The following is a 116,014-nucleotide window of genomic DNA, read 5'->3' as shown; positions in this document are numbered from 1 at the left end:
GGCAGGGCCTCAGACATAGTGGGATCATGGCAGTTCCGTTGTAGAGGGAAGGCTGGATGGGAAGAGCTCATGCAGGTGGTTGGCATCCCCTGCACACCATGGGAGCTCCCAGCAAGGAAGCCCATTGTTGGATCTAGAGTTGTTCCTCCATGAGTGGAAAAGAGAGAGAGGCTGTAGAACCTTTAGGCTAGGTTAGTGACAAGAAACAACACTGTTACTGCTCTGTAGTGTGTTTGGGGGTGAGGGGAAGATCTCCTTCCTTTGTTCCCATGGAGCTGAGGAATGCACTGCCAAATTTAAATGGGTCTGGGGTCTCTTTGCTCTTGTCAGACTTCACATTCAGCTGGTCTGAGGTGGAGAACTTACTTAATTGCATATGAATTTACCATAATGGGGGTGGGGGATGGGAAGGATGTTCAGAGACTGACAAGCTTTGAGCAGATGACAACGTTGCAATATATCACCGCTTTGTGTGAAAATGGCATTGTGTGTCCCATACCGTACTAATGGAGACATGTTCCATTTTTATTGGTAAAGCCATTTTATGGTTGCTGGCAGGGGCAGTCTGCCAAACTGAATCCTCTTTGTAACCAGTGGTGGTCATGGCACTGATTTGTTTAGCTCTTTCCAGGAACACTATTGAAGTACTTCTTTCATGACCCAGTCGTCGGGGCTCTTCCTGCTTCCCATAATAATTCAGAGTCTTAGGGTAGCATTCAGAGCTGTTGTAATTAAGCTTGAGAGCACTCTCAGACTGGGTTTAATCCTAATGGGTGTTCAGCATCAATAACTGCCATGGCCTTTGAAAACTGTAACTACTCAGCATCTCTGAGCATTAGCGCCCTCTTTTTGAGTGCTCACAACTTTGACAGTTTTCCTTTGTGGCTGAAACTTCCCATGCATGACTTCATTTCAGCCACTAAATTAGAGTAGAATGAAACCGTTTGAAATGGGTGTTCAAGCCTATGTACCCTTTACCCTTCCCTAAGGAAAACCGTGACTATTGAGAGAACTGTTATTGGGTACACAAAATCCAGCTGCTTGTGTCGTAGTGGGGGGGGGGGGGGGTGGTTGGAGTTCCAGAAACTTCTGGCTGTTGGTTGGTTTGTTTTGTTTGTAAGTTAAAATTGCCTCAGCCTTAAATCGGGTAGGTAAATCTTCAAATAATGGAACTGTGGGCACAACTAATTACAAATGCAATAAAGGAAGCTGGATTGAGGCCCATCTCTGTCCAGCTCTCTCCAAATGAATGCATAAACTAGCATAACTCTCCTTTACCAGAGTATGAATTCAGGGGGAGGATCAAGTTCTGTGAATCCTATTAACCGTAAGAGAAACTGTAAAGCTATATCACCATGCTGCAAAGTTATTCCACAGCACCCTCAAATTCTAGTGCCTGGCAAAATATGCTTGTGAGCTCTGTTATTTAAATGGGCAAGGAAGATTGTAGTTAGAATAGAACTTGATTCAGAATACATTTCTCCCCCCCCCCCCAAAAAAAAAGCTACAACCCTTCAAATAGGTGCTAGAATAAGCTTGAACAATATGAACTGGATTGTGGTGGTTCACCTTCTCCCTCCTGTGCAATACATAATGTAATTCTCACTGAGACCATCTCAAGGCTGTTCATTTTTTGTGTGTGTCATGTCATCTGGGTCAGATAGGTCCCACTATCTCCAACTTGAGAGAATGCAAGGTGGGGAATCTATAAAGCAGGGAGACGGGTTAGGGAACGTGAGACAGCAGGGAATCGAATGGAAAAAATTCTGGAAGCAGTCCAGTTTGGGTGGAAGTTCAGCCTAAGAAAAGGGAAAACTCCAGGACAGGGCTGCTGGGGCAATTTTTATAGTGGGAGTGCTGAGAGCCATTGAACCAAACTGCAAACCCTGTATATAATGGAAACCACTTCAAACCAAGGGGTTCAGCATCACCCCTAGTTCCAGCACTTATGCCCCAGCAAAGGCTTAACTCGGAATGCAGGGTGTTGAGATGCACTCTCCCTCTGTTTGGACACTCGCGTGCGTGTGCTTAGTTTGAATGCTAATTCATGTGTGCAGAGTGGGGTTGGAAACTCCACCCATTCACAGTTTCAATGGTAGCTTCCCCTGAAAAACTGACATCAAGGGGAAGCATAGCCAGCAATTGCCCTAAAACCTTTGCTCAGTGAAACTTGCTTGAGGGCAGGGGGTACTTGAAGCTGTGGAGGGTTTTTTTCAGACCATCTACACCCAGGTGAATGTCCGTCAAACGGTTCTCTCTGTCCAAGTTCCAGGAAAAGATTGCCTCAGATAGTCTGACCCCCCCCCCAAGCTATTTATGCCTCAAATAACAAAGAAAAGACTGATTGTAAAACTTTTGTTTATTTACCATGTTAAGTGTTACAGGAAAATCAGTTTAAAAAGTCGACACCTTTTTTGTTTTTCAAAGTTGCAGCATTTTGGTGTTAAAATACGTGTGAAGAACTCGGAATATACCTGATTCCAGTCTTCCTGGTGGTTTGGATTGGTAAGGTGACGCATTTATGTATATATATTTTTTCAGCCCTTTAAACATTTCAAGTAAGGTAATCCTTTTTTTTTTTCCCCCCCTTTTAAAATTAGGCTTCAATGAAACAAGACAACCTTTAAACTTATCTGGGTTTGGTTTTCTGAGTAGACTTTAACCATTAGAATGCTGATGTTTTCCAGACTGCCAGTCAAATGAATGTTTAGGAACATATTCCTGCTCTCTGCACCCAAAGGTTATGGATTCTATTCAGACTAAACTCGGGATTCCATGTTGGGCCACAAAACCTCTTCATTGCCCCACCTGTATATCGTGTGTCTGAGATTAACTTGCGTGACAACCCAATTAATAATTATGCCTTCTGACTCTGAAATCTTGCTCCTGATATGAGGCTAAAATGACTTCTAGTAATGTGTCTGAGAGGCAGAGTGACAACTGACTATATGAAAAATCATGGGATTTCCTGTCAGCTGCTTTGGTGACAGGTGGTGCCTAGGCACTAGCTCCTAAGTCTAATAACCCATCATTTCAATTTACTTCTAGTCATTGACCAGCTGCCTCCTCCCCCATCTAGTCAGTTGACCTGCTTTTGTCTGTGCCCGTCACAGTTGGAGACGTTTCTCATACAAAATCTACACCTGCAAGGTCTTCCAAAGTTTTACACGCATTTAAAGAACTTTCACTTCCCATTTGAGGTTTGCAGTGTTGTTGTAGCCATGTTGGTCCCAGGATATTGGAGAGACCAGATGGATGGGATGATGTCTTTCAGTGACCTGAAAAAGAGCTCTGTGTAGATTGAAAGCTTGTCTCTCCCACCAATAGAAGATATTATCTCACCCACCTTGTCTCTAACTTCCCATTTGAATCCGATTGTCTAGTTGCTCACTTCTTGGGATTCTTACAATGTTTATTGGAGAGAACTGCCAAGCAAGGTCTTTCTGAAGAGCCAACTTAAGCTATTCATCGATGCTGATTAATTCTGAGTTTAGTTTTTTTGTATTTTTTTTAAAGGTGTCTGGGAAGGGTGAGACTTGCATTGTGGACAGAATGAAGACATCAGCTCAAGGAGGAGCAAGAATGTGACTGTGTGATGCAATGAGCAGGAGTTAGAAGATATTCCAGTGTCATTTATTTAAATACTTGACTACTGCAGCTAGTTTTGGTAATCTGATGTATTAAGACATTGCACAGTAACAAGGCTGCTTAAGTGAGCTGTCTGTGCTGCAGTGGGGATTTGAATCTTCTGCTTCAGCATAATGGTTGCATTCAAGCAGTCAGTCATAACTAGAAGAGGTTCAAATCAGGGATCTGCCTCTCTTCAGACAGGTCCATGGGCTTACAGGCACGCATTCAGACTGAACTCTGAAATGACCCCTTCCCATTCTTCCCACTGATCGAAAATGTTCATCCTCTCCTGTATTATCCCATCACCTCAATCTGCTCCTATTCTTATTGCTTCCAAGTCCCTAGTGTGTCTGCCCCTTCTTCCTTCTACTAATATTTCTACTCACTTAACCTGGTGTCTGCCTGCATACGCTATTTCCTGAGGCAGTTGGCCGTCTCTTCACATGTGCTACTTCTGGGGCCATGGGCTTAGTCAGAAGAGAGAGTGGAGTCACCAGGCAGTCTGGGAGAATTTGTGGCCAGGGATTTTGAAGTTCTTTCATCCCTTCGGTACCTCTGCTCTCTCAGGTGCTCACCTCAACAAGCCAATGAGAGAGAGGGCCGGTCAATAGCAATTCTACAAAGCTTTTGGAACTTGTGGGAGCTGCTGGGATGGGATTTATGTTCATTATCTAGTAAAGGGCAGTAAAAAATTACTAGAAAGATTTTTTTGAGTTAGCAGTGTTTCCATATAAGAGGGGTTTGAAGAAGCTAGAACTACTTAGTTTGAAAAAGAGAATTAGAGGAGATGTGCTCTGCTCTGTCTCATAATGCAGGAATAGGATGGGACTAGGCAGGTAAATGCAAAAATAAATAAATGAAATGGATATGGGGAAATACTTTTTAAAAAGGAATGTCCAGTTAACCTAGGGAACTCACTGCTGCAGGATGTTACTGAGGTGAATAGTTTGGTAAGAGTAAATAAAATTGACTAATAGCATTTATTTGACTAAGAATAGTATCTGTAAGGATAAAATTACAAGGGCCAATGATCTTCTTACTTCAAGGCACAACCAGCTCAATAGCTATAGATAGGAAACAATTTCTCCTCCATCCCTCTTTACAGAATACAGTAGCACAACCTGGTACTTTTTTACATCTTCATATGGTGCACTCTCCATAAGTGACTGTTGGAAACTGGACCGATGGACTACTGATCAGTTCTGATATGGCAATTCCTATAGGATGTGTCCTGGATTCACTCCTTTTAAGGTTCAATTGCTCTTCCAGAGCCCTTTCTCATATAGCATGTGAATTTGATTCTCACATGTTGCTTGTGCATTGGTATTTTCTTTCACATGCATTTGAGACTCTTTGTGGCTTTTAAGGGCTTGTCCTCACTAGGTTATGTTTTTAAATTAAATTAAAAATCATGGGATTTCCTGTCAACTCTGCTTTGGTGACAAGTGGTCAAGAATTTACGCAGAAATTTCTCCTAGCTTTAACTGGACCAACCAGCACCCTCTAAAGTACAACTGCTTTGTCTCAACTAGAGTTCTCAAAGGAGTTAATTAAATGGAGTTAGGTAACTGCATCTAACATCACACCTTTAAATCCTAATCTAGACAAGGCCAAAGAGACTGTAAATCTGTTCCAAAACCCACCAAAGTCAACAGACTCCCATTGTCTTCAAAGAGTTTTGGATTAGGCATAAAGCAAATATGTGTGGTGCATATTTCTGTGCATGCTGAAGTTGTAAATGTGGGGCACAGGGACTATGACAATAATTCTGCCATTAGTTGCATTATTTTCCAGAAATGAAAATAATTTTTACGATGATGGAGGGAGGATTGATGTACACAGGACTGACACATGATGGAGTGTGTTTTGAGAGATGCATTGAAGGGGCTGAACAGGGGTGCTAATGGAGTTGGGCATTGATATGAATTATCTATCCTGTTTGATTTCCATAGGTGGTCTCGGCTAAATTAGTCAAAACAGGTTGACCACTCAGCTGCCTTTTAGCTTAAGTCAGCGAAGGAATATGACACTCTGGAGACCCTCCATGTACACAGGATGTGCCAAAACCTTTTAGTCTGAATAAAACCCTACCTTTTGAAGGCTACCACAAAAATGTGACCACTCTTTGGGTTTCCCAGTGAAATGTTTTGTAAGGCATTGTGTCAGCATTAGAGACTGTTAAATGTACCTTTGCATGTGGGAAGGGGATGATGTCTCTCATGGCCTCTCTCATTTTGGACATTTTGGATCTTGGACAAAGCACTTAAAGCTACACGCTGTTAAAATCTAAATAGCAAAACATTAATAAATGTTTGGTACAAAGACCTGACAAATGTAACCAAACTGAGTCAGAGTTTACACTAAAACTGTCTTGTAACTCAGTCTCTTTTTTTTTATTTAGAAAAAGTGAAAAATACTACAATGTAGTATTGAGTTACTGTACTTATTGTGCTTTCTTATTGTTCAGAACCCCATTGGCTGCAGCAACGTAGTCTTTATGGAAACCATTCCTGATTTCTGTCACAGGAGGGACCTTCTTCAGATCGGTTCTTGAAGGCCTTTTCTGGTATGTCTATAAAGAGCAAAATCCCAAGGTAAATAATTGATTTAATTTAGTAGAAGCATTCCCCTCCCCTCCCACACCAATGTACTTCTTACAGTTAATTGTAAAAGTTTGACTAGAGCTCTCAGCTGTTCTCTAGAGGCAAATATGTATCTGCTTATAGGTTGAACTAAGAAAGCTGTCCTATGTACAATATAGGATGTATTTATTGGTATTACTGTAACACCTAAAGATCTCGACTGAGACAAAGGACCCATTGTGCTAGGCGCTGTATGTACACATAGAGTAAGAAACAGCCCCTACCCCAAAGACTGAAATAAACAACACAGGCAAAGGAAGTGCTATTATCCCCATTTTCCATATGAGGAATCGAGCCACTGTCCAAGGTCTATGGCAGAGCCAGATCATCTGAGTCATAGTCCTAATACTTTACTACCTCACAAGGCTATTGTAAGGGTTAATTTAATCAATGATTGTGAGGAGCTCAGAAGCTGGAGTGATAAGAACTATATAAAAATCAAGAGGGGGGGGGAAAGTAAAACATTTCACAAAGGCCACCAAATGACTGTAACATACCACCATGATGAGTGCAGGATAGGAACCCTAATAGAACAGGATGATGGGTCACTTCTGCTTAGACCAGAACCCTTGAGCTACTGTGTTCTGAGTATTAGACAAATCACTGTGTCTTTCATTGACTGTACTTTGTGGGTCTCATTTAATTTTCTTCCCTTTTGATCTATCTAATCTATCCATCCAATCTATCTAAAGCAAACATGTATTTTAACAAGTATCAGAGGGATAGCTGTATTAGTCTGTATCCACAAAAACAACAAGGAGTCTGATGGCACCTTAAAGACTAACCGATTTATTTCGGCAAATCTCAACCTGTTTATTTTAACAGACCTCAACAGGCTCCAAACCCCATACTGTAGAGCTGATATTTTAAAATATGTGTTAACTTTCCTGTCACCTATAATTTCTAAAATTATTTTCCATTTACAAACTTGAGAAATGTAAATTGCACCTGACACTTCTTCAATTTGATGCTCGCTTTTAGAGCTAAGCACCAATGCCTGTTGACTTTTTCTAATAATGCTCTTTCTATGTGAGCCTCCCCAAAATATTAAAAATTGATAGAGGTTCCTTTTCTTTCATCCTCCTCTACAACTTCTAGCCAGAGTCCTTTACTTACAACTAGTAATGTTTGCCGATGTATGGCCATATTTCTTTGACTCACATAAAACAGTTTGTGGTCTCGCAACAGGCCTGTTCACATCCCAACTGGTAAATGAGCAACTAGACGTTAATGGGCATGCATCCTACTGAGGAAAATGCAGACAAGTTGAAGTGGGCATCTATGTTGATCAGTAGTTAATCTCTTTTCAATAATTAATAATAATTGATCAATAATCAGTCTAAATACTGATTTCAACAAGATCAGGGGTGGTTATTCTTTGACTTGCCTTACCTAATCTCTTAAAATAAGTCTAAACTGGCAGAGTTACATTGTGGGCAGTTACAGCACCACTCGGAGAGCTCTGAGGGGAAACCGCTGTGTTGTGTTCACACTGACAGCTGCCCGCACAATAGCGTGTTCACACTTGCGGCACTTGCAGCGGTATTCAGAGCAGTGCACTCTGGGCAGCTATCCCACAGAGCATCTCTTCCTCTTCCGCCACTAAGAGTTGTGGGAAGATGGAGGGGGTCGCGGGGCATCCTGGGTCCTGTCCCAATGACCCGTGATACATTGCTTCGCATCCCAGCAATCCCTGTACTTCCGTCCGCATTTGGCACCATCTTTCAACGGTTTGTGTACTGCGCGCCCTGTCTCTTCGGGCTACAGGAACGGATCCCGCACTGCAGACCAGTCTGCTGCTTGCTCTGACCAACATGTCACGAGGGGCAGTGGAGTTATTCCTTACACTACAAATGCAAGAGGAGTTCAACATTGATCTCGCCACACATAGTAGCTACAACACGAGATTGCTTGTGGCATTCACGGAGGTGCTGACCGCAATGGAACGCCGCTTCTGGGCTCGGGAAACAAGCACTGAGTGGTGGGATCACATCATGATGCACGTCTGGGATGATGAGCAGTGGCTGCAGAACTTTCATATGAGGAAAGCCACGTTCATGGGACTGTGTGAAGAGCTCACCCCAGCCCTGCGGCGCAAGGACACGAGAATGAGAGCTGCCCTGTTGCTGGAGAAGCGCGTGGTGATTGTGGAAGCTGGCTACTCCAGATTGCTACCGATCGGTTGCTAACCAGTTCGGAGTGGGAAAGTCTACCTTTGGACACGTGTTAACGGAAGTCTGTAGGGCCATTAATCATATTCTGCTCTGAAAGACCATGACTCTGGGCAAAGTGCATGACATTGTGGATGGCTTTGCACAAATGGACTTCCCTTACTGCAGAGGGGCGATAGATGGCATGCATATTCCAATTCTGGCACCAGACCATCTAGCCTCCAAGTACATTAATCGGAAGGGGTATTTCTCAATGGTTCTCCAGGCACTTGTGGATCACTGTGGGAGTTTCACAGACATTAACGCAGGCTGGTCCAGAAAGGTGCATGACACAAACATCTTTCGGAACATTGGCCTGTTCAGGAAACTGCAAGCAGGGGGTTTCTTCCCAGATCAGAAGATCGCTGTAGGGGAAGTCAAAATGCCCACTATGATCCTGGGAGACCCCGCCTACCCCTTAATGCCATGGCTTATGAAGCCATATACAGGGAACCTTGACAGCAGAAAGGAGTGGTTCAACAACAGGCTGAGCAAGCACAGAATGAATGCTGAGTGTGCTTTTGGCCATTTAAAGGCCCACTGGTGCTGCCTATATGGGAGGCTGGACCTGGCCAATGACAATATATAGCCATGTGCAGTATGCTCCATCATAATTGTGAAGGGAAGGGTGAAAGTTTCACTCAGGGCTGGACCACTGAGACTCAGCGCCTGGAGGCTGAATTTGAACAGCCAGAGACCAGGGCTATTAGAGGGGCGCAGCACGGGGCCATAAGGATCAGGGATGCCTTGAGGCAGCAATCTGAAGCTGAAGTCCACTAATATTTGTTGCTATGCTTGGGAGTGCAGTGCTTGTAATGCTAAGAGGTGATTGTGATCGGTGCAGATGATTCATTGTGAAGGTTTAAGAAAATTGCCTGTTGCTTTTCAGGTCTCTGTTTGCTTTCAGTTGATGGAATAAAGACTGCTTTCAAACCAACACAATTATTTTATTAAAAAACAACTGGAGGAGAGAGACAAACAAAAAAATACATCCCTGCTGAGGAGGATGGGGGAAGGGAAGGTCCCAAGAGGATGTGGGGTCCCGGGACGGTTAAAGATTTGTGTATGTCCAGGTATCCTATGCAACCTTGTCCTTTGGAGTACAATGCAGCGGGTACTGTTCTTCAGCAGGGCTCAACTACAGAGGGATGGGTGTTGAGTGCAGTGGGTACTGGAAGTCCACAGGGCTGGACTGTGACGGGATGGGAGTGGAATGCAGCGGGTACAGACTGGAGCCAGGAGGTTGATAAGAGTGTGTTGGCAGTGTCCAGGGGAGCATAGGAAAGTGTTTTGTGACAGCAGCTGCAGGGGTGGGCAGGCGCAGAGCTGCTAATAGCTCCTGGAATGTGTCCGCTTGGCACTCCATAATGTTTGAGCTGCTCCGTGGCTTCATTCTGGCATGCCACAACATTCTCCTTCTGTCCCACCACTCCTTCAATTCACGTTTTTTGGCCGCAGAGTGCATCATGACATCACGCAGAAAGTCCTCTTTAGTTTTTCGTGGCTGCTTTCTAATTCTGTGCAGCATTTCAGCTGGCAATAACAAAGAGGGAATATGGGCTCCCAAGGTCATCTCTGTGAAGCCAAAATGCAACGTTTTACAGAAGCAGTGTTGTTTGCAATACAGAGACCACTGATTCGGTGATTTAAAACACAGCAACTATTCACATACCTGTCACTGGCTGACCCCAGGCAAGCACACATGAGCCACAAAACCCCCAAAATGGTGAGTAACTGCAGGGGCAGGGGAAATCACTCTTCCTGGACCCTGCTGTACACTGGGCATGTGGCTCTTGGGGAGAGCCAGCACTGTGTGTGGGGGGCCTTTTAATCATTCCTGTCCCCACATTTTCCACAGGCTATATTCCTTATGGAAGATATCTTGAGGCTGAGGGTGAGCAGGGAATCAAGGGAGGGTCTTCTCCAAGACTGTGGCTCCATGAGGGTTTTGTGGAGATCCGTGAGGCAGATTCCCATGAAGTGAGCGAGTCAATCAACACCCTGTTCCGCTGCTCAGACTAGGCATGTGGTGGTACGCACATCATACAAACACAAGACTGCTTTCTTCAACCCTCCAGTCCCCAACAACTCGCTTCAGCAATTCCCAGAATCAAAGCCACTTACCCCGGGCCTCCTCTCCTGTTTGCGCTTCACCAAGCTCCAACTGCTGTGACTGGCTAGCCTCCCCCGGGATAGAGAAGAGCTCCTGGCTGCATGCATCTCTGGCCTCCGAGTTGTCCTCTGCCTCTGGGTCCCCCTCCCCCTCCTCGTCCAAGATTTCCTCTTCCTGGCTTGGTGCACTCTTGACTGGCACATGAACCTCCGAAGTATCCACAATGGTCTTCACAGTGGAGGTAGAGTTGCTGGCAGGTATTGCATCCAGCTCTCTGTAGAACCGACAGCGCGTGGGTGCAGCACCAGAGCGGCGGTTTGCTTCTGGTGCCTTGTGGTCGGCGTTCCGCAGCTCCTTCACTGTTACCCTGCGCTGCAGTGTGTCCCGGTCATGGCCTCTTTCTGTCATGCATCGTGAAATCTGTCCGTAGGTATCTTAATTCCTATGGCTGGAGCACAGCTGGGACTGGACAGCCTCCTCTCCCCCAAATGCTGATGTCCAGAAGCTCGGCATTGCTCCAAGTGGGGGATCACCTGGCGCGTGGAGCAGGCATGGCCACCTGGAAAGATGCACTGAGACCCCTGCACGCGTCACTGAGCAAACAGGAAGGGGACTTTCAATATTCCTAAGGAATTTAAGGGGCGGGGGGCTCATGGTTGGCCACCTGAGGGCAGGGCAGTAGAGCTCAAACCGATGACCAGAGAGGTGAGAACAGGCATTGTGGGACACCTCCCGGAGGCCAATTGCAGCGCTGTCATCGATCAGGATGTCTACACTGGCACCGCAGTGCTGTAGCCCTGGTGCAGAAAGCTGCACGCCTCTCGTCGGGGGGGGGGGGGGGGGTTATAGCACCATGTGCTGCGACTGCAGTTTCTGCGCACTAAGTGGCTTGGCCGTGTGTACACCTCGGGAGTGACGCTGAAAAAAGCTGCTTTATTGCACAGAAACTTGCCAGTGTAGACAAGACCTAAACGTAAAGCTTCCAAAAACAGATACTGCTACTCGTTTGTGTTAAGACTGGGGAAACGTGTAAAATTATATCAAAATTCTACTTTCTTTTCTGGAGTTTTGTACCCTGAATCAGCATATCAAAATTTAAAAATTATATGGGAAAATGTAAGGATGGGAAAAAATAAGAAATTTATTTCAATTCACTTCTACAGTAGGATGATATTTCCAAGCATGCATTTAGAAATGAAAGTGAAATCAAAGTAATGCCTCAAAACCTGTTCAGTACACATTGAACACTGTTTAAATTGTATGGATAGGATGTGAGACCTACTAGGGAGTTGAATTCAACTATTATCTTGCATGAAAGTCTGTCCAATTTTTTTTTTATCTGATCAACTGGCTACAAGGATGTAATTTGAGACACAGCTCATTGTTGGCCCCATCTGATGCCCCATTCTTCCATGGGTATTGGATAAGGCATTTTAATATACACATCACTTACTCTGCCTGAATTTTTCTTAATTTGCAGCCATTACAACAGGGTTATCCAGTGATAAAAGGCTCATTGTATTAAAACAGCACCAAATTCAGTCTTTGAGGCTGGAACTTGCATTTTGCAGTGACTGCCTGTTTTTTTGTTTGTTTTGTTTGTTCTTTTTTATAAGCAAGGATATATTAAGCATAACTAACTCCTTTTGGCCAAACTCTGCTTTTCTGCATGGTTGAAAATGCAGAGTACCCCCCTGACCTCCGTAGAATTGCTCTGAATTTAAAATGATGATTAGTGGAATTGAGAACATAATTTGGCCTCTTGCATTTAACCTAGTTGGACAGAATACATTGAAAGAAGGTCTGGTTTAAATCCCAAACATCTGTTAAAAGTTGTGTTAACAGTTTAAAAAAAAACACAAACAAAAACAAATGCAGGGGTGAAATTCTGGCCTCACTGAAATCCATTGGGAGTTTTGCCATCGATTTGAATGGGGCCAGATTCCATGATAGATACTTAGACAATTTATCAAGGTAAATCTGACACTTTATGATTAACTGATTAACATAAATGGTTCGGTTAGGAATGCCTATATACTTTTTCTGTTTTAAAATGTATTTTGCAGTTTATTATACAGAATTCTCCATTTAATGCTACTGTTTTCACGAGAATTATCTTCTGTTCTCCATCAATAAAGTTGTATAGGGTTTTGGATATTCCTGCATATTTTCTACATCTATTCTAAATAAGTCCTACTGCTTATTTGCATGTACTTGATTTTTCTTTATATTTAAAAAAAAAAAGGTAATAAAAATGAAAAAAGGTACCACTCCACCCCAAATATAAAGTTTAAAAGAAAATCCATGACCATTATTCATTACTCTTAGAATTGCCTATGACATTTCATATTGCCTATTGCATCTGTATTTTTGGCTTGATAGTGCCTGCCTTCACTCTTGAGAATAAACCTTATGTTAGTAGTTCTGATGGAGTCAATGGGGCTAACTGCACAAGGAAGGCTGGAAGGATTAGTTCCTTCTAGCCTGATCCAGTGCCTGCTGAATTTGCTGAGGTCCTTCTACTGACTTCAGTTAGGCCCCTAATGCTCAAAAGTTAACACTTATTATCTGTCACTGTATTTCCTTTGCTATTTTTCTTGGCAGTTGAGGACAGAAAGGAGCTTGCAGAAAGTGCTCAGAACACTGTAGAATTGGGCACTTAATGAGAAAGGAAATGGCATCTCCCTGAACTCAGAAATTCACTTAATTTTTGAAGGTATATCTTTTTACATAGTTTACAACATCCATATTTCTCAACTGCTATAATAGCAAAAACAAAACAAAACAAGAACAACAAACACCCACCCACCAAAACCAAAAAAATCTGGCATTTTCTTTTAATAAAATGCTACCAAAACTTGATTGTATTAAGATTTCTTATATCATATATCAGTCCATTTGGCAAAACATTCCAGATCTCTGATTTCTGGTAGCACAGTGCATGGTGGTGTAAATTCACAGAAAGCTGCACTCATCAGCAAATCAGGAGCTTGATAAATAAATATAACCTGAAATCAGACCTCAGTGTATGATTTTTACGTTCCCCAACTTACCTTAATATAAAAGTTTATAAACAGAATAACCAGTGTGGCCATGTATGAAGACTGGAACATGAGGCAACCAAAAGGAAATCCACATGGCTTCACAGCTGCACTAAGAGTGTGGATAATGGTGAGCAGAAATTGAATCTGTAAAAGATAGATCAGACATTTTATTTATATAAATTTAGATGAGATTATTTTTGGGGGGGTTATTACTATTTGAGCATTTTCAGGAAAGAGGATGGTGATCATTTAATCAGGTATTTCCTATGCATTCTCCATATTATAATTTTTTTTAGTTTGTGAGCGTTATGTTGGGGGCATTGTTCTGAGGCTGTAAGAATTATTTTCATATAAGGTCTAAAGAATTAAGGGTTGGCATTTTATAGATACTTTTGAAAACACAAGTTTTCTTACAGGACTGGCTGGCAAACTGGTAGCTATTCTCTTTTAATGGGGCTGTGATGTCCCCTAGAACACTTTGTGCCACCTACAGCATCATCTTTAAAGCAGAACCTGAGAGAAACCTGAGGAATATCTGAGACCTGAGGAAGCCATTTCAGAAGACTGAGCTAAAAATGGAACATCCATTTTAAAAGCGAAACTAGAAGTCTGGGTCAGGTAAAGAACTGTGTTTGTAGGTGTAAGAAGACAGCAAATAAAGCAGAAATGAGATGGGGAGGGGAGCTGCAAAAGATCTCACTTTTTTGGATTACCAAACACGGCCTAATTAGCTGGATCATATGACCCTGTTCAACCAACTGAATTATGGGGTACTTCCTGGAACCAATGTACTGCATATAGTTTATTTAGAATGAGGCATTCTTCTGTTTTAAGTGTGCAGGAAAACAAATATTGTATGACTTGAAAAAGCTTTGCATCAGCTACTTAGACCTAAGATGCACTCCTGATTCCAAGAATACACATTTTCACAAGACCATTTTAGAGCTTTTTTGCTAGTGTCTGTTCCCAAAATAAGAATAAAGAAGCCTTCTTTAACATGCAAATGTGTAGAGAACATGCTTCTACCAGTAAGGAGCACAGCATGATATGTTTTTGAAACAGCATAATTCTCGATGTATTAATGCTGACTACAAAGGGCACATGTCTGGATCCAGTACACAAAGCCTAAAGCAGATTTTTCTAAATCAGAGAATGTTTGTCTTGTGCTCTTGCATCTTTCTGTGATTCTGCATTTTCTTCTTGTACTATGGTTACATTTCCTGCTTTGGAGAAACTTTGATGCATCTCAGTAGCTGATGCAAAGCTTTTTCAAGTCATACAATTTTAAAGCTCTATAGGAAAGTTGACTGAGCTGTATATCATCTTAATAATTAATAGCTTTTATGACTTTTTAATCAGTGGTGCATTTCCCATGATTTAGTAGTGTCCATTTTCTATGAAGAAGGCCATAAATAATGGGGGGGAGGGTTTACGACCTATTGAGTGTCTCCTAGAATCACTACTGAATACTATCTTCCCTCACTGAGTAATATGGTGTACTGTTCATGACACAGAAGCCCATTTGTGGTTCGTTATCCTGTGTTAGCAACTCTTACAGGCAAAGTAGGTGAAATAATAAATTTTTTATTGGACCAATTTCTGTTGGTGAGGCAGACAAGCTTTTGAGCTTATACAGACGAGCTCTGTGGAGCTCGAAAGCTTCTCTCTCACCAGGTAAAAAGATATTACCTCAACCACCTTGTCTGTCTAATATCCTGGGACTGACACAGCTACAATAACACTGTAGAAAGCAACACTTGTGAGGCCTGACATACTTATTACACCTCACACAATGGTATCATGATATTTATTTAAAAGGTAGCATGTAATGTATCATTCGAAATCTAATATCTTACTGATACATCATTAATATTCTTGAGTAATGTATGTGGTGTGTATTAAGTGTGATGGCTATATGCTGAAACAATGACTAAAATGTGTTTAAGCCAGGTCTGGCAGGGAGAGTTGGCAAATAGGTCTGCCCTATACAAAGGAATGCTTGGTCAACAGGCAGAGAGAGTGAAGGTCCATTTACATATTAGGTAAACAAAGCTATCAAGCTAACAATCGGGTGCAGATAGTCTCTAGAAGGAAAGAGAAACTTTATCTGAGCTATATGGACGGGGTCTGAACCTCAAGTGACCAGCAATTGAATCAACTAATTAATAATACAGTAATGTATACAAAGTTAATCAAATAAGCTGTTTTATGAAAGCCTATGACACACTGGTGCTTAATATATTTATATAAACACTGTAGGGAATTATGGATACTCCTTGATATTAGACTTCACAGTCTGTGTCCAATCAAAGGGAGAAACAGGTCTCTGCCAGACAGGTGGGATCAGCAGAGCTATTTACCTGTCTCCTATGTAAATTTAAGAATTGTAGAATCAAAACAATGGAAACTCTCTACTTCATCCTGCCTCTTGAAACTAGGTCACTGAACTTTGAAAGATCTAAGCAAAGACCGAAACCATCTTTGGCATCCATCGCTAGACAGACCCAAGCTCTCTTGCAAGCTGATTAGAAATGGGTCCTTTGACCAGCAGGGTGGTGAATTTCTGGGAACTGAATATAGGTGAGAGAGCTGCTTAGGCAAAGATCTTTCACCTGGGGAGACTACATCTTGTACTTCTGTGGAAAGTCCTGACTGAGGAAAAGTCAGCCATGGCTGGGAAGGAGGACAGTTTGGTGAGATCAACTATCTTGAATAAAGTCTATACCTAACTAAACTAAGTTCTAGAGTTTTAGATGCATGTTTTCACTATTTGCATGTAACCATTTAGATCTGTTTTATTTTTACTATAAACCAATTCAGTGATTTGTTTGAAGGGAAGGGTTATTTACCCCAGTTAAATTAATCTACAATGTGCTTTTGTCTGTCTTTAAAGGATCAACTAACTTTATTTCTCTGAGTGGTTCTGGAAAGGGCCAGACGCTAAAGGGTACATGGTTTTGGGAAAATACAGGACTGGGAGTGTGTTCGGGTCAGTCTGTTAGTAGTAACCAAGGCTGGTGGAAGCCATGGTGAGACTGTTGTGCTGCAGGCTGGCTGCGAGAGTCAGAGTTGCTGATCCAGGCATGTATGGCACACAGACGCTTAAGATGTGACCTGCATGCTTGTATGCTAGCTGCTGTCATCCAGGTTGTGAGGCACAACAGTAGGGCATTTCAGGCACCCAGGGTTACAGGACAGGTGGTGACACAGCCTCACACTGGTCTTAATTGTGCCCCCAAACATGAGACTGTCAAAGTATACTGCATTGCACTGTTGCTACATTTGAATCTTTACTGGCTCAATCCTGGAAAGTACTGCACACAGTGAACTTCTATTGATAGCAAGAATTAGGCCCATTGTATTTACTTCCAAATGAATCCTAAGATTTTTACCCTTAAACAAATACAGAATATAGGCCAGATTTTCTTTTAAATGAAAGAAGAGATTGGCAGCCAAAAAAAGTGTGCAAATCTTTCTTTTATGCTGACAAGTTAGAGTCCACTTTTAAAAAGCTTGACTCTGACAGTAATCCTACAAGGTTAAAACAATTAAAATCAGAATTAAACCATAAGTAGAATCAATGTGCTATGTTAAAAACAACAATATCAACAACAACAACAAAAAACTTGGAATGAAAATGGCTGTTAAGGTAGGTGCAAAACTCAATTTCACATCCTTAGCCTTAATAGTAAGGTTTTGTATCTCTTAAGTCAAGTTAATATGTCTGCCTTTTTGCATTTATGAACATGTTTCACTTAAAGAATGGTTCTTCTCTTAAAAGTTACTCTCTAAAAATGGCACAAGAGGAGGAGGGCACATTGACTGTTTCTCAGTGATGCCAAATAGTACCTGAAAACTTCACAAGTAAAAGGATGTTTGTTCATTTGTGTGTGTGTGTGTGTGTGTTTAACTTCTGTTAGTACAGATAGGTCAAGCTGGATTCTCACTGGCTCATGTATCACCAACAACAAGGATTCTACAGTAGAACCTAGCTAACAATCCTAGTGGTCTTGTGTGAGCCAGAGCTGTATTGACTTTGCAGCTCTAATGGGAGTAAAAAGCAATAAAAACATCATCAGTGAAGTAAGCAGTTGTAACTGAATAAACTGAGGGAGTAAGTCTAATGTATGTAGTTATTTTGCAGAGAAGAACCACACTTTAAAAGCCACAGTAATTGGATATTCTATCCTCATGCTTAAATAACTTGCTAAGTACTTCAGTCCTGTTCCACTCTGTGAGTTCAGTTCAGATGAATTAAGATAGTATTGAATAAACATATTCGTTATGAAAATTGGCTCCATAGACCCTGTTCAGATCTTGATCCACATTAAGTTTATTCTAGTGTTTGAGGCTGAATTTGGATTTGACAGCACAATTTGAATTTGATCATACTGAACCCCTCTGAGGTTTTTTCCACCAGATTGCTGCTTTTGGATCCGATCTGGAAACAAAGACTTTGGGGTTGAATTTGGGTACAGGAATTTGAATCAGAGGTCCTTCCTCTCCCACATTTCAAAAGATTTATATTCAAGGTTACAGTTTTATGCCACCTCTTTGGACAAAAAACATCTATTCGAAGTAAAGAGAAAGTGAAATATAAATGTACCAGTTGTGCCTGAGTGAGGTATTTCTTCCACCACAGATACTTGCGCATGGAAGGAATGACGGAAAATCCATAGTAGGAGTACATGAGAACATGGATAAAACTATTCAAGGTGGGTCCAAAGAAACCTGTAAGAATCCAACAAAGAAAACATTTTATTCAGTGGTATCACTGGGGGTGGGGTGAAGGACTTTCCCTCCCTGTAAATTGTAAGAACATGTTTCCTGGTAAACTTTTACTGATCACTAGCATTCTACCACTGCATCTAGTAATAATCCTCTGTACCTTTTTCTTTTTCTTTTCTCACTTCTGGTCTTGGACTTGCACTGGATTCAACACTAGGGATTGCTCACCTTCCCTTCCCCGCCCCACCACAAAAAAGTCTTACTGTGACACGTTCCATTGGTACCAGCTAGCAGAGCGTTCACTCTTCTTTGCAAGCAACTCCTGTCTCAGACATGGCACACACAGTGCTTTCATTGTAGTTATCCATGAAGTCTAGCATGTGCTATCGGTACTGAAAGCCTGTAATTTATCGATACTCATAATCATTGTGGGATGTGTGTACGGGGAATAGTTAAGGAACAATGTAACTATACTGAAAATTACACCCTTATGGTCTTGGAATGAAAGTGGTTTACAAGGAGAATGTCTCAGTGATGACTAGTTTAAGCAGGAGGGAATTGTTACCACTGTTCCCTCTAAGCTGTGCGTGTGAGCGCGCGCACACAGATCCTAAACCCCGCGCACACGGCGAAACACCACACGCACAAAAATTTGCACAGAAGCACAACAATTTGCACAGAAGACCTTTTTTGCACACACGGCCTGTCCAAAATTTGCACAGAAGAAATTTTTTGCACACACGGCCTGTCAAAAATTAGAGGGACCATTGGTTGTCACCCCTCCCAGGCTAATATGTAATGCATTGCTTCATTGTCCATCGTTGCACCAATACAGAAAAGTCAATGGAAGCCATCAAAGATAAACTATAAACATTGAAAGCACTTGGAAGTGAAAAGGAACAATGTGACAGCCTGGGGATCACATTCTCTGTGAATAAAAACTGATTGAGTATATCACAGGATGGAGAAAAATATGCTGGATCCACTCGCTGAGGAGGTACCTTTATGAGTGGGGGTGCTTCTTGAAAGATTGGGTCGTGGCTCTTTGGAACTAGCAAGCGTTGCAAAAGACTGAACTTTAGGGTGAGAATCGACTCTATTAAATAGTAAAGGGGACTATTAATAAATGTAGGTCCTAGTTTGTGTTTTATGATTTTGTGATGTGTGTAACCATTTGTTTCCATGGCTTATACTTGCTTCTGATTTGAATCTCTATCCTTTCTTAAACCAGTTTCCTTTTGTTTTACTGTAACTGAACTCAAGTGCTGTTCTTGGTACAGAAGCAGTTTTCTAAGGTAAAATGGGTAAATTGGGGCACACTGCTCCTTTGAGAATGGAGGCTCTGGGATTTCTGGGGGTATCCAGTGACTGCTTACCACAGGTGGACACTTTGAAGGGACTCAAAGGCTGGGGTACATCTATTGTCAACCTGCAGGGCTGGTATAGAGGAGAGTGCTAGAGTGGCTGACAGGCTGGTTGTGTTGGGGAGCTAATGCCTAGCTGGCACAGGCAAGTCTCCCTCATGCGGGAGGTGAGTGGGAACAAGGTGACTCAGCCATGGATGCCCTGAGAAGTGCCTCATACACCCAGCTTTTCTTCTTTCCTTAGTTTCTTTTTATTTGATGTCATAGGCTGTATATTTTACTCTGTGCTTCCTCTCTCCCTTCTTCCTTTTTATTTTCTAGATTGTAGGCCATCCCTTCTTTGTTCTAAAAATCCTTTGTCTTGTCATTCTAAGCTCTAAATACTCAGCTATTTTAGATTATTATGTTGTAATAAACAGCAGCCTAATGCCCCGGGAAGATAAAAGAAAATGCACAACTCCCATTACTAAACACAGCTGTGAGAGCTTTACTCTGTGTCTGACTACAATTCATGTACTCGAGCAAATTCTGTTGCCTTAATTGAGGAAAAACTTTCATTGACTTCAGTGAGTGCTTTGCTTACTTAAGGACTGCAGAATTTGGGTCTAAACAATATTTCACCATTACAATCAATTGCAGTAACTGAATATTATTCTAGCATTCTGTATGATGTGGATAAATTACCGTGTACGCTTTTGCCGAGATAGTTGAGCGGGAAGTAGCAATATTGCTGAGTTACATGTGTTCATTCTGTTAGTAGAATGTTCAGCAGCTACAGAACAAGTTAACATTTGGTCAGAGATCCTATCGGTCTGATTCTTGTGACACAAGGCCCTCTCAGTGCCTACTGACCACGGGTGCAGGGGCTACATAGGGTTTTACAGGAATTCCCTTAGTCATGTATGCGCATAATAATTCACTAAAGGATGACACGTAAGATCTTCACCGCGAGCCAGTAGCCCACTGGTTGACGTAATCGTTGCAAAATGCATGTAGGAGTAATATTTAAGGACTTATGTCTCTATACTGAAAATTGTGTTTTTAAGGCCTTGGAGTTAAGGCAAGTCTCCAGGAGGTGACATGCATCGGACACGTTCCTTTCAGCGAGGCGGTAACAGACACTCGCCTCCCTGTCTGGTGATGAGTGTATTGTGTGTTGTCTACCTCACAATGGAGACCTATTTGCTGACTGAGGGCTTCTCTGAGGGATGTAACTTGCGTTGCTCTGGGGGGTGTCCTGTTCACATCCCTGAGCGACACAAGTTACAGTGACATAAGCAGTGTCCACACTGCACTATGTCAGCAGCAGAGGCTCTCCTACCGACATAGCTTCCGCCTCTTGTGGCGGTGGAGTAATTATGCCGACAGAAGAGCCCTTTCCCGTTGGCATCGCATGTCACCAGACACGCTACAGCAGCACAGCTGCACCCACGTAGCATGGTAGTATAGACTTGCCTTGAGCTTAGGTTCCAGCTGTAAGTTGTAAAATCTACAAGACAGAATTTACAGGAAGAAACAAAGTACCAATAGGTGTCCTGTTTATGAATGAAAACAAAGGATGTGACTTGGATATCTTAGGAAGCAAAGAACACACTGGGTCCTTCACCTAAGAGACCTGCTGCGCTGATACATTGATATCTATGTAAGCAGGGTCTCAGTGAGCTGTCCCCTGACATCCAATGATGAACTGGGGGAAAAGCCTTGAGGAGCAGACCATATTTGCATTGACACACTCACTCTCCCTAGGTATTCAGCAGACAGCTGCTTTGCTAAAGTGATCAAGTTTGGCTGGTTTGGGGTTACAATTCACTTTACTCATACAATAAGGATAATACTAAAGGGCAGCAGAACTGTACTTCGCATGCCCTGATTAAGGGGGTCACCCTAAACTGAAACTCACTTGCTAAGCAGGGGCTAAGGATGTCAAATCCCAGTGAAAATGAGATGGGGGTGGGATGGGTGTTCCTATCTGATGGTACAGATTCTGCCTAAAAAGTCCTAGACACCTTTTGAGCCTCTCCTCTTCAGGGTCTAAGGACAGAGCTGATTGGACTCAACTGAGAGTTCTTGTTTCTGTGCAGTAGTTACTGGAGTTGAAATCACTAATGAGCAGATCTAGAGGCTAAGCCTTAGACCTGGTGTGGAGACAGTGTTGCAATGAAAGATAATGGAGAGAGAGAGCAGCTGAGTTCCCCCTACTCGGTAAGATCACTAAGAGCTGGGTTTTGTGGTGGACCCTCAGAATGCAACACTGCAGAGGTAGTGAGTGGCATGTATCAGCAAAGACAGCAGCAGCAGAGCTGAGTGGTGGCAGACGACAGCAGCAGAGGTGGGAGTGAGCGGCCAGTTGCGGCAGAGATAACAGTAGCTGACCAAAGACAACCAATTGTGAGCGGAGTGCAGTAGAGGACAAGGGGAGTAGTGTATTAAAGGGACATTTGTTTCCTGTTAGGTGGGAAACTGAGGAAAAGGACATGACCCAACATACTGCGGGGTGGGTGTTTGCTTAGGGTTAGATGCTTTCAGATTGTGGTTGCTGTGTTTTCCCAAATGAATGCTGGGTTGCCGTTCCCTTTTTAATAAGTTTTTTCTTTTGTTACACACAGACTTGGCATTTGCGAGTGGGGAAGTACTGCCTCTTAGGTGGGGTGGTTAGTTTTTCCAGGTTACTGCGTGGGGCTTGAGCATGGTTCTGGTTTGTACTGGTAAGAGGAACGCCCCTATATGTTAAACCTTGTCTTGTTACAGACTCCACTTGGCAGAAAAGTTACAGCAAAGCACTGTGGGTTAAGCGGAGAGGGGATCTCAGCTGGAAGAGTTAAGCAGTGAATCTGAATATGGTGAGTGTCCAGCGGAACGGGCTAGACATTCCAGAGAGATGCTTGGGGTGGGGGGCTCAAGGGTTGCAATGTGCCCCGTATGAACCTGTAAAGAGACAGCAGAACCTGTGAGGCTTAGAGGCAATTGCTTGTGTTGCATGTGGCCGGTGGAGCTGGGGAGCTGACTTCCAGCAGGCACGGACAAGGCATCCTCACGTGAGGGGCAGGTGGAAGTGAGGTGCCTCAAAACCTGGGGTAGCCCGGGAAGCATCACCATTCTCCTCTGTGTTGCAATTATGCTGCTGTAAAAGTGAACAGAGTGGAGAATCAGGTCCTGTGTGTTAACCATAGAAGAGAGCACAGAAGCTGGCATGTCCATTGCCTCGCCCATGAGCAGTCCTTGATACCTGTACAAAGCATGTGTAAATCACTGCCAAATCACAATTCTCCACAGGGTCTGTGGGAGCATTTTACACCTACTTCAAACAATCAAAGTGACTGCACTAGGCAGTGGAGATTTGGATCCTACACTATTAAAAATAAGAACTTAACACATTACTTTAAAAATAGAGCTGCTGAATTTTGTATAGGTTGAGATAACTTTTTCTGAGGGATGTGGGAACCAACGCTTAAAAACTAAGTTTAAAACATTAATTTTCTTTTCAACTTAGATGACAAGGCTACAGAAAAAAATCACTCAATTTACCCACTAACAAGATCGTACTTGATTTGATGCTAGAAATAATTCTCCACTTTCAACTCTAATCCAGAATGCAGAGAGAGCAGTCTAACTATCACTATTTCCCTTGGGTATGGGAGGAGACGGTGACAATTTCCAGTCAAGATGAACATGATCTGATAATAGCAGATATATTCCACAACATAATTATTATACCTGACTTTTGATGTGCAGTGAGCTAGAGAAGGCCAATTTTCTGTCACAAAGACGTCTGGTTTCACTTGGATAAAATGCACATTACTCTGCATCACTGTGACTTCCTACCAACTATGTAGTCACATTTCAGGTCTTCAAAATAGGACTTTAAAACAAGCCAAATTCATGAATGTAGGGTCTGTGATTCAAAGAGAGGAATGTTTTTAAGAGACCGTGAATGTATTAGGGCATGGCTACACTGGAAACTTCAAAGCGCTGCCATGGGAACGCTCCTGCGGCAGCACTTTGAAGTGCGAGCGCGGTCCTTTTGTTGTGTTGTTGATTGTTCATGCTCCTGAGCCAGCAAGTTAGAGCGCTATAAAATGTAAGTGTAGACAAGCCTTCACATTTACACTTCCAAGTACAGGGTGTACTCTGATACTGATTTCTCATCAGTTTCATAACAGTGTGACTCCATTGCACTTCAGTAGAGTTAATTCTGATTTACTTTTGTATAAGTGAGAGCAGACTTAGTCCCCTTCTCTCCTAACAGTCCAGACCTCATATGAGGTTAAGGCTGAATCCTCTTCCCATAGAAATGGGTGGAAATTTTTGCTACTGACTTCAAGGGGAGCAGGATCAGGCCCTTACCTATTCAAAACAAGGACTTGAGAATGATAGTTCTTGACTTGTCAAAGGTTGGGTGACAAATGCAATTACGATTCCTCAGGAGTGTGTGAAGTTGAAAAGTTAAATAACTTTTTAAAATATTCACAAGAAATAGGAACACTTGAGAGGGAAGCATAAACCTTCACTAAGGTAATAGCAGCTCCTCATCGGCAAACAAACTGGGCTTTGCCTACCCTGGATGGAGTTTGAATATTCTCTTTATTGCTATATAGTGGTTTTGAGTACACTTTTTTTTTCAGTTTGGCCTGCGTACTTCTAAATGTCTTCAAATCAGTTATGCTGGTCACAGATGCTTAGTTACACATTTATAAATGAAAGATCTTGCTAGTGCAAGAAGGCAAAAATTTATAAGCATTTGAACGTTGTGCTATACAGCAGGGGTGAAATTCCCATTGACTTCATTATTTTGCCTTAAGTATCTTATGGGACAGATTCTTCTCTCAATTATACTATTTGAGGGAGATACACTTGCATAAAACTGGTTTGAGGAGAATCGGGTCCTATCTATCAGTCTAGGCACTTTATACTGTGCTCATTACTAGGGCACCGGGTCTGTCACAGATTCTGTGCCTTTCCATGACCTCCATGACTTCTGCAGGGGCCAGTGTGGCTGAGCTCTGTGCCGCCCAGGCAGCTGGCTCCAGGGCCAGCTACTTGGGCGACCCTGGGAACAGCCTTACCAGCTGCTGCTCAGGAGGCCCTGGGCAGCTGATCCTAGGGACCACCTGAGCAGTGGTCCCAGGGGCAGCCAGAGCAGCCGCTGCTCGGCAGCCCCTAACAGTGGTCCTGGGGCAGCCTCTGACACCTGGTGCCGCTGGCTCCAGCCCCCTGCCCAAGCAGCACCCTCCTGGCCCCCCCAGCAGCGGTCCTGGGGGTGGCCAGAGCAGCCGCTGCTCAGCAGCCCCTAGCAGTGGTCCTGGGGCAGCCTCTGACAGCTGGTGCCGCTGGCCCCAGCCCCCTGCCCAAGCAGCACCCTCCTGGCCCCCCCAGCAGCGGTCCTGGGGGTGGCCAGAGCAGCTGCTGCTCAGCAGCCCCCGTCAGCTGGTGCCACTGGCCCCAGGGTGCCCCCCCCAATCAGTGGACCCCCGCAGCAGTGGCCTCCTAGGGAATCCCCCTAAGCAGTGCCTCCCCAGCAATGCCCCCCGCCAAGATTTAGTCACGGGTATTTATAGTATAAGTCACTATAAATACACTGGAGGGCAGGGATAGGATACAGAGGGACCTAGACAAATTGGAGGATTGGGCCAAAAGAAATCTGATGAGGTTCAATAAGGATAAGTGCAGGGTCCTGCACTTAGGACGGAAGAACCCAATGCACAGCTACAGACTAGGGACCGAATGGCTAGGCAGCAGTTCTGCGGAAAAGGACCTAGGGGTGACAGTGGACGAGAAGCTGGATATGAGCCAGCAGTGTGCCCTTGTTGCCAAGAAGGCCAATGGCATTTTGGGATGTATAAGTAGGGGCATAGCGAGCAGATCGAGGGACATGATCATCCCCCTCTATTCGACATCGGTGAGGCCTCATCTGGAGTACTGTCCAGTTTTGGGCCCCACACTACAAGAAGGATGTGGATAAATTGGAGAGAGTCCAGCGAAGGGCAACAAAAATGATTAGGGGTCTGGAACACATGAGTTATGAGGAGAGGCTCAGGGAACTGGGATTGTTTAGTCTGCAGAAGAGAAGAATGAAGGGGGATTTGATAGCTGCTTTCAACTACCTGAGAGGTGGTTCCAGAGAGGATGGTTCTAGACTATTCTCAGTGGTAGAAGAGGACAGGACAAGGAGTAATGGTCTCAAGTTGCAGTGGGGGAGGTTTAGGTTGGATATTAGGAAAAACTTTTTCACTAGGAGGGTGGTGAAACACTGGAATGCGTTGCCTAGGGAGGTGGTGGAATCTCCTTCCTTAGAAGTTTTTAAGGTCAGGCTTGACAAAGCCCTGGCTGGGATAATTTAATTGGGTATGGGTCCTGCTTTTGAGCAGGGGGTTGGACTAGATGAGCTCCTGAGGTCCCTTCCAACCCTGATATTCTATGATTCTATTCTATGATTCACGGGCAAGTCACAGGCCATGAATTTTTTTTCTTGCCCTTGACCTGTCCAGGTCTTTTACTAAAAATACCTGTCACTAAATTGTAGCCTTATTCATCACTGTAGTATCTGAGCATGGAGCAATAGTTTGGTGGCCTGGTAGTCTGTGATCCTGAGCACTCACAATTCTTTATTATTTCAATGCTCAGCACCTCTAAAAATAAGCCCATATGACTCTATACTCACCTTGACTTTTATAGGGATTTGTGAATAATTCTGCAGATAGCTATTATTACTATTAACGTGATTGACATGCATAGCTGTGTGCAAATTCCCTACATCTACCCCCTTAACATACTGATGAGAAAATGACAGAACCACTTACTTTGTCCACAAGGGATCCAGTTCAGAACACACCACCAGATGTTAAACATAGTGGCATGATGATATACATGAAGGAAAGTAATTTGACTGTTTTTCTTCCTCAGTACAAAGAAAATAGTGTCCATGAATTCAATTACTTTGGAAAAATAATACCACCACAACACCTTGGCCACCTGTATGAGCAAGAGAAAGAGAAATAAAGGTCTGTCCGTAAAGGGCTAAATTCTGCAACCCTTAATCAGTCCTTGCTCTCACAAAATTCCCACTGAAGTCATTTTCCCATTGATGAAAGATGGCAGGATTTGGCCAAAAGTTTCTTGTTCCCTAAGTACACTTAGACCTCTAATCTGTTTTGCATGTAATAAAGATTTTTCTGAACAGATGTCAGTTAAAAATACCTTCTGATCTAAACTTCCACAGTAAGGCTTTCTAATTGCTCTTCATCTGTATCAAAAAGTTACAATAGCCTTTTTCTAGGGGGCTTTACAGGCAGATACTGGAGTGGGAAGAATGTGAAGCACAATGAACTAGTGGGATACTTGGGGACTGTTGCTATTGGAATACTTTTCAAACATGATCTGAAAAAAAAATGACTATTTTAAATGTGTTGTAATATACAAGTTCTCAAAAGAGTAATTAAAGTAGGCAGTCAGCATAATCCATTATTAAAGCCCCCTGGACACAATGGAGCAGATCCTCCATAGGGAGGTATGCCAATTAATAATATTTTAGTTTCACAGGACCCTTAAAGCAGGGTATGGCAGTGAGATTCACAGAGTCTATAAAACAAGGGGGAGCAAAAAAATTTTATAGCAGTAGTATCTCCCAGTGAGGAACAGGAAAAACATCACATAGGTGGGAAAATGTGTCTGAGTGACCCTTGCAAGCCAAAATGTGGAAAGTCCTAGAGAAGGAGAAAGGGGGCCAAAATGGAGGAATGGAGTGAGTGTTGGGGTGAAAAGGAAGAGTGATTAATTATATCAGGTGAGAGAGTTCATGGAGAATTTGGAACAGTAGAAGGACAAAACTTTGAATTTTAAGGTGTGTAATAAGAGTCAAGGCTAGAGATGAACCGAAGATGCAAAATCTGGATCCAAGCATTCCCGGAGTTCAGGTTGGTTCAGGCACTGGTTTGGACCCATAAGAACCCAAATTTGCTTGGACAATTTCACCATAGGTTTTTAATTAAAGGATTTATGTTTTCCATAGAAAACATTTCCATTTTGTATTGGCATCTGTTCTGATAATTAATGATGCAACGCCAGATGAGCCAGAAATGTTGGAAATAAACTTTTGTAAAAGCCTTTCCAGACCAAAAATATACTTCTCACATTGTTCTCTACCCTATAGAGGGGAATGAGGACACATCCAACCTGGATCAGCACATACATATCCCACTGTGTAACAAACAGAAATAAAATTGTTTTAAAAAAATCCTAAAGCCTAAAATCTAAATAGGCCAGTGATGCAAGGGAATAGCACCTAAGCCTATAGAGAAATAGACCACAACATCTTTTCGTTACTGAGTTGCTGTTTCTGCCTCACCCGGATATCAGCTTCTCCTGCGCTGGCAAGGTTCTGACACTGTAAGTTATAGCCTCCTTCCCAACTGGAGAGAATAAGCTGGAACAAAACAGACAGAAAATCACTCAACAAAAGTATTCATTCATATTCCTCTGTGCTTCTGCTCAGCATTGCAGTGGAAATGGCACAGAATTTGGGCCACTGCCGATTCATCCCACGAACAGATGCTATTAAAATAGTCTATTTCCATATATCAGAATAGGGTTCTGTTCTGGAATTAAAAGGTTAGAAGGTGGTGATGGAAATACACAATGCAACAAACCCGGCCTCTCTCATTTTGTTGGACTTGAAACTTCAAACCTATCATAGATAGGCTGTCATTTCTAACAGTGCTGCTCAACCTGCAGCTCTTTAGGAAGTCATGTGCATCTTTTGTAGAGATCCTACGTTTTGAGTAGACCTGTTCTATCTGACACACGCAGGGCAGCAGGAGAAGTGCTAAACAGATTATTGGTGCAGCCAATATCTTTCCCTGTTCCTCCAAATAAACTGAAAGTGTATTTGGGCTGGGGAAGGAAGGAGAGAATATATGTTTTCCCATATCATTTATTTACATATATAATCTCCCAGGAGACGAGAGTACATATTGTACTAATGAAGTGGCAAAGAGTCTTAAAGTAATTCCATAGGAGTATCCTGATGCTGCATTAAAGTGTCACATGAATACGTGATGGGTTAACACCATGCAACGCTACAAAACAAATTCAGCAATGCAAAGGGTATCGCTGTGATTATTTTGTGGGTCTCTGGAAGTCCACGCAGGGGAAAGTAAGCACAGCTCTTCCAGAATCAAAGACCAATGGGGGTGACTAGACAAATCCACTCAGGCTGTAACACCTCCAGGGAGGTACAGCCACCTGTAGAGGCTTGCATGTACTGGTTCAAACTGGATTCTCCGGAGACTATCAAACAAAGGACTTTGGGATAAATAGCCTGAATTTAAACTGATTTAAGGCCTTCTTTCTGTTCCAGAAAATGGTCAGAACCACCTGTCAAAAGGAGGGGGTCCAATTCTTGTGGAAGGATTAGAAGGACTGTCACTGACCAGAGCCCTTGTTAGATTTACTGGGGTGATCTCTGTTAAGCTTATTAGCATGCATGTAGCGTCTTCTATTCTTACTATGTTTGCTCTGTAAAACTTTCATCTTAAGAATAAATGTACTTGTGTGGTAATTTATAACTGTGGGCAACTGTGCTGTTTATAGCCTCTGAGGAGAAAGCAAAGTGCAAACACACAAACCTGTTTAGGTGGTTTGGCTTTCTGGGGAACTCGCAGTGTTGGCAAGGAACTATGCAGTCTGGAAAAACCTTGCTCAGTGGAGAGAGAGTCTTGGGTCTGAATCCAAGAGAGGTGATGGCTGAGGAGCCAGAAACCTAGAAAGGGTGTCCTTACTGTACTGCAGAGGGGGGATACCGGTGTGGTTGCCCTGACTTGTGACACAGTCTACAAAATCTGGCCCTTGGAAAAGCATCTCTGGTTTTATTTATATATGTATTTGGAGGAGGGGAGGAAGGATGAGAAAAAAACAGTAGCTTGTCTCCTAAAGGATTGTTTTTCTTCTTTCTGAAGAGCGAGCTGAGGTAAAGTCTGCGTCTTGATGCATGTTGCCATTTACTGAAGGTCATCTCTGCCTTTGATCAGCTTTAGGTGCTGTTCAGGAACCACTGTTCCTGTACTCTAGTAGGTAGTGCAATGACAAGAACTGCTGAGTACTGTATTGACTTTTGCTGCCACACCTGACCTTGACATGCCCCATGAGAAACCCTCTACTCAATGATTGCCAGTCTCTCTTTTCCCCACCACAGAAGGCTTAAGACAATGTTTCCTACAGTGTGTATACATACAAGTGTATCATACTTATTAAACAGAAATACATATACTGTGCAGCAAACCTACAGTGGTTTCATAGTTTACAAATTAGTTTGCCATTGAAGTTTAAATAGCTATTCTATCTGCAACCCAAAGGTTGTCTGTGGATGAAATCATTGCTATTCCCATTGGACATTCAAGCAACTGTGACTTAATGTCCTCTTCAATCAATATGCAAAGAAACAAGATATCTCAACCTTTTAGCTGTACTGTTCCATGATGTTCAGTCAGAACAGATCTTTGTGTGGAGAGTGAGAATGGGTCACTTAACATCCTTCTGTAAAGAGTTGTTAGTTTGTGAAAATGTCCTTTTAAACTGTTTGTTTCATCATAACGCGCCCATTTATGCATGAGAAACGCAAGTGGCTCGTTCTGTGTACCTTACAGGGGGTTAAAAAAATACTGGAAAACATAAGGGGAAAAAGAGATGTCTTCATTCTCTGGCAAACCCTTCATTTACATTTCTTGGCTCTGCAGGCCAGTGTTCTGTATGCTACAGTTTATCCCTGAAGCAGAATAGGTGGAGCCCCAAGTTCTTCTACAAGGTACTGTTATTTCCAGTACAGAACTGTAAAAATGCCTAATTGAAGAAAACAAACCTTAGACCTTACACTACATTCACCTTCTATCTGAGAATCTAAGTTCACAACAGCTCCGGAAGGCAGATGATGAAATAGACCAAAAGGGAGATTAGTTCCTTGATTTTCAGAGGTGGCAACGAAAGACATTGGCTTAGGATAGATGGAAATGTCTTTCTTTAGTCGCAGGACCCAACAGCTAAGCAGCTTGCTACTTTTTCCCCAATTAAAGCATTTCTGCTTTAACTCAAGTGATCGCGGCTTGTCCTCCTTAAGCCACAGGTTTCATCCTCATTGTCCGCTGTGTCTGTGGTCACAGTTATGAGGTCACATTTCATTATCCTGAGTCCCTGCAGGTCCCATTGATTTCACCTCTGAAAATCTGTCCACAAATGACTTGTCTATGGTCAGAGGGAAGTCTGTGGCAGAGCATGGAATGGAACTCAAATTGATTGACTTCTGGTCCTTGGCTTAGCCACAAGCAAGCTCATCTTTTCACCTGAAAAAGAGAAAAGCACTCTCTACTGCTTTGGTTCAGGCAAACTGAACTTTTAAATCTCTTAAGGATACTCTCAGCTGTCTTAGTTCACACTTTTAGGATATTTTATTTTAAAGAGAGAGAATCGCTTTCTAAAATTATTAAAAAAATTATTGAAATATCTTAATGACTTGTCAATGAAACCAGAGTGTCCCCTGCTCCACCAACACCTTTTTGAGTTAACTAAAGCCTCCAGCAGAGTTTGCAACCCAGGCAGTGCCACCTTATGCTTTGGCTGTGAAACTCAGAGAGGGGAACTAATCCAGTTGCGTTGTTCAAACTGAGTGAAGTTCAAATGTAAACCAGTGCCATTAATGGTGAAAATTAAATTAGAATTATTTCAGTTTTAATATATCTAAAGCACTGGCAAATAGAATAGGACATATTTTTTTATAAATACATATGAAAAGAAGTCTCATGCTGTCCCTTTAATTTTAAAATGTCAGGTGCCTACAGCCAAAACAAGCCTTAGAGCATCTGCGGTGCTGCAAGGATGGGTGTTAGAGAAGTGGATTTATGAAGTGACAATAATTAAATACTTTTCCAGGTCAGTATTGTGTTTAAAAAAAGGGGGGGGCGGCGGCGGGAGAGAAGATTTCCCCCCCCCCTCCTTTAGAACAGTCCAAATACCACTGGTTTTGTTTACAATGTGTGCTACAGGTCACTAAAACTGGCAGAATGGGACCATTGCCTAGAATATTCATCTGGAGAACTCTTTGCAAATGCCTGGTGCAGCTGAGGTCACACAACATGCTCTGCCAAAGAGCTTCAGTTCCCATTTCTTGCATTCTACCATGAACCTCCAGGATTTGTGTTCTCTGGCCTGCGTGTACTCACTTCCTCTCCTGTGGAAGAGAGGGTGGAAGAAGACCCCCAGGTCTCAACAAGTTTAGTCAACCTGTGGCTTTGCATTTCCCCCTTAAAGTGGAGGGGCTGGCGGCACCATAGAAAAAGCAGGGGCATTTTCAGCACAGCTGTGATTGGGCCACGATCTGTGGGAAAACTAATACCAGTAGAAGACCTTTGACCCACCCTCTACTGCAGCGTTCCTCTCTCCCATCACAGCACTCTGCCCTGGCATGCTGCTACTGGCTGGCTTTCCACCACCTTCCTGATCCCACCCCCTCCTGGATTTTGTGCTAAACAGTACAGGGGGAGTTGCAATACAAAATGGATAGTAAATTAGAGTCCTCTGAACAGAGCATTTACTGCACTGAACGGAGGTTCCCTAACTCACCAATCATCCCCCCTGCTATGCATCACTTTGACCATGCAGAGCTGAGCTCCCCTGTGGCATTTGGCAGAGGCAATTACTTGGTGCGGGAGGGATGCTAGTGCCTAGTTGCCTTTCTGTCCAGCCTCTCTCAATGCCCTTCCTAACAGTTTCCCATAGCTTTGCCTTTCTCTGCAAAGCAGAGGGGAGCATAGGAGCCTGAATGGGTACTTCCGTTTTTTGTATAGGCAAGAAAGTCTTACTAACAAGCTTTCTTAGATCAGCTGATTAGTCATTACCTTGTCATTTCAGACATGCTGGAAGAACCTCAGTTTGTCATCTTGCCATTGACTGGCAACAGATACAGAACTGGAGTAATAGGATCTCATTTGAGCAAAGCATTTTGAATAGGATATCGCTTTACTGACGGTGACATTAGGAGTTCCAGTGAGGAATGTCTTCGGCTGGGTCAAATAAATGCAACCAGCTTTGCTAAAAGCTTCAACCACTAATATTGCTAATGAAAACAAGAAGGAAGGAAGCATTGCTATTGCTCATAATAGTAGTTTTTCTCTGCCTCTCCCTCCCCCAGCTCCTAAAATAGTGGGATCTTGCAACTAGAGTCAGAGGGTGGCCAACCAGGATCCAGTTGCAAGATTTGGCCCGAAGATAAAGCTGCAAAAGGAAGAAAGCTCCTACTGCTGCTTACATTCTTTCCCCACTTAGTTCTTCTTCTGCTTCTCCCAGTTGCTCTATTCAGACTCTGGGCAGTTTTTTCATCAGCAGATCTTTTTGTTAGAATTATGCCACTTTGGTAATGCCTATGTAGCCAACTCTTGTGACTTTATCATGAATCTTGCATTATTTGAGGTTTACTTAAATCCCCGCCTCCTGGAGACAAGTGAGAATGTGACAGTCTCAGCTTTTGTCAAATAAAAAAAAAGTAAAAGTAAATTTCTAGCCTTGTTGATGGTAGAGAAAATCTTGCAAATGTGACTCTAGTGGCTCAGAAACCACTAGGGAAAGACAAAGAACCCAAGAGTTAATTTTAAAAAAACCCTCATGATTGTTTGGGACCTAACTCATGATTTTTGAACTTTTGGCATTGATACTGTGAATCCCCACAGTTCCTAGAGGGCAAAGGGAAAGAGGGCCCTATTTCTTACTGGGCTCAGATTCAAAACCCCTCTAATATTCTGCACTATGCAGTAAGATTGTCATTCTTCATGTTCTCAGGGGCTTTTATTTGCTCTTACTGTTCCTTCTTGCAGAATTCACCATATTATCAGTTTTCTAGATTAGTGGTTCTCAACCAGGGGTATGTGTACCCCAGGGGGTATGTAGAGGCCTTCCGGGGCTACATTAACTCATCTTGATATTTGCCTAGTGTTACAGCAGGCTACATAAAAGGCACTAGCAAAGTCAGTACAAACTAAAATGTCATACAGACAAAATGAGAAAGGAAGCAATATTTCAGTAATAGTGTGCTGTGACACTTTTTTGTATTTTTGTCTGATTTTGTAAGCAAGTAGTTTTTAAGTGACGTGAAACTTGGTATGCAAAACAAATCAGACTCCTGAAAGGGGCACAGTAGTCTGGAAAGGTTGAGAACCCCTGTTCTAGATCATATCATATGCTCTTGTCTCTCCAGCTGTTTGGTTCTGGCCTAAAGTTTCAACATAGCATCACCAAGCAATCTTCCCATCCCCAAGTCCAATTTCAGCTGCACTGTCCATGTCACCTAGGTCAGCCTTTTTTAATAGCCAGCAGCTTGGAGTGAAAATTGGTTGTGAGTGCCTTAATCTCTGTTAAAAACTTTGTCATTTTAGCTTTGGTAGCAGTGATGATCTCTTCATTCTGCTTTTAGGTTGCCTGCCTGCCATCTTGTCTCCTTCAGGGAATGGACAAGAAGCCTCCTCAGCTATGGACTGTCATTCTGCTTTGTGACATAGTTTTTAAGACTGGGACTCCTTTTGGGGAGTACCTAATGGATCCTTTCTGGATATTTTAAAAGTTTGTATGGTGGGTGAGGGGGATGTGGGCTGAATCTGCAGCTGCCCACGCAGAGTTGGGGGTTCAATTAACCCTCCCACCCAGGGTTATATTTATTTGACTTATCTTATGTGCCTCGGTATCCTCCTATGTGATGTGCCCAATGTTACAAAGTGAGTCAGCAGCAGACCAGGTGTCCTCACTCCACCACTAGATCTAATCCTTTCCTTCCTGTGTAGCTGAGGCCACACATTAATATTACTCCTGCCTGTTTAAAAAGAGTAATTGTGTTGTTACAGTTTGAAGTTAGGTCTGTCAGTACAGGCTCACTGTTGAGGCAGGTCAAGCCATGCTGGAGACTGATGCTGAAATTTCTCCACTGGCTGAATGCTAGAATAAGCAACAAAGTAACTACTGGAATTTAATACATCATCGGATCCCCCTTGATGGGATTACAGCCACATAATCACAACTTTCTCGTGCATTATCCTCTAATACTAGATTAGAAGAGAGAGAATCACATGTTAATTACTGAACTACAATACTTGTGATTTTTATATGGACTTTAACACTGGATTTCTGGACCGAAACAGTTGCTTTTAGCTGTGAAAGTAAGAAGTGGAACACCTTGCAAGCCTCCCATGTGTGGCTTCGTAAGCACATGTCCAACAGCCATAGATTCATAGATATTAAGGTCAGAAGGGACCATTATGATCATCTAGTCTGACCTCCTGCACAATCCAGGCCACAGAATCCTGCGATAAACCTCTCACCTATGTCTGAGCTACTGAAGTTCTCAAATCATGGTTTAAAGACAGGTTGCTTCCCCTGGCCCAGAACATAAGGAGAGGAGAGAGGCATTACATCCAAGCACAATAATTACTGGGCCTCCCATCAGATGGATTCCCCATTGACTACTGACTCCAGATTCCATCTCCAGCACAAGTTTTCTTGTTTTCCTTGCTACAGCCCCTCTAAAAGCCCGGGCTCCTGCAGCATGTTCTCAGCTGTGATTATGAGCTAGGACAGATGTTGGATTTGGCATTTACACTGGGGACAAAAGGACATCTCAATTAGTTTAATTTAAGATGACTTTAGCACCATTCAGCTTCCTCTGAAAAGGAACATTATGCATATTTATATATATATTTGACTTTTTTAAAAAAGCCATTAGGAAACCCATGGGGGGGGAAGAGTACTGGGGAAAGTGAACAGGGATAGAGAGAAAAAAGGTTGAGCAGGAGAGGGATAGGAAGAAACAAAAAGTGGAGGAGAAAAGGGAAGGGAGTCTGGGAAGAAGGGGGTGAGAAAAGAAAGCAAAAGGTGATGGGGAAGGGGAAGAGAAGCAGATAGAACAAAGGAAAGAGAAGAAGAAGAAAATAAAGAAGCAGGGAGACAAGAAACCCTCCCTGCCCAAAGCAGCAGCTCATGTCAGTTATCAACAGGAAGTGCTGCTGCCAGCTAGTTTGATCCAAATGATGGGATCCTGCGTGTGAGGAGAGTCAGGACTCTAATGAATATAACTGTCATTCTTCATTGAGGCAAGAGGACACTGTCACTTTCCCTGGAGTGCTAGCTCCCCCAGGCTGAGCTAGCTGGTGTCACCACGCTGTCTCTAATTCCAGGTCTGGATTAAGCAGTCACAGAAGAGTGCTGTCTATTGTGACAAAGTTCCTGCTCTACCTTGGTGGGTCTTGAGCTTATTGGTGGATTTACTCGCCTTGGAGCTTCACGGCAGCCCTCAGCTTGGCCGTTTTTCTGAATTCACAGTCCAGGTCGACTCCTCCTGTGTCTGACCAGGAGTTGGGAGGATTTGGGGGGAACCCGGGCCTGCCCTCTACTCCAGGTTTGAGCCCAGGGCCCTGTGGAATGCAGCTGTCTAGCGTGCCTCCTGGAACAGATATACGACAGCTACAACTCCCTGGGCTACTTCCCCATGGCCTCCTCCCAACACCTTCTTTATCCTCACCATAGGACCTTCCTCCTGTTGTCTGATAATGCTTGTACTCCTCAGTCCTCCAACAGTCCGCGCTCTCGCTCTCACTCTCAGCTCCTAGTGCCTCTTGCTCCCAGCTCCTCACACGCACACCACAAATGGAAGTGAGCTCCTTTTTAAAACCCAGGTGCCCTGATTAGCCTTCCTTAATTGATTCTAGCAGCTTCTTGATTTGCTGCAGGTGTTCTAATCAGCCTGTCTTAATTGTCTCCAGAAGGTTCCTGCAGCATGGAACCTTCCCTGTTACCTTACCCAAGGAAAAGGACCTACTTAGCCTGGGGCTAATATATTGTTACTCTCCTATACCCATCTGGCCCAACCCTGTCACATATACCCCCGCTCGGCTCAACACTACGGGGTTGGGCAACTTGGGACATCGGGCAGTGTACTCGTGACAAGCCATCTGCATTGCCATGGTGGCTTCCAGCCCAGTGTTGTATGGTGAATTGGAAAGGTTGTAGGGACAGGAACCAGCTGGTCACTCTTGCGTTCTTCTCTTTATTTCGCTGCATCCACAGGAGGGGTGCATGGTCGGTCACAAGGGTAAACTGTCGTCCCGGAAGGTAATAACATAGTGTTTCCATGGCCCATTTCACAGCTAGACGATCTCTTTCAACCACGGCATACTTCTGCTCTCTCTGGAGGAGTTTCCTGCTGAGGTAGAGGACTGGGTGTTCTTCATCTCCAACCATCTGCGATAGGACCACTCCCAATCCTACTTCAGTTGCATCTGTTTGTAAAATGAATTCTTTGTTGAAGTCTGGGGCTATAAGCACGGGGTTACTGCAGAGGGCTGTCTGTAGATCCATGAATGCTTTCTCTGTGGCATCTGTCCACTTCACTATGTCTGGACCCTGGGCTTTTTTCAGGTCTGTCAGGGGACTTGCTCTGGTAGCAAAATGGGGAATAAATCATCGGTAGTACCCCACCACACCCAGGAATGCCCAGACTTGCTTTTTCTGATTTGGCCAAGGCCAATTTTGGATAGCCTCTAGTTTATTTAGTTGGGGCTTGACCATGCCCCTTCCTACAATGTAGCCAAGGTATTTAGCCTCGACTAGCCCTATAGCACACTTGGCTGGGTTGGCTGTGAGGCCAGCCTGTCTTAGCATGTCCAGAACCGCTTCCACCTTTCCTAAGTGGGTTTCCCAGTCGGGGGTGTGAATAATCATATCATCCAGGTATGCCGCTGCATAACTGGTATGGGGCCGAAGGAGCTTGTCCATAAGACGCTGGAAGGTGACAGGTGCCCCATGCAGTCCAAAAGGAAGAACAGTGTATTGAAACAGACCCTCTGGTGTAGAGAATGCCATCTTTTCTTTTGCATCTGTCAAGGTTCCTCCCCCACTCTGAACTCTAGGGTACAGATGTGGGGACCTGCATGAAAAACCTCCTAAGCTTATCTTTACCAGCTTAGGTCAAAACTTCCCCAAGGTACAAAATATTCCACTCTTTGTCCTTGGATTGGCCGCTACCACCACCAAACTAATACTGGTTACTGGGGAAGAGCTGTTTGGACGCGTCCTTCCCCCCCAAAATACTTCCCAAAACCTTGCACCCCACTTCCTGGACAAGGTTTGGTAAAAAGCCTCACCAATTTGCCTAGGTGACTACAGACCCAGACCCTTGGATCTTAAGAACAATGAACAATCCTCCCAACACTTGCACCCCCCCTTTCCTGGGAAATGTTGGATAAAAAGCCTCACCAATTTGCATAGGTGACCACAGACCCAAACCCTTGGATCTGAGAACAATGAAAAAGCATTCAGTTTTCTTAGAAAAAGACTTTTAATAAAAATAGAAGTAAATAGAAATAAAGAAATCCCCTTGTAAAATCAGGATGGTAGATACCTTACAGGGTAATTAGATTCAAAACATAGAGAACCCCTCTAGGCAAAACCTTAAGTTACAAAAAAGATACACAGACAGAAATAGTTATTCTATTCAGCACAGTTCTTTTCTCAGCCATTTAAAGAAATCATAATCTAACACGTACCTAGCTAGATTACTTACTAAAAGTTCTAAGACTCCATTCCTGGTCTATCCCCGGCAAAGACAGAATATAGACAGACACACAGACCCTTTGTTTCTCTCCCTCCTCCCAGCTTTTGAAAGTATCTTGTCTCCTCATTGGTCATTTTGGTCAGGTGCCAGCGAGGTTACCTTTAGCTTCTTAACCCTTTACAGGTGAGAGGAGCTTTCCCCTGGCCAGGAGGGATTTCAAAGGGGTTTACCCTTCCCTTTATATTTATGACAGCATCTTTGGCAAGGGGAATCTGCCAGTATCCCTTTTGTTAAATCAAGGGTGGTCAAAAATCGGGCATTGCCCAGGCGGTCAACTAACCCATCGATATGGGGTATGCATCAAATTTGGATCTCTCATTCAGCCGGCGAAAGCCATTACAAAACCTAGTGGTGCCATCGGGTTTGGGCACCAACACAATCAGGCTTGACCACTGACTGTGGGACTCTTTGATGACTCCCAGCTCCCACATCCTTTTTACCTCTGCTTTGATCTCCTCCCTTTTTGCTGCTGGGACCCAATAGGGCCTTAAAGTTACCTTTGCCCCAGGGTCTGTGATAACGTGGTGATATGCTTCAGTGGTTTGGTTGAAAACACGTCCTGGTATCGGTTGATCATCTCAGTTACCTCCTTCTTCTGGTTTGGTGTCAGATCAGTGGATATCCTGATCTGCTCCTACATATTATTTCCCTGGATCGGGGTCTCTTGGGCTACACACACCTCTCGTTGGTGCCAAGGCTTTAAGAGGTTAATGTGATAAATTTGTTCTTGTTTCTGGCGTCCTGGCTGCCGCACCTTGTAGGTTACTTCCCCCACGGGTTCAACCACCTCATAGGGCCCCTGCCATTGGGCCAAAAGCTTGCTTTCTGCCGTGGGTACCAACACCATCACCCGATCCCCTGGTTGGAACTGTCAGACTTTTGCCTGGCGATGGTAATGGGTTCGCTGGGCCTCCTGCGCCTTTTCCAAATGTTCCCGTACAATAGGGGTGACCCGAGCTATCTGTTCTCGCATCTGCAACACATGGTCAATTATATTTCTCCCCTCATTGGGTTCCTCTTCCCAGATTTCTTTTGCAATATCTAGTATGCCACAGGCATGGCGTCCGTATAATAATTCAAAGGGGAAAAACCCAGTTGAGGCCTGAGGTACCTCCCGGATTGCAGACATAAGGTAGGGTAGTAGGGTGTCCCAATCCTTCTCGTCTCGACTTACCACTTTCCTTATCCTTGCCTTGAGGGTTCGATTAAAACTTTCTGCCAGCCCATCGGTCTCCGGATGATAGACTGAAGTTCTCAGGGTATGTATATGGAGCAGCGTGTGGAGCAGGTCCTTATTAGCTTCAACATAAATGGGGTACCTTGGTCTGTTAATATTTCCTTTGGTAGCCCCACTCGGGCAAAGATCCCCACCAACTCTTTAGCTATTATTTTAGAGGCCGTGTTCCGCAGGATGACGGCTTTTGGGTAGCGAGTAGCATAATCCAGAATGACAGGTATATATTGGTGGCCCTGGGCTGTCTTCTCCAGGGGTCCCACTAGATCCATGGCTATTTGCTCGAAGGGGACCTCTATGATGGGAAGGGGTACTAAAGGTGCCCTCAAGTGAGGACGGGGACTGTGCAGCTGACACTCCGGGCAGGACGCATAGTACCTCTGCATTTCTTCAGGTACTCCAGGCCAGAAGAATCGTCACAGAACCTGTGCCAGGGTCTTCTCTACCCCCAAATGCCCCCCAAAAAGATTACTACGGGCCAGACTTAGTACAGCATTGTGGTGTTTTTGAGGTACTAGGATCTGCTGTACCTTCTGCCCCTGTACTGGTGCAACCCGGTATAAGAGATTCTTCTTCATTATGAAGTAGGGTCCTGGTCTCTGGGTTTTCCCTTCCACGGGGACCCCATCTATTTTGGTCACCTCCTTCCTAATGTTGTCGTACCTTGGGGTCTTCTGCCTAGTCCCGTCCAAAATTTCCTCTCCTGGGGCTAATCTGCCCAAGATCTAGGGGGCCAGTCTCTGTTGCCTCTACTGGTTCGGAGGCATTAGGGTGTGGGTCCGACTCGGGTGCTTCTCCCTCCTGGGTGGCCTCTTTTTCAGCTGCTCGGGTCCACCTACCTACGAGAGCAACCCTCTGGCTTTGGGCAAGTATTCGGGTTCCCAAGGCCTTAGCGGCCCTTCTTTCCCTTTTCGTCTTTCTACGCTGTCTGGGAGTGAAGAACAAATTTGGGGATAGTTCAGAGAAGGTTTGGGGTTGACAGTCTACTGTGGATGCCTCACTACTTTCAGGGCTTCCCCCTTTCTCCAATTCCCCTACCGGGAGTAAGTCTCCAAATCCTGGGAAGTCCCTCCCTATGAGCACCGGGTATGGGAGTTTAGGGACTACACCTGCTGCTACCTCAGTAGTGTTCCCCTGAATCTCGATTTTTACTGAGATGGTGGGGTAATAACCAACTGTCCCATGGATGCATGTTATCCCCGTACGCTTAGCCCACAGCAGCTGACTACGCTTCATGAGCTTCCCCAAGACAAGCGTGATAGCACTCCTCGAATCAACTAGTGCTGTGGTCTCCATCCCATTTAGCTTCACTGGTCTAGTGTACATATGTGGGGTTAGTGAGACCCCCACAAGGTGGATTAGGGAGCATGGGTCTGCCCAGTTCCCCAGGTTACACTGCATAGGCTCCTCTGCATTGGGACACTGTGCAGCTATGTGTCCCCACTCCCTGCAGGCGTAACACCTGTATGGAGCTCTAGGCATTCCCCGGTCTCTTGGTTTGGGTAGTCTAACATCACGATCCTCTTCCCCCTCAGTGCTCCGACTCTTTGTGGCTACTGGTGGGCCTTCAGCCCCTCTCTCTTTCCACCTGGGCTCTCCTGGTGGCCCAGTCACCCGAGCTCTAGGGCTTGGTGCTGCTAGTTTAACTCAGGGTGCTTCTTCCTTAACTGGTCGGGTCAGCTCCCTCACTGTCCTTTGCCTTTCTACCAGCGCGACAATCTCGTCGTAAGTGGAGGGTTCGTTCTGGCTTACCCAGGCACGAAGGTCTGGCGGTAGTCCTCATGTACCGGTCGATGACCAGAACCTCTAGTATTTCCTCTGGACTCTGGGATTCAGTTCGTAACCACTTTCGTGCGAGATGGATGAGGTCTTATAATTGGGACGGTGAGGTTTTGTTTTCCTGGTACCTCCACTCATGATATCACTGGGCCCGCACTGTGGTCGTTACCCCAGATCTGGCCAGGATCTCTGCTTTCAGCTGGGGGTAGTATGCCGCAGCCTCTTCAGGCAAATCATAGCAGGCCTTTTGGGCCTCCCCAAACAGGAATAGAGCGAGGATGCCAGACCACTGTTCTCGGGGCCAAGCCTCCCGCAGGGCTGTCCTCTCAAAGGCCAGGAGGTATGCCTCTACATCATCCTCCTGCATCATTTTCTGCAGCCAATTGCTGGCCCGCATGATCTGCGTCCCATCATGGCCGTGGTTCAGCTCTGTAAGGGCCTTTACCTGGTTTACCAGTTCCCGCAACATAGCCCGGTCTTGAGCAGCCTGGTCCATCAGCAGGCAATTTGTCTCTTGCTGCAGCCGCACTGCCTCCTGTTGGGCGGCTGCCTGGACACGAGTAGCCTCCTGCTGGGCAGCTGTGGCTTGTATCAGTGCCTGCAGTACCTCCTCCATTGTGGTGAAAAAAAATAAAAATAGACGCTCTTCCCTTTTTTTCTTTTCCCCCCCTTCCAAACACCCTCCTTCTTCCACCGTGCTGTGGACACCAGATCCCACTTCCGACACCAGTTGTGACAAAGTTCCTGCTCTACCTTGGTGGGTCTTGCGCTTATTGGTGGATTTGCTCGCCTTGGAGCTTCACGGCAGCCCTCAGCTTGGCCGTTTTTCTGAATTCACAGTCCAGGTCGACTCCTCCTGTGTCTGACCAGGAGTTGGGAGGATTTGGGGGGAACCCGGGCCTGCCCTCTACTCCAGGTTCGAGCCCAGGGCCCTGTGGAATGCAGCTGTCTAGCGTGCCTCCTGGAACAGATATACGACAGCTACAACTCCCTGGGCTACTTCCCCATGGCCTCCTCCCAACACCTTCCTTATCCTCACCATAGGACCTTCCTCCTGGTGTCTGATAACGCTTGTACTCCTCAGTCCTCCAACAGTCCGCATTCTCACTCTCAGCTCCTAGTGCCTCTTGCTCCCAGCTCCTCACATGCACACCACAAACGGAAGTGAGCTCCTTTTTAAAACCCAGGTGCCCTGATTAGTCTTCCTTAATTGATTCTAGCAGCTTCTTGATTGGCTGCAGGTGTTCTAATCAGCCTGTCTTAATGGTCTCCAGAAGGTTCCTGCAGCATGGAACCTTCCCTGTTACCTTACCCAAGGAAAAGGGACCTACTTAGCCTGGGGCTAATAGATCTGCCTTCTGTTACTCTCCTATAGCCATCTGGCCCGACCCTGTCACACTATACAATTGGATCTAGCAGGTAAGGTCTGAATTATCTCAGTAGGAGTACACAGGGTCTCCAGGAGGTTCATACTTAGGTTGCTAGCCAGGGCTAAAGCTTGTGGTGCTGCATCATGTTACCATGCTAGCTAGATTAAAGCTAGCAGGAGTATGCCTATCCATACTATAGCCACACTGTATGCAGACATACTATAAGGTAGGAAAGTGACAGCTGGCACATGCTGGCTCTTTGGTGAGGAAATATCTGTTTTTCTTGTCTTCTGAACAGTAGTTTCTCATATTGGTTGTGAATACATTTTAAAAAAAAAACTTTTTTTTTTTGTGTGGTTCCTGAACAAAGAGAGAGCTCAGATGGTGTAGCCATCAGCTGATCAAAAACTACAGGAAAAATAGTTCAAAATGAGATATGTATTGTTCAACATTAATCAACACTCTTGTGAGCAGTGCCTGTATACAGGGGCTTGAGACTGACTGCGCATGGAGACTGAACTACCTTCCAACCCTGAGACATAGCATCATCAGGATGAGGTTGAGACCTGCTGGTGGGGCATGGAGGGAAGCTTACATTTTACTAATAAGCCTCTTCAGTAGATAAACAGGGAAAAGACCTTTAATCCCTCTTTTGTGATTAAGTAAATCATGAACAAAAAATGTATTTTATGGTCTTGGATATGCTTTGTGGGTGCAAAATTTACTTGTACAACACCTGCAGACTTGTGTAATAAAATCCCTGCATGTCTAGATGAAAATTTACCCTATGCTATCCATGGAAGTGTGTCTATGTAGGTTGCCTATTTTTAGACGAGTCTCAAAGAATCACACTATAATCCAAGGTTTTACATAGGCAGCTGAGAAGCAGTGCAGTCAGGACTTAAAGATTGCTGCTCATGTGTCCTGAAGACCTCAAATACTCTATTGTCAGGAGAGCTGTAAACTGTCTAGGGAGGCAACATTGTGGATCAGCCTCGGACTGGGGGACACGGATTCCTGAGTTCTAATCCCAGCACTGTCACTCACTGACTGTCTGGCCTTGACAAGTCACATAACCTTGCTGTACCTCAGTTTCCCCCCATTTAAAATGGGTTAATATTGCCTTAACTAAAACGGGGGGTGGAATGAGGATTAGTTAGCTGATGTTTGCAAGTAACCTTGAAGATGTAAAGTGCTTATATGAATGTTTACATCTTCATGGTTATAGGAGCTATTCAGAGTAGCAGATCTTACATGCAACTCTCTGGTACTGGTAAAGTAATAGCAATTCTGCATTTGAAAAGCTAATTGTATTTGATTTAATATCAAATCTGTCCTTGGATACCTGATATAATTCCCACTGAAATCAATAAGAGCTGGTCTGTAAATCTGAGCATTGCCTTATTGAGGAAAGGGGTAAATATCATGCTCTACCTAAAATATGGAGCTCAAAAGGTCAGTAGAAAAGACACAACCCATTTAATTTATTTCACATGGAACTGCGAGAGAGAGAGAAATAAGGACGGCATGTTCGGCTAGAACAACGGCTACTGAAAACAGCAAAGTCAGCCTCTGAGATCTCCTGACTCAGCTCAAGAAAGAACAGCCCCTGAGAAAGGAACCGTAACCATGCAGGGTTCTCATCCCGATAGAAACATTCGCATGTCGTTGTTTTGTGCTGTGTCCTCAGTGACCTTTCACTCACTATGGGAAATGATTTTAAATGCAGAATTTTGATTTTTTTTCCAAATTACAAAAGACTGCTCGATTGGCTTTCTCCAGGTTCCCTCTTCCCTTTCCTGCTGCTTCTCCTCTTACAAGACTGAATAAGGCCTTTCTGCATTAATTAAATGAGAAATTAGCAGCAGCTATGCTTAGCACACCTAGTAAGCTTTCAGTTTATGTGAGCGCTGGACTCAGGCACAATTGAGATACAGATCTCTCTTGGCCAGGTGTTATTACCCACTTCACTACTCCCCACCTATGTGTTAATCTGTCCTGTATCATTTAATGGAAAAGGGCAACTTTTCATAGGGTTTTTTTAAACCATCCTGTAGAACTTAATAAAGACATCTAGACCTTTGCTATAGAATTTTATAGGATTCTTGGGGGTTAAAACCGTCAAATACTCACAACTTCAATTAAAGACAATAGCAGCTGTAGCTGCTCAGCACTTCTGACAATCAGACCCCTATTGGATATTAGCTTCCTCCAAGTTCTATAGGACTGTCAATAACTTTTGTACAGCCCCATTAATTTTATCTCTTAAATTATATAGGACTCTTCCATAAGGCTCTGATCTTCTTCTAAAGTTCCAAGTACCATCAACTCCCACTTCAGTCAGTAGTGCTCAGCAGCTTGCAAGATTGGGTCCTCGCACAAAGAATTGCAGTCATGTAATGCATACTGGAATTTTCCTTTTTGTGACAATGGGACCTCCATTTCCCTTTCCTCAGACCACTCTAGAGTCCGTGAAAGCTGCTTTGGTCACCTGCTGTGGGGAAGGGATGGCCTCTCATTACTAATAAAAGAAAAGGAGTACTTGTGGCACCTTAGAGACTAACCAATTTATTTGAGCATAAGCTTTTGTGAGCTACAGCTCACTTCATCGGATGCATAAAGTGGAAAATGCAGTGGGGATGTTTTATACACACAGATCATGAAAAAATGGGTGTTTATCACTTCAAAAGGTTTTCTTTCCCCCCACCCCACTCTTTAGCTTATCTAAAGCAATCACTCTCCTTACAATGTGTATGATAAACACCCGTTTTTCATGATCTGTGTGTATAAAACATCCTCACTGCATTTTCCACTTTATGCATCCGATGAAGTGAGCTGTAGCTCACGAAAGCTTATGCTCAAATAAATTGGTTAGTCTCTAAGGTGCCACAAGTCCTCCTCTTCTTTTTGTGAATACAGACTAACATGGCTGCTACTCCGAAACCTACTAATAAAAGGTTTCACCTATTTCAGGCTCAGTGCACTTCCACAGAGATCCGAATTCTGATCTCTAGAACTGTGCTTTCACTGAAGTGCCAGGAGAGCCTGCATCGGATCTTTTATACACTAAAACCTCACAGATTTGCCCTCTTCTTAACTTGCTGTATTAAAAATGCTGTCCCCTGCCCTGCTGCTCAGCAAAGATTTAACAGGCTAGGTGGAGTAGAGGCCTCTTTACTCTTGCAAAATTTACTACAGCACGTTTTGAAGCAAATAATTAAAATTTCAGCTACCAAAATAAATGAACAAAATATATTTTGTGATGCAGTGTCCCTTTTTTGTTTTTATTTATCTTGTTCACTATTGTGCCAAATTCAAATATTTTAATGGGTTTTCTGCTCATTAGTACCAATTGGTGAGGTGTCATCGTAATTCCAAAGTTTGCTTGCAAAGACCAACACAATCCAACTAATAAGGCTTATGACTTGACTGCAATATCGTGATTGTTCTGTCTCTGCTCTGCCTCTATTGGGTAAAGTAATTGAAAAAGTGGTTAGGAGGCAACTCCTGGTGCTATTGGGAATCCTCAGTTTGTCTTTATACCTGTCAATCTGGGTTCAAGCTTGTCTGTAATACTGAACCTGCTGGTTGATGACCTCCTTCTAGAGAGGGTGCTCATAGTGCTGCTTTTAGCTATACTGGCAACCTTTTATCTTGACTTAATTGTGAAAATTGGCAAGACGTGATAGGCTTGCTCAGGTGTGTTTTTGTTCTTTCCTCTCAGATAGATCCCAAGAGGCTCTGTTAGCTGTTACTCTGAGGACAGGGTTCTCATGCATGGTGGTCTAGTCTATTACCTCCCCTCACTTAAAATTCACATGCCTCACTGGTGCAGGTGAACTAATAAGTGTATGAAGCCACAGGGTAGATAGGCTGCAATGGCAGCCATATACTGATGACACACCTCTCTGCTCTACACGTCGTCTTGATTTGACCCAGGTGGTGCAGTGTCTCGGTTTTCTCAGTGCCTGAACAAGATAGGATGTGGATAAGAGCCTGCTGGGTGAGGTTTAATCTAAACAGGAGGGAGATGGCACTGACTGCTGAAGGAAACAACTCAAGAACTTGATAGATTTCATGGCTGCTCCCATTATTAAGGAAATGTAGCTTCCAATTGTTAAAGTCACAGTTCAGGATTCTGTTTTGAGCTTCCAGGCTACTGGAGTACCAAATGTTGTCTGTAGTCAAAAGTGTCTTTGTTACTGTCTTTATGTAGCATGAGAGTTGTAACAGTTTCTTTCTGATGTGAATTTTGCTGGAGTTATCTATGTCCAGTGCAACGCCCGGGGACTTGACTACTTAATGGGATTTTCCAGAGACAGCATGTCACTGCAGTGCTCCCCAGATTGCTCTGGCGCACTATTCATTTCTGGGTACAATTTAGGATGCTGGTTAGCGTTGGGCAGAGGTTTTGCAGTTTGGTTCTCCACCGTCACCACCACCACCACCACCACCGCTGCTCCTGAAAAAAATCTTTCCATCAGCATTTGGATTTTTCTTCAAAAATCAAAATCTTTTGGGAAGAAAAAAATAAGCCAAGTGTTAGTGAACTGATGAAATTCGGACTGTGAGCCAGATATTCAAGCTGGGTTACAAGCCTTGTGCACCACTCAGCAAGCACCTCAGAGCCACAATCCAGCTGCAAAGGCCCAGCACAGAATTCTCCCGTTGGAGGGAAGCTGCCTCTGTTGCATCTCTGTACCCTCTCCACCTGGAGCAGGGAGAAGGGACAGGTGGGGAGGGGGTGCAGTGGAGCTGCTTCTGGCGTAGTATTTGTTAAGGACCCTATAGCAGTGACACAACTCAGAAGTGGCCAGGTGGAGTTCTGAGAGGCATTGGGACCAGGGTTGGCTAGAAGGTACGGGAAATGATTTAAGCGGTGTCCTCAAACTGATCCATAACAGATGTAGAACATGGAACGGTAAGCTCTGTCACTGTAATGAACAACAGAAATCATGTGTGTGAACGGGACACAAAAGCTGATGAGCCATGGGTTGCAGAAGTGAGGCCTGGCTGAATAATCAGAGGGGCATTGACAAATTAGTTTTGTGTACAGCAAAACAATCTTCAGAAAGTGAAAGATCAGGCAACCTAAAGGAAGTCTGTGCAATGCATTTACAGCAAAGATACGTGCACTTCATCTGTATAACTTACACCTGCTAAGTTCTGATATATTCAGCTGCTCAGTGGAGGGCTGAGCCTGCCTGCAGGCACAGGAGAGCAGGGTTCTGATTTTTCTGTGTATTATGCTGCATTTTCTTTGAACCTTACTATTTGGATAACATTCTGTGTGCCTCCACCACAAATTAAATGTTAACCCTGAAGTGTGACTTTTATTAAGGAGCCAAATTGTTGTGTAGAGACCAAACCATCCAGTAAGGGGGATTGTGCTCATTTCTCCCATGTTTTGGGCTTGATCCTGCATTCCTCAAGCACCCAGAAGAATTGCTGAAGCCTGTGTGAATTCTGAATGGGATGAGACTCTTCATGTGCGATTAGCCCCTTGTGTGTCTGCACAAGCCAGAACTGAGCCCATAGTTTTGATCAGGAAAATTGCCTCTTGTTAAGATCAAAAGAAATTAATTCCCCTAAAACTTGAAAGTTTTCATGAGGCCCTGCTTGACTTCTGAGCAAAGCAATGTTTTGCCATTCTGTTGAGAGAACAAACAGTATTTGTTTTTCTCTTGTCGATGACTCGATCCTGGTACCCTACATGACACTGGGAAGCCTGGAATGCTGCGCGGGTAGTCTAAACAAGGAATGTCATCTAGCACCTCCAGAAGTCACTCCAAAAACAAGCACATAATTCAGCCTGCCTGTCTCATCAGGCTAGGTTATTTATCAAACAAACATGGGAGGATTATTTTTAGCATGCTAACGCTAAGGTCAAGTAACTGGAATGATCCATAACAATTAACTAGTCGGAAACCCAACACATCTTAAATGCGGGATAGTTTAGAACTGTGGTTACTAAATAACACCAGTTTTGTTATTTCAGACTTATGACCCTTCTCCTATCCTCTATCTTTCTGATGAACTCAGGGCATAGTGTTTCTGCAGGGGCCACTATGCTGCTGTTGCCATTTCTCATCAGTTGCACATGTTCTAACCGGCAAGGGAGGACGAGTTGCTCAAAATCTATCTAATTGCTCACCCAGTAGTGTCCATTATGGGCACAAGCCTGAGCAAGCCAGGGTCAGCACTAGGTGCTAAAGCTAAGATCTTAATTTGTTCAACTGACAGACATTTGGGAATGGAACCACACATATGTTACTATGAAGTTTTCTAAACCAGTGTAGTTTCATAGGATCAGAGTGAACATGGATGCAAGAATGCAAGGCTGCACTTTCTCAAAACATCACCTAAATGGCGGAGTAAATGCCCTTGTGGATCAGGCTTACTTGGGTTCTATCCCTAGTTCTGCCACAAACTTCCTGTAAGACTCTGGGCAAGTCATTTAATCTGTAAAATAAGAAAACTAATGTACTTCACATCAGAGCTGGTTGAATTATTCATTCTGACTAAATCATCAGACAAATTGAACCCTCTTTTCTTCATTAATAGCTTATAATTTCTGAGAGTGTATTCTTTACTGATAAGTAGTCAACGAACAGTCAGCCTAGGGGTTCTTAAACTCTCACAGTAAGCTGAACTTTTGCTTTTCATAGCATATGATTGGATGCTAGAACCCTGTTAAACATGATTGTAAACAAATGACAGTGAATAGCAAATAATGAATGATTAGCACATACTCTTCTAAATAAATCTGTTCAGTCACATGCAATTATGGGTATTTGAACAAACAGCCATTCCAGAGATGTACATGCAAATAAAAAAAAAACCAATTCACGGGAATTAGAGACACATGGTGAGTGAGGTAATAATTTTTTATTGGACCAACTTCTGTTGGTCCGAGAGACAAGCTTTCAAGCTCTCTCACCAACATAAGTTGATCCAATAAAAGATATTACCTCACCCACCTTGTCCCTCTAATATCCTGGGACCAACATGGTACAACTGCACTGCATAATTCATGGGAATGTTCACAAATGGTGAACAAAAAGGCACAGACATAGTTGAACAGAGCAGTCACTGAAAATTCAAATGCATATTTGCAAAGTTTCTGTTTTAGCAGAAATTGACTAACTCTAGGTGTGAGGAATAGCTCATTAATGATGACTTTGAGATCCATGGCTAGAAGGTGCTATACGAGTCAAATTATTACATAGTCTCACAGATCAATTGTTAAATGGGCTGAAAGAGGTTGCAATTTGAAAGCCCAGATTACCTTGGAAGTATGTTTTACTAAAATATTTCTGTGGTGAAAAATGACTTAGTACTTGGCCTTCTCGGATGTGGTGCTGCATTTAAAAACAAAACAAACTTACCTCTATGAGCATGTACAAAGAAAGCACTGTAACTCCAAGGTTATACACAATGAGATGACCCCTGAGAGAGAATGCAGGCCTGTTCTTCATAAACTTGGTACCCAGCCATATGGAAAGTAGATATACTACAGTAAGGAAAAACGTGGGCAGGTAAGAATCCAACAGGAACCATCCTCTGACCCTGGAATCTGAACAGAAACAAATGCAGTGAGCAATTAAAAATGGCTTGCTCAGTACTGCTAAAAGGAGGCTGCCCATATTCAGAAGAGTGTCTGCTAAAAGCACAAGTGGGAATGTGCCAAGACTTGCCTTATCTCTGTCATATCCTGGGACCAATATGGCTACTATAACATTGCAAATGACCTGAGGTAACATTCCAAAGGATATGCTATGTATGGTAATGGGTTGACAGATGCTCTATTCATTTCAACATAGATCTGTGGTTAAAATTTAAATACAAAATGAAAATTAAATTAAATACCAAATCATAGTCTGTTCAATGGACAAATAGCCTGCATTTTTAATAGTATTATACATGCAAAAATGCACATTTGAAAAACTATTACTTCACAGACAGTAGCAACTTTCTTCACTTTTATTACACGTTTGTTATTTATTTACTTACTGGAGGGCTTTTGAAAACTTTCAAACACATTAAATCTATTCATTTGTCATTACTTTTTCAGTGTTTTGCTGATTATCAAATATATTTTTTTGTTTAAACCAAAGGCTTGCTCCTTCATTAGCTCACATGGTACACTTGCTTGATCCTGAAATAAAGCATTCAGGCCAAATCCTGCTTGCCTTATTCACACAAGTAATCTCATTTACAGTAATAAGAACACTTGTTTGAATAAGAAGAGCATGATCTAGCCTCATATGCCAAATCTGCAGCATCATTCTTTTCCAGGTCAACAAAGGGATGCCAGCAGCAAAGAATTATAATTTCCCTCCTGCCAATGGATCTGCAAATGGAGAGACTGAGTTTCCAGGGAAAGCAATCTTACTATAGCAAAATCCCTTCAGCAACAGACTTTATGGGTAAATGAAATTGCTTCATCATATATGCTATTCTCTTTCAAGTCTGTCCAATTTTCCAAAAGATATTCTCTATCTAAAACATGAGTTATGGTTTAAAAAGTCATACAGTATGTTAAAACAACCCTTAACTGCATTATTAATCATTTGGATTTGTTTAAAAAAAACTACCTCTGTTTCACCATTCATGTTTACTTTTTCTGTTTTGCTAAATTGGACAGTGAAATACTACGTGAGTTTACTGTTTCACTTTTTCACTCTTGCACAATACTTCAAAGCTGGGCTTAAATTCTTCAGGGGGATGATTAAATCAAACATTAAAAGGTTTTCTGGGTGGGGGGGGAAGATATTGTCTAATGTTTTGTTAAATGCATTTTTTCATCAGAAAATCTTATTTTTAACAACAAAATTTAAATGACTTAGAACTATCCTGTTGCGAACAGCAAGCCTATGGAAATATGTGTTCTTATTGTTCCTATCACCTTCTGCCTTCCTCCCTGCTTCCCTCTTATTATTTTATATTCATTCGTTGAATTTTGTCTTCAACTAGATTGTAAGCTCTTCAAAGCACAGACTGTGTCAGCCAGATCTATTAAAGCTGGAAGACTCTGCATCTGTCTTCCCCCACCCCCAACTGGCTCCCAAGAAGCATCTTCATTCTCACTATTGAGAGAGCTGCAGAATAAATCTGCCTAAAAAGTAATAGAGCTGCACACTTTGTGATTTCCTTGCTTTTGTCAGTTCAGATCACTCTGTGTTAGCAAGCTAGAATGCTATTTCCTTCCTTGGAATCTGAAAATGTGTTTATGATCTCTTAGATGTGGTAATTAATAAATATCCAGCATGTCTCCTGGCACTAGCATTGTCTGTTCCAAGACAGCATATTGTACGAAGACACAGTACCATCTATACAAGAACATAAGAGTCTTAACAGTTAGGACGGTATTGGAAAAAGTTCTCTGTCCTTCTGGAAGATGACCAGACATATTCAAGATGATCTTGGGCCATAATCCAATGCATGGGATGAGAGTACAAACAAGAGAGATAAGGCATAAGAAAATAAAGATAAATTAAACTCAAGCCATACAAAGCTTGACAGAATGTACCTTTAGAAAAAAGAGAAAACACCAGTCTTGCCTGCTTTGGAAGACTGATTTTGAAAGAGAGTTTACATGTGCATACAGTCTCCAGAGCAAAGGCGTTCCACAGGAGACTGTGAGAAGGTAACCAGAAACTGCCTTTGCAACTAGAGGAAAAGTAACTGGTAGAAATCCGATGATGAGCTGAGCTAAAGTGGAAAATTAGATAAGTGATGAAAACAGCTTCTACTCTAAGCACAGAAAGCAAGTTTTCCCATTGTTGCTAAAAGAGCACAGCTCATGTTCTAACACTTTAATAACTGCAAAGTGACCTATGGCTGGATTAACAGGCAACTTAAACATAATTTTTAAGTCTTACTATTGGTTTTAGGTGCTCCCTCTTGAAATTGAAACTTGTTCCTTTCTCCCACTGCCTCTCCTTATGCGCACACAGTCACACTTGTTACCTCTTAGTAAGGGGGCCCATAAATGCGGGGCTCTTGGTTTTGATTGATTTTGTTTTCTTTTTAGAAAAACAGCACAGGATTATTGGGGGGAGGGTTGGTGGGAACTGTATGGATTTGACAAAAAGAATAAGAGAAAGAGAAGTTAACATTAGTGCCTACCGTCTGTCAGACTCCCAGTGCTCCTTTATGTTCAAACAGGTTCAAATGCATCCACTTACGAGGGAAAGCGTGACATACCATTAGTTTGACAGTTCTGAATCATTCCAACGACTGAATCCCAGGTGAGAGCAGTGAGTGACACCGCACTGCGAGAACACTGGAACACTATATGTGGTGAGAGAGAGTTGTGCACAAGCTCAGATTCCATCTCAAACTAACTCACTCCCAATGAAAAATGGTGATGAACCAGAGCCATGGAGGGAAATCCTGACACCACTGAACTCAGTGGCAAAACAATGGCACTGAGACTTTACCCAGGTGGTTAGATGTTCTAACTCAGTCACTTGCAGTGGGGGCCTGTTTGTATCTGGGAAGAATCTGAATCGCTTAGTGGCTGGGGGTATGGATTTCTGGAGTGGGTTTTTGATGCTGTTAATATTTAATGGCAAAATACATATCATAAAGGGTATGTTAGTATGACTTCATCATACTTCTCCAAAATTATATCCCCTCTCAATATGTTGCCAATTTAAATTTGTTTTTGTCCATGAATAAAACAAACTAAACCACTGGCTGTAGTTCCTGCAACCAGTGTCATTCCACAACACATAGCTATGTCATGATCCTTTCTTTTTTTACTTTTCTCGTCTCCTTAACATAAAAACTAATAAATGCACCTGCAGTACTAGAGAGGCATGGTGGAATCCTGTTTAAAGGATCAAACTGAGCAAGCCCCATTTTGATCCTTATACCTGAATGATCACTGTGTCCTGAGCAAAGAGCCTTTCCTGTTTTGATATACATCAAAGAAAATCTAAAGCAAATAAGGGCAAGCACCTCACGGTAACAGTGTGGTATACAGGGATTGAACTAAGGACCTCTGGATCTAAAAGCATGGCTGTGCAGTTTAGTGGATGGGGAACACATGGCTGGGGCTGAAGATATTTGGGTTCTATGCCCAGTTCTGCTACTGGTGTTCTGGGGACCTTGGGCAAGTCACCTTTGCCTTTCTGTGCCTCAATTTCCCCCTCTGTAAAATGGGGATAATGATACTAACCCTCCTCTGAAAGTGCTTTGTGATCTGTGGATGACAAGTGCTATATAAGAGCTAAGCATTATTCTACTGCTTGAGTCAAAAGGGGGGTTAATTCAGAAGCTGCAGCCAATTTAAACTGCTTTGTGAGATGTAGCCATCAGGAGACAGAACCACACAGGAGCTTGATGGTACTCATTGCAATTAACGGCAGAGCTTCCATTGCCTTCCATTGCAGGATCACAGCCTGTGTTAGCTGAGTTTCAACGTCACCAATGGAAATTGCTTTTAGAAAGTAATGTTTGGTCTATAAAGGGCAAAAAACACTTTTGGTGCATCAATCCTGCCCCTCCAAATCCAACCAAGCAGGAGCAGAGCGGGGGGGGGGGGAGGCTGAGTGGCACAGCAGTTCAGCACTCCCTGGAAGTTGGCATCCAGGGTGACTGCCCTGCTTGCCTGCCCCTAGAACTGCCCTGGTTGTCACCTAAATAGCTATTGTCTAAAAATAAAGCAAAATAAAAAAGATGGATTTACAGAGTAGTCGTGTATTTCAGATAGCCTGCTGTCAAACCAAGAGCAGATAATGGTGGAAAATAGCTAATAGAAAGAAATCTGTAATGCTTTGTTATTTTAGCCTTTTTAGGTAAGCTCACTAGAATTCATCAGAACTTCTCTCTCAGGGTCAGTCCAGCAACTTCTTGTGAGTCATCTGTCTATATAACCATTTTACAGGGTGCCATGTTGTTCTGCACTGTGTCATTATACATACACAGGCCACTAAAGCAAAAGTGCATGCTACTGTGTGGGACCGTAGACAAACAAGATTGTATTTTCAACGCTAGTGTTTGAGATGTGATGGAATTGATAGTATTGTCCTCTGAGTATTTTAAAACACAATTTGCCATTTGTAATTCCACTCGTTTCTAGTTGTAATTGTACTAGCATAGCTACGTCCAGTGGCTTAATTGGTCTGATGATTGCACAATTTAATGCCACAGGTAAATTCAGAAATACAGTATAAAATTGCACCACTTGGGCTGCCGTTTCACTGTTGAACACACTGCAGTTCTGTTCTTGCCAGCAGATGTAAGTAGCAGAGAGAGAGGAAAAGGAGATGAAAAGTAAGCCTGTTGCCAGCTGAGAAGAAAATAGCAACATGGAAGCATTCCTTCAGTAATATGGTGCTTCAAAATAACTTGTAACCTTACCCTCTGCTGGGTTAAACTAGTACAACAGGGAGAGATACCAGTTTTGAAGGGATTTAGAGGCAAATAATTGTTTCAACTTAGAGGTGTTCATAACTGAAGGCCTCTCAGCACATTTGTAAAAAAACAGCTAACAGCATATCTGTCGGACACAGGGTAATATGTCCAAGTCAAAGGGCTGTGTCTTTGGCTTTGGCCCTTCTGCATCCAACACAGCCAAGGCGAAGGAAGGCTGTAAACTACCTTTAAGCTTCCCTGATCGTGGTGTCTCTGGGTGCCAATCTGTGTCCAAAGATGCAATTTAGAGCAGTGGGATCAATGAAAATTGGTCATAGTAAGGACCAGGATCAGCCCCAAGAGCTAGAGTAAGATGCCACTGAGGTCCTGCTCCCAACTGATAAGAGGCGATTCAGCAATAAATGAGGGAAAAGGAAAAGTCCTGACATTTGAGCACAGGTGAACTCAGGAAAGTATTTGAAGCAACTGACATGGAAGTAGAGTGACACTAGATCCTGTCATGCTGAGGGACAGAAGTCCCATTTTATTTCTCCTCCAATACGTTCCTTGGGATGTGTATCTGTGCATGAATGTCTTTAGACCCATCTCTCTGAGCACTACACATGTTTTCAAAGGGTTTTGTTTCTCTGGTTGACTTGGGCCATTAACATTCAATTCCTTTCAAATGGCAGTCATTCCTGTGAGACTTTGCTTTTCAAATGCCAACCATGAATCTCTTTGAATGAGTTGGTACAGGCAGTACTTGTTTTACTGAAGTGCATTCTGAAGACTCAGTGGAGCTATAGTATTTGCTATGCAGTTATATTAACCGCAATTCATCCATCTCAAAGACTTGGCTCTGGAGGCACTGGAAAGAGAAGGTTGAAAAGGCATAGCCTTTATGTATGTAAAAAGGAACGAAACCTTCACACATATGGTCATTGGACTGCATTAGCTTGCTAGTATTAAAGACCTATTTTACAAGTATTTTCTAGGAAGCCATTCTATTCATTTTTAAAATAGATTCAGGTAGAAATCCAGAAATTGTGCAAGCCAAAGTTTTGCAAAGATCATATATGCTTCACAGTTGATGGAGGTGATTGCCACTCTCAGAGGAATAAAAAAATACTACTTTCCAGTTTTTAAGAATCCTGTAACGGTTTTCCCTTTAAGGAAGAAATGTTAAGATTTGAAGAATCTGATGAAATGCAAGCATGAGGCATCTGAAAACGTATTATAATATAATTTATACTTTATGATTACACTATGCTATAGGTCTTCATATTTTGATTCAGGAAGCAAGTCTGACCTCCTCAGGTGATAGTAGAGCAAGTAGCCAAAGACCAGAAAGAAGTGACCTCTGAATCTACACCAGGTTTGCTGAGATTTTGGATCTCATCCTGAGGGGTTCTGGATGCCCATAACTTTCACTGCAGTCAGCAACTCTCAGGATTCATCAGTTTGTTAATTAGGTGAACCACATGAAGATGGGATTATTATTACAGATGGTCAAAAAATGGCATTTCCTTTATGCAGAAAATTTGGAGATTTTGAAGTCTGGTTTCATACTGATTCAGGATGAAAAGTCAAAATCTTAGAATTTTTCATGAAAAACATTCCAAAAATATTTTGTTTTGACTTTATCAAAATGTTTTGAGTTATTTTATTACAAATAATATGACAAATCAAAACAAAGTGGAAATGAAACACTTTGACCGTATTGAAACCAAACATCTCATTAATTTCCATGAAACTTCAGATCAAATGCACACATTCTCACAAAACATAGTGATTTTGCCATGCTGGCATTTTCTGATGGAAAACTATTCCGTAAGAAAATTTTGGACCAGCTCATATTATTATACACATTTTTGAGGCGATATAATCTGAGTGACCAATACCATGCAAGTATTAATGAGACAGGAAAAACTCATATGTAGTGTCTGATTTGTGTTTATACGGCTTTCATTACCATAGCGTCTGAGTGCATGAAAACACAGCTACATATTATATTCTGTGAATACTTAAGGAGCGCTGTCAGTAACAGAAGTACGTTCTGTTTATTCTATAATCATTTTTTCCCTCCAGATTTAGTTATCTCTGGGCCAGGTTGGTCCTAGGATGTGTTTAGGGGTGGAAGGAAGGTGCTTTTCACGCCTGCTTACCCTAGGTATATGGCCAACGTATTAGATGGCTGAAGTGAGGGAAACTTTGTAGTGGGGTCAGTGGCCCAAATGTGATAACTGGAGAAGTGGTTTGTAGTGCAACACTTCGGATATTATTTGTGGGCTAGAATGGAAATGCAGATGATGATGACGTAATGGGATATATCTGGGTGTAAACGAGTGGTGTGTGATTAGCTAGAGGATGAGCTAAAATTAAGGCTGTTTTTGACACTGTAACTTAGAGTTCCTGAATTTAACAGATTTTTGGTTTTCTTTCTTAACTACACTATGTGCTAAAGACTTTTTTCTTAAATAACTAACTGGTGATTTTGGGAGACAATTCTGGAATGCCTCACTTGAGACACCTCACAGGGCTTGATAGGGTTGCCAGTTTTGGCCAGACGTGTTCCTGGAGGTTTTATCACATGACATAATCTAAATTCCCGGAGACTCCAGGACAATCCAGGAGACTCCAGGGCTTGATTTTCCAGAAGGTGGGTGCTTAGCACTTTCAGAAAATCCAGCCTGGCCTCTTTACAGCATTTGCAGTGAGGCATTCAAAATTTCTAGTCAGCTTTGAACATCTTGGAGACTGTCTTCAGGAAAACAACTGCTTTTCTTATTTTCAGTTATTGAATCATCTTCAGATGCAATATAAACAGCTTTTGTTTGCACATTAAAAGATCATGCATTCTGAGTCCTGAAAAGCACACTTACCTCGAGATCCAAACATATAATCCACAAATGTGTTTATTTCCCAGTCCAAAGCCTTCAGCTGCTCCTACAAAGACACATGACAAATTGTTATCTCATGCCTCACATAGAAAATAAACCTGCAGAGAGCCTTTTTACACACAAGTGTCTCAAGGTACCTGACAACAATCATCCCCATTTTAAAAAAGTGCTCTTTTGACATGAAAGGATTTAGGACTCTATTCTGCTGTGGCTACACCCACAGCTCCCATTAACCCCATTAGTGGAAGTAGCAGTACCTACCACAATCGACCCCTGAGGAAAGCAATTTAGATGGAGATTTTAGAAATGAAAATGAGCAAGTCTTTAAATGAACCTAATCTGTAGCAGGTGCCTTTTTTTGTGTAGAAAGCATACCTTGGCCTTCTTCAAACCCCAGCAATGCTTGCTTTTGTAGTTTTCCCATTAAAATCTGTATTTGAGAAAAGAGCAGTCAGTATCCCTGATCTGCTTTATGAAGCCACCTGCTGTCAGCAGCAATGTGATTGTGTACTAGTTAAATGTACTGATGCTCTGTTTTGAAGAGGGAAGATTTTTTTTCCACCTGCAAAATCTCTGTACTCCACATCCTTAGTCCCTCATCACCACAATGTGAGCATCTGAGTTTCATTATTTCTACTTTCCAGGAGAGGGACTGAGGCAAAGAGAGACTAAGTGATTTGCCAAAGGCCCAAGTTAATAGAACTACTCTGATTTATCCCAGGTGGTCCAGAAGTCTTTGGCAAAGTTGGGAATTGAAGAGTTCTCTCCTGAGTTCTAGTGCATTGCCTTAATTAGACGGCCATCCTTCTCACACCGATTGCTTCATATACTCCCATGCAGTGCAGTCCAATTCCTTGCAAGAGATCACAATCTTGAAAGAATAGGGGACCAGCCAGCCAAAATGCCCTACTGTGCCCTCTGAATTCTCCTGACTGTTGCGTAGCAATACTGTACTGCTGCGCAATTGTTTCACTCTGGAGGAGAACTTCCGAAGTTCTCTACCCGCCAATGCATTTGCACATCACCGGGCAGGATTTGGGTTACTCCAGATGTTAAAAACGAATTGGCTGGTTATTGGGAATAAATGTGTACCTCTCTGCACCCATCTTTGCACATAACTTGCTCCAGGTCTAAGGAAAATGTCTCAGAAGGGGTTAAGGGGGTGAAGAAATTAATCTCTACAGAATGCTGCGTGGTTCATCTGATCTCAGTAAAACAAAACCAGAACAAAAACCAATTTCATTTTTTAGTTTTATATTTACAAATGACGGGAAAGGTTCCAATCAAAGGGATCATTGAGATAAGGCAAATGTTGTTGCTGAAAAGTTTAGCCTTTTTGAAAGGTGCTTGATGATGGGGGGCACTAGAAACTGGCATCTCTCCCGAGAACAGATACCAATACCAGCAGCCAAAGTTTTCCCTGCACTGAGCTGGAAGCGACCTCTGAAGTTGGAGGATAGTTCCAGCCTGGGCTGGGGCTTTCTGCTAAGATTGCCAGCAAGATACCTGCTGTGCTGGTGGGTTGTGAAACAGAGAGATGTCTGCTAGAAATTTATTCTGAGACCAGCAAACTAATTTCAAACAGGCATCACTACTGAGCCACCACAGTTTAGTCAAATGACGCAGATTGGAAACTCTCGCCCATCATCGTATCTCTGAGCTATCCAGTCCCCTATTTGTTTAAAGTTTTATGAAAGGGAAGACTTGGCCCATTTTCATTTGGAAAATGCCATGCTAGCTCCCATCAGTGATCTGTACATCTGCTGTACTACCATGTCAAAAACAATGAGGAGTCCTTGTGGCACCTTAGAGACTAACACATTTATTTGGGCATAAGCTTTCGTGGGCTAAAACCCACTTCACCAGATGCATGGAGTGAAAAATACAGTAGGTAGTGTATATATATTACAGCACATGAAAAGATAGGAGTTGCCTTACCAAGTGGGGGGTCAGTGCTAACCAGGCCAATTCAATCAAGGTGGAATTGGCCTATTCTCAACAGTTGACAAGAAGGTGTGAGTATCAACAGAGGGAAAATTACTTTTTGTAGTGACCCCTCCACTCGCAGTCTTTATTCAGGCCTAATTTGACGGTGTCCAGTTTGCCAGTTAATTCCAGTTCTGCAGTTTCTTGTTGAAGTCTGTTTCTGAAATTTTTTTTTTGTTGAAGAATTGCCACTTTTAAGTCTGCTATTGAGTGCCCGGGGAGATTGAAGTGTTCTCCGCCTGGTTTTTGAATTTTACAATTCTTGATGTCTGATTTGTGTCCATTTATTCTTTTGTGTAGAGACTGTCTGGTTTGGCCAATGTACATGGCAGAAGGGCATTGCTGGCACATGGCATATATCACATTGGTAGATGTGCAGGTGAACAAGCCCCTGATGGTGTGGCTGATGTGGTTAGGTCCTATGATGGTGTCCCTTGAATAAATATGAGGACAGAATTAGCAATGGGGTTTGTTGCAGGGATTGGTTCCTGGGTTAGTGTTTTTGTCGTGTGGTGGGTAGTTGCTGGTGAGTTTTTTCTTCAGGTTGGGGGGCTGTCTGTAAGCAAGGACTGGCCTGTCTCCCAAGGTCTGTGAGAGTGAGGGACCATCCTTCAGAATAGGTTATAGATCCTTGCTGATGCACTGGAGAGATTTTAGTTGGGGGCCATCAGTGACAGCTAGTGGCGTTCTGTTACTTTCTTTGTTGAGCCTGTCCTGTAGTAGGTGACTTCTGGGTCTCACTCTGTCAATCTGTTTCCTCACTTCCCCAGATGGGTATTGTAGTTTTAAGAATGCTCGATAGAGAGCCTGTAGGTGTTTGTCTCTGTCTGAGGGATTGGAGCAAATGTGGTTGTATCTTAGGGGTTGGCTATACACAATGGATCGTGTGATGTGGTCTGGATGAAAGCTGGAGGCATGTAGGCAAGTATAGTGGTCAGTAGGTTTCCAGTATAGGGTGGTGTTTATGTGACCATGACTTATTTGCACTGTAGTGTCTATGAAGTGGATCTCTTGTGTGGACTGTTGAGAATAGGCCTCTTCCACCTTGATTGAATTGGCCTCGTTAACACTGACCCTCCACTTGGTAAGGCAAATCCCATCATTTCATGTGCTGTAATATATATACTGTATTTTTCACTGCATGCATCTGATGAAGTGGGCGATAGCCCACAAAAGCTTATACCCAAAAAAATTTGTTAGTCTCTAAGGTGCCACAAGGACTCCTCGTTGTTTTTGCTGATACAGATTAACACGGCTACCACTCTGAAACCAACTGCCATGTCAGTGGCAAAGTAGTGCAATTCAAGAGCAGTTCCATTCAATAGAATAGATCCTACCCTTGACAATTCTGTGTTTCACAAAGGTACTACTGTCTGGAGATTAATCTGTTTTTAAACACACACACACGGATTTACATGATTTATAGCTATTGGAATTAGACTACAAAGCTGCTTGCATTCATGATCAGATTATGTAAATATGTACACATTATGAGTAATATCATTAATATAAATTCCTTATATATTTGAATTTTGTAGGCAAGTCTACTTTAGGCTGCAATTTAATGAGAATTGCTGACAGACTGAATTCTTGTAACTACTTAGATGAAAGAAGAGGAGAGTAAAAGGGAGATTTTTTTTAAAAAAAATATACCTGCCTACTTTCTGCAGAGGGTGGTAAATTCATTAATCAGAATGCACCACTACATTTAACTATCCATGCCTAAAAGAGGGGTTATCATGCATGGACGATGTATCAAATAAAGAAAAATCATAACTGATATGTGCATTGTAAATTAAATACATTTGTAGGATCATGTGTGTTTTTTGCATTCGTATGTGATACTGTGTTCTTGTACAGGTGCAAAAGTGAATGAGCTAACTATGAAAACATCAAGAAGGAGCTTGGTACCAGAAGCTAAACACGCCAGAGGCCAGCTTAATTTATGAAGGCTGTTAACAGTGGCTGTCTTCATTTACACAGACCATCGTAGTGGAAGAGGCAGAACAGGAGAATTATGCCTCTCTTTGTCTCCTGGTTTCCACACTTCTTGACCATCTTACCCCTTAGCATATCTCCAAGCTATTCAGAGACTGATGTTTTGCTGACCAAGTCCTATGCATGCATAAGTTAAACAAGAAAATACATTTATTTACCTACCACGATGACTACTTTGAAAAATTACTGAGAAATTAAAATAAAACTTTCTAAAAAGAAATTAGTAGGCCATATTATGCCACTGGCTTCTGGAAGAACTCTTCAGTGATTGCCGTGGAGATATAGTACAACATAGCCCATTGTATGTAAAAATACAAGAAAACAGAAACAGTCCGCAGCATAAACATTTTTGTTGCTTGTCTGCATTTCTGGCAAATCATTTCTCTGTCTCTTATCTGTCAAGAAGCTTGAGTTACCAGGCTCAAGATTAATATAGACTTTATTTTATTCCCTCTCTTTATAGGATACGGCTCTGGATATTGGCACCGTCATCAATTTTCTCACCCATTTCTCTCCCCTCTTCCTGCCCCTCCCCCCAAAAAAACCCCAACCCTTACTGGTGTGAACAACTGAAAGGAGGAAAAATTGCCATCATATGACAAAATGCAATGTACAGATTTCTCATAAGGTATTTATTTTTGCAACAGAAGTGGAAATGAATGAGTAGCAACAAAATGTGCTTATGTGATATGTTCATGCTGATTATATTTGAAACATTGCTTCAAGGTCAGTTGATATGGGGGAAAAAATCAGTCTTATACTTGCCTTACACTTACACCTCTGTCTCCTGGTTGCCTTGGTTTCCTGTAAAGGCAACATGAGCTATGCAAAAATAATCCATATACTGTCCATACAGTACAGGTTTTTATGTAGAAGAAGCAAAAATAGGAACAGTTTGCCAATGAACATCTGTTCCGCAAACATTTTACCATCAGATGCTCTAGATTGGAAACTCCTTCTCTGCCTCTCTGGCAGGGCAAGCGGGAGGGAAAATATATAGAAGTAACTATGTCTCGGGTAAATGTAAACACAAAGGGTTCTGTTTGCCCATGGATGCTCGGGAATAGAAGTATCCAAATTTGACCTGTCTGTCACTTCACCTGGAATGGTCCCTTAGAATATGTTTAGCATTAGTAGTTAGGACAATCTGTTTGATCTTGTATTTAGCTGTGACACTCTGAGTACCTTTCCCAGACCTGAAGAAGAGCTCTGTGTAGCTCAGAAGCTTGTGTGTCTCACCAACAGAAGTTGGTCCGTCCAATAAAAGATATTACCTCACCCATTTTGTCTCTTGAAGTTATGAGAAGCATTCTAACAGGATTGACCAGCACAGATATATTGGATAGCTTGATTATGAACTTTATTCTTAGTTCTGCTTTCTCCTTTCTCTTATGTAAGTTAAGTATTACATAAGGAAGTCAAGAAATACAATCATGAGCAGCATCTAGTGTTGCTAAGTCCTTTTCCTCTCACCCTGGCATTGGTTTAGTAGTTCTCTAATGTATGGTTTAGTTCATGTGGTTCGGTAGTTTCCTAATGCATTTACGTCCACCAAAAAATAATCCATTGCCTCCTGCTCAGCTGCATTAGATCTAAAAACATAACCTTGTAAGAATGTAGTATTTCAGATGGCCTGAATTTCAGAATATATTTGAGCTTACTTTGATTCACCTTGATTTATTGTTCAAATTTGCTGTATATGTTTTCAGAGGGTGCCATTCAGTTTTAGCTCAGAAGAGATTACACTGCCACACAACTTTTTTGCCACCAGCCAGCTGTCTTGATCAGTTTTTTAAAAATCTAAGTTAAAATGTTGATCATTTATGTCAGCTTAAATTGAGCCCTCTTACAGCAGCCTTAAAATCTTTACACTGGACCAATCCTGAGCCTAAGCAAAGGCTGAATAAACTGGCATATGCCTCTGGGAAATAGGAGGGAATTATGGAAATATATTCCTCAACCCAGCATGGAAATAAGGCCAAGGTACCTGTACAATTGGGCTGCATCCAGTTACTTCTGGATATGGAGATATGCTTATATTCCCCTGCTCTGTAGTGAGCAATAGAGACCCATGTTAGGGATACATTGTGCAGCACACTCCAAGCAGTTTGTGGAGTCTCTTTGTGGGAAGTATCTGCTGCTTTTGTCCCTTATGCAGTAGGCCCACCATTTTCAAGATGTTATTGGCCCATCAGTGGGCATCTCAGAGTAGGCTGTAAAGGAATCTGGGTTTCTATTTTTAATGGCAAATCTTAAAGCAATGCCACTAAAGGTATATTGATCTCCAGGGCTCATTTCACAGTGAAAGCAATATTCTATTAAATGCCTGGTGCTCTGGCTGGTATCACATAACCGAGAGGGATGGGATCTTTTACATGTTCTTGTTTTCAGTGTTGGTCTCATAAGGTTGGTAAACACAAGAAACTAGTGCTCAAAGCAGGCCACCAACCCTATCACATCTAGTGCAAGCAAGAAGAGATTTAGGAGCACTCTGATTCACTCACACTGGGCTCAGAACTGAGAACTGTTACTCATAGGAGTAATTCCTACCTATGTGAGAAGGTCCACTGCCTTCTCAGGGGAGTGAGGAGTACTTATGCAGCCACAGTCATGAAATATTGTGAAAGATTGCACTCCCTGCTAGGAGCACAAGCTGGAAGGGGTTTCTTAGTATAGATCTTCTGATGTGCTTTCTCTTTCTTAAATTAATTTGTATCTGCTAGTCTCTGTTCTCCAGAGCCTCTTTTTGCTGTGTGAGTTTTCTTCATTATGTCACATGGTCCCACTCTTGTGTTCCTTCCTAAAATGATCCAGGTGCTACCAAAGTCTATGGTAATGAAATAGTAGTATTCCTTCCTCTTGATAAATGTCGCCTCTTTTCCTTAGAGAATTAGAAACTTGCCTTACTATGGAAATGTGCTCCTTTGGATTAATGCGAACAAAATCATGTTATCCCTGCAGATTTTTGCTACAGGGCTCCAGTGACTGGTGCTACATTTGCAACTTCATTGTTTCAAATACCTCTTTTTAAATTAAAATTGGAGTGGCAGAACAGTAAGCATATTGGACTCACACAACCTTTCACATCTGCAAGCCAAAGTTTTAGACTGATCTGGAACAAAACTTGTGACCACAGGAAAAAATCCCTGTGCAGGGTTTCAAGGACTAATCACTGACCAGAGCCCTGGTGGGAGTGAGGGGGTGATCTCTAATACGCTTATTACCACATGTGTATGTTTTTAATATGGTTTCTCTGTAATGCCTTAAAGACTAAACATGTTTGCTTAGAAAGAGTTTGTGTGGCAACTTAGCTGTGACGAGCACACTGTGTGCCATCTCTGAGGAGAAAAGCAAAACAGACCTTCAAAAGTAGTCTGTCTTTTTCTAGGAATATCACCATAGGGTCAGGAAAATGTGTAGCCAGGAAATATCCTGGTCAGGAGGAAGAGGAATGGAGGTCTCTACACAAGCACGGTGCATGGGGGGAAGCTGGAAGCTGGAGAGCTGGGGTCCTTGCTGGACCATGAGTAGGAAACACAGGTGCAGTTGCCCTGAATGGTGACATTCAACAACTTCATCACCTAACTTGGGTCAAGTGACAGCCTCTCTTGAGAAGAGGTAAGGAATTGAAACAGGAATGTTGTTGGGAAGAGGCATGCTTCCCCCTTTTGCAGCCCAGCCCAGTTTCCACTAACCCTTGTGCCCCTCAGTCAGTGTAAGTGGAAGGGAGCACAACTCACCAGAGCTATTGGCTGTAGTCAAGTTAGTCAAATTCTGTAGCAATCACTTGATAAAGATCTCATACATTAGAGTGCAACTTCAATGGGACAAGGCCCATGTTTTCTTGAGAGTTTGGACGGTACCGAGCGCTACACGATCCCACCCTTGACTATAACTCAGTACATACATATAGCACAACTATAACACAGCATATTTGAAGAGTGAAATATAGCAGTTTCCTTTAAAACAACAGAAAAGCTCAAAGGAGTAAAAATACTAAACCAGCACCTTTACTACTAGCAACTGAATGAATGTATAAATGAGTTTAGTTTCTGAAAATGGCTCAGCATTTCTCATAAAAGCTCAACACTTCTATTTCTCCCCACCCACCCCATATGCATGAAATTGTCATAAATGTTGCGTATCTAAGAAGGTCCATGTGTTTTTCTTTTGGCAAAGGAGCAACAGTGACCGCCCTCCTTGACACAAGCCTCTTTGGCTCAAAGCGGAGCCACACAAAGACAAACAATAGTGGCTCACGCAGATCACAACCTTCCCCTCTGCTGGGGGGTTCACTGTGTGCTGTGCGGCTAAGGAAAGGGAGTCAACACGTCGGGGGGGCACGTGGGTTCACATGTCCTCCCTCCCCCCCAGATTTCTGCCAGGGTTTATATGCCCTGCCCTGAACCCCACTGCATACCACCAGCACCTTTAAACTGTGCCATCCCACTATCAACAGTTATGCGTCATCTCTGCTGGTAGGATTTCTGTGGAATGCCTTTCAGAAGCTAAGCCTCCCCTTTCCTGGAATAACCTCTGAGGAAGAGCAGCAGTTGAAATACTACTGGGATGTGAATTTCCCTCTAGATGTAGCAGCCTCCACAGGTGCAGGGAACTGCAAAGCGTAGAGCTCAGTAACAGTAGAGGTCTATCTAGCCATTAAGGATGGGTGTGAGCTGCCTCCAGACTGCTAACATTTGTTCATTAATTTCACAGACCTGAATCTATCAGGAGTTAGTGATATATTTTACCTGCTTTTCTAGAACAAAATCTTATATAATGGTAGAGTGCTCTTTCTAACATTTGATTTAACCTGTCATATTTGTGAGATATACAACAGCTGATGATAACCTAATGTAAGGAAAAAACCCAAACGTTTTAAAATCTCCTTTTGAGTTTCCCCACTGTCCTCATCCTAAAAGCTTGTCTCACAAAATGAAGATCAAACTATAAGTGCTTTTGTGCTGGTTTTTTTACTCTATCAAGAGCTTTTCCTAACCTTAAACAAACACCAACAACAAGGGCACACCATACCCCTGTTGTTGCAGGACTTTTGTTTCAACAGTGCTACAGCAGAGTATCACTAACTGCCACAATTCTCGCTTCCTTTGAACTGACAGAACCACTTTAAATGTATCAATCTCCATCAGCACATGAGTGGAGCCATAAAGTCCCACCTAAATTAGTGTACCATTAATTTTATACTAGCAAATTCAAACAATGACTTGCTACTTTAACGTGGTTGAACGTGTTAAGAGACTTGTGCAGCAATTTGTGTCATGAGTAAAACACCTGAAGCCATTCCCCTTGCAGCCTGAGGTAGCTCCTCCCTGGCTTGTACTGGGGCTGACCTCCTGTTGGCTCTGTAAGGGCCCTCTCCTAGGTGGGGAAGCAAGTGAGATCAGCTTCCAGCTACAGTAAAAGGAGAAACAGGGACTTCGGGGGTGGGGTGGTCTCTGTAGCTGGGAAACGCTGTGCAATAAATTTTCGGATAATAAAAGGAGGGATTTAGGTAGGCAGAGCCACAAAACAAAAATAACCCATGAGTAGCTCTCTCCCAGTTAAAGCAGGGTAGCTCAAGCTCCTCAGCTGATCAGAAGGATATCACATGAGGAGAAAGGTGGTTTTGCAAATAACCAGGACCAAATAATTTAGTTGCCCAAGTTGGAATCTGACCAGAACTATGAGGCTAGAATCCTTGATTTAGTGTCCCTGGATCAATTATGTCATCTTTCTGTCTTATTTACCTCATCCACAAAGTGGGAACGTAACACTCACCTACCTAACTAGGGGTATTGGGACGACTAAAAGAGTTTTGTGGTCCTTTGCCCAGAAAGCGCTATAGAAATGCCAATTATTGCTAACATTTATATTACATGTTTTAAAAGTAGCACAGGCTCTTTAGTTTCTAAAAGGTGGTCAGAGCTTCAGGTTTGTGGCTCTGCTGAAAGACCAAAGCTAATAACCTGGTATAATCATTGAGACAGATTAGATAATGTGATATATTGAAAATAAAATTACAAGCTATCCATTTTAATCAGAAGGGGGGTTTCCTGGCACTGCTTGCAGCCTAGGGTACTCTGTAAGGAAGTGTGAGATCAGAGTCAGTCTGCCAAGAACCAGCCTAGGGCAAGGTGTGTTGAGTTGTGTCTCTCTGCCTTAGGTAGCGGCCTGCTTTTTCTCTCTGTGTTAACGTTATGGATTTTAAGAACTAAAATAGTGTTACTGTTTCTGGAAGGTTGCGATGCATTTATGTTTTTATGTAACTGCTCTGAGTATGCCATGAACATATCACATAAGATAGATCTCTTAAGCTTCTTCATCCACTAATTACTACCAGGTGTAAAATTCCACCCAAATCTCTGGGTTTTCCTTTTTGAGCCACAAATAGAGTTCACACACTGCAACCTGTTGGAGAGAGAAAGTGCAACGTGCTTGTCTTCTCCTGTTCTCTTAAGAAAAATGTATTTAGGTTAGTTCACTCAAACCTGCCCAATTTGTGTGAGTTATGAATCTCCAAGTTACATACCCCATGTTCATAGTCCAATACTTAATTTGCAACACCAGCACAGCTGGGAAACTGCAGGCCATGCCTGTACAGTAGGGAGTGTGCTATGTGCAGATGACTTGTGAACCACTAATTAAATCACAAATGGCAAAATTATAACTTTTCACTACAGCTATGCATCACTACTGTCTATTAGTGGGTATGCTGATGGCAGAATTTGGCCTTTCATGTCTCATAGGTCTGAGCTACATTCTGCAAAAGAAAATCTTGATGTTGATGGCTAAAGAAGGGAGCAATATGTGAGTAAGAAAAAAATGTGTTCAAATCTTCAGGTGATAATAAGAGGCCTAATTTTACATTCCTTTGCACCTTGTGCAGCCAACCATACATGCAAAAAGTGTGTGCAAGGTGGGTGTAAGAAGCGAGCCAATCACACTGGTAGCTCTTTTACACTCACTTTGCACAGGTGTAAATAACTATACAAGAGGCAAGGCCGAGGAGAATTAGGTCCTAAGAAGTAGAGCAATATTTTTACCTATGTGGTGAATGTCCATGTGCAGATAAGCTAATTCCTGGACACAAGGTCTTTGTGTTTACAGACTTCACTCAACCAACCATGAACCATTATAAACATTTGATTGTGTTAGTTCCTCACATTCAATATATCAACCCTAAGTTTTCACTTTATTATCCATGTCATTGTCAGATCAAATTTGGTAGGAAGAGCTATTGGTTTTATAATGTGACTAGCTGACTGATTTTTTAAATGCTAGAAATAGTAAGTTAGAGGATTCTTGTGCTATTGATTCATTGAATAAATGTAAGTAGCATATGAATGAAATATTTACTGTTGTTCTCAGTATCTAATTAGACCTTAAATCCTTGTAGATATGTGCCTTAGCTGTTAACTGTTTGTATTATCTTCCTAACTGATTTTTTTCAAAGACGGATGATATTTTCTCTTTTATGTTGAAAAAGTTACTTTCCTGTTGCTTCTTGCTTTTATTGTTTCTAAATATTGTATATTTGATGCTCTCCATTCCTATTGTTTTACTGCTAAAGTTAAGAAATGGAAAATATTAATAATTAATGTTAGACATAGCAATCCCATCACCCAAAATAGAATCTCATCTGCCTTAAATCGCAAACGTTGACAAAACGAAAGAAAAGGGATCATCGTTATGGCCTATATATGTCAAATAAGTATTTACAGCCCTCGTAGCATATCTTCATAATCTATCCACTTATTATTAGTGTTGCAAAATGAAACGGCCTCCAAAGCAGATCAATACAATCCTTTTAAAAGTAATCCTACTCTATTCTACCTACTTCATAATGGAACATCAGCTTAACTTGTAATTATAGAAGATTTCTCTGGGAAGCATCTTTGATGCGGCATGTCAGTTCTCAAGAAAATGGCAGCAATTATTAACTTAAACAAACAAACTCCGTAACCACTACTTTTGAATAACACTATAACATCAGTGATTACATATAGCTGTGTCAGTGATCGTATTGTGAGTATCACTGCATTGGGATTAAATGGGGGGGAAAACAACAGTCAAAAAATGAAAAGGCAGGTGAAAATTCTGCCTCGTCACACCTGCCTGAGTTAGTGGGTCACTTTCTCAGAGAAAGGAATAGTCCTTTGGCACTCGCCCTGGTTAGAATAAGGTTGCATGGAAACTAAGGGAACCTGTGCTACAACTGAAGAATCACAGCAATGTTTTTACAGAAAGGATAATTGTATTATATTCTCTTTTGAATGAGTATGTTCAACTCTTGTTGACTTCACTAGGAGTTATGCATGCGCACCAAAATCAGAATATACGCATACATTTGCCTTCTGAAAGTTTAACCTGTTTCCAAGCAGCTGGGCTTAACAATATGAAACTAGCTAAAATGAAGAAACAGTACTTAGAAGTTATCATTGCACAGGAGCAATATAGACAACTGTATGTAAAGAAGTATGACATGGAAACAACTCTGTCAAAGTAGTGTAGATTAATTGCTCATTCAAGGGTTGTGAATCAGATTAATTGCATTTGGAACATAATAGTACAGTATAAAATATTTCCCTATTTATGCATGTTGCACCCAAAATGTGCTTAGTGCCTTAATGATAAATAATACACACAGTCCCTGCCCCAAGGAGCTCACAGTCTACATTGTGACTTAACATGAGGAATAATAGCAATAAACAGTGTGAGAGGTGAGATGGAAGAAAAGGGCTACAGCAACTTAGATTGGTGTGTGCTTAGTTTCCTGTGTATGCTACATTGTGTCTAAGTGGTTTATTTTTTTTGTTCCCCCCCCCCATACATATAGAGAGATGGCTTTCTTGCTGTTATAATTTTATCCTATAGAATCATTAAAGTACATGGAATATAATGTACTTTTTGCAAATTGACATACACGATTCCACATTTAATTTCTCACTCTCAACCTTGAAAAGCAGGGATTAGGGGAGAGAGGACACATTAGTTCTAGCATAGTGTGTATCTTTTCTCAGTCTGTCACTGCAACACATTTCAGCCATAAGAGGCATAGTAGATGCTAAGCTTGTACACAGGACCCCTATGCTAGTTAGACAATGAACCTTCAAAAACAAAAATGAACAGCTTCAGTTTTCCCACAATTCCTAGTAGTGCAATTAGACAAAGGAGACTCTGTTTAAGAACTAGGTTTTTTGGTTGCTGTCCCAGCCATCTGTAATGTAACTGTGTGTCCCCAAGACTAGGATTAATGTACAAGAGACTACCCCTCCTGTTGCAGTCGGCGAGGATCATAAAGGATTTCCTACCACATGGTCCCTGACTCTAGCTCCATAGCTAGCCCTGCATAATTTTGTTGTGGGTACAGCTCTTCTACTGCAAGCAAATGGCAATGGAGAGGACAGAAGTATTTGAATTGCTGGGGCTAGAATTTCCAAACACTCTGAACATATATCTATGTCAGGACTTGCTTCTTTCAAGTTTCTGCTACACTTAATTTATGCTGACTGTAGTTAAACAATGTTTCATTATTCGTCATCCTGTATGGCAGACAAATTGCAGCAGCCATTTAAAAAGCCCTACACAACAACTGTTCAGAGACTTAATTACTAAAATGTTAATGAGCTGAGTTCACAATAAAGCAGTCACTTTCTATGTATACAATCAGCACTGGAACACTGTGAAAGTATCACCTTGATTTGGCCATATGTCCACAAATCCAGAGAATGATGCATTAACCCTGTGCACCAACCTAAGACTTGAGTTTTAAATTTCACTTGTCTTTTTTGGAGTATTTTAATAATCCAGAAAAGCCTTTAATCACTCACACAAATTGCTAGCTGCTTCATTAACACCTACTCCTACAATGCTAATTAGCCTTAAAGACATCACTACAGGAAAGAAAACAGTGTTAATCGACTGAAAACAACCAGTGGACCATATAATAAGAATTAAAAACTGGGTGAGAGCTGTTTCAAAAACAAAATGTTGAAAACCTGGGAAATATACATGCAATTAGCACCTTGCTTTTCTGTCTCAAACCCAATAATTATTATACCTTATTCACTTCAGGATTCATGAAAAATGTATTTTAACCAAAAGTAATGCAAATAATTGTACTTATTAAAAGGCATGCAGCATGACATACTGTTTGCTATATCTATCCACTTGAAAAAATGATTGGTCACGTGTTCTGAAGTCTAGATTTTACTCAGCACTATTTATTTTCCTGGTTATAATAAAAGATTTCAAAAAATGTACATCACTTAATATGTGCACATTAGAAAGGTTTAAGGCTTATTTAATTAAACAAGGTGCTTAGCTACTATGGTGATAGGCACAATACAAAAACCTAGACGGATGCATAATGTGGCAGACAAGATTTAAATTCACAAATAATAATAATGGGCCTGATAGTACTTTCACACTGGTTTCATACTTGTGCAAATCCACTGAGGTCAACAGAATTACTCCCTCATTAAACGGTATAAATAAACCTGAAACGCACCTAATGTGCCATACACTTGCATTACATTCTAATCACTGTCTTTTTTTTTTCTAATAACATTAAGTTTTCTAAAAAGTCACCTGTGTGGCTTGAATCTGCAAACCCTTTGTGCACAGAAACCCCACTGAAACCACTAAGAGTCCTGTGCACGTAGGTCCTAGAGGACATAGCCCTTTTTGAGCTTCCCGAGTAACCACAGTAGTACTGCCAGTCCCAAGTGTGTGAAAATGACAAGCCAAGCCCCCCAAATTCATTAGATTTTACAAAAATAATACATGGGGGGGGGGAAGGGGGAAGGGGGAAGGGCGGTGTTTACTTTCTAGTTTTCATGTCTCTAATGGTCACCCAAGATCACGTGTTCAAGCTTTTCCCTGAAACCATAATGGCTAGAAACTTATTTGTTTAAAAATGAAAGTGAAAATTCTCACCTAGTTACATCATAATGTCAGGAGCTGAGGCTTTAAAAATACACCAGGTATCAGGACACTTGTAATAAACCAGAAGAATTGGCAACACTGCAGCCAGCAGTAGCAAGTGTTGTAATTCCTGTGCGTTTGCTTTCTGGCTACTTTTTCAAACCCCGTAACAGTTCCTCAGTTAATCCTGTCTTAAAGCTACTGAGCCAAATTCTGTCCCATTTTATTCCTCTTGAAACCATCCTTGACTTCTTTGGGATTTGTATCCATGAATGGAGAGTAGAATTGGGTCAATTAATTTCCCCAAAAGTACCTTGGGTGAGATTCTCAAAGGTATTTAGGCCCCTACCACTGAGGATCTCACTCACTGGGCCTAAACCTGCCTTGACATACATCCTGGGCAAAACCACTGGAGTCAATAAATTAAATAGAGTGTAAACTAGGCAGAATCTACCCCAATATGTTCACTTCCCTGAACATGGACAAATATCTGTGGGTTACATGAAGCAACAGAAACATGGTACTGAGTTACACAACAGGTTCTTACTCAAAAATATTTAGGTGCATTTTAAAAGTGAAAGAATCACATAAACTCCAAAATTTAAAGAATTTCTAAAAACGCTTTGTTTTCATAGATTCTTAGATTCCAAGGCCAGAAAGGACCATTGTGATCGTCTAGACTGTCCTCCTGTATAACTCAATCCCAAAATAATTCCTAGAGGATATCTTTTAGAAATACATCCAATCAATTTCAAAATTGCCACTGATGGAGAATCCACCATGACCCTTGGTAAACTGTTCCAATGATTAAGTATTTATGCCATATTTTGAGTGTGAGCTTCAACTTCTAGCCATTGGATCATGATATACATTTGTCTGCTAGATTGAAGAGCCCATTATCAAATATTTGTTCCCTATATAGGTACTTATCGACTGTGATAAAATCACTCCTTAATCTTCTCTTTATTCAACTCAAGGAGCTCAATCTATTTAGTTTATCACTGTAAGACATGTTTTGTAAGGCATCCCTATAAGGCATGCTTCCTTTAATCATTCTCTGAACCCTCTCCAATTTATCAACATCATTTTTGAATTGCAGAGACCAGAACTGGATACAGTATTCCAGCAGCAGTCATACTGGTGCAAATACAGAGGTAAAATAACCTCTTTACTTCTACTCCTACTCCAAATTCCCATTTATGTATCCAAGGATCACATTAACTTTTTTGACCACAGTGTCACTCTGGAAGCTCATGTCAACCTGATTATCCACCATTACCTCTAAATCTTCTTCAGAGTCACTGTTTCCCAGGAGAGACTCCCCCATCCTGTAAAAATGGTCTACATTCTTTGTTCCTAGGTGTATACATTTACATTTAGCTATATTAAAGGCATATTGTTTGCTTGCACCCAGCAAATGAAGCGATCCAGGTTGCCCTGTATCAGTGACCTGTTCTCTTCAATATTTACCATTCTCCCAGTTTTTGTGTTTGCACACTTTATCAGTGATGATTTCATATGGTCTTCCAGGTCATTGGTAAAAATGTTAAATAGCGTATGGCCAAGAACTGATCCCTGCCAGATCCTACTAGAAACTCACCCGTTTGATGATGATTCACCATTTACAGTTACATTTGCGACCTCTCAGTTAGCCAGTTTTTAATCCATTTCATGTGTGCATGTTATTTATATCCTTCTAGTTTTTTTAATCAAAATGTCAAACAGTACCGAGTCAAACATCTTACAGAAGTCTAAGTGTATTACATCAATGCTATTACCTTTGTCAACTTAACTTGTAATCTCATCAGAAAAGATATCAAGTTAGTTTGACAGCATCTATTTTCCATTAATTATATGACCCACCTTGAATTCATTATTAATTGAGTCCCACATTAGCCACTCCATTACCTTGCCTGGGATTGATGTCAGACTGAGAGGCTTATAATTACTCAGGTCATCCCATTTACCCTTTTTAAATATTGGTACAACATTAGCTTTCTTTCATGCTTCTGAAAATTCCCCAGTGTCCAAGACTCAATGATAATCAACATTAATGGTCCAGTGAATGCTTTAGCCAGCTCTTTTAAAACTCTTGGATGCAAGTTATCTGGATCTGCTGATTTAAAAATGTCTAATTTTAGTAGCTGTTGTTTTACATCCTCTCAAGATACTTGTGGAATATTGAGAGCATTATCATCATCATTTGATATTATTACTGTGATGTTGGACCCCCACATTCTCCATAGAAATATTGTTATGATGTGAATATGGCATAACTAAGGATAAGCTTTATGCAAGATGGGTTGTGTGAGGTATCATTGGAAAGGTTATGATTTACTGAATACATTCATCCAATTTGTATGCATGTATTGTTTCTGTATCTGAAGTTAGGAATCTTGCATATATAACCATTACAACTGTGTGGATATGTGCTTGGGAAATGCCCACCAGATAGTAAGCAATCAGCCTTAATGGACCATTAGGAAAAGACAAGCAGTCTTCAAAGATGTGGATCTCCCATCTTCCCGAGTTCCTTCCTGTGGACATTGAAAATAAACCTTGTTTCATGATTGCCTTGACACTGCAAATCAGGTGAATAAGGTCACCTGGTACAAAATACCACTTTGGACACTGTTGATACTTTTCCACTGGAAACAAAGGCTTCCCACCTTATGTAAATTCTATTTAAGGCTGGGAAGGAAGGCATTCGGGACTCTCCTCCATTGCCTGCCCAGGAAGAGAGACTGTTAAAAACACTTGGAGGGAAAGGCAGGGTTGAATCTAGGCTGAGACAGGGGTCCAGTCTGTAAAGAGAAATAACTGGAACTCTAAGCTATAGAAACTCTGCAACTTGCCTAAAACAAACATTGAGGGTGAGAAATTACATTTTATAACTTGTTTCTTGAGTGTATTGAGCTTCGTTTGTGTATTTTGTTTTATTTGATCAGTAATCTGCTTTGTTCTGTTTGCTATCCCTTATAATCACTTAAAATTTACCTTTTGTAGTTAAACTTTTTTCTTGTTCATTTCAAAACCTAGCCTATGCAATTCATACCTGGGGGGAGGGAGGCAAAAGCTGTGCATATCTCTCTCCACCTTGGGGGAGGGAGGAATTTTTATGAGATTGCATTGTGCAGATCTCTCTATACAGCACAAGACAGTATTATTTGGTGTTTACTCCCCAAAGGGGGTGTGCACTTGAGTGCTGGGTCACTCTCCGAGCTGAATCCTCTCACACAGAGCTGGCATCAGGCTATGTCTGCAGCTGGGTGTGGCCTTACCTCTGTGTGTGTGCTAGAGAAGGCTTGAGGGCCTGGCAAAGCATAAACAGGGTGAGGAAGCCCAGGCTGGTGGAATGGGTAGGCTCAGTGAGACGCCAGCACATCACATGGCATGCTGGACAGGGGGATCCAACCCATCACAAATACATCATCTGTTTTTCCCCAAATACAGAACAGAAATATTTATTGAACACTTCTGCCTTTTCTGCATCTTATCTTTATTGATAATTCTACCATTTCCATAGCAATGGACCAATACCATTGTTAGGAACAAAATAAAACAAATCCTAATTTACATAAAGAACTCCTTAATATCCTCAACTTTGCTGGGCATAGATAGTTCCTTGTATCCCTTTGTTTCCATTATCAATTTTCTACAATTCTTAGGTTCTGACTTATATTTAATTTTTATAGCTGCCTTTGCTTACCCTCTAAATCAGTCCAATTTTTAACCAGCACGACCACTTTCCTCAATTGTGGTATTGTGGCTTTTTGGACCACAATAAGGGAGTCCAGATCTCAGTTGTAATCCATGAATGTCTGCATTTGCCTAGAGGAGGTAATATTATATTTCACTGCAAAACACTGTTCATTGAGGTATGCTTAGTTTGTAAAAATAATTACTGGGAGTTATCAGAATCACACTTGGCAATGTCCCTCTCACTGTTAGCTAAACAGACATACTTACAGACAGCTCTTGACATATTTAATGGTGAAAGTTTTTATGAGAAAGATTTTATTAAAACTAACCAGATTATAGGATAAATTTTGGGAAAAGGGGAAGATACAGATGAGAAACAAGAGGATCAAGGACTACAAACTTTTATTGCATTATTGTAAGGTAACCATGTACCATTGCAGAGAACCACTGAAATCAGTGAGGGTCCAGCTGTCTGGAACCAGTGGCAGGATTGGGTCTCTTGCCCCAGATCCCAGACAACTGAATATTTTAGAGTACCTGGGCCTTAGTAATTATATATCTTTTCAAAACTCAGAATGAAATAAATCTGGAAAAGGGACACAGCCCTGCTAGTTACATTGTTATAATTAAGATATTAGATAAATGGACACCAGGTGATTCAGTGGACTGCTAATGTGATTATGACAGGATGTTTTAGATCTTCCCCCAAAAGTTGGCAAGCAAAAGGTTAACCGTCTCTCCTTCTGGCTATGGGAAAGATTATAATTGTCTGCCCTGAGGGCAGGGATTTGCAGAGTAGGGCCAACTGTGAAGAATTATTGATTTAGTTGGGGATTGGTCCTGCTTTCAGCAGGGGGTTGGACTAGATGACCCCTGAAGTCCCTTCCTGATATTCTATGATTCTATGAATTAATTCTCCCTTCCCTTTCCCTTCACCCCCTCTCCGCCCCCCCCAAATATAAGAGATGAGCAGTAGAGGAGCCTGGGGACTGACTGTGGCAATGAAAAGTAAGAGCAGAAAGTTGTATCAGAAGAAAGTGCAGCTGAGAAGAGAAGCAGCCTCCTCACCACTTTTCCCTTTCAGAAATTCTGGTGAGGTGAGTCACGCTGTGTGGTGTCACCTTGGGACCACAGCGGAAGCAAGCCACACTTTGTAACTTTGCTTTTTGGGTCTTTGGTTGAGGGAAGTCTGTTTATATTTATTTGTCCCTTAAAAGGGATAGGATTATTTCTCTTTGCTGCTTTTCACTACATCAATTCCTGCGAATATATAAATGTTGCCTACATTTATAGAGTCTTTCCTGAACTTTCTGAAGCCCTGTCTTGCTCATTATAGAAACAGATTAAATCTAAAACGAGCTGGATATTTGGGGTGTTTGGGACCTTCCTGGACTCTCAGGTATAGAGCTGAACATCTGAGGTTTCACCATTGATCTCCTACTATGTACAAAACCTTTCAATTTCACTTCTAAGGCACTAGATCAGAACAACCCAGTGTGATAGTCATTTAGTGGTCTATGATATGTAAAATGAGTTAATGGTCTCAGGAAAGCCCCTGTGTCACTGTATATCCACCATAACTGACAGAACCTGCCACAGGTACACACTCCTTGCTAAAGGAAAGTGGGACCAGGAGGTGGGGATTCAGATGTTTTTGGTGGGGAGGGAAGGTGGAGCTGTCATCTATTGCTGTTTGTATTTAAATTTAGTGTGCTACATACATTGTGACACATGATCTGAGACACAGTAGCACAATAAAATCATACAAAAGAGGCAGCAATATGGCAGGATGCACATGTGACAGGTAAAACAATGAGGCAGCTGGACTCACATGAGAATTGCAACACTAATTGGTGACAAAGCTTCCAGATCCCTTGTTTGAAGGGAAAAGAGATCATCCCCATAGACCTACAGGTGATCTTGGTGGATAGACAGCATAAACCAAGTTGAGACTGCCATGAATCTATTCTGTATTTCTTGCTACTGTTTATGATTGTCTTCTCTGAAGTTTTTAAAACTAACGTCTTGTTAAATAGTTACAATATTTAAAGGTTTTGGTTTTTATAGATGGCAGATGTACCTTATCTGAAAATGTGTACATAAAGAAAGCCAGCTACCTAGAGAAGTTAGATTTTGATCTCCCTTGTTATGCATTAGTTTCTTCATTACCGCTATGTCCCAAACTCCCTTTTATCAAGAACTAACAGAAGGGAGCGCTTTCTTTTTCTAAATCAAGTGTGTGGTGTTTACTGAAAGGTTCATCTCTAAGTGAGACCTACAAGATTCACTAATAGAAAAGGAGGACTTGTGGCACCTAATTCACTAATGGGTCCCCAGGAAGACTTCTCTCAGTTTTGACATGAAATGTTCTGTAATTCTGCCCTAATAATCTTTGGCCTCTAGACAATCCCACCAGATATGACTAAAGCTTTCTACATTTCCACATTAGCTCCAGCATTGGTCACTGGATTTGTTATATGTATGTGCACACACACACACGTTTGATTAAGGTCCTGACTGACACAATCTTAAAAGATAGGGGTCAAATGGTACATGGGGGGTGGGAGGATACAAAAGACCATATTGATAACAGAAATATTCACTGACAAACGGGTAACATATCCCCCACCCCCATACCATCAGACAGATAGTGTTATGTCCCCATTCATCAAATATTTGTGCATCTATGGGATGACATCCTTATTACCCACATTTCCTACAGCCAATGGCTAAAAAATATGAACTTTCTACTGTCCTTTGTATTAGTTTAATGAGAAATATAGTGTCAGAGCTTTAAACATGGGTAGACTTGAACATGCCAAAAATGGTTGGTTTTTTTGTTTGTTTGTTTAAGTCCCTAGGGTGTTTCCATGATAAGGATGGTTTGTTTTAGGTATTCCCTGGATATCTCAGATTTGAAAGATTCCAGTATTTTTGGGTGTTGATTAAACTCTTGGACACTGACTTCAGGAATCAGCGGAGAGGGGAAAACTAATTTGTTTGCCTGATGTCTTATCCCGTGCCAGCAGAGTGGCTCATACCATTGAAATTACATTTTGAAGACATTGATTACATTGAATATATTTTGAGAGAGCTATTCTTGGCAGTTCAGTGGACATTCCTGATATTTTGGAAGGTTCAAGGAAGAACAACAGCTTCTTTTTAAAACAATAAGGAAGCAAAAAAAGTAAACCCAAGCCCTCCCCTCCACCATCTTCTTCCTCTCCCCCTTTCCTTCTCAGGTTTCCTTTAAAACATACACAATTAAATGTGAATCAGAAACCACATTATACAAGCAGCTTCAGAAAAGCTGTTTAAACCCACATCTTTTCTCCTAAATGTATTTAAAAAATAGGGACCAGCCAGTCTAAGATGCAGAGGTTATTGTTTCTGCAGGATTAGTTTGTATCCTCAAGTGACACTTCACAACATATGTCATCCAAGTTCTGCTTCTTCCTTTTCCCACCTCAGACATATATTTTCACAGCCAGCTTGAAGTAAAGCAACCTTGTTCCCTACAGTTCTGCTGCCAGCATGGATAGAATCATTCCAAAGAGTAATGTGCTTTCAAACTGGCAGAGAGTGAATGGCTGGCATAGACCTCAAGGAGGATTACTGTGTCAAGGCTTTGGCATTCCATTCATTGGAAAACCAGTTCCAAATAATGCCTTCTAGAGCAGTTTTGCTTCTGAGTGATCTGCATGTTCTTTTCCTGGATGGATGGATGGAATATACAAGTAACTTGGCTTGCTAGCTACAAAGCTAGATAGAAGGTCATGTGACTCTTGCATCAATAAAACAGTATTTGTTTTTCCAAAATGCTATTTTATTACATTATGTAAGTGTTCAGATGTTTTGTGTAAGCACTTCATTTCTGCAACAAAGATACTTACGATCCTCTTTATGGCTGATGGCAGTTTTAATATGATTAAACTTGAAATGAAGGGAATATATTTTTCATAAGTAGCTCATCCAACTTCAACATATTCTAACAGTTTTACTAATTTAACTTTAGTTATCCTTAAACTCCCCCCCACAAGTTTATATAAAGAAGTTATGAACAAACATCCTTTACCTACACACTTGATGGATATCCTAGACTATACACCAACTAGTTTGACTATTTAGTATTTGTTAGTGGTGTTATGTGATTAGTCACATTTTTTCTGCCTTTTAGTTGGATGACAAGCATTATGAAGAAGGGAGCACTCCCAGTATGAGCAGCAAATAACCTTTGTCATGGTTACAGCGCTACCCTCACCTCTGTCCCCTTTCTTGTCTCCAAGTGCCCACCACCCTCAGGTCTCATGCCTTTACCTTTCCAAGGGTGGAATTCCATAATTCTCCCACTCTTAGACCAGAGCCTGGGCTACAGTACCCTTTGAAGAACTGTGCTTACCCAGAAGGTCACACTGAATTCATGTCCTTAAAGTTCTTTCCTTTGGGAGCCCATAACCAGTGATACAGAGATCTTCCTTCTTAAAACCAAAGTATTGTTTATTTTAACAGTAGGAAGAAAGCATTTAGAGGAACATGGTTTTTAAAACAGCAGTCTTCACATAGCTATCTTCCCTAAAGGCTCATCATCCCCGATGGTAATTTAGGCAGACAGACTAGCACCCATTGGGTGTCTATCAGCCTGATTTCCCTAAACAACTACCTGCTCTCTTGAGACAGTGTCTTTTTAAGTCTGCTAAATCTCTCCTGTTTTCATGGACCTTTTCCTGCCCTGTTCAAACCAGTTTTGTAGGCTAGCTGGAGAGGAGGCAAAAAAATCTTCAGTTAGTAATCTTGGCATTGTCCTTTAACAACCATCAAGTGTTTGCAGAGAGGTGGCTTTTCTTGAGTTATTCTTATCCGTTCTACTTTTTTTCCAGACAGTTTCCTGTTCTATTAAACCAATATAGCAATACAGAAAACATCTCAATAACCAGGTCAATGTACAATATTCATAAGTTACAGAGCAGGTCCAAATCCACCACACCCTGGTTCATATGTGAATATATGCAGAGAACAGCCATTCGCCAGCTTTTGGCGAACAATAACCCTCTTCACATTAATGTCTTGAAAATGCAAAGTGAACATATCAAAAAGCAATTAAGTTTGAAGTGTTTGTAAAATTCCCGCCCCCCCCCCCTTCCACGGACCCCCCGTTCGAGCTAGTGGCATTTAGAGTCCAGTTCAGACCTGTTGTATGCAATGCACCACAACTGAAATATGATGGGTTCAGCCACATTGATTTTACAGGAGAGGCATCTGCTTACCTGGAGTTTGAATTTGGTCAAAGACAGAAGCCTAAATGCTTCATGATAAAACAAACACAGGTTAAGTATTTTTTAAAGAACAACTTGAAAAAGAAACAGCCAGTCTGATTTTTAAGATTTTAAACCTGCTTTAAGAGATCTTTTTGCATGGTTCTTCTCCAATCAAGAGAGGTCATTCCATAGTTATGGAGCCAGAGAGGAAAAGATGTGGCCAATACCTCTCCTGCAAGTCCCAACAATCTCCTCCCCTCAGGCTTTAGCAAGCATAAAGATATAAACAAAGTTAAAGGCTCAAGAAGTTATTTGGAAGCCAGTCCATTAAGAACTATAATTAACCCTCATTCAGTCCATGCCTACAAAGGGCAAAGATGATTCCAGTATTTTATTTTGTATTTTTATTTATAGCTGTTCCCCTATGACATCTGCAGATGTCTGTGCTGTTTAAGGGGAAGAGCGTGGTCACATGGCCCAGGATCGTGGAAATCATCCTGACTGTTTTCTTGGGACGGTCACTTGTCTCACAAGCACAGATTGAGATGCTCCTGACCTCTGTCATCAACTGTGAGACTCAAATGGGAGTGACAGGTGCTGAACCCATTAGAAGATCTGTTCCAAGATCATTTGTCATTGATGAATTATGTTCTCTTAGACTAAAGGAAAGGGCATTGTGAACCACAGTCTTGGACTCTTGTTCCTGCTCAGAGTACAGCAGGTGTCCATTTAAGCAAGGGATGATATCCAAGGCCTTTTTTTTTTTTTTGGCTGCACTGCAGGAGATATTTGATGATCCTGTATTTTAATAGCCTTTCCATACAAGCCACCTTTAAAAATCTCTGCTGTAGAAATACCATGGGTATGTGACCCCTACAATGAAACCTCTAACTGATACTTTCTAAAGGTCAATAACTTCTGCTAAGGGAAAAATTTCTGAACAGACCTTAACTCAGCATCTATTTTTTGCATTCACAAAATTGCCAGAACAATAACTTGCAGGGGCAGGTATGGTTAGAAATCTAAATGTTACCTGATTTGCAGACCTCACTACATTGGATGCATGTATATTTCCATGCAAGAATTCATGTATCATTTTGAATCAGGCACAAACTACAGCCCACAGCAGGTTTTGGATGTAGCCACATTCTAATCAAATTGAACTTACTTCATTATTAACATAACTGTTACTACAAACAAGGTTTAAATCTTTACCATGTAACAAGAGCAACTGCTTTTTTATTTTCTCACCCCTATACTTGTTCATCTAGGACCAGATTTACTCAGCCTGAAAAAGATGGCAGAATCTAGTCCACAGTGTATTTTGAGTGAAAGGGGAAGAGTTGAGACCTGTGCTGACCAAAATCCTGTCTAAGAGTAGCAGAGAAAGAGATGATGTAGAGTGCGGAACTTTGCAATATCTACATGCCTTAGTTGTTGTCTGATGGAACACATGTAAGGGTGGATAGTAATTCAGGTTCCAGGCAGCAAAATCATTTGCTATTGGGCAGATTTGCTATTCATTTGCTATTCATTCAAAATCATTTGCTATTGGGCAGTTGCCCTCCCACCACCAAGAACTTGGTTTGCTTCGCCCACACCCCCTGACTTTTCATAAGTCTATATGATCCACTTTTGCCTCCCCTCTCCCCTGGTTTTGCAGGATATAATGTAATCGCATATAATGTTCTAGATGCTCATTCAACTTTGCCCCTCCCACAATTTTTTTCTGAAGTGATGCCCCTGGTTCAGTCCTTGGCCCTTGCTGAGAATGCAGTATTGCCCAACTAAAGTATTCAAAAATCTTAAATCAGGTTCCAGACTCATGAGATTAGTTTAAAATCTCACATCACGAGTTTTAAGACAATACTTCCGGGTTTTCCCTATTTTCCCTCTTGTTTTTGAGACTTTAGGGGCAAGAGGTTTCAGCTTTCCCCCACAATCATGAGGGCTAGAAACACACTTTTTTAAAATTGAAAACTGATTCTCATGTAATCACATGACTCCAGGAGCTGGGCTTCACAGATCTGGTCAAGCCCCCAATAATCCTAACAACATCCCAGTGTGAGAGGGCCAGAGGCTCAATGCTATCTGATAGTGAGTTTTACTTGGCCTGACCAGTCCAGTGTACCCCAGCTCGGTAATGTCATATCTGTATCAAAACAATGTCATGTAAGCTATCAATAGAAAGCAAATCACATACAGATCATCAAGATTGTTGTGTGGTGTAGGTATAGAGGACAAACTCAAAATTACAAAAATATTGGGAATTATGTTGTCAAAGTGTGTCTGTCAGGGCTAAAGTTACCCCAACCTACACAAAGGACTATGGTTCTGCCACCTGGAAGGCATCTCCAAGGTACATTCAGAGACAATGGGCATGCAAGGTACATAGATGGTAAACAGGACCATAAAGACAGCAGGAGGCAGAGACTTCAAGAAACAAATCAATTTGCACTTTAGCAAACACCAGTGGGGAAAGAGACTAGCATGAAACTTCCTTCCCCAGGAGACTCCTTGTCACCTTCCTCACAGCTTGAATGAACTTTACTTTGGGGGTTAAGCATAAGAAGAATCCATTTCAAAGGCTCATTGGACTATAAACAGAGGGTCAGAGAACCCCATGTTACCTTTCACCTAAAACAAAAGAGCAGAGCACTTTGGACTTTGTGAGAGATCCTGACCTGAGAGGTCGTCAGCAATCTTGCTGGAAGGTAGACTGGTAAGGAAACGACCTTGAACAAAGGCTCTAGCTTGTTTTGTTAAGTCTTAGCCTCTAGAAAATGTTTATCACTTTTATTTGCTTGTAACCATTTCTAACTCTACCCTACAAACTTGAACTCACTTAAAATCCTATATCCTTTTATTAGTACATGTGTTTTACTTTTAATCTAAACCAGCTCAGTGCTGTGTTTGATTTAAAGTGACTGTTAACTCTACTTCATGGAGCAAGCTGCTAGGTACTGTAACTTTAAAGGAACAGTCGATCTTAATAGCTCTCCAAATGTTCCAGGAGAGGGCTAGAAACAGCAGAATACATGGTTTGGGGAAAATTCAGAACTGAGAGGGTGCTGAGGTCACCCCTGCATATGGTGACTGATGATAAAGACTAAAGTGGGGCTGCTGTGTTGTAGGAAGGCTGCTGGGGTCAAAGCGGCAACCCAGCTGCACAGCACACAGACATTCAGGATACTTCATGTATGTCTGTTGGCTGGAAGCATCTAGTCAAGAGATCCACAGCAGCAGAACATTTTGAGGCATGTGGGGTTACAGGGCAGGTGGTGACAACCCCTCACTGGTCTGGATTGCACCCCAGAATGTTACACTATCCCTGCTCATCAGATTGCTGGGATGGGATTCAAAAATTGAGTTCCCAGGTATTAAGCCCCTTCCCTGCCCTGCAGAGTTGGAACAGATTCTAACCACTTTCCCTCTTGGGGTTCCTAGGCACACTCTTGGGATTCAGATCCTTTATCCAACATCCATCCTGAAAGCTACAAGCACCTACAACCAATGCTGACTCCTCAGACTCTCCTATAGCTAAAACGCACCCTTTCCCAGAATCCCACCCACGGTGTGAGCCTCCCTCTTTACATCTTCAAGGGACCATGTGGTAGGTGCAGCATATAACACATTATTGCTCTTTATTTAATCACACACAAAATACACTGATCTATACAAAAAGTAAACCCTACAGGCATTTCTCCTGCCTCAGTTTCCTCACCACTTCACAGTATTCCAATCCAGGTGTCAGAGCTCTCTTAGGCCTGGCCAAAAACCTTCTGTTCCTGTGCATGGTTTGTGTTCTGAAACATGGTGCCTTCTCTCCCCCAGCTCTTCTTCTCTAACCTTGGCCAGTCCATTCCCTTCCTTTCTGCTGCCCAAACTTCCAGTGCATCTTTCCTTTGTGAGTATTTTTTAATCCACTGCTTCGTGTGGCTGCTTCATCCTATGACTGAGAATTTTCCACTCTCCTACCAAACCCCATTCCCCTTGATTCTTCCCCCTTCCCCCATACCCCTATCATCAGATAGGAGGAGGAAGTATCTTCTCCTACCCAGCTTGAGCAAACTCCCTTAGGATATCTCTTGTCCAGTCAAAGCACAGTCCCAAAAGTTAACTACTCCTCATTGTCGTCCATCAGGTGAGACTACCTCCTGATGGATCTGTGGATATGAGTGCCTTTGGGCCCTGGGACAACTTGCCAGCCATAACTCATATCCGCAGATCGATGGGATCTGCACTTAACTTCCCATTCCTTGTAGAGGTCTTCAGTGAGGAAGGGCTCCAAATCCTGTGGCTTTGTAGGAGATTTCCCTGTTGTCTAGTCTGGATATCAAACTGACCAGCTATCTACAGAATTTTCCAGGAAAAATAGGATAGATGAGACCTGAATTTTTAAAGTAAAAACCAAACTAGGGAGAAAGAAGAAGGCCTGAATGTTTTTTCTATCATAAAGAACACAGGGCACAAACCCGCTTCTTCTTCCCTTTGCAGGTCACTTGTAAGTACAGGGTAGATATGTGGCACATAGGCATAATCATAATATATGTTGCCAAGCCATGAAGAGATGTGTCTATGTTAAAATCTATGTTAAAACCACCTGACACTATTGTGATGACTCTTGTAACAAAACATCCTTGTATCTGCCTTTTGGCAGTGATTAAAAGGAAATAGCATTTCCTTATTTACCTGATCAGTGTAGACTATGGCCCTAGCACTGACTGAAAATCTATTTCTAAACACTTATTTGGGTCTTTTGTAACACAAAAACTAAAAGAAGTAAGTGGAAAAGAAGCTAGGTTGGATATTAGGGAAAACTATGTCACTAGGAGGGTGGTGAAGCACTGGAATAGGTTACCTAGGGAGGTGGTGAAATCTCCATCCTTAGAGGTTTTAAAGGGCCAGCTTGACAAAGCCCTGGCTGGGATGATTTAATTGGAGTTGGTCCTGCTTTGAGCAGGAGGTTGAACTAAATGATTGCCTGAGGTCTCTTCCAACCCTAATCTTCTATTATTCTAAGTGTTGGACTGAAACCATCTCACCATCGATGAAGACAAGAAGTGACAGAGTTAAAGGAAATCAACCCTTCCCTTTAAAATAAAGTAACTCAATCAGATTACTTACTTTGGGTAAGTACTCTGTCTGTAAATTGCACGTGATAGCTTTCTTCCTTGGCAATAGTAATACAGACTAGCTTTTTTCCTTTAGTATTTGTGACTTACTCTTGTGTGTATTGGAGTATTCATTGCCTATGCCTCCTATTTCCTGGCTTGTATGTTACTTGAGAACACAATTAGCCATTTACACAGGTTAGAAGAAGACCTATAAGGACCAGTGAAACTACTGCCTTTGCTGAATTTTCCTCACTCTCAACTTTAAGTGTAAAATCCATGGAAAGCACTTGTACTATAAATGGAACTATTTCTGGCTGTTTTTTTAAAGTCCTTATTTATTTTAACAATTATACAATACCGCACAAAAAATAACTACAGACAAGCAACACACTTTTACAAAACCAAAATCTTAGTCTGCCACACCATTCCCCCAACAGCTCCTTTGTAATATACTATCACTTTTACAACTGTCTCCCTTTGTATAAGAGGAAAAATTCCTCCCTAGCAACTGAAAATTCTTCAACTTTTGTCACTAATCTTATAAGTAAAATGCTCATAAAGCAATTTCTGCCGTACCAATGTACTAATCTTTTAAATCTGGGACATGTGAACTTTTTCATTTTTTGACAATTTGTCTCATTCCACTGGCAAATGAAATACAGTTTTAAGAGTTCTTAGTCCCATGTGTTGATTGAAAAAGCATAATTTTTGCCTTGGCTAGTAAGTTATGATTCCATGTTATTCCTATAACCCCTAGAATATTTTACCAGAAGCTTCCAATATTAATACATTGCTATGTATATGTCTGATTATCACAAAGATCACATGTCATTGTCTAGTAGACACCATTTGCACAAGAGTCCATTTCTTTATAGAATTTTTAGAACTGGTTAAAAAATTTCTGACAATGTTTTTTTCCCCAATCAGAAAATTCTATCCATTGAAATCTAAATGTTCCACAGGACCATGTAATTTTCAATTAAATTTTGTCTAGAAAAAAAAATAGAAATGAAGCATTTTGAACATTATAAGATAAAGACACTGATTATTTTTTTCAAATTCTTTTATATTAAATAAAAAGTTTAAAATGAAACAGAGTTTAGATTGTCCCAAAAGAACTTTTTCTAAAATTTCATTTCATGATCAGTTTTGAAATTTGATATTTCATTCAGATTTCCAATGGGGAATGTAAAATGTTGGAATTGCTCATGGAACAAAATGTTTGGTTTCCAACCAGCTCCAATTGAAATAGCTGCAGTGCCATCCAAGATTCATTAGAAGACCTTATAATGTAGTCCAGCATAACTTACCATTATCTCTCATAAAACTGTATTTTTAAACACCTTCTTTTTTAAGCCCTTGTCTAAATTACAGAAGCTTTCAAAAGTTTCCCACTCCTGCCCAGTGCCCACAACAGCTGAACTCCAGGAGTACTAGCGAAGGTTGGAGCCCTAGTGGAAACTGAGTGCTCAATTCAAGCCCACCCATCTTACCATATTCAAAGCAGAGGTTTGGAAGGAGAGAGAGAATCCAAATTACAAAGCACAATATTTTGACACATTTGGTCTGATTCTGTACTGTTAAACCAACTTCATGATGGTGTGACTTCATTGACTTCAGTGGAATCCCAATGGCATAAGAGAGAGTGAAGAGTCAAGAGCAGAATGACAGCTGCTTCTGCACCCTTTAACAAGTTGCAGCTTGTGGCCCTCTACTCTCCCATTTTACTAGTGGCAGGTCCATGGGCTAGAGTAGGAAATGGAGATACTTCAAGGAGTTTATTGCTGCAGTCCTAGTGCCAAGTCCCTACACTGGCAAACAGTAGGAGTAAAGCTCCGGGCGTCCTCGCCTACACTTACACAACTGGGCTTTAAAACCTTAATCCATTTTTGGTTGGCTGGTCTTATTCTAAGTAGATGAAAAATAATAATCTACACAATAATATGTAATCTTTATTTTATATTGAACTCTTAAATATATCACTGCAATATGGAAATTATCCAATTCCTAGTTGCAGTGCAGTGTAGGAAGCTATAAGAAGCTCTCCAAGAGGCAGTCTGAGCTAAATACTGTGGTCCACATTTTTAGCAAATGAGGATGCAAACAACAAGGAGAAATATGCAAAAAAAATGATTTAAAGCTGAGCTGTTGCTAGGCGTTTAGTGTTAGTTAAATATGATACAGTTGCAGTCTGAAGCATGAGACAAAGTAACACTGGACTGCAAATGAATAGGGGGAGGGGTTGTTTTGAGGATGGGAAGCCAGGGAAGTCCACTCATTTACTTATGCCCTCCTCAAAGGCCACCAAAAATAAACCAACACCTTTGTTTCCTGGCTCTAAATGGTCAGTAAATTCTAATCCCAGCCAAGGTGCATACCTTTCTTTCCCACCTCCGCTCCTTTACAAACTAATCCCTGACTTGCAGTTAACAAGTATTACTCTATCACTGTTCACATACTTTAGACTCCAACTGTATCAGATCTATTAAATAATTCTAAATGCCTAGCAACAGCTCAGCTTTTAAACCAGCTTTATATGTACAGATTAATAAAACATTCTTTATAGTGGGGCATGACTCGAAGAAACGTTAAGGCAAATTCATCCCTGATGTCACTGCATTGAGTTCAACAGACTTGCACCAGGGAATAAAATGGTTCTTTATATTTAAGCAAACTCAGAATTTACTGCAACGTTTGTCCTTACAATAACTGCTGTATTTTTAACTGTTAGAGTCAGAAATACAGTTGAGCCTGAGTTTCTTGATTTCTGCCACTGTGCAAAGAGAAACTCCATGGGAGTAAGAGGGAATACACTGATGTAAAACTAGGAGCCTGATGCAAATTAGAGCCCCAGTTCTCCTTTTACTGACTGTTGTGCATTTTTATGGGAATATAGTGATTAGAGCTAACGAACCAGAGGATTTTCAGATGTCGAATGAACCCGCCACCATCCAGAGGATCTGGGTTTTCAAGCTGCTTTCAGAGCTCCGCACTACCACTTCTCCATTATAGTACTATTCTGATGGATCTGCTTCAGCAGGCATGAAACAGATAAAGAAGTTTAAAATAATTTGTGCTGACTACCTCAGTCACTCAGGTTATCGAGTCATTCGGCATACAACCCTGCAGTTATTTCACTTTAAAATACTCACAGATCTCCTTTAAAAGTCATGGTGGCTTATTCTCCACTAGTTTGATCTCTGCATAGCCATTGATGCCTGTACAATGTGAGGTAGCTGATCAGAGTGGTAGCCTCTTTACAACCACTTCTACCTGTGTAAATAACTATACAAGCTATAAAGGCACTGGAGAACGGGGCCCATCACCTCTATGGTTTGTGTCAGGGTGCCACACTAGAGGTTAGTGGATCTGAAAATTGCTTTAAAACTACCGGTGAGATTTTTGGCCACCAGAGAAAGCATTTTCTATGACTACAGCAGAGACACAAGGACCAAATCCTGGCTTCTATGCGTAATGCAGACAGGCAGTATAAATGTTTTAAATGTGCTCAGTACTGATTCTGCCAGCATCTCTTCCTTCTTGTTTGTGAAATCCATGGAAAGTCTAAAATGTGATGTATTTAAACTTCAAAAAAGGAGTTTTCATACCCAAACATCATATCCTAACATATTAATACTCCTATACCATTGTGGTTTCTGAGTGTAAGTGTGTAAAAGATACATAGCAGTTATGTAACAATTTGTGTAGACTTGATACATTGTCTTGGACTTTGGGTTCCAAAGAGGATGGAGCTAGGCCGTTCTCAGTAGTAGCAGATGACAGATCAAGGAGTAATGGTCTCAAGTTGCAGTGGGGGAAGTCTAGGTTGGATATTGGGAAAAACTATTTCACTAGGAGGGTGGTGAAGCACTGAAATGGGTTACCTAGGGAGGTGGTGGAATCTCCATCCTTAGAGGTTTTTAAGGCCCGGCTTCACAAAGCCCTGACTGGGATGATTTAATTGGGGTTGGTCCTGCTTTGAGCAGGGGGTTGGAATAGCTGATCTCTTGAGGTCTCTTCCAACCCTAATCTTCTATGATTCTATGAATGGAAGGACTGGTGGGGCTGATTGCCTCATGAGATCAGAAATAGGCTGCGAGACATCTTTGTTTGCTGTGGGTCCTGTGTGAATAGTGGATTTCTGCCAGGATAGTTTCTGGCAAACAGAAACCCATCTCCTTCTCCCATTTGATGGCACATTGTATAAATGCCTAGGAATGCTAGTGCATGGAGATGGGATGTGCAGAAAGCACATGGTAATGGCCAGTTTACAGCACATTGTGGTAAGGTGACTAAGGCATCGTATTACAAAATACATACGACGCTATATTTCTGCTGCACTATTTACTGCAGTTTCTCAAAGCAATTTACAAACATTTATGGATTATGAGAAAAGATTTTTGGTTCTTATTATATTTGCCTCCTTCCTATAGAGAAGATGCTGCTCCTGTTCAGGAGGAGGGAAAGTTAAAGGAAAATAAAAGAAGGTGGTGTTTGCTTTTCCTGCCCATTCACAATATTCCAGTGTCAACAGGAGGAAACTGACACTAAAACAATGGGAGGAGGGGGATGTACCTGAAGCAGAAAAGCAGCAGGACTGCAGATTGCAAGGAAGGGAATGACTTCTTAGCTGGGGAGGAAGATGGACTCGCACTTGACAAGGCTTGAGTGGCTGAAAACTTTTATTGAGGGGGAAAGGGACGTGATTTTTTTTTCTTGTGGATCCAAGTATCTACAGGGCTGTCTCTCAAGCTGGTAACGTGTTAACGAGGGAGAGTTCTAAACAGCACAGAGTCGGGTGGTATTTTAAAGGTCCCTTCAAGAATGCAGCACCTTCTTCCTCATCTGTGGGAAAGACCTTTAAAAATGGCCTTAAATAATCCAAAACAAGAGCCACTGTTCAAATGAGACTTGGCTGGTTATGGCTCCAGCCTCACTGTTGAAGCACTGTTGAAACTGCATGCTGAGTTATATCCAGTACAATCCCACTGAGCCGTGTGTGGCAACCAGGTGTGTAAATCAGGGCAGAAAAAAACACTGGTGCCTGAATTTAATTCCTTTTCTTATTAAACTTCACATGCCAAGCACCTCTTTATTTTTCAGGATTAGAGGGAAATGCTCTATTTTAGGGAGAATGAAAGGCCATTTGGGTGTTGATGGCCCAGAGCAGTGGCAGGCAAGGGCCTGGATGAGAGCTGGGCTCAGCCACTGGTATCAGTTATTTCTTTTTTGTCATTCAAATGGATTTGGAGTCATGGCTGACATCCCAGCCATCATGTAAAAGGTTTCCCTGTGGCCTTTTGACATGCACACAGAGGTATCTCACCGCCAAGTCCCTATCCTAGGAGGGGAGGGGAAAGCCTGCAGGGTGAACTCCCACCTCCACGCAGCCAGTGGCCTATGCTTGCCACTGCCATGCTGGAGCTTCAACATTTATTTGACAAAATTTTCAGAATTTTGCAATATTGTGCACAGAATTTAATTTTTTGGTGCTGAATTCCCTCAGGAATATGGGGTGCTGGGCGGTTGAGGCGGGCTGTGAGGGGGCGCTGGGCAGTGGGGGTTGTCTGTGGGTAGGAGATTGCTGCACAGAGGGACCTGTAGTGGAGATCTCTGGGTGAGGGGCCACTGGGCATGGGGGTTGCTGGGCAGGGGGGCGGTGTGGCAGGGCACGCTGGCAGCACAGGGCTGGGTTTGGGGGTCCAGGTGGGAGGGAAGTGCAGGGGTTAGGGGTGAAGACAGCACTGTGCAGAGCTTAGGGGTGAAGGAAGCACAATTAAACTGTTTTTAATAAAGTGCATGTGGCAAATTTTCCAATACTGTAAGCCTATGTCTGTGTTGCTAAGAGGAAGTCGGGCATAGGGGTATCAGTTTAATAATACTCCATAGGGCTCCATAAATCTTAAGAACAGCCCTGTCCTCAACTGATGTAACTTGCATATATCCCCTGAAGTCAGTAGGGCTATACTGAGTTATACTAGAGGAGGATCCGGCCCAGCATATCCTTTGCTTCAAACCAAGAGTTCAGTGTAGGCAAAATATAGCAAAAGCTCAAAGACTCATAGACTTTAAGGTCAGAAGGGACCATCATAATCATCTAGTCTGACCTCCTACACTTAGAGTTGCTTCTTCAACAAAATAAAAAGAAAAAATAAGCATTTCTCTACAGTGTGGGCCAAATTCTGCTCCATCACATCGACCCAACCGCAATGAGGTCAATGACACTGGACTCAAGTGAGAGCAGATGTGTGCTCCATGGCTGCAAGTTTCTTCCTAAGTAGGACACCTAATAAAATTGCTGGGCCCTGTACAAGTGATTACACCGGTGTAAAAAGACAGACTAACAGTGTTTCAGTGCTCACTACTCTCTGGGCAATAATCCAGATTCTCAACTGATTTTTTTATTAGCTTGGGTAGCACATTTAGCTTTGAGTCATTATCATTTGAGTTACCATGCTTGTCTTAAGGCACCTGTTCCCTATTACAGCATTGTCACTATACCCCTGACTCATCTGAAGTCTTCAAGACAGCATCACCACCAAAATATGGCTCAACAGTTCTAGTTATATTTTAGCCAACATGATGACCTTCTCAGGAAGATCCTAGGTTTTTTTTCCCCATTGAAGTCAATGGCAAATGACAGTTGAAGTCTTTTCTCTGGCAAAAATCCCATTGAAGTTACTGAGTCCGAAATTATACCAGGGATAAATCTTTTACTTCAGAAATAAATTTGGTCCAATGGGAATTTTTACTCGGGCAAGATTTCTGCCCTGACCTTGCTTCCATTAAAATTATTTTTTCTCACTCTTGATGAAAAAGCAAACCACAGTAAATTATTTTTATTACATTTTGCATGTACCCACATCTTGGTACAAACCCAGAAGTGTATTTTCATATTACTTTGAGTTTTTTCCCTGTCATTATCATGAGGCCGAGTCTTTTTGCAATGCAAGTAGCTCTGTGACAAGAAATGAAAATGGAACACCTCCTTACAGATCAATACAGATGCAGAAGAATAGATAAAATTTGCTTACAGAAACATACCAAACCCACATGTGACTCAGAGCTTGGCCTTCTGTATATTGATGACAGACATCCAAAGACCTATTCATTTTTACTCAGAGGTTAATTTAACCACTGTATGAACCAGAAAAGAGTTTCAGGATCAGTCTCTGATAGATTAGTGGAAATCCAGAGTAACTGCACTGATGTAAATGGAGTTACTCCAAACTTATATCAATGTGACTGGCCTGAAATCAGCTCTCCAATGAGGAAAAAAAAATGAAGCATTTTGACAGGTTCAAACTGCTCTGTTTAATTAATTTTGATTACCAAGAAAATCTCAGTGGGAGTTCTGTGACCTGATTCACCCGTTCTGCACACCTGGCTTTTAATTGTATTGTACATCATTACCTCCATACTTTCATCAAAACATGCTGCACAGTATTCTTTGGGACACGAGGCTCACTTGTAATCATCATCACTGTAGTCTAAGTAATGTATTACTGAGATATGGAATTGGCTTAATTTTGTTCTGCACAACTACAGGAACTTAGAATCAATAACATAATGTGTATATACTCTACAAGTATGGAGTTCATTATACATGGGTGCCATTGCAAAATGTATCCACCCATGTACATAATCATTTTCATGTGCCAATATATGGGCATAATGCTACTCTACTGGAGCTGATTTCAACATTTATTCCAGCAAAACTGGAGTAATAGTATGGTGAATCAGGCCCACTTTTTGAATGCAGCATATGCATCTGTGTCTAAAATATAGCTGATGTTGGATCTGATGCCAATTGTTAAAAACAATGAGAAAATTCCCATTGACTTCGCTGGGAGCAAGATCAGACCTAATACCTTTTTAAAAAGCTTTCTTGGAAAAGGGTTAATCATTTGTGGCAGGAGTGTGACTTTTAAGCCATGCTCTTCACTATTGTGAGTGCTGCAGTCGGAATTCCTCCAGCAAGCAGCATACACTACACTAAAGCACTGTCTCTCTCACCCATTTAGTGAACGTAGCATGTGTTTCCCTCCTACCTTCCTAGGTCTGAGTCAGGTACAATCAGGCCCTTAAGTGGTCAACTTAAACAAGACTCACAAAGGATAACTTCAGCCCCATTTTTAGAGAGACAACATGTAGATATATGGACCCTTTGAGGGGAGAACCAAGTTAGTTCTTCTTTAACTTGCTCATTTCAAGGGCCTAGACATTTTCAAAAGTGGTGGCTGTCTTTCTGGACCTCACATATGGCTGAAACACCTGCTTTCAAATTATTTTTATGCAGATGGCTTTTCATCAGATAACATGCATACCACTGAAGAGGAAGAACAGTCTTGTTGATAACCCACATGACCGTGTTCTGTTCTGAACCATGCCACAAATTTATGATAGAACCTTTGCCAAGTTACTGAACTTCCCTGTCGCTCACTCTCCTCATCTGTAAAATGGGTCATAGTGCCCTAACTCACAGGGCTACTGTGGGGCTGAATTCATTACTGTTATTAAAGTGCTTTGGATTCCTCTGAAGAATATACTCTATGCATACAAAATAGTAATATTTTATAAGAATATCCTCGGAGTTGCAGTGTGGGTGCAAGAATTACTTCACTTTGTAGTTCTCACACTCTTGCACCCCAAAAGTGAGTGTTAAAATTATTCTGTTTATAGTCATGAAAAAATTGTTCCCCTAAAACCCGTATTTATGCAAGATTAATGCAGAAATGTGTATTTACATACCTTCATGAATAATCAATAATGTGTGCGCATTAGCCTGAATACTTGGAAATAAAGAAGATGCAGAATAAAGGACTCAATTTCAAGATGGAATTAGTAGAAACTGAGGTTTTAGGTTTAAGAACTTTGTAAAATCAGATTAATAGGTTTTTATATTGCTGTGTTTCTTTAGAGTGAACCCTGTGAAATCCATATAACTGGAATTGAAGCTATGCATTATGTTAACCTTTCTTTATGTATAAAACCAATCACTTTTTTTTCCATAAAGGACTGTGGCATTGGTTGCAATATTCATATGCATTCATATGCATATTGGTTGCAATATTCAAACAATAGAATCTCTAACACTAATACACACTTGACAGACTCTCAGTCAAAGGTAGAGCAGGTCCAAAATACTGACTCTTTCACTTTCATAAAATTCAGGAACATTGTTAGATTACTTTTGGTAAGCTGATCTTTCCCTCCTGTCAATCTATGACTTACAGCTGTCACAGGTGAAAAAGCTAATGTCAAATGTCACTGAGGTAGAAGACTCCCTCCCATAAGTTAACTAATGACTTTCTATTTGGGCAGGTCTGAGGCTTTAACTAAATGCAAACCCACCACCATGTACCGGCGTTGTGACTAAGGCCTGGTCTACATTACATGGTTAGGTCAACATAAGCTGTCTTGCCTCAAGCTAGCTGTGGAAATGTCTTCACTTAAATTTGGCTCCTGCTGACATAAGTGCCTCACTATGCCCATCTAGTAATACCACCTCCCTGAGCGGCACAGAGTCAAGGTCGATGTAATTAGGTTGACACGACAGTGTGGACACTGCATTGCTTACATTGATTTGCTGACTTTCACAACCCATCCCACTATGCACCACACTGACAATACAATCGATACAAGCACTCCGGGTAAGGACACGCACCACTGACACAAACAATTTAAGAACTGCTGTGGCTGTATGCTGGTGTAAGATAGGTCAACATAACTTTGTATTGTAGACGTGGCCTGAGTCTTCCTTCTCATTTTGTTTCTCCTTCTGAATTCACTCCCTGAGATATTCATGAGGCATATTTACTGGCCTTTCATTTTCTGCTCAGGTAAACCACAAAAACAAGTTTGCATTCTAGGTTCAATCCAAACTAGTTTAAATACAATCTCAAAATGTTCTGTGGCACTTCATTGGAGAGAGTCACACTATATAAATAACCACAATAATAATGTCAAGTTTTCTACAGCACTCTTCAGTTTTAGATCTCAAGGAAGTTTTAAAAAGAGGTCGATTATCCTCATTTAACCAATGGGGAACCTGAGGCACAGGGAGGGACTTGACTGGTCCATGGTCACCCAATAGTTGCAGAGCCATGAATTAAACCCAGGTCTTCTGAATCCCATCCCACTAATGCCCTATCCACTAATGAAGATAAGGAAACCTAAATCCTCAAACCCTTCAAGAGATGTGGATATTGGAGTGGTTAGAGCCAGCGACAAATGAAATGAAGACATTGAGTGCTCCAGGAACTTAACTCGCCCAATTAATTGGTTCCATTTTAAGATGCACTCAGATCCCAAGTTCAGATCTAAACTTCCTCAGTTTGGAGCCCATCTGATCCGATCCGGGATCTTATTTTGGAGCGGGAGGGGGAGGGAAAGGGTGTTTAAAATGTCCTTTACTCTCCCTCAGACCCCAGCTATGCGGTTGCTGGGCAATAGGGATACCCCAGCCACACAGCCCTGCCCCTGGCCATCCTCCCTGAAGGCGCCCTAGGAAGGGGCTGAGGGTGGCGCGGGAGCTCTGCCCCACCCGCGCAATCCTCTCCCCGGGGAGCAATCCGGCAAGGCTAAGCCGGCTTTAGGGTCGCTTTGTGCCAGTGGCGCGGTGGATCAAGGCAGTAGGGTTTAACGGCCTCTCCACAGGGCAGGCTTCAATCGCAGGGGACCAACGCCGGGCTGGGGGCCCGGGGGAAGTCCTGGGCCCCTGACTCCTGCCGGGAGCTGGACAGGGGCTCGGAGCCGGGGTGCACTGCCCAGGCTGGAGAGGCTCCATGGCGTGGGTTGTGTGAACTGCACATTGCCAGCTCCGGTGGGGGGGGGGGTGTAGCCCGATTCCCCCACGTGCCCCTCTGCAGACACTCACCAGCCATTTCCTTTTGTTCCCTTGTTTGCTCCTGGCCGCTTGCCAGCTGGGCGTGCGGGGAGAGCAGCGCGCCGGGGGGCGGGGGGGGTCTCTGTGTGGCCAGGGGCTGCGGGCACGGGCCGGGCCAGATGTGGGTGCGCCGAGGGTCGCGGATGGGGGGGCGGATTGGAGCCGCTGCTTGTGCGGCCCGAGCGAGTCCGGCTGCAGCCGGGTGCGCCCCCTGCTCCTTCCCTGCCCGCACGATGGGAGGGAGCGAGCACAGCGCGGCGGCGGCCGGGAGCTGCTGAGGCTGCCCGGCTCCCTCCTTCCCGGGCGGCTTCGGGGCCCCATCGGCTCGCCAACCCCCGCGGGGCTGGCGCCGTCACTCACCATGGTGCGGACAAGAGGGGTGCGGTGGCCGGGCGGGCGCAGTGGAGGGCGAGAGGAGCGATGCGCTGTCCAGGGTATCCAGCTCCCTTCCGCCCGCCGCTCGCTCCGCGCTCTCGCTCAGCTCCTGCTCTGCCTCGTCTTCCCCCTCCCTCCAGCTTAAGCAGGGCCCTGGCCTCCACATGCTCCCCCTGCAGCCGGGAGCTGGTGACTTCAGAGGGGAGGCGGATCCGGGGAACGTTCTCTCCCACCGCCCTCGCAAGCGCTGGCTGGCTGGTCAGGCAGGTGCACAAGCCGAAGAGGGTGGCTGGCTATCGAGGCTGCTTAGGACAGCTCCTGGCAGCAGCCGCGTGCACGGGAGCATTCCCCTCAAACGTGGTCAGCTGTGTGGTCGTTCCGAGCCTGCAAGCAGGGGCGCTTTGGCTGGAGATAACAGCCTGTCTCGTGTAAGCTCTTTAGCCCCGGGAATTCCGCCTGTGTCGGCAGGGGGCTAATGCCTATAGTGACTAGAAAGCAACTACAGGTGCGTGGTTGGGCGTGGGTGCCTTTAGGTGACAGGTGACCACAACCAGGCGGCACAGCAGGGCGATGCACGTCGAGCGTGAAGAAAACAATATTGTGACTGCTGAGCTCTGAGAGCCAAAACACAGGCACTGCGCAGTCTTATCTGTGCTGCAGTTTTTAGTACAGCAAGGAGGTTTCCACAAAAGACAGAGGGGAAATGTCACAAGCCAGCAGAAACAAACGAGCCAGGCGTGAAGAGGAAATAATAAGAAAGAAAATAATTTTGCTACCATTTGTTACTCCTTGCCTGCGATCATCTCCTGCATTTAAAAGCAAGAAAGTGTCACCGCTGGATAGGGCAGGTAAGAAACAAGACCAAGTATTTTCTCCTGTTCAGAAAACTACTTAAGGTGGCGGAGACGAGAGAAAATTTGTAAGGCGTCAAGAAGTTAAAGAGTGAAAGTAAATAGCTGAAGGGAAAATAATGCAGAAGTCCAGCAGGAAAAGAGCCAAGGTTGGTTGGATGGTGTCAAATCAGCTCCCTGTGAATGTTTCTGCCTCTCAAAAATCATCATAATTAATGACAGGTTTCAGAGTGGTAGCCCTGTTAGTCTGTATCAGCAAAAACAAGTCCCTGTGGCACCTTATTGTTTGGGCATAAGCTTTCGTGGGCTAGAACCCACTTCATCAGATGCATGGAGTGGAAAATACAGTAGCAGGTATATTTTGAATTGTCTCATTAAACTGACCCCCCCCCCCAGGCAACTCCCATCTTTTCATGTACTATGTATAAATATTTGCTACTGTATTTTCCACTCCATGCATCTGATGAAGTGGGTTCTAGCCCATGAAAGCTTATGCCCAAATAAATTTGTTAGTCTCTAAGGTGCCACAAGGAGTCCTCATTTTTATCATCATTAATGTCATCCTTGTCATCAGTAAGTCAAGGACTAAAAAGATAGGAAGAGTGAACTACCTTCCTGAATCTAATGGTAGTCCCTCCAAATCAGGATTGAGACACTAGTGGGCAGCTGGGGAACAAAGAGGGGTGGTAGTACTCCTGCTGCTTGTGCTGTATCTGTTCCCTGAAGAGGACTTCAGTCTGCAGGACTGTCACTCCAGCACCTTAAAGATCTCAGTCCTGATATTCAAAATCCTCCTGTGATGGGCCCAACCTACCTGAGATCACATCTCCTTCTGGAACAATGATCTTCCTGACAGCTACATTCCACTGGAACAGGGAAACTGACAAAGGAGGCTTCTGAGTGCAGGAGACAGTGACCAACTGGGTAGCTGGGGAGGAGGGATAGTACAGGTGGCAAGGAGAAAATCTCAATGTCATGATACTTTGCCAGGATAATTAGACCTGTGAAGGAATTGGGATTTGTGTTTTTGTGCGATATTCCCATTTCAAACTTTGTTTCCATTTGGATTTAGACTGAAATTAAATTTTGAGATTTCCCACAAGACAAAAATTTAGAATTTTAAGTCAACAGAAATATTTTGGTTTGATTTTGACTTACAGTTAAAAATTGTTTAATGTAAAACAAAATATATTTCAAAACAAAAAGTGAGTTTGAAAATGAAAAATCTAAATAGTGTTCTGAAAATGCTGAAAATAAATATTTTGTGACTATTGAAATTTCATTGATTTGATTTTTGAAACAAAATTGTATTGACAGTGCTACAGAAAGTTTTGACTTTTGACAAAGTGGTGTTTGCTGACGGGGGGGAAACAATGTTTGGTCTGAAAACTTTTGACCAGCTCTCAGGGATTCTCTTTTTTTTTTATTATTTGTTTGTCTTTTGCTTTTGGTGGTGGGCACACAACAGAATGAACCTGCGTAATTAAAGTGTAGTTGAAGTATATATGTTCATACCATTATCCAAAGCAAGAACCTACCTGATCATTTCCCCAAAATGAAAGCCAACTGTTTTGAACAGCAAAGATCTGGGGGGGGGGATGGGTTTGTTACTGCTTCACTCCATAGTTCTTGCCGGAACCACATCCGGAGATCTGACAAGCGTACTGGGAGCAGTTATCTTCACAATATTGACTACCTGTCCAGAAATGGGAAGTACTAGTTATCTCTCAAAGACCTGTACTTAGGTGACTTCCAGCCCAGCTTTGCAGTCTGAAGTAATTTGTTTAACCAGCCATATTCTTGAATGCTCTCTATACTGAGCCAACTTTTTGAGGTTCACCCTCAATATCTTCATTTTATTCATCTTCACTTTAGATTATTCACTTGATTCCTGATGAGTTACTAAATGCAGAGGTTACTCTTGCACTGGAGAAAGGAGAGAAATGGTCACTTTTGGACAGCCGTTTTGGTCACAAAGAAATGGCTGCATAAGCAAAAAGTTGGCCTCTTCATTCCATAATGTTACTGTTTTGGTTCTTCTGTTGGAGCTGGGTTGCCCCAGGGTAAGTAGGAGATGACTGACAAAAAAGCACCATACTAACCACTGAATGTGATTCATCTACATCTGCTAGAGATGGGCCTGAGTCAGAAAGTTCTGATCCAGATCCCAATTTCCCAATAATTCAAAGGTTCTGGTGTTCCAGTTTAATCTCAGCATTTCTAATAGAATGGTGCCATATCAAATTTGCTATATGAAGAAGTATCATTTCTAATTTCTTGACTTGCTTTGGCTGAAACATAATTATTAATGTTCATTAACATTGTGGTTTTTTGACTTCTAATAATGGCTTGATTTTTTTGTTTTAAATCAGTAATGTCTCAGATTAATTAATCACACTTTCATAGCAAACATAATTGAAATTGCCCTTCAATGGAAAGAGTAATAAAAGTTACTGTCACTTTTAAAAGTTGAATTAGGAGTTGGCTGCTTTTTTTTAAGTACCAAACTCTTAAAATAGAAAAAGCTCCCTTAAGTGTTCATTTATTTTAAATGTAGTCCCAATCAATTGTGTATTTTACATAACTAGTCCAAGATTCAGTATTCTAAAAGTTACTGGGTCAAAGTTTGCTCTCACTTAAAGTTTAAACCTGAAATAATTCTATTGAAATTGATGGTGTTACCCCACTATCAATATGGAGTAATTGAAAGTAGAAATTGGCCCACTAAAGATATACATTTAAAGAAGGATGCACTGAGTATGTTCATGCTACCGGTGTTGCTGTTCTCCTTCCAGCAGGTAGCAAGACTTCAAGAGAATACCCTCTTATTTCAGCACAGTGGCGCTGGTGGAAGACAAAGTGTAGGTTTTCTAGAATGTTTTATGGTTTCATGTATCCTTTGGTGGACACTGGCTCTAATGGTTGCATGGCTGGCCTGAGCAAGATTGCATTACCCATATTCTTTAATTCAGGACTGCTTTCTAACCAGAGAGCCTGCTGCCCAAACAGTCAGTGAGAGTCCAAGACCATTGTGCCAAATAAAGTAAGGGGTATTTTTTTTTAAATGATACCAGTGTAACTCGGACTGTTTAGTCTTAGGCTTTATCTACACTGGCACGTTCATCGTTAAAACGTTTGTCACTCAGGGGTGTGAAAAAACACCCCCTGAATGACAGAAGTTTTAAGGATGAAAAGTGCCAGTGTGGACGGTGCTTCATTGGTGGGAGCTCTACTCCTGGCAATGAAGCTACCACCCCTTGTTGGAGGTGGTTTTATTTTGTCGAGAGGAGAGCTCTCTCCTGGTGACAAAGAGCGGCTACACAACAGACCTTACAATGGTGCAGTGGCACAGCCATGCCGTTGTAAGGTGTGCAGCATAGACATAGCTCAAAACTCTACATGCCACATGTATTGGTACACCGGTGTGCATACTAGGAGTTCCACTTTGCTTGTCTGAATCCTACAGATAAAACTGCACACATATCAGCAGTAAGGTATTGTTCAAACAAGGCCTCAATTTAGCTTTCTAGCCAACTATGTAAGTAAAATAAGAACATATATTTACATAGGGTCTGTCTAGCACGGTTAATTGTATCTCACCGGATGTAAACAGTAGAAAAATCTGCTGTGTACCTATGTTAAATTTTTAAATGTTACATGAGAATGAATGTCTCCACCACACTGTAAGCTAGAACCCGCCCCTCTGCTGCATGGATGCGTTAAAGGGAGAAGAGGGAATAGGAAACTTCTAATCCTTGTATGCCTCACAAAAGTGGGCTCTCTCCCTCATGTTGTTGAGCATTGGATTGGCTCTTCTGCTGCTCTGTACGCTATGGCCCAGATCCATAAAAGTTGGACGTAGGCACCTAAGTCCTTTTAGGCACCACTAAGATCCGCAGAAGCCCTGCTCAGCTGCCAGCTAAGCCTTGAGGTACCCTAGGTGCCTGAGTTACTGTCCGTGAACATGCACACAGCCTTATGAGATAGACACATATCTCACACTTAAGCCCAATGGGATCTTCAAACTAGGCATTGTCATGCCTGTTGTCTGCAGGGCTCAAGGTGGGCGATGTTCTCAGAGCACATCTAATTCCACACTCAATGGCCAGAGTGGAGAGGAGGAAGAGGTGGCTTCCCTTATAACCTTTAGCCCAGTGGCTAGGAGATATTCTGCCAGGCTGGGGGAAACCTGGATTCAATTCCCCCTTCTGCTTGATGTAGAGAAGAAATTTGGGTCTTTCACCTCTTAAGTGAGTGCCCTAACCACTGGACTATAGAGTCATTCTCTCTAGCCCACTGCGATTTTAATTATTTATACAGAGTGGAACAACTTCAACAGGAGAGATTGAGAGAGACCTACAACTGAACATCTCATAGTCCAGTGATGATGGCACTCTCTTAAGAGGTGAGAAACTCAAATTTAAATCCCTTCTCTACTTCAGGCAGTGGCAGTCAAAAAAGCAAACAGAATGTTAGGAACCATTAGGAAACAGAGAGATAATAAAACAGTAAATATCGTAATGCTTCTATATAAATCTATGGTATGCCCACACTTTGAATACTGTGGGCAGTTCTGGTTACCCCATCTCAAAAAAGATATTTTAGAATTGGAAAAGTTACAGAGAAGGGCAACAAAAATGATGAAGTGTATGGAACAGCTTCCGTATGAGGAGAGATTACAAAGCCTGGGACTGTTCAGCTTGGAAAAGAGATGACTAAGGGCGGATATGATAGAGATCTATAAAATCATGACTGGTGTAGAGGTCAGAGGTCACTTTCAGTAGAGAAAGTGAATAAGAAAGTATTATTTACTCCTTTACGTAACACAAGAACCAGGAGTCACCCAATGAAATTAATAGGCAGCAGGTTTAAAACAGGCAAAAGGAAGTACTTCTGCACATAATGCACAGTCAACCTGTGGAACTCGTTGCCAGAGGATGTTGTGAAGGCCAAGACTATAACTTGGTTCAAAAAAGAACTAACCCTGGTCTACACTACAGGGTTAGGTCAAACTTAGCCGCGTTAGGTTGATTTTATAATGAATGCGTCTGCACAAGCAACCCCGTTCCATCGAGCTAAAGGGCTCTTAAAATCGACTTCTGAACTCCTCCCCGGTGAGGGGAGTAGTGCTAAAATTGACCTTGCTGGGTCGAATTTGGGGTAGTGCGGCATAATCAATGTTATTGGCCTCCGGGAGCTATGCCAGAGTGCTCCAATGTGAACGCTCTTGGCAGCACTTAAGTATCTAAGAATGGGATACACAGAAGTCAGCACGCTGGTGGGGAGCCACCTAAACTAGCCAATAGTCAAGTCCTGGGGGAAGAATCTATCTCTGCTTGGGATCCTCAGTTGTGAACCCTGTCCAAGAGTTAGACATCTAAGTTGTTGGGGTTTTTTTTGTTTGTTTGTTTGGTTTTTTTTTTGCAAGAAATACCATGGAGGCAGCAGTGACCTACCTTATAACCCGTAGCCTGGTGGTTAGGGTACTGAGACTGGGGTTCAATTCCCTCCCAAGAAACTAAGAACAGCCATACTGGGTCAGACCAATGGTCCATCTAGCCCAGTATCCTGTCTTATGACAGTGGCCAATACTAGGTGCTTCAGAGGGAATGAACAGAACAGGATAATCATTGAGTGGTCCATCCCCTCTCATTCACTCCCAGCTTCTGGCAGTCAGAGGCTGGGGTCAGGCTTCCTATGCTCTGACTGTCCCCGGCATCTTAAAAGAATTAGCCCTGGTCTACACTACAGGGTTAGGTCAAATTTAGCCACATTAGGTCGTTGACACCCAGCTAGGGTAAAGCAAGGTGAGGTGTAACCCCAATGCCACTGTTGGCCTTTAGAGGGTTCATAGAGGTGGCCCATCTCCTTTAGTCACCTAAATATCTTTGAAGATCATCAGCAGGCCAATACCCAATCTGAGAAGAGAACTCCACTCTTCTGAGTGCTAGGCAGATGCACTATTCACTACTAGATCATTCTGCCTCTGTTAGTGTAACATTGACTGTGAACTATTTTAACATGTAATAACAAATTCAATAATCCTCACTTAGCTCTTAGGCAGAGTTCCCATTAATATTGAAAGGAGTGTTTTGCCTTAGTCAGGCTTGCAGGATTTATCCTACTCTTTTTTTTATTATTATTATTAAAGTTTTGTCAGTTAGCCCATATCTGTTCTTGAAATATACAAATCCCAGCACTTAAGAAAATGAGACACTGGTTCTGAGGAGTGGCATGAACAACTTGAAAGGTTTATAGTATGTCACCATGCAGATTCCTAAAAGGCAATAATGCCAGTTTTAAATCTGTTTGCAGCGTTGTATCCATGTAGGTCCCAGGATATGAGAGAGACAAGGTAGGTAAGGTAAGATCTTTTATTCGACCAACTTCTACCTTTACCTACCCTGTCTGTCTCTGTTTTAAATCTTGCATGTACGTACCTTCTACCCCAAATAAAAGTTTGTGCAGAAAGTTGTAATGAGACAAAACCTAGATACCATGAAAAAAAGAAAAGGAGGACTTTTGGCACCTCAGAGACTAACCAATTTATTTGAGCATAAGCTTTCGTGAGCTACAGCTCACTTCATCAGATCATAAGCTTTCGTGAGCTACAGCTCACTTCATCGGATGCATCCGATGAAGTGAGCTGTAGCTCACGAAAGCTTATGCTCAGATAAATTGGTTAGTCTCTAAGGTGCCACAAGTACTCCTTTTCTTTTTGCAAATACAGGCTAACACAGCTGTTACTCTGAAATTGAAATCAATGTGGCTCCAAATAGTGTGTGCCAGCAGAGACAGTTTTAGGGTTGGGGGGGCCCCCTCCAACTACCATTGCCTTTAATGGCAGTTGCATCAGACTTTTAATCCACATCCAGTCCCAGACCTTTTGCCTATGATTGCAAGCAATAGGAGCCAATTGTAATTAGACACCTATCCACTAGGAACTGGACTTGTATCACTGATTGATTTGACATGGGCCATCAGAAAGCTTCGGATGATTATGACTTCATATGATTTTTTTTAAAGCTTCTTAGTTTCAAGCCTCCAAACAAATCTTGCTCAATATAGTTTAAAACACATGTCAAACATCACTGAATGAGGAGGGCTCCTGTGGAAAAAATAGTATGTGATCACGTAATTAAAGACTGTCATCATGCATATGCACAAGGGGGTTGAATTAAACTTGCACAAGCTACCTTCATTCTAATATTTTCTAATTTTTGAGCACTTGACTTTGTAACCTTATTTCTCTTTTAAGGCAACTTATATATATATATACAAACTCCCCCCCCTCCCAAAATTAGTATAGTCTTGAGAGTTCTAATAACATTTCATGCTAGAGGTTCATTCATAGAACTATCGTAATAGAATAGCTTTCCCTGTTTGTTTTCTGATAGTGCTCATAACGTTCTCCTTGTCTGAATTCCTGGCCAGGGTTCCAGGGGTTGTTTTTACAGTTCCGCCCCAATCATGCTAGATACCTGGATCTCTGAGGTGCAACCAATGAGAGGGGCAACAATCAGGTTCCTTAGGGAATTAATAGTTAATTCACATAAGTCTGATGAAAATAATTGAACAAATAACTCCCCCCCCCACCTTCAGCCCTTTTGTATGAAGTAATCTATCCTATGCTGCTTTTTTCAAACTACAGCTGCTGTGATGTATATATGTATAGCTAGACCATAGCTATGTGTGTATAACATAAAAATGAAGTAAATGAATGCTAGAAGCAGTGCAGTTTTATGAGTACTTGGTTTAAGAGTGGCTTGCGGCTTTTCATATGTAAACTTGGTGTTTTAGCACCCTCTGTTGGAAGAAGATGGTACTGTATATATTTTAATTTTAGATACTGCAACAAATGCATGACAAGTGATGGAGCAATATCTAGGAAAAGTCCGTGGCTCAGATTGCAGATAGCTGAACTATTTGATACTAGGTATATTAAAACAAAAGACATTTTTTCTTCTCACTTTTGTCTTTTTACTGTAGGTTTTTTTACCTTGTTGGTCTAAGCCAGCCAAGAACTTGCTTGTTTCCAAAAAAATGAAGCTGATCTCATATAAAAAATTCTATTTTCTACTCTTTAGGTTTGCACACTCTTTTGTGATGTGTTGAACATTCTCAACCAACCTTGACTTGGGTGGATGTCTTACACATCTTAGTGACATAAATCTGGGTGCAAAATGGAACCCTCAGGTTTCAAAAAGCTGGTTGTGGGTTGAAGGTGGATTTTTTTTTTTTTACCTGGGTAACTCATCAACACTTCACTTTCATAAGAACTCAGTTACTCTGGCTCTGCACAGATAAAGTTAATGTCATCATCTCTTTGCAGTGGTGGTATTACAGTAAACCTTTGTTATCCAGCATGTTGGGGGAATAGAGGGTGCCGCTGAGTCAAAAATTCCAGTTAACTAAGAGGGAGGGAGTTTGGGTGTCAGAGGGGGCTTGGGGCAGGGGGTTGGGGTGCAGGAGGGGTTTTGGGGTGCTGGATCTGGGTGGTGCTCACATCAGGCAGATCCTCAGAAGCAGTGACATGTCTCTGCTGCTCCTAGGCGGAGGTACAGCCAGGTGGCTCTTCATGCTTGCTCCGCCCACAGGCTCCGCCCCCACAGCTCCCATTGGCCATGGTTCCTGGCCAATGGGAGTTGCGGAGCCAGTGCTCAGGGTGGGGCAGGGCAGGGTAGGGGCAGCCCTTGGAGCCCCAGTGGCCGTTCCTCAACCTACGAGCAGCAAGGACATGTCACCACTTCCGGGGAGCCATATGGAGCCAGGTAGGGAGCCTGCCAGCCCCATACCAACTGGACTTTTAATGGATATCAGAAATGCCAGTTTCTAGAGCTTTCTGGTTTGTAAAGTGCCAGATAACACAGCTTTTACTGTATTAATGATTATAGTAGCACACAGAGGCCCCAGTTAGGATCAGGGTCTTTTTGCGTTAGGCTCTGTACAAAACATACAGTGAAGGACAGTTGCAAAGAGCATACAGGCTAAAAGATAAGTGTAGCACACAATGAAAGGGGAATGGAATGGAAGCACGGGAGGGAAAGCATCTAAGTCTATTTCTTAGGTAAAAGGTGATATATTAGTATCAATCAAAGAGAGGGGAAGGAAACAAAAGAACAGACAAAAGGAAATATAAGTACTGCCATACTGAATTAGACCAATGGCCCATCTCCCGGTATCCCGTCACTGGCAGAGGCCAGTACCAAGATGTGTGTGCACAGAACAGGGAAGTTGGCGTGATCCACCCCATTTTCCCTTCCTGGGTTCTGCAGCTAGATGTTTAGGGTTGCTCAGAGCGTGGGACTGCATCCCTGATCTTCTTGGCAAATAGCCATTGATGGACCTGTTCTCCATAAATGTATCTAGTTCTTTTTTGAAACTGATACTTTTGGCCATCACAACATCCCATGGCAGTAAGTTCCACAGTTAATTATGTGTTGAGTTGAAAAAATACTTCCTCTTATTTTGTATTAATCCTGCTGCCTATTAATTTCATTGGGTGACCCCTGGTTTGTGAATTGTGGGAAAGGGTAAAGAACACTTCTCTATTCACTTATTCCATACCATTCGTGATTTTATAGACCTCTATCATAATAACCCCTTAGCTGTCTCTTTTCTACTAAGATGAACAGTCCTTAGCCTCTCCTTGTATGTAAGCCATTCCATCCCCTTGATCATCTTTATGCACCTTCCATGAACCTTTTCCAGTTCCACTATATCCTCTCTGAGATGGGGCGACCAGAACTATTCATAATATTCAAGGTGTGGGCTCACCATGGATTTTATATAGTGGCATTATGACATTTTCTGTCTTATCTTTCTATCCCTTTCGTAATGATTAGCCTTTTTGACTGCTGCTGCACATTGAACTGAAGTTCAGAGAGTTATCCACTGGGACTGCAAGATCTTTCTTGAGAGGTAACAGCTAAATTAGAACCCTACATATAGTTGGGGTTATGTTTTCCAATCTACACTACTTTGCACTTATCAATGTTGAATTTCATTTGCTATTTTGTTGCCCAGTTATGTCAGATCTCACTAGAACTCTTCACATAATTTTGTATCATCTGCAAACTTTGCCTCTTCACTATTCACTCCCTTTCCCAGATCATTATGAATATGCTGAACAGCACTTGTCCCAGTATAGATACTTGTGGGGGACCCCACTGTTTACCATTCTCTACTGTGAAAACTGATATTTTATTCCTACCTTTTGTTTCCTATCTTTTAACCAGTTGCTGATCCAAGAGTGGACCTTCCCTCAGGGGGCCTTCTCTTATTAGGGGGCTTACAAAGGCAGCAAACAGGAACAGTGGCACAGGCGTAGGGGCTGTTTCCTTTGTGTTTATTTTCATGTTTACTGTATTTATTGATGATGTTGATGCTGTTGTGCTTATGGAACATTTAAAGGACTTGGAACCTAGCAGAAGGGACTGGCTCTGACTGACTCTGTGGAACTTTTGCGACACAGCGCCTTTATAGGGGCTGCACGCCAGTCAGCAGTTGCTGTCCGTTAGAGAGGCAGCTGGTAACAGTCTATCTGCACGGGTTTCCTTCACCACAGATCATCATCATCACCGATCCTCACCATTGATCTGAGTCCTCTTATGCCTGAGACTTACCTGTCGTGTGTGACCCAGGGAACCTACCATTTGTTCCTGTGCTCCTGATCTGCTGAAGGTCCTGTGCTCCTCCTGTCCCGGGCAACCACTGGAAGCAGTGGTAGGTCCAGGATCCACCTAGCCCAGCTGCAGATGACTGCTTACGTCCAAAAGCTGCTGTGTGCATGCATCATTATCCAGTGGGTCCATTGGGGACCTGCAAGTACAAACTTTTGGCTATTGTCTAGGGTTGTTTGGAGACCAGGCTTCAGGCCCACTGTTGGGGCAAACCACTGAGTTATTTTCCCTTTCCCCCTTGCATTCCCTGTTATTGTTAAATTCCCTAAATAAACCCTGTTTGTTTTGAAAGATATTTCCTTGTTAAGTCTTCTGTTTACATACTTACCTAGTGGGCTGAGGGAGGTTAACTGGCTACCAGCATCTATTGTCTGGGGAATAAAGAACCTGACCCTGTTACAAAACATCTGGGTAACACAGGTGCCAGCAAACAGAGCTGAACACAGGGAAGTTTGAGGGGGAGTTTTGTTGGAGGACGGCATGTGTAGTGTTCTGTTTTTGTTTTGGTAGGGGTTTTGTTTGTTTTGGGGGGGTTGTTTTTTGTTTCCTTGACAGGAGCTTAGGCAGGAAAGCTCTGACTGTACAAGGGCAACAGTGGTAGTGACCCAAGCAATGGAAGAGTCAATGAAGATGACTGGATGTGGAAGCTGCAGGATGAACACTATCCTGGGGTGGGCACCTGAAAAGAGCTTCATTTGTATGAAGTGCCACCTGATAGATCTGATGGAAGAGAAGATCTGAGGTTTGGTGATGCAGGTGGAAATTATGGTTGGGTTTCAAAGGGGATTCAAGCAGATGATCGAGGGAAGATAACAGAAGGCTAAAGGGAAAACTCAAGAGTCGCAGATACAAGCTATACTGCAGAACTGTGAGGGTAGACTGATGGGTGAAGAAAGTGGCCAGTGGAAGCATGTCACTACAAGAACCAGGCTGAGGAAAAGACTGGTTAGTGAAAGAGAAATAGAGCTCAGGAACAGGTTTGCTGAATTGGAAAATGAAGAATGGGCACAGCAGGCTGTAACAGAAGGGGGGGGCAAGGAAGAAGGGAAGAGCGGCTAGTCCTACAAGAAGAAAGCCAGACTTCAGAGCCTCAGGAGGATAAAGAATGACTCTCGGAACATTGCAAAGGAAAACAAAAGACAAAAGGACTTGCAGTCAGAAAAAACAATTGGAAGGCCAGAGAATCACACCAACACCAGGAAGAATCAGGTCTATGTGACTCCCTACTAAGAAGAACAGACAGGCTTGTCACCAGAGCTGTTCTTCAGAACAGAAGGGTGAATCATGCTGGGAGCTAAAATATGGGATGTGGACCTGAGGCTGAAGAGGATCCTAATGGAAGTAGGAAATAATCCACTGATTGTTGTTCACATGGGAACAAATGATACTGCTAGATTCTCACTGGAACACATCAAGGGAGACTATGCCAGGCTGGAGAAGACAGGTGACCTTCAGTGGCAAGGCAAGATTATGATTAACTGATGGCTCAGGGAATGGTGCTATAAGGAGGGCTTTGGGATGTTCGATCACTGGAAGGCATTCATTGACTGAGTACTGTTCTCGTAGGATGGACTCCCCCTGAGTAGGGAGGGAAATATACTTCTAGCATTGAGGTTGGCACAACTGATTAATAGAGCTTAAACTTGAAACTCAGGGGAGACAGATGGGAGATGCTAATGTATTCTCCATCCCTGATTCTAATATTGACCTAGAGGAAAATCAAGAAAGAAACAGCAGCGGGTAGGAGAATGGACATTAAGAGGAAAGATAATGCCAATACCAATTACAGTCAAAGTCAGGCGATACTGACAGTAGAATGACTGTACCCAATCGGGTGAGGAATCTGGGCGAAGCCAATGTCATAAATATAAAGGGAAGGGTAAACCCCTTTGAAATCCCTCCTGGCCAGGGGAAAGCTCCTCTCGCCTGTAAAGGGTTAAGAAGCTAAAGGTAACCTCGCTGGCACCTGACCAAAATGACCAATGAAGAGACAAGATACTTTCAAAAGCTGGGAGGAGGGAGAGAAACAAAGGGTCTGTGTGTCTGTCTATAGTCTGTCTATATGCTGTTCTCTGCCGGGGATAGACCAGGAATGGAGTCTTAGAACTTTTAGTAAGTAATCTAGCTAGGTATGTGTTAGATTATGATTTCTTTAAATGGCTGAGAGAAGAATTGTGCTGAATAGAATAACTATTTCTGTCTGTGTATCTTTTTTGTAACTTAAGCTTTTGCCTAGAGGGGTTCTCTATGTTTTTTTAATCTAATTACCCTGTAAGGTATCTACCATCCTGATTTTACAGGGGGGATTTCTTTATTTCTATTTACTTCTATTTTTATTAAAAGTCTTCTTGTAAGAAAACTGAATGTTTTTTCATTGTTCTCAGATCCAAGGGTCTGGGTCTGTAGTCACCTAGGCAAATTGGTGAGGCTTTTTACCAAACCTTGTCCAGGAAGTGGGGTGCAAGGTTTTGGGAAGTATTTTGGGGGGAAGGACGCGTCCAAACAGCTCTTCCCCAGTAACCAGTATTAGTTTGGTGGTGGTAGCGGCCAATCCAAGGACGACGGGTGGAATATTTTGTACCTTGGGGAGGTTTTGACCTAAGCTGGTAAAGATAAGCTTAGGAGGTTTTTCATGCAGGTCCCCACATCTGTACCCTAGAGTTCAGAGTGGGGGAGGAACCTTGACAGCCAAGCAGAAACAATTAAGATGTTTGTTAGCCAAGCTCTGTGCATTGGTGTACAAACTGGAGGAATTAGAACTACTGGTGCAGGAAGTGAAATCAGGTATTATAGGGCTAACAGAAACATGGTGGAATAGCAGTCATGACTGCAGTACAGGTATTGAAGGGCATGTGCCATTCAGGAAAGACCAAAATAAAGGTAAAGATGGTGAAGTAGCATTGTATATTAATGATGAGATAAACTGTGAAGAAATTAGAAGTGGTGGAAAGGATAAAAAAGTCTGTTCGGGTCAAAATCACTTTGGGGAAAAAAGTCTCCCCTGTGATAACGTTTGGGTATTTGGATATGAAATTTGGATATGAAAAGAGACCCCTTTAATGTTTGAATGAAATAAATACTACTGGCAATTGTGTGATTATGAGAGATGTTAATTTCTGAGATATAGAATGGAGGATAAGTGCTACTAATAATAATAGGGCCCAGGTTTTCACTGACTGTCCAGTTGGTGCTACCGCGCAGTGGGGCTGACAGGCTCCCTGCTAGCCTCCACACCGTGCGGCTCCCAGGAAGCAGCTGGCATGTACCCCCTCCACCTGGCTGCGCCTCTGTGTAGGAGCCAGAGGGGGGGATATGCCGCTGCTTCCAGGAGCTGCTTGAAGTAAGTGGTCCGGAGCCTGCACCCCTCACCCTCTCCCAGGCCCCAGCCCCGTGCCCCAGCCCTGATTCCCCTCCCACCCTCCAAACCCATGGATCCCAGCCCAGAGCACCCTCCTGCACTCTGAATCCCTCATCCCCAGCCCCATCCCAGAGTCTGCGCCCTCAGTCGGAACCCACCCACCCACACCCCTCATCCCAATCCCCTGCCTCAGCTCAAAGCCCCCTCCCGCACTCCGAACCCCTCAGCCCCAGCCCAGAGCCCCCCCCAACACCTCAAACCCCTCATCCCCAGGTCCACCCCAGAGTCTGCACCTCCAGCCAGAGCCCTCACACCCCACCCCACTCACCAACCCCCTGCCCAGCCCAGAGCCCCCTCCTGCACTCCAAATCCCTCATCCCCAGCCCCACATCAGAGCCCGCAACTCCAGCTGGAGACCTCACACACACACACACACACTCTCCAACCCCCTGCCCTAGCCCAGAGCTCCTTCCCGCAGCCCAGCCCCCTGAACCAGCCCAGTGAAAATGAGCGTGAGAGTGGGGAGAGTGAGCGATGGAGGTCTGGGGGGAATGGAGTGAGTGGGGCAGGGCCTTGGAGAAGGGGTGGAGCAGGGGCGGGGCAAGAGTGTTTGGTTTTGTGCAAGTACAAAGTTGGCAACCCTATGGGGGGGGTCTTGATTCCCTGGCCCCCCCCATTCCGGCGCCCCTGATTTGAAGTTTTTAAATCATCATTTGAGGCTTTCATTAACTCAACCAGAGGTGATGGGTGGATGAGGTTCTGCAGCCTCTGATGTGCAGGAGATCAGATTAGAATGATGATCATAATGTCCCTTCTGGCCTTAAAGTTTGAGTCTATGAATATCATAACTACTTAGTTTCCTTAAAAGTCTGGTGAGGGACTTTGCAATCTAATAGACTGCTGTAGGGGAAGCCTTTTTCCCTGATAGGCTAAATGTTCTTTTCTGTTCAGTTCTTGTAGCATGTTACTCTCATGTTCCTCGCATTGTAGCCTGTCAGAGATGTTAACTACCAAAAGGCTTAGAACATCTGTGTTTCAGAGCTGTTGATTGTTGGCAGCCATTCCTGCTGCAATGGCTCATAAGCCAAGCTAGTCTTTCCAGACTTTCTTTTAAGAGCAATTACCTTTGCAGTTGCTTTGCATTCCAGTTTGATTTCTGTGCACTTTATATTCTCTCCTCTAGGATGGAGGGTGCTTTAAGGAAATGCAGTTCATTTTTCACGTTGAACAGATGTTAATTACAAACTTGTCCATCTGTGTGGTGCAACCTGAGGCATGCTATGAACTGCTTTGGTCTTTCATTTTATTTCCTGGAACTGCATTCTTGCTGCCACAGTTACTGAGTATCTATATATCACTCCAAAATGTAGAACATTGTTCCAAACAAATTGGGCCTCAAAAAACACCTCCACAGGAGGGTGTATGGATTAATTAAACTAATGTTAGTACAGCACTTTGAGATATAAATGGTAGCTGTTATTGCCTTTTTTGAGCATTGGGGAAGAAGAGATGCTTAAGGAAGAATCATGAATGAAGTGTGAGGAGTGGCTAGGTGGGTGAGAATTGGGACCTTGAGGACTAGGAGTTAGCATGGGGTGGGGGAGTACAAAATCATTGGTGGAGAAAGCTGAGAAAATGTGCATTAAGGAACATGTTGGCAAGGCAAAATGGGAGGGGTGAGATGCACTAAAATACCAGATTGGGAAGGTAGGCGGGGGTGGAGTTATGTAGGACTTGAAAAGGAAGGACAAGAAGTTCAAACTTGATGTTGTGAAGTCAGAGCCAACCTTGGAGGATGGACGGGAAAGTGGTTATATGGATGGTGGAGTGGCCAGAGAGAAGAAGGTTGAGAGCTAATAATCAGGACATGAAGAAGCTTTAGCTGTTGTGAAAGAGGAAAGAATGATTTTCACCCTGAGATTGTAAAGATGGCATCTTCCTGGATAATACTTCTATCATAGTGTATTTCAGACATACAAATGTTCAGTCATTTAATAATACTTTAAGTATATGCATTCATAGATTTCACAGTGATCTATAAAGGAGGGTCTTGGCATATTCTATGGTTGGAGAAAATGAGGCAAAGATGAGTTGCTCAAGGTCACGCAGCAGGTCAGAGGCAAAAGCCAGTACTATAACCCAGGTCTCCTAACTCCTAGGTCAGTGCTTCAGTTACCGGAACACATCGCCTCCTCCCTTACCCTTGTTTTTAACTACAGTTTTCCTCTAAAATTTCTCTGCAGGGAAAGAGCTGCCTCACTATACTAGCAATAGTGAAAGGAGCCAAAAACTCTGGTCCTATGGAATTTGAATTCACCTGGCACAGAAATAAAAGTGCTGCAACAGCTGAACCAAATTGACTTTGCTGTCACATTATAGAGAAGATATGGGAGGCCGGAGGGAGAGAGGCAAGTGGAAGAACATTAATCAGAGATCAGATAACCTCTGTCCTTAACTAACCCTGGTATAAATTACTGCGGCAGCAAAACAGTAATGAGGCAACTGAAGGAAGCGACCCAGTGATGGGGTGCGGGAGCTGGGACAGGGAGGGATGTAATCACAGAGGGATGGTGGGGGGAGGGATGCAGTGAGGGGGATGGGTATGCAGCCCCATTCCCAGCACTCGGAGATGGGGATACACATACGTCCGACTCCTGGGTGCCAGCGAGGGGACGACAGACCGCGATTCACAGCAGGGCACATGCTGCTGCTCGAGCGCAGCCACACGAGAAGCATGAGGAGAAGAGGGCCGGGAAGCAGCGGGAAAGGCACACGTCATGCGACCCCTCAAGAGCCACCTGTGGAGCACTCGCGAGTGGCGCTAATTCCTCCCCTGCCCTGACCCAGCCAATGGGAGCTGCACCT

The 116,014-nt window shown here is 42.6% G+C and overlaps 1 protein-coding gene across 2 annotated transcripts; it reads right to left on the bottom strand.

Annotated features, from left to right (window-relative positions):
* Positions 1–2,344: 2,344 nt before the first annotated feature.
* ELOVL2 (ELOVL fatty acid elongase 2) lies at positions 2,345–98,717 on the bottom strand. Of its 2 annotated transcripts, none has more exons than XM_073332060.1 (8): positions 98,244–98,717; positions 57,994–58,057; positions 50,134–50,321; positions 28,073–28,150; positions 26,529–26,700; positions 18,246–18,370; positions 13,649–13,783; positions 2,345–6,202 (listed from the first exon to the last, which is right to left on the bottom strand). In XM_073332060.1, the coding sequence occupies exons 1-8, from the start codon at positions 98,244–98,246 to the stop codon at positions 6,074–6,076; spliced, it is 894 nt and encodes a 297-aa protein (XP_073188161.1). In that variant the 5' UTR covers positions 98,247–98,717; the 3' UTR covers positions 2,345–6,073. The 2 variants fall into 2 exon arrangements, with proteins under 2 accessions (XP_073188161.1, XP_073188162.1); XM_073332061.1 differs by lacking the exon at positions 98,244–98,717 and adding an exon at positions 52,877–53,041 and having other exon boundaries at positions 57,994–58,058.
* Positions 98,718–116,014: the final 17,297 nt, after the last annotated feature.

Source organism: Lepidochelys kempii, chromosome 2 (genome assembly GCF_965140265.1).
Source record: "Lepidochelys kempii isolate rLepKem1 chromosome 2, rLepKem1.hap2, whole genome shotgun sequence".
NCBI classification, from domain to species: Eukaryota; Metazoa; Chordata; order Testudines; family Cheloniidae; genus Lepidochelys; species Lepidochelys kempii.
Note: the sequence above shows the minus strand (reverse complement) of the source record. Positions and strands in the feature narration are given on the sequence as shown.

What these genes read in the sequence shown, in the direction of transcription:
- ELOVL2 (XM_073332060.1), bottom strand. An exon ending in TTATATGTTTGGATCTCGAG is followed by an intron (nt 50,322 to 57,993) that starts GTAAGTGTGCTT and finishes GTTTCTGTTCAG; the next exon opens with ATTCCAGGGTCAGAGGATGG. An exon ending in CTTTGTACATGCTCATAGAG is followed by an intron (nt 28,151 to 50,133) that starts GTAAGTTTGTTT and finishes GTTTTGTTCCAG; the next exon opens with CTTATTCTCTCCAGTTGGGA.